The sequence below is a fragment of the Aethalodelphis obliquidens genome, unplaced genomic scaffold (genome assembly GCF_003676395.1).
Source record: "Aethalodelphis obliquidens isolate GAN/ISIS:26980383/991018 unplaced genomic scaffold, ASM367639v1 scaffold14, whole genome shotgun sequence".
Taxonomy (NCBI): Eukaryota; Metazoa; Chordata; class Mammalia; order Artiodactyla; family Delphinidae; genus Aethalodelphis; species Aethalodelphis obliquidens.
Window position 1 is genome coordinate 28,105,382 of NW_020837958.1, and position 120,013 is coordinate 28,225,394.

The 120,013-nt window shown below is 49.2% G+C and overlaps 3 protein-coding genes across 12 annotated transcripts; 2 read left to right on the forward strand and 1 right to left on the reverse strand.

Moving 5' to 3' along the window:
* The first annotated feature begins 10,123 nt into the window (after positions 1-10,123).
* ABCC8 (ATP binding cassette subfamily C member 8) lies at positions 10,124-86,020 on the forward strand. Of its 10 annotated transcripts, none has more exons than XM_027115278.1 (39): positions 10,124-10,316; positions 11,602-11,743; positions 16,033-16,154; positions 21,622-21,788; positions 23,451-23,693; positions 24,586-24,774; positions 32,231-32,395; positions 35,751-35,906; positions 40,575-40,709; positions 41,039-41,201; positions 49,856-49,896; positions 51,093-51,238; positions 53,545-53,650; positions 53,821-53,937; positions 54,330-54,405; positions 55,153-55,258; positions 63,930-63,965; positions 65,269-65,304; positions 66,045-66,143; positions 67,214-67,298; positions 67,964-68,044; positions 69,339-69,476; positions 70,983-71,108; positions 72,042-72,141; positions 72,369-72,610; positions 72,709-72,881; positions 73,991-74,060; positions 74,556-74,713; positions 76,416-76,508; positions 80,415-80,517; positions 81,059-81,172; positions 81,523-81,643; positions 81,794-81,924; positions 82,769-82,847; positions 83,054-83,162; positions 83,565-83,668; positions 84,453-84,586; positions 85,050-85,112; positions 85,661-85,798. In XM_027115278.1, the coding sequence occupies exons 1-39, from the start codon at positions 10,169-10,171 to the stop codon at positions 85,796-85,798; spliced, it is 4,755 nt and encodes a 1,584-aa protein (XP_026971079.1). In that variant the 5' UTR covers positions 10,124-10,168. The 10 variants fall into 10 exon arrangements, with proteins under 10 accessions (XP_026971079.1, XP_026971071.1, XP_026971072.1 ...); XM_027115270.1 differs by having other exon boundaries at positions 10,169-10,316; positions 49,856-49,923; positions 85,661-86,020; XM_027115271.1 differs by having other exon boundaries at positions 10,169-10,316; positions 49,856-49,923; positions 63,933-63,965.
* A 2,578-nt stretch (positions 86,021-88,598) lies between these two features.
* On the forward strand, positions 88,599-93,032 carry KCNJ11 (potassium inwardly rectifying channel subfamily J member 11). The gene has a single exon (XM_027115280.1). The coding sequence runs from the start codon at positions 90,258-90,260 to the stop codon at positions 91,422-91,424; it is 1,167 nt and encodes a 388-aa protein (XP_026971081.1). The 5' UTR covers positions 88,599-90,257; the 3' UTR covers positions 91,425-93,032.
* Positions 93,033-95,157: 2,125 nt separating this feature from the next.
* Positions 95,158-107,980, reverse strand: NCR3LG1 (natural killer cell cytotoxicity receptor 3 ligand 1). Its single transcript, XM_027115673.1, has 6 exons — positions 107,460-107,980; positions 105,866-106,213; positions 100,621-100,947; positions 98,029-98,135; positions 97,193-97,312; positions 95,158-95,274 (listed from the first exon to the last, which is right to left on the reverse strand). The coding sequence occupies exons 1-6, from the start codon at positions 107,647-107,649 to the stop codon at positions 95,236-95,238; spliced, it is 1,131 nt and encodes a 376-aa protein (XP_026971474.1). The 5' UTR covers positions 107,650-107,980; the 3' UTR covers positions 95,158-95,235.
* Between the last annotated feature and the right edge of the window lie 12,033 nt (positions 107,981-120,013).

Below are 120,013 nucleotides of genomic sequence, written 5' to 3' on the forward strand. Positions count from 1 at the left end.
TTACAGGAGCACTGAGAAATCTAAGGAAGTTTTATTTCCCCACAGTCCACATGCTGGTCACAGGTGGGCAGAAAATGGAGGTTCTCAGCGAGCATCACAGGCAAGCAATGGAGACAGCCACCTTAGAGGAAACAGAGTGTCTCCCTCTCTGCCTATGTGCTTCACAGCTGGCCACTCTGGCCACAGACTCTTCATTGGTCTAGGGCAATCCTAAGACCAGTGAGTCAGCTCAGGCTCTCCTCTTCAGGCCCCATTACTCACTTGACAGAGACCATGGGCAAAATTCTGGTTGATGTGGCTCTAAACCTTCAGCACAGTTCAACAGATGCCCACTTGACAGCCACCTCAGGGCTGCAGTTCCTAACTCAGGGCCCACGAATAGATTTAGGCAAGGTTTACGAACCCCAGAATTTTAATCTCCTTTTGGAGAAGTGGTCCAAAGCTTTTATCAGATTTTCAAAAGTATCTCTGATCCCAAAGAGGTTAAATCCACTCTATAAAAGGGTGATGATTAAAACAAAAATCAAAAACCTTAATAGTGAGGTGCTGGGAACTCCCAGAAGATTAAACAGTAAGCTCCCTCGGTGCAGGCCCTGCATTCACCACTGTGTGTCCGGCACTCAGTAAGGAGCTGATCACATAATATGTGCTCAATAGAGTTATGCCAACAAGTGAATGAAACAGACAAAGAAAGTGCACCTCCATGATACGATGTAAGTCAATGAGAAAGCTGAATCAGTTTATAGACATCAATTTTCCACTTAGTTGAGCAAGTTCACAGCTGTTATGTCCATGGGGAAATATTATCACTGATTGACTTGTTCGTTCATTCATCTACTTACTCATTCGTTTAACAAATATTGAGATCTGAGCACCTACTCTGTGCCAGAACCAAAGCTACATAAGACTCAGTCTCAGCCCCAAGTGGGGCAGGTAGACCCGCAAATGAGTCATCACAATCCTGGGTGGCAAGCGCAGTGACAAGGACTGTACAAAGTGCTGGGAGACCAAAGGGAGGGACCTTTAAGTGGCCCATCTCGTGAGATGGTCAGGGAAGGTTTCACACAAGGAAGTGACATTTGAGCCCAGGGCTGAAAGCTGAGAAGCAAGCAGTCAGTGGGTCAGGGAGCCTGGTTTTAGCTTCCATTGGCTGGTGCTGGGCACGCCTAACAGGTGCTTCCTAAATGTGGGTTGTCAAATGAACAGTGGGGCAGAATCTAGCTGGAAATTCCAGAGTACTAGTAATCAAGCCTCCCGTTGTCCTCCATGACTCCCCCTCTGTGACTCCCCTCAGAGAACCTCATCCCAGCAAGACTCATTTGTCCCCTCACTGCATCTGGAAAGTCTGATCCCAGCTTCCCCACCTTTACACACACTGATATCCCTCCCCGGACAGTCTCCTCCTTCTTCCCCTATACAAGCTGGGCCACCTCTCAAGGCCACCTTTCCCCTAAAGCTTCAAGAAGGCTAACTCTCTAAGCCCAGTCACCTTTTTAAAAAAAAATAAATGTATGTTTATCTTGTTTTCCCAACCAGGTTGTAAGCCCCTGAGGGAAGGGACAATCTGTTATCCCTAATCAGGAGACAATGCGGTAGAGAGCAATGGTTTCCAAACTCTACATGCATCAGAACACCCAGAGGACTTGTTAAAATAGATTTCTCAACTCCACCCCCAGAGTTTCAGATTCTGTAAGTCTGGGGTGGGCCAGAGAATCTGCATTTCTAACAAATTCCTAAGTGATGCTATTGGTCCAGGGGTCTCACTTTGAGAACCACTGGTATGGGAAGCACACCAGTTCCAGACGCAGCTGAACCTGGGTTTCATTTTAGACTATGTAACTCACTGGCTTGTGAGTTACGGCAAGTCCCTCAACCTCTCCAGGCTTTAGTTTCCTAAGGACACAATAATACTCAGTTTTGCAGGGTTACGGGGGAGCCCAGCCTACACCCAGTGGATACCCAATAAATGTCTGTAATCAATTGGCTAATTGCCTCAAATACAGATCGGATCACCCATTGACTGAGCCAAGTTATTTCTCCCAAGTAGGGGAGCAAGCAAACCTCAACACCCTCCCCCCCCACCCCCCTACCCCCCCCCCACCCGCAACCCTCTCCCACCAGGGGGCTGGATCAGCAAAGGAATTTGATTTGATTCTCCAGCTCCAATGAAAAAGGTGATGCTTCTCTCCAAACCACCTGGCTCACGCTTCCTAACAAAACTTCTCCTTATGGTGGGGGGGCGGGGGGAAGGGTGGGGGGAAGGGATAGACAGGGAGTTTGGGATTGGCATGTACACACTGCTATATTTAAAATGGGTAACCAAAAATAAATAAATACATACATACATACATACGTACATGAATACATAAATAAAATGGATAACCAACAAGGACCTACTGTATAGCACAGGGAACTCTGCTCAATATTATGTAACAACCTAAATGGGAAAAGAATTTTAAAAAGAACAGATACATGTATATGTATAACTGAATCACTTTGTTGTACACCTGAAACTAACACAACATTTTTAATCAACTATACTCCAATATAAAATTAAAAGTAAGTAAATAAATACACGGGGGGAAAAAAAACTTCTCCAGGATCTGTCCTTTGCTCAAGCCCCAGAGCACCCACATCATTAAATGACTGTCTTCTCAAGGGCACATTGGCTATTCAGAAAGCTTAAAATTAAATATATTCACCAATTTGAATTTTTAATGTCCTATTTTTAGCTAAAAATAGATTTTGACTCTGTACAGGGCATGAGGGGGGAGCACTTCGGCAATGTTTCCTTCGAGCAGGTAAACATTAGGTAGTGGCTGTGGGCCTGTCTCAACACCTCTGTCTCTCTCACCCCCAACTCCTTCCCTCCCTCCCTTTCAGGTCTCTGCTTGCCTGAGTGAAGAGGTCATCCTTTGCCCAAGCACCAGAGAGAAGGGTCTTCTTCCCTCCTCCCCAACAGAATCACAACGGCAGGACTTCCCTGGTGGCACAGTGGTTAAAGAATCTGTCTGCCAGTGCAGGGGACATGGGTTTGAGCCCTGGTCCAGGAAGATCCCACATGCCACGGAGCAACTAAGCCTGTGCGCCTAGAGCCCATGCTCCACAACGAGAGAAGCCACCGCAATGAGAAGCCCACGCATCGCTACGAAGAGTAGCCTCTGCTCGCCCCAACTAGAGAAAGCCTGCGCACAGCAACGAAGACCCTACACAGCCAAATTAATTACTTAATTAAATTAAAAAAAAAAAAGAATCACAGTGGCAGGCACGCCCACACTTACCTCCATCTATACACCAAGTTTTCACCAGTGCACCAAGAAATAGGCTGTGTACTTACATACAGGTCCACACACAAGCGGCCAAGTATAAATAAGGACGGTGGTCTTGCTCTGCAGACACCATGTCCAAACAAGTTCCCATTACCTCCTCACACCTCCTTCCAACTGGAAAGCTCCCACGTCCCTTTTGGCCTTCCTCATTTATTCCACCCTTACCCCAGCCCACCCCTGTTTCTCAGCAGGATGTTCCAACCTGAGCTCTGCTACCTACTTTGCTGGGGGTCCTTGGGCCAGTGACTTTCCCTCTCTGCCTTATGCTCACCTGTGTAATGATGATTCTATCACCTGCTTTAAAGGGCGATGATGATCAAGCTAGATAATGCTATAAGGGGCTTGGCACTTTGTCCTTGCCCACTTAAGTTTTAGGTAGGAACTCAATCAATTATTAAAAATCAGTAAGCGTTGCAGCATTATTTATAATAGGCAAGACATGGAAAACAACCTAAGTGTCCATCGATGCATGAATGGATAAAGAAAATGGATAATGGAATATTAGCCGTAAAAAGAAGGAATCCTGCCCTCCACAACAAAATGGATGAATCTTGTGGACATTATGCTAAGTTAAATACGTCAGAGAAAGACAGATACTGTATGACCTCACTTATGTGTGGAATCTAAAAAAGCTGAACTCACAGAAACAGAGCAGATTGGTGGTTACCAGAGATGGAGGGTGGGGATGCGGGATAGGGAAAATGGATGAAGGTGGTCAAAAGGTACAAACCTCCAGTTATAAGATACATAAGTTCTGGGGATGTAATGTACAGCATGGCGACTGTACATGTGAACAATACTGAACTGTATATTTTAAAGTGGCTAAGAGAGTAGATCTTAAAAATTCTCATCACAAGAAAAAATATTATAACTATGTAAGGAGATGGATGTTAACTAAACACAAGGATAATCATATACATATATTTAATCACTATGTCATACATCTTAAATTTATACAATGTTCTATGTCAATTACATTTAATAAAACTAGCAGGGGGAGGATCAGTGTCTTGATCAGTGTCTTATCTTTGGATAAGAAGCCCTCAGCTGATTTGAGAATTGAAAAGCTTGATATGAGGTCTATTGTTTGCCAGGCTTTCCCACACATCTGATCCAGGATCAGAGAGGCTGACTTGCCCAAGGTCACATGGCTGGTCGGGGTAGAGCTGGGACCTGAACTTCCCGAGCATAGAGTTGGGTCCAGGAGCCTCTCCTCAGGCGACAGGAGCTCAGGTCCCTCTGGGGTTGGGGGAGGGAAGAAGCTGAAGGGAAGACAGGTGGTCCAGCTGCGCTCCCCCCCTCCTCCCCTGTCTGGCCTCAGCTCCTGCTCTGGCAGGGCCCTCCAGGCCCAGAGAGCTGAGGCCGTGCTGTACCTGCCAGAGGCACCTGTCAGGGGCCAGGCTGTGCCAGAAAGAGGCATCCTCCTTGGCTGAGCCCAGATGGCGATCCTGCTGCAGTGCGGCCTCGGGTGGAGAGAGGGGCAGGCCAGCGCACCTCATGGGATCCCCGTGCAGCTCACATGCAATCATTCCCCTCCATCACTAATGGAAGTTGTCTCCAAAGCAAATCACTGCCAGGTCATTTGTGAGCCTACTTCACCCACAGGTGAGGCCCCACTCAGCAGGACCCCCTCACACTCAGGTCTTCCTATCTGGCTCCCCAGTTAATGCCAGTGACTGACGCCATGACTGGGTATTTCCTTTGGCTTCTAACACAGAGAAGAGGCATAATGCACAGATGTGTAGGTTTCCCCAAGAGTCTGTTCTTTGGGGCCTGCACTCCCTCCTCAGGAGATGAAGACTGAGAAGCGGTAAAATCCTCAGTACCCTCAGCATCCCTTTAAGGAGTGACTAACGGTGCAGGCTTTGAAGCAGGGCCTGACTGGGTTTGAGTCCTTTCTCTACTGATTCCCAGCTGTGTGATCTTGGGAAAAGAGCTTAACTCCTCTGAGCCTCAGTTTTCTCTGATATTAGTAACTACTAGGCCGTTCCTCTGAGGTTTAAAACAGGCAAAGTGTGAGGCATACACTAAGAACTCAACAAATGTTGGTAAAACAAAAGAGAGAAAATCTTATTCTCTCTCCCAATAATCTCTCCAGGAAGAAAGCAGGTTTGAGGTCAGTCAGCAGCTCGGGAAGGGAAACAAGGCGTGCTTGAGAAACCCTGAGTGGGTGTACAGGCCGAAGACAAATGCTGGGTTGCTCTGAGGACTGAGGGGTGTGTTTACAAGAAGAGGCTGTGTGGAAGAAGGAACAGGAGATACAAGAAAACACACAGCAGAGGAGACTGCTGGGGCTGGGGGAGAAATAAGGGGTTTACTGGGTTTCAGTTGTGAGCTGTGCAAATTATGTCTTTCCCGCCGCCCCATGAAGAGTTCAGTAAAGCCTCCTTTTTTTTTTTTTTTTTGCGGTACGTGGGCCTCTCACTGTTGTGACCTCTCCCGTTGCGGAGCAGAGGCTCCGGAAGCGCAGGCTCCGGAAGCGCAGGCTCAGAGGTCATGGCTCACGGGGCCCAGCTGCTCCGCGGCATGTGGGATCCTCCCAGACCGGGGCACGAACCCGTGTCCCCTGCATCGGCCAGGCGGACTCTCAACCGCTGCGCCACCAGGGAAGCCCTCCATTTTTAATCAATGCCCTGGGGAGCTGGATGTCTTGGGGATAAAATGAGGGGACGGGCTTGGCCTCAAAGAGAAACCAGGCCATGCGTGGAGTCGTCCTCTGGCCTGTGTTACTGTAGTGAGGATGATCTTGGACCAAAGCTTAAGTGGGCAAGAACAAGAACTTGATTTAATTTCTATTTCAAACCTCCATCCCTTCCAGGCTGGCAGAAAACGTTAACACTGGACTTTCTGGGAGTTCCTTCCCCGCCTCCCCAGGTAGGTAATGCCAAGAGACTAGAGAGGATTTATCTTGCTCCTGCATCATTCCTCCAGGCAAGTGTGGCGGAGGATCCCCTGTCTCTTCGGTCAGTCTGGTGGCCCTGCTCCGGGGCAAGGGAATCTTTCTTCAACATAGCCCTTGTAAGGATTTTCTGGCACAACTGACACCTAGCCTTTCCCTTGCTGGCTATCCACCTCCCCTGCCCTCCCAACACACACACACACACACACACACACACACACACACACACACACACACGTGCGCACATCAGGCAGGTAGGGAGGCTGAGCACAGTCTCCTGATCTCAAGAACTCTCTTTTTGATACACCAGTTGTCTGTTCTCCACCTGGAATTTGCTGCACAGTCATCTGCCTGAAGGGAGAGCTGGGGAGGGGATGCGGGGAGAAGACATCTTTCCAAGTCAGTACAGATCGCCCTACTCTATTCTCTGTACTTCCTGCAGAGTATGTATAATACCATTTTTGGTTTTGTTTGTTTTTAACCATCTCACTATTGATTGGGGCTATTGAAAGGGTTAATTTCTTGAAATATCACCCCTCTCTATTATGTCACCATTATCACCTTGATGACCCTCTCTGTCATGGTCTCTGACACACCTGAGACAGGGCACTGACGCCTGAACAACATCAGAACTAGAAGGGACTTTTTTGAAGCCTTGTGCCAAGCTTTCCTTTCCATGCACAAAGGAGGGGACGGGTCCTGCCTGCGGCCACACTCACCTAGTGGGTCCGGGAGCGCAACAATCCAGGTCCATGAAATCCTTCCCAGGTTTTCCATTCTGCTATGAGGAAGGCTGAGAATTTTCAAAGGGGAATACCCTTGCTCCAAGCCTGCTCCCGAGGCGAATCCTTCTTCCATCCCCCTGCAGCAGAAGCCAGCAAGAAACTCTGGGTGTGGGAAAGGGTTACTGAGACCCAGCCCTCCCCACAGAGACGTTGTAGCTCTGCGTCTGTTTCTGTTGCAGAAATAAAATGGTTTCATGCTTCACTGACTGCTCTACATCTATGCCTTGGACATCTTTCAGTGTCTGTGTACATAACCCTACTTTACTCTCTGTATTTGCCTCACAGTACTTCACCTCATGGAATTATCATGTTGTTTGTTCGTGTGTTAGTTTTATTTTAACCAGCCCTCTATTGATGAGCATTTGGGTGTTTCCAAGATCACAATCCACGTTACAGCAGGAGTCATTTCATGCCTCTTTATGCACCTGACTCCACACTTTTTGAGATAACACCCACATGATGGGCAGTGTGATGGGTATCCTCACTGGAAAGCTAGGTGTAGGAAAGGGTGGAATTTGCCCATAGTCACGCAGTAGGTTTGTGCTAGAGATGGCAAACGTGGTGCCCTCCTCCAGCCTCCTTTTAGTCCCAGGTGATGACCCCTTAATTGTCCTTTACTCCTGGGTCCAGCTTGGGTTGGACCAGGCTTTTTGTTTATTTCAAATGGCCCAGAAGAGGCAAGTGTGTGGGATGTGCCAGGCACTGTGTGCTGAGTGCCAAGGAAGGGAAAGACCACTAGATAACCATGATTGATTGATGGGGTCCCATGGGTGGGCACCCAGAGGGTGAGGTAGCCAGGACCATCTTCCAGGCTTACATAGCACATTTATACCCGTGACCTCATTTTAATCCTCTGGGGTCTGTATTATTATCTTCCCCATTTAGAAAAGAGGAAATTGAAGCACAGAATGGTAACTTGTCCTACATGACACAACTAGTAGTGGTGGAGCCAGGACTGAGGACTTAAAATATATACATATCTACCACTGAAAGGAAAAACGGCACTGCTGAAAGTGTGAAAAACTAAAATTATAACTACAAAAACAAAATGGCAACAGAAAGTTTGAAAAAAAACCTTGGAGCCGAAAACAAAAACCTAAAAGCAATTTTGTTAGGTGGCCAAGGGCACATCATCTCATCTCTTTGTTTGTTTACTTTGTTTTGGTTTGTTATTTTGCCGTGCTTCGAGGCTCGTGGGATCTTAGTTCCCCAACCAGGGATCAAACCTGTGCCCTCGGCAGCAGTGAAAGTGCAGAGCCCTAACCACCGGACCATCAGGGAATTCCCCATCTCATCTCTTTGAACCTCAGTTGCTTCGTTCTTACAGAAAGAGAATGGTAATAACAATAATTATAAACACAGCAACGGTAGCTAATGTATACTACCCACCACCCTAATGTAACAGCCATTTCCAAGTCTGAGCTTCCCCCGCGGGCTTGCATTCAAACATACATATTTAATATGGCTGTAATCAAAGGAAACACGATTTTGTTTCTTCCTTTTTCACCTGACATTGTCTCATAAGCTTTTCCCACTTGACTACATAGACTCAGCAATCACTTTTTCAGTGGCTGCATTCACCCAGATTAATTAACTCCTGCCACCGGTACAGGGTATTTACGGCCACCAAGTTTTCACTATTTTGGCTGATACTGCAGGAAACATCTTTTGCCCTCAGAGAGATACCCAAAAAGTCGAAGACTGTCTGAGGACTTTGAACCCTGAGCTCCTGCCCTCCCCAAGCTCTTCACTCAGCCCCACCTGCCCTCTGCTCTGGTTCCTGGTTCTGCCCTGGCCTCTCTCAAGTCCTAAGGCAAAGCTGAGTCCTTGCCTGACAGCGTCTTGTAAAGGCTTCGAGCCTCAAAGCAGCCTCAGAACAGGCTCAGAGAAGCTCATAGGGAAAACGGCTGAAGAGGGCTTCCTTGATGACCCCCTAGCTCCTCCTGAGAACAGATGCATTTACGCTCCATATCCCTAACTCAGAAATTTCTTCTAAAATCTAATCCCAAATCCCCTTTTGTCTTCTTTCTTCATAAGATGTAAACTTTTTTGGTCACAGACCTGTGAGAATTTCTCCAAAAAGTATAGGAAGGCATAATATTGTCTTTATGATTTCACCAGGTTCTTGAACTCCTTAAGCCTATCTGTGTCAGGTTAAGGATACAGCCTAGGGTGACATTATCTCTTTCCACCCCTCTTGGCTGCCTTCCATTGCCTTCACTGGATACAATTCCACAAGCACCTCTTTTTCAACCTTGGGCCATGATCTAGTCTATCCATTCACCTGCCAGTCGCTGGAGGTGTCAATCATGTAATAGACGCATGCCTGAGGTAGATGGGGGCTGGGGAGTGCGGGCTGAAATTCGATGAGCTGAGTTCAAGTTATGCTTCCCTACTTGTTGGCAGTGAGACCTTGGGTCAGTCATGTAACCTCCCGGAGCCTTAGTTCCCTCACCAGAAAAATGAGAGCAATTAACCTGTACTTAGCAGGAGTATTGGAAGATTCCATTTGTGAAAGCGAGGGATACGCTGTAAAGCACCTATGAACGTCCCCCGCCTGGAACCACTTTCGAAAACCTTCGAAGCTCCCCCCTAGGTAATGTTTTTGAATGCTTTTCCTATTCATATGGGATGGGGCTTGTCCCACACTGCCCCACCAGGACCCTCCGCTCTAACTATACCCACGAGAGCCAGGCCCAGGTGAGCTCACACCTCAGACCCCGGGCAGGGAGGTCACACTCGAGACTCCGACCGCGCCCACTCCCAAGCCACGAGGACCCTCCTCCTCTCTTCTGCACCCCTCACCCTCCCATCCAGACTCGAGCATGCCCACCCACCCAGCCTGTCGTCCCTGCTTCCCCAGCGCACGCGCGCAGCGGGGCACTCACAAGGCGGCCCCCAGCGCATCGTGCGGGCCGCCACAGCTGGAACTCGGCCGCAGCGCGGCCCGGCGGGTCGGGCTCCCCGCCAGCCCTCAGGCCCCGCAGGTAGAGGAGCTGGGCGGGGTGGGAGAGCCGGAGCGCCAACGGGGCGGGGCCTGCGGGGTGGGGGCTGGGGCCTGACGGCCGGGCCGGGCGGCGGAGCTACAGGGGACAGAGCGCGGGAGGCGCGTGCAGCCAGCCGCAGTTGGAGCCCGAGCCCGAGCCCGCGCCGCCATGCCCCTGGCCTTCTGCGGCAGCGAGAACCACTCGGCCGCCTACCGGGTGGACCAGGGCGTCCTCAACAACGGTTGCTTCGTGGACGCGCTCAACGTGGTGCCGCACGTCTTCCTGCTCTTCATCACCTTCCCCATTCTCTTCATCGGTGAGCGCGCGGGGCGAGCAGCGGAGGGGAGGACGGTGGTCGGGAGGGAGGAGAAGGAGGCGCTGCGCGCCGCAGCGCTCCGCGTCCCCTTGCAGCCAGGCGACCGCCGCTCGCCTCCCCCTTGGGTTCCCCTGCCCTGTGTTATGCCCCGCGGTGCCGGCGCTCACACACCCGCACAGCCCTCACTCTCGGGGTGTCCCTGAAACCGCACGCACCACAACGGAAGCTCCTGACCGAGGGAACCCCCAAGTTTTGCCACCGCAGGGCCAGAGCTGGGGTGGAGAAAGGGGAAAGCAGGGATCTCTGTACGCGCTGGATAGGTCGGGAGGGGGTCAGGCTGTAACCTCAGAGGCGCTGTGTAGGGAGCCGGGCCACCCCTCCCCCAAGGCACCCTTCTCGTCAGCCGCAGCTGGGCCCAGGGAGGAGTGCAGCCTGCGCCTCAGAGGCTGGGTGGAGGCCCTGCGAACCCTGTGCTTCCCAGGGTCTGAACCTGACAGTAGTCAGTAGCCTCCGGCAATCCTAGGGTTCCACTCGCCCTGATCGAGAAGAGGCTCCGCTTCCCCAGCTAACCCCACAGCGGCACGCGCGTCTCCGGAGCGCAATTTCTCGGGCTCGGGGCAGAGCCGATCCGACTTAGCAGCGACCCGGACGGAGGCCACCAGCGCCCCTGTTTGAAAGCCCTCCGCAGAGTTGAGCGTCACCGCCCAGACAGTTGTGTGTGCCTCTTTCCTAGGGTCCCCTTTATCGCTCTCCAAGACCTCGAATTTCTCAAGCTAGCTAGCTCTGTCAACTCATAGGGTGTTCCCTGCCTCCCCCAAAACGTGTTAATTTGCTCTAATTCAGAAAAAAGCAAATCTTAAGATTCATATACAGCTTTTGAGAAGAAAGGAAAAATTGCTACAAAATTAAAAAGAGGAAGATGCTGCAGAAGCAAAAAGTTGCTAGTTGTTGACAAAGACAACTAGAAATAGGAAGGAAGCTTATGTTCACATGTGTATCAAAAACTGTACCAGCATTTACACTGTTGCTCTCCACCAAACATTTATTTACGCGGTTATTTGTCACACAAGAAGTTGGCATATAAAATGGGTACCTGCACATGTGGGCCTCTGTGGGTCCGGGGTTTCATGCAAGGACATTTAGTTCATGTGTACCAGACTGGGGCATTGTCATGGGGACACACCTCATCCCCACCATGGACCCAATGCCTAAGCACCCTCCTGGGGTTCACGAAACCTCCTCCAGGAGAGCCAGGCTTCCCACCTCTTCCTGTCTCTCCTTGCAGGATGGGGCAGTCAGAGCTCCAAGGTGCACATCCACCACAGCACATGGCTCCACTTCCCTGGGCACAACCTGCGCTGGATCCTGACCTTCATGCTGCTCTTCGTCCTGGTGTGTGAGATCGCGGAGGGCATCCTGTCTGATGGGTGAGTGACTCTCAGAGGACCCAGGAGAGTGGATCTACTCAAGGGTGCTTCCTAAAAGGCCCAGGGAGACCCCAGCTCAGCTGCGTTCCATGAGCCAATATCGTTTCATTTGCTGATAAATCCAGCAACTGTTTACCCAACATCTGTGTGCCAGGCTCTCTGTGCCAGGCACTGGACAGTGAGAACCAGGCCCTGCTCTCAGTGCAGCAGGGTGGAGGGGACCCAAATCTGCACACCAAGACGTGGTGAAATAATCCTAGAGCCTATTAGAGTGGATATGCCCAGCCTCTCCCACAAGCTGCTGGGATTACCTTCTTGGAGGGAAGAAAATCACTCTTGCTTCAGATCTTTCCTTGGTTCCCAGTTGTTTACAAGGTCCTAAGTCCTCAGCCTGGCATCCAGGTTCCTCACAGTCGGCCCTCCCTCTCTCTAGCCTCATTCCTATGGGTTTTCTCCCCATGCCCACCTTGCCTCTGGACCTCACAGCATACTCTTCACACCTCTGCCACAGCGTAGGTCATACTGTATGTTAACATCTATATCTATTTGCAAACTGTCTCCCGCCTAAGTCAGAAAGGCCTCAGAGTTGGAATCTGCATGTTATTCATCTTTGTATGCACAGTGCAAGGCACCTGAGAAAGCTCTGTAGACCCTTAGGGACTCCTTAAGAGAATAAATGAAATAACGTCACAAGTAAGTACTATGGGAGGATAAAGGAAGGCACAGTTGGGCAAGCTTCATGCCTGAGGGGACTTCTGAGCAGGATCTGGAAGGATGACTAGGGTTCTGACAGGCAGAGGAGTTCCGGAGAGGGAGGGCCAGCGGGGAGTCGTGAGAAAGGTACCGTGGGCGAGTGGGGAGTGGTGGGAGGGGAAGCAGGCAGGGTGGGAGCAGTGCAGCAGCGCGGCGGGGCTGAAGCATGAAACACGTGGGAGTGATGGAGGCTGAGATTTGGAAACTGGGGGCATCTGCAGGAAGGCTTCACATGCCAGGCCGAGTGTTTGGGTTGAATTTTCTAGGCAGTTTGGAAGAGAAGAGGTGTAATCAGCACAGCACTTTTAGGTGAGAACTTGAGGGCAGGGTGGAAGCAGGGAGAGGCTGGAGGTAGAAGCAGCGCTTAGGATTGACTGCAGTAGTCTAGGCGAGAGATAACTGCAGCCAAAAGTGGTGTGTCAGCAGTTGGGGGTGCAGATGAGGAGGAGATGAAGCAGCCATCTCACTAAGGAAGAATGGAAGGATCGGCAAGGCTCAGTGACTGCCTGGGTGAAGGGGTGGTGGAGGGTGGTGGACATTTGGCTTAAATATTTGAGGTCCAATCCCTCTGAGCTGGAATCAGACTATGGCCAGATTCCACTCCTGCCAGCCCTGGCTCCTGCAGCTGGATGGCAGGGGGATGGGATCCTCACCCCCACCAACACACACACTGCCTCACCCTCCCACTCCCAATGTCCCTGCATCCTGGCTTCAGCAGTAATCTCTGTGATAACTGCTTGCCTTGGGCCTCCTCCTGGCTATCAAAGCCCTCAGATGAGCAGGACCAGAATGCATACTGCCACATAACTAGCAGGTGACAAGTCCGCCTCCCGCCTTCCATCCCAACACCCCTTCCAAAGCAGCACAGATGCTAGAGATGGGAGGGATGCCTTGTGAGCCCTCCGGCCAGAATATACTCACCCGGCTGTAATGAACAAAACAACAACAGAGGGGAAAATACCCTTCCTGCAGAGAAGGTAGACCTGGGCCTTTGCTAGCATTTCTGCTATGCCACGCACCAGCTGTGGGACTTGGGACAAGTCACCCAGCCCTTCTGGGTCTCACTTTCTCTACCTGTGAAATGAGCATCATAATCCCTGCCTTGCCTGCTTCGTAGGGCAGTGGAGGATGAAATTAGAGCATAGACAGGGTGCAGAGTGCAGAGTGGCAGAGCCCTGGGCAGCTAGTATATTCCCAGAATGTGGGAGACTGGATAGAATATGGCTGGGGACTCTGTCCTGCTGGCTGTCCAGCAGGCCCTCCTGTGTGGGGCAGCACCTGTATCCCAAACCTCTCCAGCTCAGTGCAGATCGCCATCTCCTCCCCAGAGAGCAGGTCAGCTCCTCCATAGGCACTTATCTGGTATTTGCTGGTTTCCATCTGTGGCCTGCACCCCTGGGCAGGGGAGCATGAAGGAGGATGGGAAGGGGAACGGACATGAGGAGAAGCCACAGTCCCTGTCCTGGGTTGGCCGACTTGCCGGAAGTGTACGGGGTAGATGAGAGAGGGGGGCTGTTAAAGCAGTGGCCTTCGAACTTGAGTTTAGTTTAAGGTAAGCCTCATTTAGTGATTAAGTAAGGCATCTAACCTGTAGGGCTTCTTGTCTTCCTTTAAGTATTATTTCTCTGTGATGCTCTGAATTCAGAACAACCAAAGCAGTATAGGTTATTTAGAATTTTTTTTTAAATATAGAATGTTTTCCCAGACCACCATACACTGGAAAAAGCCATATATAAAACTTTTACCTAATTTCTTATCTAAGTCAGTGTATATTATTCAGTAAAGCAGCCAAAATCTATTTAAGTCGTGTCATAAAATACTTATTTCAATTATGGTTATTCACTGTCTTATTTCATCTTATAAAATGTTTATCATTTCTACCTTCTATTGCAAAAAAAAATGAATGTACTTAAACTTATGAAATAACATTTTGGATGTCACTTAAAAATGTATGCAGGAGTACAGAGTTTTTCAAAATTATTTCAAGGAGGACAGAGGCAAGCATTTTGAAGACCTCCTGGACAGGGTGTTGGTTGTTTCCAGTGCCCCCACGAGTGACTGCCTTGTACCTCCTGTAACAGTGCGAAGACCTCGCACTGAGACTATCCACTAATCAAGCTTGAAGAACGTCAACGTGTACAGTTTCATTTAACAAGAAATCTGGAGGCCACCTTTTTTAGTTGGTGTGGTGGCTTAGTAATGGCATCAGGAACCCAGCTTCTCCACATCTTTCTATGCCTTACTCTGTGTGTCCACCATATCTTCTCTTACGGTTACAAGATGGCTGCCCAACTCCAGGCATCAACTAAGCAAGGAAAAAGGGGGCATGCTGCCCACAAGCCTCTTCTTTATGCAGGAGATCATCTTCTACAGACATTCCTGACATCTCATTGGCCAGAATTGGGTTGTATGGCCACTCTTAAACCAATCACTGACAAAGAAGTGTGCAATTGCATGGCTGCTTGAACCAATCACCATCCATTTCCTGGGGCTGGGCGCGTTGCTGCTGGAGCAAACTTGTGGTTCTTCTAGCGAGGAAAAAGGGAAACACACTGCCTCTATGCTATATCCTAGTCCCACCAGACCACTTGGGGTCCCAACATGGCTCTCCTCATGCCCCCCACCTTCTCCATTGAACTCCTGCTCATCCTTCAAAGTTCAGCCTTGTGCCACCTCCTCTGTGAAGCATTCCCTGCTTGCCCACCCTCCCCTGTGTGCTCTCAGCCTTCTGTCCATCTGCAATACCACTTCCCTAGACTGCCTAGTCAGACAGTTAGCTCTGAGCATGGTTGCTTCCTTCCCTACTGTCAGCTTCTCGAGGGCAGGGACTCTTCGCACACTGGATAGAAGGAGCAGCACAAGCAAGGGCAGCACTGAAGCAGAAGACTGGAGGAGGCCTCCTGGGAATGGAGGGGTTCCTAACCATAGCTTCACTAGAAAGAGCAGGCTGGGCAGTGCTGGAAAAAAGTCTTGAGGCCACATCACCTGTGCCTTTGAGTTTTGCTTTCTATAGAAGGGAGCCTTGGAAGGGCATGACCAGGACCAGGCAAGTCGAGCCTCCTCACCAGTCGTGGAGAAGCTGAGTTCTGGGAGGGAACTCTGGCTCCCTATGGGGCTTATCACCAGACCAGAGCCCACCTACTGAGGCCTCTGTAGGGGGATAAGCTGGTTCTAAGCCAGAAGCTTTGCAGCTGCGACTGCCAAGGCCAGCTCCCCTATGCCAGATTCTGTAAGTGTAAACCCAGAGAGAGAAGGCCATGAATTTCAAAGCCTGAACACCGAGCTCTCATAGCATCTCTGTGTGAACGCCTGGGCCCCTTAGTTGACAGGTGTGTTTGGGGTCTGGGATGGGCAGAGCTGCCAGCATATGATATGGAACGATACGGTTATGTGTGTTCTGGAGTCCCCACTGTGTGCTGGCCCTAAGCACGAGGCCTGGGCTACTCTGTTAGGGTACGACGCAGCTCATCTACATTTTCTCTCTCTCTCTCTCTCTCTCCCCCTCTCTCTCTCCGTCTCTCTTGCCCTTATCTCAGGGTGACCGAGTCCCGCCATCTCCACCTGTACATGCCGGCCGGGATGGCGTTCATGGCTGCTGTCACCTCTGTGATCTACTATCACAACATTGAGACCTCCAACTTCCCCAAGCTGCTGATTGGTAGGGAAAGGGGAGGAGTGGGAAACGGGGAGGGATAGGTACTTCCATGTGTTCCTTCAGATAATGTTTGCTGAGGACTTACTATGTGCCAGGCACTGTTCTAAGTGCTAGAGGTTCAGAAGTAGAGAAGAGAAATTCTTGCCATCGTGGAGCTTCCAGTCTGGTGGAGGAGACGCACAAGCAAAGACAGTAAACAGACAAACAAACAGATAAGTAGTGATGATGCTATGAAGAACATAGAGCTGGGTAAGGGGTAGAGAGTGAAGGCCGTGTTGCTGTCTGTATAGGATGCTCAGAGGAGGTAAGAGTGAGCATGCAGATATTTGGGGGTAGATGTTTCCATGCAAATGGCGCAGCAAGTGCAAAGGCCTTCCGATAGGAACAAACTTGGCAAAGAGGCTAGTATGGTCGAAGGCAAATGAGCTCAAGGAAGAATGGTAGGAGATGAGGTCAGGGGCCAGGAGAGGAACAAGGAAGACTCCTAGGTTTTGGGCCAGAGTACATGGGTGAACAGCGGTATTAGTAACTGACATGGCAAAGGAGCAGGAGTTGGGGTGTTTAGGCCACAGTTGAGTTTGAAACAGCCAGCTCAAGTGTCAGGCGGTCAGTTAGATAAACAAGTTGGGCGTTCCAGAGGAGGTCTGATAGTCACGGCTTCCTAGGTGGCATCTTGAGCCCAAATGAGGTAACCTGGAGGAAAGAGAAGGGCCCCAGGACCAGAGCCTGTGGTTTGCCAACATTTAGGAGTGTCTGCTTAGACCTTCTGACACCATGTGGCCGGGGTCCCAGTCAGAAACAACAGTGATGGATGTTGACATTTACTGAGTGTGTGCTGTGTGCCAGGCTCAGTGCTAAGCTTCCTCCGTGCATTATCTCACTTAACCCCCACACTCTCCCTCTTGTACTCTTGCTATCCCCATTTTACAGATGTGAACACTGAAACTCAGAGAGGTTACAAATAATAACAGGGAACACTCATTTAGCACCTGCTACGTGTCAGGCACGATCCTAAGCATTTTACATATTAACTCATTTAATCCTTACAACTCTATGAGGTAGGTACCATTATTATTTCCCTTTTATAGATCAGGAGACCGAGGCTCAGAAGTTAAATGGTTTGCACTAGTCTCACCAGCTAGTCAAGGGCCAGAGCCAAGTTTTTGTTTTTGTTTTTTTTTAACATTTATTTATTTATTTGGCTGCACTGGGTCTTAGTTGTGGCATGCGGGATCTTTCATTGCGGCGTGTGGGCTCTTCATTGCGACACGCGGGCTTTTTTCTAGTTGTGGCGGACGGGCTCAGTAGTTGCGGTGCGCGGGCCCTCCAGTTGTGGCGCACGGGCTTAGTTGCCCCACGGCATGTGGGATCTTAGTTCCCTGACCAGGGATCGAACCTGCATCCCCTGCATTGGAAGGTGGATTCTTAACCACGGGACCACCAGGGAAGTCCTCAGATTCAGGTTTAGATCCAGGAGTCTGGCACCCAAGGAGGCTCTTAAAAAGGCTGAGACTGTGTGTCTAAGGGTCCTCAGACTGTGCTTAGGCCAGAGGTATAAATCCACAGATCTGCCTCTGTGTGAGGCTCAGTCTGCATGTCTAAGGCCGGGGCTGTACATCTGACTGTTAGGCTGTGGTCAGACCGTGTGTCATTAAGTCAGACTATGATTTTTAGGAATCATAGCATCTAATTGACATCTGGAGTCTGGAACTCTCTGTGCTAAGCCAGAGACAGCACGGTGTCATGAGTGGGTAGAGAAAGTTTCCCAAGCTGATCACAGGTCTACCTTCCTGTGTAAGGCGGGAGCTGGCTCCATCAGGATTGTCCAGATGATGCCCCCACCCCAGGGTCCCCCAAGTGAGTGTGGTTGGGGGACTAGGGGGCAACAGATGGAGAGGTGTTAAATACAAGCTTCGGAGAGCCTCCCGCGCCAGTGTCTGAAGCAGCTCCTCATGCACAGAGACCTCTCATTAACCACGAGGCCTGGCTGACCGGTGCCCCTGGAAACACCCTGTCTGGGCATCTGGCGAGTTCATTTTCTCATTCTCCAGAAAGAGCATAATGTTCTCTCCGCAAAGCACAAATGACCACCCATGACCAGTCCTTCTCCAAGGAACAAAGACTAACTCCCCCCTTTGGTAGAGCTTTGCTCTCCACAAAGCCAGAAATTCTAGAACAGGGAAAAGGGAAGAGGATGCACCCCATGAGCTGCAGGACAGCAGGTATTAGGGGAATAGCTGGCCCTTTGAGGAAGCTACCGTCCGGTCACAGGTCTGGAGTCCTGCAGAAAGGTGACCCATGATGCGGCTTACATTGTCCCGCGAAGTAACCTTGTTCCTGGATGCAGGTGAGATCAGAAGGTGTTCTGTGAGAATGTCATGTTTGAGCTGAGAACTGAAGGATAGGTAGGAACTAACTACGAGAAGGGACAGGGGAATGCTTCAGGCAGAAGGAGCAGCATGTGCAAAGGCCCAGAGGCAGAAGATGCAAAGCACATTAGGAAATCTGGGCAAAAAACAGCAGCTGAAGTGCAGAGAGCAGAAGGGAGCTGAACTTTGAAGGTTGGAGTGACAGGAGGGGCAAGACCTTGAAGGCCACACTACAGGCGTTATTCTTTATCCCAAGGGCGATGGGAAGTCATTGAGGATTGGGATGTGTGTGTCTATGTGTTTACATATGCATAACATAAAACTTACCATTTTAACCACTTTTAAGTGTACAGTTCAGTGGTACTCAATACATTCACATTGTTGGGTAACTATCACTACCATCCATCTCCAAAACTCCTTCATCTTCCCATTAAACAAACAATAACTCCCCTCAACCCCTTGAAACCATCATTCGATAATACTTTCTGTCTCTATGAATCTGTCTACATTAGGCGCCTCGTAGTATAAGTGGAATCATACACTATTTTGTCCATTTGTGACTGGTTCATTTAACTTATTATATTCTCAGGTTTCACCCATGTTGTAGCACGTGTCAGAATGTTCTTCCTTTTTCAGGCTGAATGATATTCCATTGTGTGTGTGTGTATACACACACACACACACCATATTTTGTTTATCCATTCATCCATCAATGGGCAGTTGGGTTGCTTCCACCTTTTGGCTATTACAAATAATGCTGCTATGAACATGGGTGTGTTGAGATCATATTTGATTAAATGTATTGCTCTACGGAGGCTAGGTTGGAGGAGGGCAAGAGGGGAAGTGGGGAAACTATGAGAAAGCTCTTAAGGCGGTCCAGGGGAGACATGATGGTGACCTAACCCAGGTGGCCACCCAGATGGACAGAAGTCAATGGATTCAAGATAATTAGGAGGTAAAATAGAATTTGGTAATAGGTAGGATGTGGGGATGAGGGAGAGGAAAGGGAGGGAAGAAGCAGAGGTAATGGGAATTCAGAGTTTAAAACTCACCAGCAGCCCCTGTGTTTTACTACTTTCTTTCCTTTCTCCTGTTCTCTCGGACATGCACTAAGCTTTTACCGAATGCTGCTGTGTCTGGCAACAGGCTGAGGGCTCAGCACTGTAGGATGGGACTGTGGAAATAACCCCTGGGCTTAGTCCTGGGTCCTCAACTAACTCCCTGTGTGACCTTGGACAAGACACTCAGGCTCTCTGAGCCTCAGTTTCCCCATCTGAACAGGAATAGTAAGTCCCTGCCTAAGGCATAACGTTCTTATAAAGATCAAATCAAACCATATCTGTTACGTGTTAGCGGCAAGACCAATCTGAGACATATTTTAAAGTCTTGGCCTCAGGAGGAACCCTCACGAAGGTCTAAAGAGGTTCTGGTGCCTGGGATAGAGTCTGTTGGGAGAGTATAGGTGTGGATGCAGGGGAATGTCCCCCAGCTAGGGGATTCCTTGTGACCTGGAGACCTGACCCAGCTGAGGGACATCATCCCAGTCTTGAGGGCTGGGACCAGAAGCGGATGCTCCTGCCCTCTATCCTAATGCTCTCACTCAGGTGGCATTTGTCCCTCCCCAGTTCAATGTCTCAACCCAGTTCCCAGCCCAGAGCCAGGCTGGGACAGACTCCAGCTTTTGTCCCCAAGAGATGCCCTGGCATTTATGTCCTGGCCCTCCTAGGGATGAAGGCAGGGTGACAGTCTCCTTCCCTCTCTGTGATTCCTCTAGAGAGGAGCTCTAGGCATTTAGGCTGACCTTATATCATATATAAGATCATATATATCATATATTGCAGAGCATATGACTCTAGGGGGTAATTGGGGAAGGACTGCCTATGCTAAAGCACCCCCTAAAGGGGGACTTAGTTACTGCTGTCTTTTGTTGTCACCAGCTGACTGTGGTTTACTGGTGGATTTGGATGGGGGTGGTGGGAATTTACAGGATAGAATCCACAGATGGCTCCTGGTATTTATGGTCCAAGGTCTGAAATCTGGAGATAACAAATATCTTAACAGCTGATATCCAAAGAGCACCCACTGTGTGCCAGGCTCACTGTGCTAAATGTTCTCCATACATTGCTCATGACGACTTTTGAGGTAGTACTATTATTATTCCCATTTATGGATGAAGAAACTGAAGCCTAGATGGGTTAAATGACTTACCCAAGGTCACATAGCTATTAAGTCAGAGGATCTGTGCCCAGGGGTATCTGGCTGCAGGCCCAGCTCTAACCAATATACACACTGCCTCCCAGGACTGTGACTCATTTTTTTGTATCTCCCACTCCCCAGGCTCCCTGAGGAGCATCATCATGCTGTAGTAGACTCTGGACTTGGGGGCCAGGGACCTAGGCCCTCACCCTCTGTCTGTCACTAACTTGCAGTGAGCTTGGGCATGTCACCTCCTCTCTCTGGGCCTCAGGTTCCTCATCTGTTAAATGAAAAGGCTAGATTGAAGGACCTTTAAGATCTTCCCAGCTTGGGAATTCCGCAAGGAAGCCATTGTAGGGTGGAGCCTACGTGCACAGGCTCTGGCACTAGGCTAGTCCACTTAATGGCTGTGTGACCTTAGATCAGTTACCAAACCTTTCTGAGCCTCGATTCCCTTGTCCGTTAAACTGAGCATGACGGCAGGACCTCCTTCACAAGGCTAATATAAGAAATAAATGAGATAAATATGTTTAAAGTGCTTATTTGGTATGGTGCCTGTAACTTAGTTAAATTCAAGAAATAATTCCACTATTTTTCTTCTTATTTATTGTAAAGGGAAGTTTGGCTGACCACCTTGACTTATAAGATGATTATTATTTTTGAACATGCCTATCATGAATGTTTTAATGTATGCACAGTCATCTCAAGATTACATGCTCATATATTCACACACACAGACACCCCCTTACTCAGAAATGTGCATACTCACACCCATAACACTTGCTTGTCCGCACACACACCTCTTCCCTGACACACTTATTTTCTGTCCTCTTCCACACAGTTGCACACACACACGTGAATATGTGCACACACATCCTCCGTGCTCTCTTGTCTCCCCTCGGCAGCCCTGCTAGTCTACTGGACCTTGGCCTTCATCACCAAGACTATCAAGTTTGTCAAGTTCTACGACCACGCCATCGGCTTCTCGCAGCTGCGCTTCTGCCTCACGGGGCTGCTGGTGATCCTCTACGGGATGCTGCTCCTCGTGGAGGTCAACGTCATCAGGGTGAGGGTAAGCAGGCCGCTCCTGGGCTGCCACCCACCTGAGGACACACCTGGGCCAGGGCGGGGCTTCTGACCCGTGTCCTGCGCCTGGGTGTGGGTCCCCACCCTCTTCTTAGCCAAACCCTAGAAGGAGTCAGCTTCTTTTACCTGCTCCCAAAAGGTGAGTTGAGGCCAGTGGGAAAAGTTTCAGGAGGAACATTCCATCTGGCCCAGCTGCCCTCTACCCCAGGCTCCCAGGGGGAGAGGAAGTGACAGCTGAGGCTGTAGGAGTCTGGGTTTAATCGCATAGAGAGGAAATAAAAGCTTCAGGTACTGGCTTCTCTGAGTTTGTTTGATTTTTTTTTTCTTTTTGAGGTCAGGGAGGCTTATTTTAATGTATTCATATAGTTACACATGAATGAGTAAATGTGGTAAATGTGGCTGCATACATGTCTTTTTTTTAATCATTTTTGCTTGCCCCCTTTCCCTCTCTGAGCGTCATACCCTCCCCTCCCGCAACCTTTCTCTTCCCAGGTAACCCAGATTAAGAGCCTAGTATGTGTCCTTCCGTTCTTTGCTTTTATTAATATAATACCTTTTATTATACCTCTTTTAAATACCTCTTTGCTTTTATTAATATAATTAATATAATGTGTTAAGAATTTCTTCTCGACACATATAAGTATTGTTTTTTTCTTTCAATATTAGTTTTATAAAAATGGGATCATATTATGCATAGTTTTTCACAGCTTGCTTTTCTCATCTAACAGATATCCCTTGTGACTCCCTCCAAGTCTGAGATGGTTAATTTCGCTTCCTTAATGGCTGCGTAATATTCCATCGTATGGATGAGCCATAATTTATTCAGCCATTACCCTATTGACGGGCATTCACTTTGTTGCCAACTTTTTACCTTCATAAATAATGGCATATTCAACATTCCTATATCTTTATGTATTGCTGCTTTTATTTCTATGGGAGAGAATCCAAGGAGTGGAGTTACTGGCTCAAAGGGTCTGTGTATTTTAAATGTTAATTGATGCTGCAGATTACCTTCCGGAAATGCTGTAACCTACCAGCAGTGAATCAGAAAGCGCTTTCCCTTTCTCCAACCAGCAAGGGGGGCTATAGCCATTTCTAATTTGCGCCAGTCTGATGAGCATAAAGTGCTCCTTTGATCTGCATTCTCTGACTCCTCTGCTTTAGTTGGTGATTTGCAGGCTATGGAGGCTTCTATATTCCCTACGTCCACTGAGCCTCACATCATCCCCTTTTTAGATGAGGATACACTTTAGATGAGATGTGTCCAAAGACGCCTTGCTAGTAAGCGGAGGAGGCAGGATTCAAACCCAGGTCTGCATGACTCCACATTCTGCAAACCCTACATGAAACACAATGGCATCTTCAGAATTGTAGGAGAAGATGGTATATGGGAGATTCCTGCTCCTCCCCAACCCAACCCACCCCAGGGGATTCAGAGTGGCCCTCGAGGAAGGGTTATGAGTCAGGAGTTCCTGGCACTGGTAGCCAAGAGGAGTTGGGGGATCCTCTTCCTGGGAATAGGCAAATGATGGCCCCATCTATTAGAGGTCAAGGGTGGGATGTCACAACCCCAGATCTTTGCTGAGGCAGAATGGAGGGTGGTGAGAAGGTGCACTTACCCATCCTCAGTGACCCGTGTGCCCCACAGAGATACATCTTCTTCAAGATGCCGAGGGAAGTGAAGCCCCCAGAGGACCTGCAGGACCTGGGGGTGCGCTTCCTGCAGCCCTTCGTGAACCTGCTGTCCAAAGGCACCTACTGGTGGATGAACGCCTTCATCAAGACTGCCCACAAGAAGCCCATTGATCTCCGAGCCATTGGGAAGCTGCCCATTGCCATGAGGGCCCTCACCAACTACCAGCGGCTCTGCGAGGCCTTTGATGCCCAGGAGGTCAGTGGGGGCATGGCCCCACCATCCATTCCCTGCCCTCTGGTTTAGAGTCACAGATGGGGACATCAGAAAGTATCAGGTCAAACCCTTGATGGGACAGTGGGGAAACTGAGTCCCAGTGAGAGGAAGAAGCTTGCCCTAAGTCACACAGTGAACCAGGGACAAGTCCAAGACCAAAGACTCATAGGACAGTCACAGCTGGAATGGCTGCCACAGTTTAGCTCATCTGGTCTAACACTTTCATTGTCCATGTGGGGAAACTGAGGCCCTGAAGGGAGGTACTGATTTCCCATGCCCTGTGCTCTTCCTTTTGGAGCCCAGTGACTGTAAAGGTGGGAATTTTCATCCATTTGGAGAGCAGGGGCATTAGTAGCCTGATCCTTACAATAACTCTATGATTTGAGCTAGGCAGGCATCTTTCCAAATCACTGATGAGGAAACTGAGGCCCTGAGAAAGGCTGTGACCTCCCCAGAGCTGGCCCATGGCTGGTAGGTAGTAAAGCCGGTTGCCTGACTCCCAGTCCAGTTCTCCTTCGCTAGTGCTTCTGCCCTAGCATCAAGGGGAGACACTGAGGCAGACACAGCGGCACTGGACTGGAATATTTACTCCCTCATTACAGTGCTGTGCTCGCCACATAGTCCCTGACCAGCTCTGTGACCTTGATCCATCATCTGGCCTCAGTTTCCCCACCTGGACCATGTTGGGTCCCCATATGGACCCACACAACCACACACTTGGTGGTTCCATAATTTCTTCCTGGAGTTCACCTTTTTGCAGCAGATGCCACTGGGTTTCCCCAGGCAGCAGGAGCCAGGAGCATCCTGGGAGGCTGGGCCCTGCTGTGAACGGGCCCTCAGCCACTCTGACCTGGCCATGGGTCTCTTTGGACAGCGGAAGGACATGCAAAGCACACAGGGTGCCCGGGCCATCTGGCAGGCCCTCTGCCATGCCTTCGGGAGGCGCCTGGTCCTCAGCAGCACTTTCCGCATCTTGGCTGACCTGCTGGGCTTCGCTGGGCCACTGTGCATCTTTGGAATCGTGGACCACCTTGGGAAGGAGAATCGCGTCTTCCAGCCCAAGGTAGGCCACCGAGGGGTAGAGCAGGCACCCTTTGCAAGGTTTTCACTCACGGGTGAGAAAGGGCAAGAGGCCGAAGTGTGTGAGCTGTGGCTGCAACGGGGCAGCTCCTTATGATGCACAGAGCCCTTAGCAATATCCCCCTCTAGGAGATGCTCTGCATCTGGTCAACAGAAATGTTAGAAGGCAAGCTTGTGCCCCTAGAGGATTTATGGCGTCTTGCTCTTTTCACCATACCATAGTCACCATAATACCTCTCTCAGTTACGTCATCATTCGGAAGGTTGCAGGAAGTGCATTTGTTTATCCAGTGTCTAGAGCTTCTATTTGTTAGCTTTTAGTTCATGTCATCTTAGCAGACTCGAAATAACTTTTCCGGGATCTATCTTCTTCAGTTTTGTATATGCACAGCACTCAAGGTTCTGCAGGGCCATCTTGGTGGCTGCTGTTGTGGGGAGGAGAGTGGGAAACCTCCGTGTGTAGGGCTTTTTCTCCCTCCACTACAAATTTTATTAAAAGCTGCCCCAGTTTTATTAATATGTTAGACTTGCCCATTAAAATTTCTTTTTTAAAAAGAGTTCCATGTCTTAAAAATACTTGAAGCCCATTGGACTAGATGATATCCAATGGCCTTTCCAGCTCTAAAGATGCTATAGACTGAAATTTGTCGGACAACAGCGACAGAAAAATCTTTCTGGGGTTTAGTTTCCTTCCTTGGGGCAATAACATCCACTCTGGGGGTGAGGGTGGAGTACTTAATTCTTCCATCTGTTTCTTTGCTGCCACTTAGGTTTAGATGGTCACGAAGCGGAAAACTTTTCACCTCTAATAAAATTCAGAGTCTTATTTTCCCAGCAGAACATCATTATAACCTTTTAACCACAAATAGACAGTCCAAAAATGATCCAGGGAATTACTAATTAGGGATCTGACTACTAATTTACGACTCTCCCTTGTGTAATGTTATTCATCTCGTGGGCCCCAAAATTGCAGATACCATTTAATCCTCAGGAGGTTCATATGAATTTTTTCCAGAGGTATAATTAATCAGCTGAGTACTTTTGGCCGGGAATATGAGACACTCCAAGTCTGTTTGTCTGATTTACTCAGCAAATGATTTTTTTTTTTTTTTCGGTACACGGGCCTCTCACTGCTGTGGCCTCTCCCGTTGCGGAGCACAGGCTCCGGACGCGCAGGCTCAGCGGCCATGGCTCATGGGCCCAGCTGCTCTGCGGCATGTGGGATCTTCCCGGACCGGGGCACGAACCCATGTCCCCTGCATCGGCAGGCAGACCCCCAACCACTGCACCACCAGGGAAGCCCAGCAAATGATTATTGAACCCTACCATGTGCCAGACCTGGGTTAGGCTGTCAGAGTATAGAGGCAATGGTTACGATGAGGAGATTAACAATAGTAACAACCATTTATTGACTGCTTAATACATGCCTGGCTGTGTGCAGAAGTTATCCATTTGCTATCTCATTTAATCCCTAAAACAGCCCTTTAGGGTAAGTTTTTTTTGTAACAGTTTTATTGAGATATAATTCACATAACCATACAACTTATAAGGTAGGTATTTTAATTCCCATTCTACAGATGAGGAACTTGAGGCTCAAAGAGGTTAAGTAACTTTCCCTAGGGTCTCTCAGCTAGTTAGTGACAGAGTCAGGATTTGAAACCAAGTCTCTTTCACTCCATAGTCTGGGTATTTACAATCATGATGCTAAATTGATTATTATTATCAAGCCATCACCGCTGGCTCCAAGGATTGTGAAACCCAATGGAGGAGAGAGAAATCTAAATAAAATATTTTTATACCATGTGTTAAATACTACTACTCGGAAGTAGATACAAGGAACTAAGGGAAGAAGGAGCGACTAACTCAGCCAGTGATCATGACAGCTTCGTAGAGGAGAGGGTATTTGAATGGGACCTTGACAGATGCATAGGAGTTGGCTAGGCTAAGATGGGTAGATTTCTTGTTCAATCAAGAATGTGAGGACTATTAACTTTGAAATAAATTTTATGAAAATTTTACTGTACTTCACAATTTTTATGCTTTTAGAAAATGCTTAAATAATGTATCAATTTCTTAAAAAAGAAACTTGAGAAAGCCTAAAAAAAAAAAACTTTGAAGACTTTTTGCTTATTTAGACTTCAGTGGCTTTTGAGCTGCTGAACTTTATTTGCGCTCAAAAGAGGGGGAAAGAGACTGCTTCTCTTGTCCGCAGGAGTGTCACCTTCAGGTTCAGTCTGACCTTAGGTGACCCCTAAATACTCCATATTGATAAAACTGCAGCAGCATGGAGCCAATTGTTAATATTAGGGGGAAGTGACACCAGCCAGAGCCCTTATCAGCTTGTCCACATCGTCTTCTCCTTCCTATGTTTCCCAAAACTCTTATGCCAGTCTCCTAAGAACTCTGACGGCGGATGTGTCAAAGAGATGGTGAGAACAACACTTAGAATATTAATTCATCTGAATGTTAGCTTTGCCTTCTCTTTTCTCTTTGTTTATACACAAACCCTGGGATTTGCTGCCCTCTCATTGGAACGCTCTTGTCTCAGTTACTTGTTGGCACACAAATCACCGAGACAGATGGCACTGCCTCAGTGGCAGCAGGCCTTATCAAATTTAATATTTGTTCCCTGCAGCCCAAATACAATCAGCAAATTACAGACATAGAAACGAGAGTTGAAAGTAAATATAGTCTCCAGCGTCAGCAACAAAGAGTCCTCAATCGTGTGGTTGCTTGGGATATGGCTTAATTCTCATTTGGGCTTCTGGGCCCAGAAAGTGGGGGAAAGGAGTCATTTATTAAAGTTACTTCGGGGCTTCCTTGGTGGCGCAGTGGTTGAGAGTCCACCTGCCTATACAGGGGACACGGGTTCGTGCCCCGGTCCGGGAAGATCCCACACGCCGCGGAGCAGCTGGGCCCGTGAGCCATGGCCGCTGAGCCTGTGCATCTGGAGCCTGTGCTCCGCAACGGGGGAGGCCACAACAGTGAGACGCCCGCGTACTGCAAAAAAGAAAAAAAAAAAAAAAGTTACTTGGTTCACCCCACTGCCTCCCGGCAGGCAGCTCTAACCCAGAGAGACAGGTGCTATTCTGGTCTTTTTGAACAAAGAAGGAAGCTCTCTAGCTACACGTCACAATGTTTAACAGCCCTCTCAGTGAGAAAGCCCTTCTTTCTGCTCAGCCTGAATCCATCCTGCTGCAGTCAGCACAGCCAGGCACCCATTGTTTACTTTATTATCAGTGGCTGCCCTGTCCTCTCTTCCCTTGCCAGGATACTCACAGTTGGCAAGAATCATACCGCCCTTGGCATCTTCAAGGACAAGCATTTCTTATCTCTTCTTTTATTGTTGGAAGTGTCATATAGCTTGCTAGATCTTTGACACTCCTGTCCCCCTGCCACTCCCCAAGGAAAGCTGGGACCCAGGCTGTGCACAGCCCACAATAGATCTCTTTCCAGCCCCCTCTCTCACCCAACCCCCTCCAGCAATCTGTCACCTGCCATGAATGCCTCCGATCTGTCAGGCGGGCAAGGATTTATAAAGAACTGCTGGCATCTGAAACCTGCCAGCACTGCTCTAGGCTGTGAGCTGAGTAGAGGAAAAAAGAATAGTCTGGGTTTGATCTCAGGGCCAAAGCTTCGAATGGCCTCTAAACCTCAGTGGGAGTCATGTGTAGGTTAGTGAGTGTGTGTTGTTTCTGAATGAGTTCTCCTGAGACCTGCTTATGAGTGTATGCGTATGTTCCTTCTGTTTGTCCCTGTGTCTCTTGGTATGTCTCTTTCTGTGTATATCTGTGTCCCCATTTGGACGCCTATATTTGTGGCTATCACTGTGGGTACTTTGAGAACTTATATCCATTTCTATGATTTTGTGATGTCAGCGTGTGGGTTGGTCTCTTTACAACAATGCCCATGAGCTGCTCTGGTCTGGTGTGCATCACTAACCCCTCTCAGCTGCCAAGATGCATCTCCAATGTCACCTCCTCCAGGAAGCCTTCCTCTGGTTGAATTAGATGCTCCTCTTCTGTGCTCCCATAATATCCTATGCTTGCACCATCAAAGCACCCCTTTTCTTTTTCCTCAACTTGACCCTGAGTCTCCTAAGACAGGACCTGTGTTGTCTGACCTCTATGTGCCCAGCTCCGTGCCTGACACCCAGGAGGCACAGGAGAAATTATTCTTCAATGAATAATGCAGATGTTACTGTTACTGCTTACCCTTACTAAAAAAATTTTTTACCTACATTGTTACATTGGATTCTCATAACAACTCTCTGAAGTAGAAACCCTTAATGGCCTCATTTTACAGGTAAGGAAACTGAAGCTCAGAGAGGTTGAGGAACTTACTAAGGACACAGTAGCTAACCTAATGAGTCAGAATTCAAACTCAGATATGGCTAACCTCAAAGTCTAAGCTCTAAACCACAATGTCAAATGGTTGTGGATGGATGGCTGGGTGCCTTGGTCTGTGAGTGGTCAAAGACAGTTCTCAGTGTTTTTACCCAGGGCCTCCCAGAACTGGGACCTACAAGCAATTCACTTTATGGCCCTTGCCAAAATTGGAAGCAAGATCCCAAGTGTCCCCCTCCCCTTTAAGCTCCAGAGAACAAGGGAAAGGAGGCTTTCCAGTCATACCTCTGGCCAGGCAGGGGCGATGGGAATCAGACCTGTAGAGTCCTGGGTGCTAGGCCTACCTCTGCAACAAACTCCCTCTGCGCTCTTCAGCAGTCACTTACATTCTGCAGGCCTCTGTTGGCTCGACTGTAAAATGGGGAAATGTATAGCTTCTATAAAGAGTAGATGGGGGATGAAGATCATATGCATTGATTAATTTAAAATATATTTATTGAGCACTACTGAGGAAACCCCTGGAAACAAACACAATTTCCTCCCTGAGAGCTTGTGAAAATGTGAGACAAGGACATCTGATCTTCCAAAGCATTTACCACCCGCCAAATGTCAAGTTGTAAGTCCTTGGCCTTTTCTCTCCAGTCTTCAAGGTGCTGGGCAATGCCGGTGCTCTCACAGCCATTTGAAGCTTCCCAGGGCCTGCCTTCCTTGGGCAGCATCCTAGCCCTCTTTGGCTAGTCTAGAACCCACTTCTTAATCAAAATGTAGCGATTCTGACCTCCATTTCTTTTACGCTGTCTCTTTGAAGAGAGATCAAATAATGACCCAATCAATGACTTATACCTGCAAGCAGATTTTCATTTTAACAGGTCACAAAATTCTTGATCCAAATAAATATTATTTCTGACCCTAGGGTGTGTGTGTTGTTAGGGGAAGGGGTCAAGGCTTTGCCTTTAGATCTGAAAAATGAGAATTTGTTGCTTTGTGAAAAATGTACAAATACGGATGAGTGCATTTAATAAATAGCGCCCATAGCCTAACCAATGAGACCGGTTGATTTTTCTAGCCCTCATTCCCCAGCGTATGTGCTTTCTGATCATTGTGGCACAGTGAATGAGCGCCATTCCATGCTGCTCGAGAGCTTTCGTGGTAACTGGTGTTCTTGGTGGCATAACGTTCCCATGAGTCTCCTAATATACTTACCCATTCCCTGTGGTTAGATATTTACATGGATTTTTGCACTCTCCCCCTGCTATAATCCAGAGATAGTACATCTTTGTACATACAGCTCTTTCCTTATGTTAAATTATTTCCTTTGGGATAAACCCCCATGACGTGCTTTGTGGCTTTAAAATAATGGACTCTATTCTCCAGAGCTGGGTCTCTACAGAGGCTGGTAGAACAGAAGAATTCCAAGGCATGTTACACAGGACCAGGTTTTTCCCAAGCCCGGATGACTACATTTTTGACCCAGAACCATGCAGGTGGGCATCTTTCAGTCCCCCACAAGTCACAAGCTTGTAGCTGACAGTAGGAGACTCAAGGTCAAAAGACTGGATGAGACTTAAGTAGTGGATCTACGGTAGTGATTTTGGCATCATACAGGTTCATGTTCACGTGTTGTTTTCCTTTATCAGCATGTGACCTTGGGCCAGCCACTTAACCATGCTGAAACTCCATTTCCTCATGTGTAAAATTGGGCTAATAATGGTACTCTTCTCATTACGTGTTGTGAGCATTGCACCTGGTAAATATTGTATCCTGCCCCTTGCTTCCCTGTTAGGTCAGGTTCTTAAGCCATGTGGCCTAGTTTTAAGGTCCATTTTGCTGCTTCCAGCCATCCCCACCCTCTCACTTCTCCCTTCTCCCTTTTCCTGTTGTACTTTGACAAATGAGACAGAGTCAGGGGCTTCAGGCGTCAGTAGGACCCCCTTCTAAGAGACCTCACTTCTCCCTATATCTGCTTCCTGCTGTCCCCAAAAGGGAGAGACCCCATGCCACAGAGGAAGGGCCATACAGTTGTAACCAGGACCGGCTCCATGGAGCTGTGAGAGCTGGTTAAAGGGGCCTGTTGAACCAAGAGACAAGATCTTCTCTACCATCAGAAAGGCCTGTATCCAGGATGTAGGAATTTCTGACTCTAGGAACAGGAAGGACTCCGCTTAGAATCCTGACCCTTTCAGCCTGCTCTGGTGTGGACATGCCATCAGGCTCCTTCTCAGCACTTTGTTCCCACCACTCTTTATCCCGCAGCAGCAGTTCCCACACCCTTCCAAATCACTTGCAAAGTTCAGGGCAGAGTCTCCGGAAGGGGAGAGCTATGTCTTCATGGAAACACTGATGTGGCTCTGCTGGGGAGCGATGGACTTAATCAAGATCAAAGTTTTCCCAGGAGCTGTTGATGATGAATTTAGAAACACATGCTGTTGTTCCCTGGTATCTTTAGCAATGAAGTCAAGGTGTTTGGGTTTTTTTCCCCCACTACTTATCATCTGAGATCTTGCTGGAGGTGCAGGAAGCCTTACATTTAAAAGGAGGTCCCAGGAGCCCACAAGGCTGGGGCGCTTGGGTCTGAAATAGTCAATTATAGGCAATGAGTTCCCATCTCTTGCCTGGGAGCACTACTGCCATGTTTTCTGCTGGTCTTTCTTCCCAGAAGTTTCTATAGTGCACGCTGTTGGTGAATGTGGGACAAGGCCTCAGCTGATTCAGTTTTTGTAGCAGAGAACACACGTCGTGGGATCTGTTCTAGCAGTTCTAGTTTTGGCTGCTCTGTGATTTGCTCTATTTATTCTTGTCCTATTCAGAGTGAGCTCCCCTGGCCTGGTGGCCAAAAAGCTGAGAGTCATATTTATGGGCATGAGGTTAGAACTGGGCCACATTCTGTTCACCTAAGTTTATTGATGGAGAGAGTATAGGCAACCCTCCCTGTAGTTAGAAGAATGCTAGTCTGATTTTTCACTCATAAACAGTTGCCCAAAGCTTGCAAGCATGGAGGGTCCTATAATAATGGCCTCTATGGCCCAGTAACAGGTACCAATGGCAGTCATTTTGCTGGCCACGACTGCCACCTCTGAATTTCTCTTTCCAACAGACACAATTTCTCGGGGTTTACTTTGTCTCATCCCAAGAGTTCCTTGCTAATGCCTACGTCTTAGCCGTGCTTCTGTTCCTTGCCCTCCTACTGCAAAGGACATTTCTGCAAGCATCCTACTATGTCGCCATTGAAACTGGAATTAACTTGAGAGGAGCAATACAGGTACTTGAATGATTATTCTTTTCACTAAACAATAAGAACTGCATTATTTGTCCTCACGGACACTCAAGAATGATTCTGCTGTGAATTTATTTTCTTGTTACCCTTTAACAGTGTTTTGAAACAATAACCATTGACAAGGCAGTGTGACATAGTGGAGAGTGCCTTGGGCTGGTCTTGGGAAATGTAGTAGTTCTAGCCCTAGTTCTGCCTTGGACTAGATCTGAGATGTCAACTGCTCAGCCTTGAATGGGACGGACATCACTAATCAGTCACAGCACTTTTTCCTGCTGAATGCAAGTGCAGCCTAAGAATCCGTCTATAAATATTGTTCCAGGGCTCTGTTACCAGACAGTCTTCTTTGGTTACAAAGAAGCATGTTTGACATACCAAGACTAGATAGACTGTAAGATCTATTTGAACTCTTAAATCTTGGGTTGTGACGAGAGAGACGTACCCGGCCTGGTAAGTCCCTGGGTCTAGGTTCTTGTTCCTGTCTGCTGTGGCTTCCTTCTCAGAGTCGGTTGAAAGGATGGTCAAGGTCAGGAAGGATTCAGGGCCCCATTAGGCAAGGTGGTGATGAGCCCCAGTGTTTTTCGTTTTTTGTTTTTTTTTGCGGTACGCGGGCCTCTCACTGTTGTGGCCTCTCCCATTGCGGAGCACAGGCTCCAGATGCACAGGCTCAGCGGCCATGGCTCACAGGCCCAGCTGCTCCACGGCGTATGGAATCTTCCCGGACCGGGGCACGAACCCGTGTCCCCTGCCATCGGCAGGCGGACTCTCAACCACTGCGCCACCAGGGAAGCCCCAAGCCCCAGTGTTTTCATTAGAATTTTGGTTCCACTGTTGGAATGGAGAGACCCAGTGTGATAGTGGTTTAAATAGGATAAAAGTTTGTTTTGCACATTTAGTCAGGGCTGATGCGGCAGCTATACAATCATCAGAGACCTTGGCTCCTTCTGTAATGTTGCTTTGCCAGCCTTCTTACATGACTTTGTCTCATGGTTTAATGTGACTACTGAAATTGCCACTATCGTGTCTACATTTAAACCGACAAGAAGAAAGATGGGACAATAGGAAGGCCTAATGTCTTTTCAAATCATGATGCGGAAGTTGCACAGATCCTCTCCCATCCCACTGGGGAGAAATTGGCCACGTGGCTATACCTAGAGAGGCTAGAAAGTGTGGTCTTTATTCTTTTTCTTTTCTTTTTTTTTTTTTTTTGGCCACACCACACGGCACGTGGGATCTTAGTTTCCCAACCAGGGATCAAACCTATGCCCCCTGCAGTGGAAGTGTGGAGTCCTAACCACTGGGCCATCAGGGAAGTCCCTGGTCTTTATTCTTGACAGCCATATATGCCCTGCTAGAAATTCTTCTTACAGAAAGAAGAGAATGGATAGTGGGGGACAGCTGGCAGATTCTGCCATACCCAGCAATTCCCATGAAGTCAGTAGAACACTAGGAAATTGTGACTAAATCCCAAAGCCAGCTCATTCTTCAGAAATGTTTCTCAGAATCATGAACATTGATTGGTCCTCTGGGAGCCAGGATCAGAGGCATTGCAGAAAAGGAACTGAGAAGAGAAGGGTAGAGCCTGGGCTGGAGACTGTGTCTGGGTCCAAACTCTGGTTATCTTGGTATAGTCCATGTGAGTGGCGCCCCCTGGAGTTGTATAGTGCACAGCTTGGGAAGCTGTCCATCTCCAGTGGTTTTTCATTTCCTCATGAATGTCATCAAGTGAGAAAGGTAGAAAGATCCCAGGAAAATCTAAGACCCTCTAAGACTCATAGGGGTTCAGATCTAGGAGAACCAAGCTATTGCTAGTTCAGAAAACCTCTCTAAAATCCCAAACTCTGTCCAGACCCCTCCAGTGACAGGCAGGCATGTATCACCACAAACAGCAGCCAGTTTCATAGTCAAGCAGTTTTGTAATTAAATCTACTTTCTATTTCTGTCATAAATTACACACTAGCCCAATATTTTCCAATTATACTAAAAAAGCCAAATATGGTTTTTTAATGTATTAGCATGTAATCATTTTTATTAAACTGTCTGAATCTTTTGCACGAATTCATTATGTCCCCGAAAGAAAATGCTGGCATTAATTACGGGAGCAAATTAGAGAAAAACTTCTTCCTTTCAGAGATTTACAGAAATCTATAGATAAGGGTTTATGTCTTCATGAGTTTGAGAACAACGACGGTTCTTGCATGAAAAGTTATGAAGCAAGATTCCTGTATTATATATAATTTTTGACATATACCAGGTTTCGGTCATGTAATTCTCTATATCCTGGTCTTAATAATGCTTTATTTGATAGTTTACTGTATGTTCCTACTTCACTGAAACTAGATTTATTATTATTCTTTAAAGACTGATTGCACATAACTTAGGATGAGCATAGATCTGTCAAAAAATGTCATTGCCATTATATTAAACCTTACCCATGGTATATATAAACTCGTAAAAGACAGAACAGGTTCATGCTTTAAGCAGACCTGACCCATGAAAAAGCCTGGGTTTACACAAAAGATGAATTAAGGGCTGGGAATCCACCTTGCAACAGAATGCACAGTAGAATTTCATTCAAGAGCAGGCATCCCTACAGGGAATGCATTTTTCCTTGTTTAAGGGCACAGAGCCTGACAATTGCCATCTTTCTGGGAGGCACAGTCACCGTGCACATAGAGCTTTTAGGTTCGGAGTTCACAGGGAGCCATTGCCATGGCTGCTCCCCATCTACCCTGGGGAAGGAGAACAAGGTCCTTGGGGTGGCCAGACTCCGGAAGGTGCTGGGGCTGATCGACACAAGCATTTGTCTTACATAAGACCTTCCCAGGCTGAATCCTTGTTTTATTTAAAGGCTCAATTAAGACAGGACTTGGCCCCAGAGCATACCCCCTTTCCCGGGTGAAGAAGCCGCATTAAAACAGATGGCTGCCACCCTTCATCATTTTTATGGCTCTAAAGTGTGTTCTCCACGGACCTCCGGTAAATCAAGAATACAACTGGACGTGAAAATCTGCTTTTAAGATTTAAAAGCTAATTAAGTCCTGTCTCCAAGGGAAAGGGCTTGCTTGCTGGGGAAGTAGCTTGCCATGCTAGCACAGATTCCTCACGCGAATGCTGCCTCTCTGACTTGCTTGAACTATAGTCAATGCCCTTTACCTCTCTGAGCCTTAGTTACTCCATTTGTAAAACTGGAACAATCATGCAGTGCCCTTTACAGAGCTGCTCTGGGGCTCCATGGGGGAATGTCTGAGAAGCCCCTGGCACTTTAGAGACACATGGCATCTGGGGTGGTGATTAGGATGTTGATGATGACAAATGTGAAACACTCTGCTCTCATTTCCAGACCAAAATTTACAATAAAATTATGCACCTGTCCACCTCCAACCTATCCATGGGGGAAATGACTGCCGGACAGATCTGTAACCTGGTAGCCATCGACACCAACCAGCTCATGTGGTTTTTCTTCTTGTGCCCAAACCTCTGGGCTATGCCAGTACAGGTAAGGGATGTGTGCTTTGTTGGGGATTGGGGGACACAAAACCAGAATCCGCTGGTACATGCCCAGTGGCCAGAAGCTCACCGTCTTCCATTCCTTGTTTGCCTGTACCTTCTATCCCCTTGGGGTCTCCATGGAGTGTATGCCTGGGTGTCTATACTGTCTTATACTCTGCAAGTGGTCTAGCCATCTCTCTTGATGATCAGAGAAGGCAGTGTCACTAAGACTTTTGAAATGTAGCCAACCTTAAAAAAAATGTATAGAATAATCATGTGTGGAACACTTTCACAGACATTAAAAGTTATGTTATAGCAGAGTACTTAATTACGTTGAAAAGTGTTCACGATGTATTTTTAAGCAAAAAGAGTAAGTTAAAAATAGTATTCACAGTGTGCTTCCTGCTAAATTGGAATATACACATGTATATATTTGTACAGATTCACACAGGAAAAAAAAGAACTGAAAGTCCTCGTGGTGGGATTACAAGCGATTTTTATTTTGTTTGTGCGTTTCTAAATTCTCCAATAAACCCGTGTTAATTTTGGAAATCTAAAACATGGCATTTCCTAAAGCCAGGCAACTTTTGGGACTGGCTCTGGAGAAGGCATATTCTCCCCCAACAGTAGAATGAGAATCCCCGGCACGGTTTACCTGACTCCTGGCCTCATCTGCTCCATCTCCCATCTGGAGCTCTTCCACCACAGAGTCTGTGATTCCTGCCGTGTGCCTGAAGATGAATCTTCACTCTGGTGCTCAGGCCAGAAACTGAAATCCAAGATCCACTCCCAGAGGGCCTGCAGGCTTCACAGGGGATGCCTGGTATAGCAGAAAGTGTCTGGACTTGGGTGAGGCAGGCTGATTCAAGTACTTAACCTATCTGAGCCTCGGTTTCCTCATCTGGGAAAAGAGGATGATTCCTACCCTCTGGAGGTGTTCTGATGATTCAATTAGATAATGTAAGCAAAGCACCAAGCACAGTGCCTGGCATAGAGTGGTCACTAAGTAAACATCACAGCCCTCTAACTTGCTCACTTTGATGTAAGAACTTTACCAATCCAGAATCCATTGCTTCTTGGGATGTAGAGTCCATAAACCTTAATCTAAAGTGATGTATATTGGTCTTCCTTACCTGTAAAGTTTATATATGTAAGAGACACTAAAGAAAAACAGAAGGAGAGGCTTGCATAGGGAGGCAGCTAGACAAGATTGGATGTAGGGCAGGAAATCTGATGGTCCTTTTTACGGGAACAGCCATATACACCATTCCCTGTTACCACTGACCAACACCCAGATCCCTGTGCCCCCCTCCAGTCTGCCAAGATGGATCAGTGACTACAGAAACTATAGAAGGGCCTGGAGAGCTCATCTAGTAGTCACAGCGTTTTATCGTTTCTCTTGTGTTTCCTTGAACAACCCGTTTTGGAAGATTTTGTCCACCAGACCTGCTGCATTGTTATGGTTACTATTATTTTACTTTTTAAATTTTATTTATTTTTATTTTTATTTTTTTGGCTGCATTGCGTCTTCATTGCTGCGCGTGGGCTTTCTCTAGTTGCGGTGAGCAGGGGCCACTCTTCGTTGCGGTGTGCGGGGCTTCTCATTGCGGTGGCTTCTCTTATTGCAGAGCATGGGCTCCAGGCGCACGGGCTTCAGTAGTTGCAGTGCATGGGCTTCAGTAGTTGCAGCGCACGGGCTTCAGTAGTTGCGGCACACGGGCTCAGTAGCTGTGGCTCGTGGGCTCTAGAGCGCAGGCTCAGTAGTTGTGGCGGACGGGCTTAGTTGCTCCGTGGCAGGTGGGATCTTCCCGGACCGGGGCTCGAACCCATGTCCCCTGCATTGGCAGGCGGATTCTTAACCACTGCGCCACCAGGGAAGTCCCTGGTTACTATCATTAATAGTGTTTGTTGCACATGTACCATTGCTAACAAAACTAAGAGCTGCTAGCCCCTGCCCTGTGCCTGGCCTGCGCAGCCTGTCTCACTTGTGTAATTAACTCTCACAACACCGGGGTTGGGGGGGGGGGGGGGGGGGGGAGATTAGGTAAGAATTTTTACCTCCACAAAGTACTTACATTTCCTTATTTATCATGAAGTATCATTTGATTTTCTGTTTTAATTCCTCAAAGACTGTACCTTTGCCCTTATAGCTTTGACCAGCCTCAAGACACAGTGTTACCACCGGAATTGATACAATTCCTTGGACCAGGTCAGGATTCCATGTGGAGCCTGGTTGGCCACAGGGCACATGAGGCTTTTGATGGTATTGAAATTAGCTCAGGAGCCCCTGTTCCTTTGTCCCCAGGGGCTCACCCTGATTTGTAATCTTTTTTATTCACATATACTTTTTTAAATAACAGTTTTATTGAGATATAATTCACCCATTTAAAGTGTACAATTCACTTTTGCATGTTTACAGAGTTGTGCAACATCATCACAATTTTAGAACACTTTCATCACCCCAAGAAGAAACCGACATCCCCTGGCAGTCACTCCTCATCCCTGCCCCCAGCTCTAAGCAACCACTGATCTACATCTACTTTTGAAAACCTAATGAAACTTTCTTCTCAGAAAAACAAATGTGCATTCACACATTTTGCCTACAATTTAAGGGGCTTTGCAGGCCCTCTGAAGCTTATTGACAGCCATGTCAAAGACCTTGGCCAGAGTGGGGACCTCTGTGCTTCCTCATGCCATGGGCATCAGCGGCCCAGAGAGGGCAGGGACCTTACCCTGGGCCACACAGTGAGCTGGTAGGAGCACCATACCCAGGTATCGCCTTTCTGTGGTTCCCTAGTGACAGAGATCCCATGAGGCTTGTTTGTTTTTAAGAAGGAGGGTCAGGGACTTCTCTGGTGGCCCAGTAGTTAAGACTTTGCCTTCCACTGCAGGGGGTACTGGTTCGATCCCTGCGATCCCTGATGGAGGAGCTAAGATCCCATATGCTTGACAGCCAAAAAACCAAAACATAAACAACAGAAGCAATATTGTAACAAATTCAGTAAAGACTTTAAAAATGGTCCACATCAAAAAAAGATCTTTAAAAAAAGGTCAGCCACCTTGTCTCCAGCTAAGTGTCAGGCACTATTCTAGGTTCTTATCATATATATGTTCATTTAATCTTCACAACAGTCCTGCTAAGGCGGCAATTAAAATTACCATTTTAAAAATGAAGATGCTGAGATGCAAGATTGCACTGCCAGTAAATGCTGGGACTGCATTCAAACTCGGCTGCAGACTCCTGGGACTGTGATCTCCCCACCACTACACGAGATTGCTTTCCTAGCCTGAGACTAGGAGATAAAATAGTCCTTTTATTCCCCACATTTGCTTTGCATACTCAGAATCCCTGATTTCTGGTATGCTCTCTCACAGGGTCCATTCAGACCCCTGCAGAAGGGCAGAGGGGGCAGAAGGGTCTGGGGAGCGTAACAAAGGGTGGCTGAAGTGTGAGGAGGAGCCTGGTGGCAGTAGAAGTCGTCACATCCCCAGCTCTTGCCCCAGCAGCTGCCAGCCTTGGAGGTGGTGGGCGTGCAGACACCGACCCCCCAGCCGGGGCCCTGGCGGTGACTCTGGCAGTGGTCTGAGAGCTTCCCTGGTATCCTGCTCTACCCAAGTTGCTAAACAACACCCCGACTGCCTCCAAATGAGGACAGCTAATGGAAAGAGTGGAGGCCAGGGATAGTTTTCCAGAGGGATGATGGGAGTGGGGGCCAGCAAGAGTAGGAAGGTTTTTCATCTCCTAATGTGCTCCATCCATGCCAGCATTTAACATCAGTTAAACACTGGGAGGCAGGTGGTAAAGGGGTCACTTACCCGCCCCCTAGGAATCTGCTAATGCAGGAGGCATTCTCTAACTAATAGACACCCAGTCTTTGGCCCTTGAGATGGTGCAGGAGCCTAGTGCCAATTTGGTGTAGGGCTCAGGGAGTGCAGGGCCAACCCAGACACACTTTTGTTTTCTATTAAGGAAGCAGCACATCTGTTCCTCTAGAATAAGTCCTGAATTTAGAAGCGTCTGCCTTTGAAGGCGACCTGAGAAGTTGTCATCGTGATGCTTTGGGGGCTGGCAAGAGTAATTTATACTTCTCATAAATATTCAGAAGACAGCTGTCATTTACATAGAGCTAGAAACAGAATGAATTCTCTTTTTAGAGGATGCCTACCAGATTCACTAAAAATTAAAGACACCAGGAGCGTAAGGATGAAAAGTACACTCTTAGACCCTGGACTGGTTTTGTCTGGCATGGATACAGCTATTTTGCTCCTTTGCTTACGTATCACTTTTTTCCAATGAGAGTGAACCATCAGCCTTGAAAACCAGCCAATAGAACAAAAGGTGCTGTCACTCACTGTGCAAACTCACCTCTTAGACCTCCATCTGCAAAAGTAGACATGGAGAGAGTTAATGCCTCAGCCAGCCTTGCAGATAAATACAGTTAGTTACCAGCCCAGAAATTCTCTGCTTGTGTGAGAGCCCATCATGTGAGTCCCTCCTTCTGAAATTGCTTTGTAACACCTCCTCCTCTTTCCCACAAGAAACTTTTGAAAGCTGGACACGAAGGCATGTCCCACTTTAGGGCACTGGGTTACCGGGTGGGGAGGGGGGTGCCAATACCCCCTGGCAGGGAAGCCCCCAGATCAAAGGGAATTCATTCCCATGACCCTCCCTCAGATCATCGTGGGTGTGATTCTCCTTTACTACATCCTTGGAGTCAGTGCCTTAATTGGAGCAGCTGTCATCATTCTGCTGGCTCCAGTGCAGTATTTTGTGGCCACCAAGCTCTCCCAGGCCCAGCGGAGCACACTGGTAAGTATCTGTAGGTGTGCATGCGCCCCCTTTTCCCATCCTTCCCCCATACCGCTCCCTCTCCCCTTACATTAGTGGGTCTCCTCACTCTTCCCCCAGATGTCACCAAACAGTGCCCCCCACACACATCCACACTATGATTGACCTTAAGCAGGTCACTTCAGCTGTCCAGGCCTCGGTTTCTTTGTGAAATGGGATTAATGGAACATCCCCGAGGAGACGGAGGCTGGGCGGAGGCTGGAAAATGGTGAGGGCGTTGACCCACCTCCTTCCTCTTGGGTGGGATGGGGGCAAAAGAAACCCTTCTCTGACTCAGTGACTCCTGGCAGGAGTATTCCAACGAGAGGCTGAAGCAGACCAACGAGATGCTGCGTGGCATCAAACTGCTCAAGCTGTACGCCTGGGAGAACATCTTCCGCACGCGGGTGGAGATGACCCGCAGGAAGGAGATGACCAGCCTCAGGGCCTTCGCCGTCTACACCTCCATCTCCAGTGAGTCCCCCGCAACCAGCCAGCCCTGTGTGCAGCTACTTACATGCCAGGATAGGGTGCCAGGGCTGGGGGAGGAGGTAGGGGTGGCAGAAGTGGGAGACTTCGGGGATCATCCCGTCCAGGAGAGCCTCAAGCTGTCTCTTGTAGCAGAGCTGCCAGAAATCAATGTTCTTCAGCCATTTATCGAGCAAACGTATTGAGAGCCTGCTACGTGCAGGGCCCTGGGCTGGCCCTCAAGGTACAGTGATGAGAGAGATAGATGTGGTCTTTGATGTCTTATTAAGCTGATATGTTATTGAGAGGCAGCAATAAATGAATAAATAACAGCAGTTTTGAATTCTCCCGAGTGTAAGGACTTCTTTTCAATAAGTCAGACTGAGCTGCCAGGGCCTTAAGGAAGCTTTCATCTACCTGGGGCCATGAGAGGTAGAAGATTTCTCTTTAAAGAACAAAAGCTCAAGCTTGAGGTACTCACAGGTGTAGGGACTGAATTTACATTAACCAAGTGGTTTGGGAACCCCAAGCCCCGAAAATAGAGAAAAAAAGACCAAAACTGGTAAAACTCCTATGGTCCCAGAAGACACGCATATTAAAACCATTTTCCAGAGAACATAGGACTCCAGTGGCAAATACTCATGTTAAACAATGAGCTGATAATAAAGAAATAAAAATCCTCCAGAAAAGATGTACCACCAGAGTGAGAGTCAGCAAATAGGAGAATTCGTTCCTCAATACTTCGAGATGATAGAATAGTCTGAAAGAGATAATAAAATAAGTGCTTTAAGGGAACTCCCTGGCAGTCCAAGGGTTAGGACTCTGTGCTTTCGCTGCTGAGCACCAGGGTTTGGTCAGGGAACTAAGATCCCACAAGCTGCACGGCATGGCCAAAAAACAAAACAAAATAAAACCAACAAAATAAGTGTGTTAAGATAATTAAAGGAAGGCACAAGACAAAACAGCAAAAAGAAAGCCAAAAGAACTTCTAAAAATTTAGTTATTGAAATTAATTCAGCTGACCCCCTGGTCAGAGTGGGCATATAGAGGTCAGGTGATGGATGGAGTCCTGGCCCAAGTTTATCTCACAGTTGGTCTAGTGGTTCCATGGATCCACCCCTTTGTGGTTACTGCCCAAGTGCATAATTGGGATGTAGATATTTAGCAGCTAGAAAACCTCACTCTGATTCCCTGATCTGTCCAATTTAAGAGCCATTTTGGTAGGAACGGCCAAGAGGAAGCCCCCAGAGAGAAAAAAATAAAAAAGAAACAATAAACAACTCAGTGTACAGGTTAAATGAATTAACATAGCTGAAGAGAGAATTTGTGAATAAAAAGATAGATCTGTGGAAATTACACAGAATGTGGCAAGGAGAGATAAATGGAAAATGCTTTTGTAAGTTGGGAGAACCATTTTACAGATGGGAAATTGAGGCCCAGAGGGGGGCATCTTCCTGAGGTCACTTCTGAGGTTAATGGCTTGGCTCAGACTAGATCCTCTGGAATCTCTTAGACTCCCAGCCTCATGCTGTTTTCCACCCAGAGCCAGGAACCCAAGTGGGGTGAAGAAAACTGAGGGCACAATGGGCACCATTTTCAGGCTATTGTCTCTGAATAGAGGAGAAACAACCCAGCATGGGCTCTGACAGGAGTGGGAAATAGGGAAGGAAATTAAGAGAGGTAGACACTACGACTACCACCCCCCTCCGGCCGAAGTTGGTTCTCTTGGTGTGGCAGGAAGAGACACACCTGTGGGCATGGCAGTGCTGGGCAGCAGTGGAGGGTGCACCAGATGTGTCTCCCAGAGAGGTGCATGGAGAATGAGGTGGTCCCTCAGGTCACCTGTGTGTTCCTGGCAGTCACGTTGCCTAGCGAGGGGGTCTGGTGGGCTCAAGTGGCCAGCGTCCAACCTGAAGCTTTTCACAAGGTGGGGCTTGCACTGAGCACTTCCTTGTGTCCGGTCAGACCATGGCGTCCTGGTCCAGGCACCAGTGGCCAGGCCACCCACCATCGTGGCACCAGCCATGACACCCTTCTGCAGAAAATCCTGCTAAGAGCTGATTTTCTCAGAATGGAGCGATGAGCATGGCAGTCTTCCTAGATTCTTCACCAAGACACTCCAGGTTCCTCAGCCGTGACCTTGTGGCCTCCAAGCACCCCTGGGCTGAGCACTTGATAGGACAGGAGAAATTAGGCGGGAGCCTCTGGGGAGCTCAGAGAAACCAGTGTCCACACCCTAGGCCCTCTTCAGCCTCTCTGTCAGCTCTGCTTACCCCTGAGCCTGGTCGTGGTAACAGTAACCCCACGCTGTGTACAGACCCGTGAGTTACAGACACCTAGCTTCCAGACACCCCATCAGGGGGAACAGCTGCTGAGGTGGGGGAGGTCTTCCCCCTCCCGGCAATAACGTGGCAGGGTGGAGTAGGGCGGGCTCACTGTTGCTACGACGGGAGAGAGGGAAGGGAAGCCATAAGGAAATTGGGAGCACTGGGTCCCCAAGATTCCTGACAGCAAAGTAGGGACAGCCTCTGGTCACACAGGTGGGGGCAGGTGGCAGCTACTTTGGTTCTAAGAGATGTATGCTTATTTCCTGCAATCCAAACTTCAACCTGCTGGGACATGTTTCCTATGGAAACAACATCATAAGATGCCTAGGTTCCCAGGCTAGCCCACGAAGCCTGTCTAGTAGGTGCTTTTGGTCCTGTGGGGCCCCCAGAAGACTAGCCATGGCTTTGTGAAGGGTCTGGAGCGAGGAGGACCTGGGGCAAGGAGGTTCCACGTTGTCAGGAGCTGAGATGACAGTGGCTCTGGAGCTAAACAGGGGTCTCCCCAGGGCCCCTCACCTGTCCAGTACTTGGTGACCTAGAGAGATAAACAGAGCAGCCCAGGCTGGTTGCTGGAAGAGGGCAGAGAGGAGGAAGGGGACGAGCCCTCCGGGAGAGAGAGCTTTGAAAGCCAAGTGCTGTTTGCTCTGTGTTTACCCTTGCTGGGATGGGTTTCTTTCTGTTGGTCGGCAGTGGGTTGGGGAGAGACAGGGAGTTAGGGTGAGGGCACCGCCAGGCTGCAGTTATATGCTTTGAGTGTGTTTTCATTTACTTCCTCCTGGATTTCCTGCCTTCTGCTCTCTGTCACCCAGAATTAGGACACAGGTCATTAAGCTTGAGGTAATGGGGCATCTTTGATTCTCACCTCTGGCACCAGCCATGGGGTCCTGTGGCCACAAAGGAGCCCTGGAGTCACGTGTCCTGATGGGGCCCATCCTGGTGCTGCCTGCTGGGCTTTCAGTCTGGTCATTGTACACCAGACAGACTGTCAGGCAGACAAGGTTACCTCTGACACTCTGTCTGATGGTCTCACAGTGGCATCACTGAGAGCTCCTGTTTGTGGAGCCTTGAGCTGGTGCATGGCAGGACAGAGCAAGGGGGTGAAAAGGAAATGATACAGTTTCTCTGCCATCAAAATCCAGAATCAGCATTTCCTCTCGAAGAAAAACAGATGTGAGTTACTCAGAGGGCGTTAAGTGAGCCCTGCCCTGAGCTAACCACTGGGAGGGACGCAAGAGACCAAAAGATGTGCTCCTGTTCTCAAGGAGTTTATAGTCTGCTAAGAAGTCAGAGCTAACATACGTGAAACAGTGTGGCAGGGAGCTCTCGACCACGGGGACCTGCTCCACGCTGCTGCCCAGCAAGCCTGACTTCATTTAACCCTCCGAACAACTTTGTGAGGTTTGTAGCACTATTGTCCTATTTTACAGCATGGAAGACTGAGGCTCAGGGAGGTGAAAGGACTCTCTGAGGTCCTCAGCCAATAAATGGCAGAGAACAGAGAAGAAGAAAGCCTGCACGGCCTCAGAGTTCCCACAGAGCTTCGTGCAAGAGGAGGCGTGGCTGCACCTGCCACAGGCAGGGTGTCAATGAGCAGAAGACAAAGTGGGGAAAAGCTGCGAGCGAGTGCTGTGCTCACTCCCCTTAGAAACCAATGCAACCCTTATTTCCTTGCAGAACCCGCGTAGCTCTAGGTGTCCAGTCCAGCCATAAATTTGAGGAAAGCTTTGCAGGGGTGACACAGGGGTCCCAGGCCCTAACTGTCAACCAGTTGACATGCTGCCAGTTCATTCTGTCCTTTGTGCAGCACCCATTCCTCCTCTCTGTGCTAGACTCTCCTGAGGCCCTGGACATTAGAGAGGGGGCTGCACGGTCCTCACCCTCGCAGTCCTGTGGGAGACCATGCCGTGAACAGGGGCCGTGCCTGTGGTTAGAGCCACAGGGTCAGTTCTAAATCCCCCTGTTCTCTTTCATGGGCACACCTGGCCCTGGCCTCCTTTATTTCTTTCGTTCCCTTATCCAATAAATATTTACTGAGCACCCACTATGTGTCAAGCCCTATGCCAGGCCTGGGGGATGCGGCAGGCTGTTCACAGTCTAGTAGGGAAGCCAGACGGGCAGCTGTGTCGTGAGTGACAGGAACAGAAAGTGGAATCCATCAGAGCGGCACCCAACCTCATCTTAGGAGTGGTGGGTGTCAAGGAAGCCTTGTGCTCGGTGAAACCCATTGCCGGTGCCCGTAGGATCCCATGTCAGCCAAGTGAGGGAAGAATGTTCCAGGCACAAAGGCCTAAAGGTGAAAAGGATGACGGGTGTGTCCAAGACTCGAGTATATCACGGTGAGGAGAGGGTAACAAGACCAGATCATGCAGGACCTTGTGTGCTGGGTTTTCTCCTGAGGCAGGAGAGGCATTGAAGGATTTTAAAGGAAAGGTGGGTCTGCCATCTCTTCCAGTGTTCTGTGGTCAGGGGTCTTCCCTCTTCCCACCTGGGTCTGAACCACAGTCAGGTGGTTCACATCAAATGAATGTGACTGGCCTCATGCTATGTTTTGAAAAGCAAAAAACAAGCCCCCAAGCTCGGATGGAGGTGTGGGGTGGGCAGGATGGTGCCTGTGAACCCCATTCACAGGGCACCCAGCACCTGCCCCTCCCCGCAACCCAGGCCCTGGCTGTTCTTGGCAAGTGTCTCCTCCTTGGCGGAGGCCCTGACTCAGAACAGCCAGTGTGCGGGGACAAGGAGACCTCCAGACCTGGTCCGCCTTCCTTCTCCAGCTTCTCTGAACTTCAGCGTCTGCCCTTCCTTCCGCCAGCTGGTACAGCCACAGTGGGTTGCTGATGCATAGCCTGGCGGGGGGGTTTGGGTGTCTGAGGGAGAGCTGGAAGCCTCAATCAGTGTGGCCGTGAGCCTCCTGCCTCGCTTCCACCAACTCCAGCCTCGCTTCCACCACCTCTAGCGCCGGACACACGCCACTGCCTACTTTCCTTCCCTCTGCTGACTTCAGACTGACTACCGGACTGAATAGCTCTGTTCACTTCGAAATGCCTTTCCCCTCCTACAGGTGCAGCCTGCAGTTACTGTGAGCTGGCAGCTCCTCCCCTGGCCCTGGGTAGGGGAGGGGGTGAAGTTAACCAGAGGCACAAATGGCTCACTGTGCCTCCCCGTGCATGGCTTCTGAAATATTTATCAATGTTTTGCAAATGAAAAGCTCCTGCTATTGCAGTGCGCGGGGGGACTGCCACCCACAAGGCCAGACAGCATTCCTTGGCCAAAGCCCGGCGGGCGGCGGGCGGGGGGTGCAGTTGATCTGAGCCCTGCTTTGTTTTCAGTTGATCTGTTGTTTTGTTTTGTTTGGGGGGTATGAAAAGCTGACACAGTTGTTCACTACGGAACCCCCAGAACACAACACAATGCCTGAAACAGCGGAGACCCTCAAAAAAGAATTTCTGAATGAATATTTCTTAAAGGATGGAGGGGCAGTATTAAAACAATAGGTACCCTTATCTCTACTCCATTACAAAAAGGCTTTCCCTCTTGAAGGTAGCCTTTCTGACCTGCCTACATGCAACTAAACTTTTCCATAACAGCATCACACTCACACATCGTTTCATAATCTTCTGCTTTCACTTAGTGTTATTTAACAGTATTCCCTACTCCCTAACATTCAAGGGTTGAGCACTGTCATGTCCTTCTTTTTTTCATTGTTTCCTAGATCAAATCTAAGTGAGTCAGCCCACCCCATGCCAAAGTTGGAGAGAAATCTATTCTTGGTTATATTTCCCACTCCTCCGCTGCCTTTAATGTCCCATCGGCCCTTATGTGGTTCAGGAAAATGGAGGCTCCCCGGAGTTGCCTTTTTCCCTCATTTACTAAAACAGCTGATCCTGTTGGATGTTTCCAGTTTACTTGGTTTCAGGGGTTCGTTGCTGTGGTTGTGGTTTTTGTGTTGCTGTGACAGGCAGTGCTGCAGCTAACAGCATCTTGCTGAGGGCTTTGTGCTTCTCTTGAGTGATTATTCAGGATAAATTTCCAGGAGAGGGATGGTAGGATCAGACGTCTGAACTGTGCAGCTCTAGCTACAAAGCACCAGACTGCTTTCTGAGTGAGTGTACCAATTTATAATCTAACTTCCAAGCCTATTCTTCAGCTGGAAGTTGAGCCCCCGTGTGTGGGGGAGGGGTCTTGGCCTGGGGCAGGGGCCGAGGTGGGGTGCACAGGTACCTTTTGACAGGATGGGCAGGAGAGGAACAGAAGGTGGCCCCTGCCTGAGGGAGCTCCCTGGAGGAACTGCCTTGGAGGGGAGGGACGAGGCTAACTGTCTTTACAGCTTCATTGTTGGTGATGGTCAATGGCCCAGGCCTGATGGACATCCTCCTCTCCCTCCCTCTCCCCAGCCAGTGATGGCCATGCTCTGTCCTGTGTCCCAGATCTGGGTTCCTTATGCTGTGGGAAAACCAATAATGCTTATCCTGCCCCCTGCAGTACGAGAGGGCTGTGAGGGAGGGCTGTGGCATTGAGGTGGGCACCAGGAGACCATGGAACCTTCATCAAGAAGGGCAATTAAGGGCTTCCCTGGTGGCACAGTGGTTGAGAGTCTGCCTGCCGATGCAGGGGACACAGGTTCGTGCCCCGGTCCAGGAGGATCCCACATGCTGCGGAGCGGCTGGGCCCGTGAGCCATGGCCGCTGAGCCTGCGCGTCCGGAGCCTGTGCTCCGCAACGGGAGAGGCCACAGCAGTGAGAGGCCCGCGTACCACAAAAAAAAAAAAAAAGAAGGGCAATTAAATCATCGTCATGTGTGATATTAGTGTTGATAAAAAGCCTTGTGGTCGGAGAGATTGGCAGTGCCCCAAGGGCTCCAGCCATATCTTCTCCATGAGACAGGGAACCCTCCAATGGCAGGGCGCATAGATTGGGGATTCCCCAAGGATGGGCACAATATCTTTCCTATCTGCTTGGGAACCCCGTATGGGCATGTTTCCTCTTTCCCCATCCTATAAGGTGTCTCCTGGGAGCATAGTTCCTCCTGTCTCCTTCCTCAGACTGGGAGCCCCCTGAGAATGGGGACCACGTTCTTCCACTCCCTTGGGGTTCCACATCTCCATGTATGTACTAGGTGGTGCAGGACTCTTGGAGTAAGTAGACAATCAGCTTCTCGGAATGGTGTTGACGGTCTGGAATTCTTCAGAGTGTCAAACACTTCGCCATTCATTAAACAGGGGCCATGTGCACAGGCTCTGCCCTTGGCCTCTGGCTCCTGGCTCCTGGCTCCTCCTTTAATTTAGCTAATGTCAGAACCAGACTCCTTTCTGCGCTGGCCTGGAAGAGGCTGCTGGAAGGAAGGAGGAGGAGGTGGGAAGGTGGCAGCTAGGATGGGCGTCTCTTACTCCAGGAGGGCTACTCTCTCTGGAAGTTCTGGCCTGGGATCAGGGCACTCTTGGGCATCTCACAGCTTGGACCAGAGGAGCAGGGCTAAGCTAGCAGCCCATGAGGTATAATACTCAGGTAGCACTGAGGCATCACAGAGGCCTGTTCCCTGCATTACCTGCTCTCACCTTGGAGAGAGCCAGAGCATGTGAACAAGTAAGTACAAGTTTACGAAAATCAGGTGAAGAAACCGAGGCTCAGAGAAGGTGAACGATCAGCCCAAGATTACACAGCTTAGAAATAATGGGGACTCCGCCCTTCTCTGACTTTAAGTCCAGATCTCTTTGCTCTTTGGGGTCCCTATGAAGAGCCTGAGGGCCACACCATAAACAGAATAAGGAGAGGGCCTCTGTTGCAGCAAACCAACTGTCCCACCTGGGCGTGGGCTGTCAGCCTTAGAGCTAAGGCAGACCCTGCTTCCAGCTGTCCTCAGTCACTAATACCTCAGTGTGAATGCGTTTGAAATCCTTCCTAAGAGCCATGGGAGACTGGGAAGCCTCTCAGCCTCAGAGTGAGCCAGGGATTCAAGGACCAGACGTAGAGGAAGGAGTAGCAACTTGGTGCCCCCAGAAACACATGCTGCTGACCTCATGGTTGACCACAGTCTGCCAGCTCTCCAATCCCTTCCCCTGCCACTTTCTCACAGGGCTTTCTTCACACTGTCCACATGGAGCAGAGTAAGAGCATTTCAACCTTTATTTAAAGGCTTAAGTCTCAGTGATGGAGATAAGCGTCCTGAGGGACACACGTTAGGAGCTGGAGGTGCCACAGAGCTAGAGTTCTGCCCAGCTCCACCCCGCAGGCTGGGGAAAGGACCCCAGAGGCTGCCCTGCCTTCACACCAACCTGGGCAGCTTCACTTCCAGCCATCTCCTTCCTCCCACTAAACTCCCCCTGTGCTTCCTCCGCAGTTTTCATGAACACGGCCATCCCCATCGCAGCCGTCCTCATCGTAAGTGGATCCTTTCTTCGTCTCCCGGTGAGAGTTGGTTGGGCGGGGTGGGGAAGGCTGTTTGGCGTGAGAGGCACCCAGGGTTTGGCCTTTCTGCACAGGGGCTTCGGAAGATGGGCTCAGTAGCAGGACTGAGAATAGGGTGCTGGATGGAGAGTCTATATATGCAGCCAGTCCCTCCTCCACTGCCCCACTCCAGGCAGACAGGACCTCCAACCCCTGGCCTGGAAGACCTGACGCTTAGTCTCTAGAGCAATTAAACTTTCTTTAAAAGAAAAAAAAAAAAAACAACTATCAAACCTCTTCATTATAAAAGTGAAAATTCTGCATTATAAAAGTAAAAATTTCTACAATGTTTTTGTAGAAATTTTGGGAAATACAGAAGGGAAAGGGCAAAGAGAACTTAAATCACCCATAATCCCACTGGCAACAAAGTTAATGTGTTTTTCTCCAGTCTGTTTTTGATTCACAGAATACGGCATTTTTACAAAATTAGGATTGTGCTTCCTATGCAGGTTTGTAAACTGCTTTTTAAAATTTAAGAATATGACACGAAGAATTCTCCATGCCATTAAATATGACAATGGTGGTTTTCTAAAGCAATTTTGACCAAAGCTGAGTAGGAGCTGAACAGTGGGGGCCGGCAGTGTGCCCCTCAGAAAGGCCCCACTCCCACAGCCCCTCACCCGGGGCTCCCATCCCTGGCTGCTGTGACTTTCCCCCGGGGCCGGCGTCCCTGAACTGTGACGAGCTCACAGCCTGTCAGTCACACTTGGGAATTCACTTTCAACGTGACTTACTGACTTGGTTCCTGGCCTGGTTCCCTGGGGAACTCTGGGTAGCAGAGGCCACGGAGCCGAGCCAGGTACCCGGAGGCTGGGGGCCAGGTGGCAGGCGAAGAGGTGGTTTTGTGATGACCGTGTTTACGTTTCCGACTGAGGACTACAGTCTGAGAGGGCAGAGCTGACCTACCCTGAGGGCTCCTCCCTGGTCATTCCTGGAATGAAGGAGGCAGGGCAGGGAGGGACGGTTCCATGAGATGGCTGTGAGAATGGTGGTGTCTCCAACCCAAAGGTCCCCTAGGTCCCCTGCTTCCCGCCTCTCATTTCCTTCCCAGGGCTGAGGGCTGCCAGTGCGGGAGGGGCCCACACTCTGAGTCACGCTCTGCTCTGTCGCATGTGTGCCTCTGTCCGCAGACCTTCGTGGGCCACGTCAGCTTCTTCAAAGAGGCCGACTTCTCCCCTTCGGTAGCCTTTGCCTCCCTCTCCCTCTTCCACATCCTGGTGACGCCACTGTTCCTGCTGTCCAGTGTGGTCCGGTCCACAGTCAAAGCTCTGGTCAGGTGAGAGGAGGGTCCAGCAAGGGCAGTGGTCAGGCCGCTCATGTGTCGGCCCCAGGGCTCACTCTGGTCACTGCTACAACCACAGCTGTTTGGTCCCAGGACATGCCTGCCCGTTGATCTGGGCTTCACTGAAGCTGGTTGTGGTTGGTCAGAGGGACATGGGCCATGTGTAGCTTCCCTCCCTCTAGTCCCTGAGAAGGACTAGCCAACGTGCTTACATCCTGCAAGGAGAGTGTCACCTCCGAGAGAACTCCATAAAAAGGAAATTCAACATTGAGCCAAATTTGGTATAACCTCATCAATTCTAACCATTGGTCCTAGTTCTGCCTTCCGGGGCCCCACAGAATGAGCGCCATCCCTCCCGCACATGACAACCCCTCAGATTTCAGAAGGTATCCCCAAAATCTTGGTCTTCCCCAAGCTGAACATCCCCTGTTCTCTCCACGGGTCTCAGCGCCTTCACAGCCCCGCTCAGTGGAGCAGCTCCCTCCAGGTGCCTGTACACCCTGTCCCCAGTTGGCTCGCACTCTGGGAGGCCCCACCTCTGGGCTCTAGAGCCCAGTGGTGACTCTGCCCCTCTCCCAGAGGCATTGCCTTCTTGGGAGTGAAAGCCTGAAGGTAGAAGGCTGAGGCTCTGGCTGGAGAATGCCACAGCTGGAGTGCGAAGATCTCCTTAGGCCTTTGAAACAGCTCCTTGAAAGCAAGGGCCAGTCGTGCCACTGGGGAGAGCTGGCTGTGTCCTTTCTCATCACCAATGGGACCAGACAGTAACAAATGTCCTCTGTACCCAAGCCGCTCCAGCCTTGAGGGAAGTGACACCCCTGTCTCAGGGACCCTGGCAAGTCCGAGGCAGCTGGCAGGGAGGGGTAGCTGTTGGAATGAAGTAGCTGATGGAAGGAGGGTCAAGGATGGAAGGGGTCATAACGCAGTAGAACTGTGGTCATAGGAGTATCTGACTAGGGAGTAGCCGGCTGGAAAGGGATTAGCTCCCGTTTCCAGGGTTGGCTATGCTGACTCACTTTTGTTGGCCGTGGCATTGTGACTTCTAATGATCAGCCCTCCTCCCCCACCCACACCCCAGCCTGTGATTCTGTGTAGAACCCACAGATTCAAGGATGCTACACCTATGGAAAATCCCTTGCCTGAGTCAGAAGTATTTCTATGTAAACCGTTCTCATGTCACCATCATCAGAATACCTAAGGCCTTTTTATTTATTTATTTATTTATTTATTTATTTGCGGTACGCTGGCCTCTCACTGCTGTGGCCTCTCCCGTTGCGGAGCACAGGCTCCAGACGCGCAGGCTCAGCAGCCATGGCTTATGGGCCTAGCCGTTCCGTGGCATGCGGGATCCTCCCGGACCAGGGCACGAACCTGCGCCCCCTGAATCGGCAGGCGGACTCCCAACCACTGTGCCACCATGGAAGCCCGCTAAGCCCTTTTTAAAGAGGGAGACCAGACTCTGGGCTGAAAGTGGGAACAGGACACAGCCTGAAGGTTGACCCCAAGGCCAGCTCCTCCCCTCCCCCACAGCCCCTGCCAAGTCGTGTTGGAACAAGGACAGAGCGGGAAGCGGACGAGGCTGGCTGTCTGCTCCTGCTGTGGGGAGGGGGTGTCATGCCCAGAACAGAAATGGGTGGGGGTGGCCCCAGGCTGTTGGACATTTAAGCAAAAGGTGGGAGAGGGGTACACAAACAATTCTCAAGATCCCCCAGGCATCTTGCCCACCCCCAGGGATAAGAGAGAATGAATCAAAAGAGTGAAGCTTCTGGAACCTCCTCTGAGTCCATAAAGAAATCCCAGGGGTGGAGCCTTTTCCTCCATGAGTTGGGAATAATACCTCTTCCACACCTCCCCCAGCAAGATCAAATTATATTATGGGGATTAAATTATGTGCTTATGAAGTATTTAACAGTGTTTCATGTATATTACGTGATCGAAAAATATCAGTTGTGGTTGATAACCAATCCTAATCCTAACTAACCTAAAAGTAACTGGTAAAGCCCAACATCCTTCAGTCTAATAACTCAAGACTAATCAACTTTAACGCTAACCCTAAAACTAGCCAATCCCACCTGATCCACGCCCTAACCTACTCCAGCTGACTAGTAGACCCTAACCAACCTTGGTAACACCTATCGCCCCCCATGGGATGCCCCCTGTCTGTCCCCTCCAGTGTGGGCTTTTTGAGGGCCACACCTAGAACCTGGCATCTTCTCAGAGCTGCTCTCTCAGGCCTCGCCCTCCTCCCTCTCCCCTCCCCTCTGCCCTGGGCAGGGTGAGGGGTGTCTGCACTTCCTCTGCAGCGTGCAGAAGCTGAGTGAGTTCCTGTCCAGCGCAGAGATCCGCGAGGAGCAGTGTGCTCCCCGGGAGCCCGAGCCCCGGGGCCAGGCCAGCAAGTACCAGGCGGTGGTGAGTGTCCAGCGTCCCCTTGCCATACCTCCCCACACACACAGTGTTTTTCTTTAATGCATGCAGCTCGTTCCCTGCTGGTCCTGCCTCAGCCTTTCCTCACTGGGGGGGAGCTCCCTTCCCTGCACGGCTCCTCCCCTGGGCCCTCACCTCCTCCTAACCATCCCCAGCCCCTCAAGGTTGTGAATCGCAAGCGTCCAGCCTGGGAGGATTGTCGGGGCATCATGGGTCCACTGCAGAGCCTGACCCCCAGTGCAGATGGGGATGCCGAAAACTGCTGTGTCCAGGTGAGTCTGAGACCCCACAGCCCGACGCTCGCCACCCAGCGCCAACTCCAGGAGGAAACACTAAATCTGAAGTGCCAGAGACCTGTGTGCTGAGCCCTCTGCCCTGGAGGTCACCCTGGCTGCCTGCAGAGTCCATAGGAGTCCTGAGACCAGGGACAATGCTTCCATCTCCACCAAGTGGGGGGACCTGTAGCAGTCCTCTGGGGAGGGTGCCTCAGGTAGAGAGGTCTGCACGAGAAGGCCATTCCCCCACTCCCCTGCCTTGGAAGTGATCTGGGGACTGGAATCGGTGTTTTCTGGCTTTCATGGGGGAGGGGAGGCGACGGACTATTCACACTGAGACCCCAGCTGCCTTTCTGTTCTCTTCCGGGGCTGGGGTACCGCCAACGAAGATCATTGGAGGCTTCTTCACGTGGACCCCCGATGGAATCCCCACACTGTCCAACATCACCATCTGCATCCCCCGAGGTATGGCCCAGCTCACCCCTCTATCATGGTCTGGGGGTGTCCCCCTTGGAGTCGTGTTTGAAGTGCTCCCTTCCCACACTCCCCTGAGTGACATGGGGAGAAAAAGAAAAATCAGGATTGATTGAGTACCTGCTCTATGTGCACTCTTGGTGTGTGCTCTACGGTATGAAGGTTAGAGAGGGGGTGGGCTACTTCCCCGAGGAGTCCATGTGCTAGGCAGCAGTGCAACAGCAAGGACAGGGCAAGACAGCGGGACCTTGATGTCAAGCCATCTGTTGCAGACAGAATGGGTGCTTCACAAAAGGAAAAGCAATCCCCAGTAGCCAGGGAAGTCATAGTGGAAGAGGCGGGGATTCTGAGAATGAGCAGGGTGCCTAGAGCCATGAGGCAGCGTGGACATTCTGCAGGGGAGGCAGCAGGAGCAAAGCATGGAAGTGGGAAGGAAAGGGTGCCCTTTGTTGGGACTGGGAGGCGCTGGGCACACTTGAGAGCACTGGAAGGAGAAGCAGGTGCTTAGGAAGCGGGGGGGGGGGATAAGCAGTAGGAAGGAGGAAGGACCTGGGGAGCCAGAGGTAGGATGTAGGTTTCCAGAAGGAAAGGCTCAAAGGACTCCCTGGGGATTCTAGGTAGGAGGAAAGCAAATGGGGGCCCCGGGGTTGGGTATATCTGTCTGTCTGTCTTTCCGGGTGGTGGTTGTTCAGACTCCCTCCTGGCCCCAGTCCCATCTGCCGCCCTCCCTCCCTGCAGGCCAGCTGACCATGATCGTGGGGCAGGTGGGCTGCGGCAAGTCCTCACTCCTCCTAGCCACCCTGGGGGAGATGCAGAAGGTCTCGGGGGGCGTCTTCTGGAACAGGTACTACATGCATCCTCTGGGCTCAGTTAGTGGGGAAAGACAGTGGGCAGGCAGAAGCCCTCTTTTCAACCGTGCTTCTCAGTGGAGGATGCATCATGCATTTACTGAGTGTGTTCAGCGAGTACTCAATGAAAGCACTGAATTGTTATTCTCATTACCATCATTAGTATTTGTTAAGCCCTCACTATGTGCCAGGTACTTTGCTATGTCCTCTGCACACACTATGTCCTTATGAAAATCCTTATGAAAACCAGCAAGGTAAGTAGTGTTAACAGATCTCGTGTTGTAGAGAAGGGCCAAACTCTTTGCCCTCATTCACCCAGCTAATAAGTGGCAGAGCTGGAATTCGAACGCAGTTCTGTTTGACTCCAAATTCTGTGTTCACGCAGCCGCACTGCCTCCCAGTGTGAGGGACCGTAACACAACATTGGTTTCTGGCTTGGTCATCAGCAAAGTTGATACAGACCATTCAGTGGGTATTTCAAGGAGCCAGAGATAAACCAGACAAATGTAGGTTTCTGGGCAAAGATCACTATCCTAATTAAAGAGCCGGAACCCTAGACTGAGTCAGTCACGAATCTATTATTTATACCCACTTCCAAAAAGCACTTGAAACTAGTTGATTAAAGATACAAATAAAATAAAGGCTTTTTTAAAAGCCAGAAAAGAAGAGCCAAGAAATGAAGAGGGTGGAAAAGGTGTTCAGAAACCTGGACAGAACATGGCTACTGCAGTCATCACACAGCGTGGCTTGGAGCCTACCGGCACTCATCCCCAACACCTCCCCGTCCCCAGTATCCAAGAATCCAAGAGAAAGAAGGATCCGACTGAGGTTTCAGGAATGAAAGTCACAGCCAGAGGCAAGATGTCAGGTTTTTTCATAAGCTTGAGTGCAGACTGAGCAGAGAGAAAGACCTTGGGACCAGTGTCTGAACACCTGCATGTACCCGCATTTCCTGTTTTTCCAAAATGTCCCTGAATGGTGCACCCAGCACATCTGGCAAGTTTCCCTCCTCAACGGGGCTGTGGGTTGGCAAACAAGCCCCTTGGGTTTCCCATGACCTTAGTCTCTGGAACCTTGATTCCACTGGGGATGTGGTATGTCTGGGACAGACGGTCTCTGCATCCATTCCCTATCTTATTCGGGTGTCTCTCAACACAGCCTGACAGGAAAGATCCAAGCATTGCGTTTCCAGGCCCTTGTACCAACTGCCCCTCAGGGCTTTGGAGGGAGGAGCCCTTGTCCGTTGACTGCCTGTGTGTGTCTGTGATGGGAAGACAGGAGCCCCCAGTGAACTGTGAGCTGAAGAAAGCAACTGACCATTTACTGGGCACCTGCTACGGGCAGGCCCTTTGCTAAGTGCACTGCAAGCATGATCTCACTGAAGCTTCCCGCTGGGTGTTATCGCCCCATTTCACAGAAGTAAGAACTGAGGACAGAGAGGCTGGGTGACTTACCAGTCAGCATGCAGACCAGGGTCCCAAGCCTGGGCTCTTTCCCTCAAGCCTGGCCACTGCCTTGGGCTGGGATCCCTTGGGTCCTAGTTCCAGGGATTATTCTCCAAATTCCATGTGGAGGGCAAACTGGATCCAGGCCCTCTCTCAGGGCAGGCCTTTCCTAGATGAGATTACAGAGCCCAGAGACTGGGGCTGCCCCTAGATTCCCCTGTCTGTGTCCCACTCAGCCTGAACCAGACCCCCTCTGAGCGTGTCCCCTTTGCCCCACGTCCTTCATCTCCTCCCCACCCCCTTCAACCTCAGGTGCCGTCACACCAGTGTGAGCACCTCTCTGGCCTCTACAGAGGCAGCTCAGCCTCAGCCCCAACCTCCTCTCCAAGGTGTGCCAACCCTCAGGGTCTGACTGCTGCCTCTTCTTTCTTAGGAAACCTCTGCCCCAGCCCCAGCGGGTACAGGGGCCTCTCCAGGGTGCTGGAGCGCCTCTTGTGTGCCAGATACTGTGTAAGGCACTTTATTTACTCATTGTCTCGGTCAGTCTTCACCAAACTCTGTGAAGTAGGCATTATCATTATCCCCATTTAACAGATGAGGAAACTGAGGGGAAGCAAGTTGCCCAAGGCCACCCAGCCATTAAATGGCAGAAGTGGGATGTGTCCCTAAGTGCTCAAGTGCATGGGCTTTCCACTGTGTGCTGAGAGAGCAGGGGCTTGAGAGCAACACAAAGAAATAGCTAGCCTGACCACTCTGAAGGCCAGCAGCCTCAATGGCTGTGATACCCCGCCTCCCCGCCTCAGCAGAACCATCGCAGCACAGCTCACAGCTCTGTCTGCGTTGACACTCACTCTCCTCGACCGGCAGGTGGGGCCCCACATCCTGGCTCTGTTCCAGGCTCAGCGAGGAGTGATGGTGAAAGGATCTTTTTGCTCCAGGATCCACTTTGCCCCCCTCCACAGCACAGCCTCCCTCCCAAGCATAGCGGGTGCATCAGGGTAGCCTGCAGCCAACCCCGGGACGTTGTGAGAATTTGTTCATGACTCAGCTCATGTTCTGGCTTCTCTACATTGATGTATTCGCTCACCCCATATTTACTGAGCACCTGCTGTGTGCCAGACCCCGAGCACAGCAATAGGAATGCAAAGATGGTGAAGACGTGGCCGCTGCTTCCAAGGGAGGAGAACAGAGATCAGTGCCACCATCGAGCACAGAGGAACAGTGAACTCTGTGGTCAAGGAAAGAAGGCTCATGTGGACATGGTATCTGAGCCTCGAAGGATGAGCGTGGTTTCATCAGATGGAAGAGGCCGGGGTGGGAGAGGAAGGTGTTCCAGGCAAGGGTATCAGCGTGGGCAAAGGTGTGATCATGTAAGAGGGTGTGGTTCTGGTGCCAGAGCAGTGGGTGTTAGGGACGCTGGTGAAGGACAGGACTAAAGAAGTGGGCTGGGGGCTTCCCTGGTGGCGCAGTGGTTGAGAGTCCGCCTGCCGATGCAGGGGACACGGGTCCGTGCCCCGGTCTGGGAGGATCCCGCATGCCGCAGAGCGGCTGGGCCCGTGTGGCTGGGCCCGTGAGCCATGGCCGCTGGGCCTGCGCGTCCGGAGCCTGTGCTCCGCAGTAGGGGAGGCCACAACAGCGAGAGGCCCGCGTACTGCAAAAAAAAAAAAAAAAAAGAAAGAAAGAAAGAAGTGGGCTGCGCTGAGGTCAGACACCCTGTATACCTGGCCTGGGAAACAAGATTTAGCCTGAAGGCTGTAGGAGAAACGTGCTGGTGATACAGGATGAGGGATCGGGGAGAGAGAGACTGCAGGAAGGGAGATCAGTCAGGAGTTCATTACAGCGGATGGGAGAAGGAGGCTGGTCATACCTGGCTCAGCTGGCTTCATCTGCTGTTTGTCTCTCAAAATCCTGGATACGTACACAGCTCTGCCTGGCCCACCTACCCTGGGCAATGAGTTAAGTGTGGGGACTGTGTGTTGAGGGCCCCCCTCCGTTACTTGCAGGAGCTCCATGCCTCAGACCCTGGGCTGCAGGGCTGCAGGGCAACGACGCGCTTGCCAAGTGAGCCAAGAGCAAAATAGCATTTGACCCAGCAGTCCCTCCCGGGGCCTGGCTGTCTGCAGCCAGAGGCAGGGGCGATGCCAAGCCGCTCCAGTGTTTTTCATCCATACCAGGGCCAAGACCTGGTGACCAGGCAGCCAGAAAGAGTTCCAGGAGGTACAAGGCAGGGATTTGGGGGATTAGGAGGGTCACAGCAGAATGCTCTGGGGAGGTTGCTTTGTGTGTACAACCATTCATTTATTCCTTCCTTGAAGAAAATGAGCAGTACTGCTGAGCGGATAGGAGCAAATGTTCTGGAGGCAGGCTGTCCGGGTTCAAATCTGGACTCTGTGCTTTGGGGAATTCTGTGACCCTTCTGTACCAGTTTTCCCTTATTACCCGTGGAGTTAATGTGAGGTTTAACCTGGCATGTAGCAAATGCCCTATAAATATTATTATAAATATTATTCTTTGACGATGTACTTCTATTCCAGGAACAAAATTCCCCTATTGCTCTTTAATTATACTCCAGCCTGTCTCCAGGAGAGACTGTAGTGAGCTCCCTGGGGATAAAGATCATATCTTGTTTGTCTCTCTGTATCCACAGCGCCTTTGCTAAATGAATGCATTTGCTAAATGAATGAACCAGGAACAACTTATGACCTTTAGGAGACTGCAATTAATGCGCCTTTACCTCTCTCTCCTTCCCACATGCGTTTGCCCAAGCTGTTTCCCTCACCCAGACCTCCACCACCCAACTTCTCCACCAGCATGTGGAATGTGCAAATCCTATTCGTGCATGCCTCACACCGTATGCTGGGGCATGTCTCCCCCATGACACTGAGCTCCTTGGAGATGGGACTGGAGGGCTACTCCATGCCATGCCCCAGGTGCCCCCCCCCACAGGATGTGTATTTTGTGAACCACTCTGTGTAAGCTACAAAGGAGAAGACCTGGCCCCTGCCCTCAGGGGGCTCACCAGTCCTGGGTGGACAGAGGCCTGGGATGCGCATGGGGGCTTCAGGGGTGAGGCCCTACATTCTAGGCTGCAGAGTTACTGAGGCAGCCTTGAGTGGGTCCTGCACATCGGTTGTTGCCCGGCTCCATGTCTCTGGGAGAACCCAGGTCTCGTGCGGCTCCCAAATATTCACTTTACTGATAGTCACCTGCGCCTGCCTGGCTCTCTGCTTCGATTCACTGTTAACCTGGGAATTTGCAAACTCTCTCCTTAATCTTTAAGAGGAAAACATTCTGATAAACACTCAAAATTAGCAGGTATATTCAAGTGAAATTCTTTCCCTGGAAATAAAAAATAGGGCCATTAATGTCCACAGTAGATTGATTTTAAACAGCCCTGGGGAGACAGCAGGAAGCAGGGATCCAAGGAAGGTGTTGAGGTACCTCCCCACGAGGAACTGCAAACTGGCCTCTCTGGAGCTCCCTGCTGCCCCTGCCACCCACGGAGGTGTGCGCCCCGGGCCCTACTTGTTCTGAGCCTGCCTCAGGACATTGTTGCCTTTTGGTGTGAAGGCTGCCTCCTGAGACCCCCGATTCCCCAGGGTGAAAAATAGGCTTGTCTCAGGACGACTCTGTGATCCCATCTGTTCATACAGTTCCTTGGAGCCTTTGGGGAGTTGGGTCAGGGGCTCAAGGGCACCCCAGGTTTCCTGCAGGAGGCAGGTGTGGTGAGACGGTGAGCAGACAGCAGGGGCACCATGTGGACATGATGAGCCCGACTTGGGAACTAGATAGTCTCTGGTTGTGGTCCTGACTCTGCCACTCGATAGCTGTGTGACCTTGGGCAGGTTACTTCACCTCTCTGCATCTTAGTTTCCTCATCTGAACTATAAGAAAAACCCTTTCCTCCCTCAGAGATTTGGCATTAGGACCCAACGACATCAATCAGAAAGGGCACTGTGCGTGAAAGGTAACATTTCAGGGCAGCAACAAGCCCCTCTGGGGCAGGATGAATGGACCATGGAGACCTATAAGTCCTAACTTCCCCTTCCAACCTCAATTTCCACTGCTTTCCTTTTTATTTATTGTTGGGGTCTTAAATGAATGTTGGGGCCATTGGACTCCTCCTCTGCCTGTGCCTTTGAAACCAAGCACCGAGCTGAAAGGATGATCTCCCGCCCACCCCATCCCTCATTCTCGAACCCCACCCAGGTCCTTGCCTCCAACCAGCTATGAGCTATGTTGGTAATACATTCTCCCAGAGTCATGGTGAGGTTCCTACCATTACCCCAATTTTATAGATAAGGAAACAGCCTCCCCTAAGGAAAGGGACTTGCCTAAGATTTCACAACCAGTGAGTAGAGAAGCCCATCGGATACAAACTTTAGAGCCCATGTTCCTTCCACTTCTCACACTGCCTGCACTCATGCAGACTCCTCCTCCAGCCTAGAATTCTCTCCCTCCACCTCTGCTGTCTCCATCCTTCCCGCTTCGTGGTTCCGTTCACCTGTAACTTCTATGAGCCCTTCCTCACTTTCTCAGATTTCTTCCTCCTCCAAACTACTTGTAAAAAGTACATTTTTCTCTGACTCTAAAAGAATGTACATTAAATGAGAAAAGATACGCAAGTATAAAGAAGATTAAAAACCACCTAATATCCCGCCACCCAGAAGTTTCCAGTCTTTTCTCTGCATATTTGCATATGTGTTTGTGTGTACTTTTCCCCCAAATTTCTATAGGACTTTCTTGCTCCTACTTTTCTTTTGGCCCTTATAACTTTCTGACATCTGTACCTGTCTGATTCGCTCTGCCAGACCGTGAGCCCTTTGAGGGCAGGCTCTGTGCAGTGATTCGGATTGCCATGCACACAGGCACCCAGCTCACAGCTGGCTGCAGGGAAGGAGGTGGGTCAGAGAAAAGGAGAGATCATCTTCTTAGCTCACTGCTTGGTCCCAAAAGTGCAGGCAGAAGAGGAACAATCATTTAAGAGCCCAGCAATCAATGAGAGGAAGTGTGTGCCACATATACCAGTTTTTACTTTTCAGATTAAGACATACACACACAATGAGGAGACTCATTCTAGGAAGGCTGGAACTACACTGGAAAGAGGAGAAGATGAACCTGGATTCACATCCCAGCTTCCCCTCTTTCTAGCTCTGTACCATTGGGCGCGTCAGGCAAACTCTAAGCCTCAGTGTTTCCATCTGTAAGATGGGGATACTAACATCTTTTTATAGAGTTGTTGTGAGGATGAAGTGATGAATACAAACAACTTCACACAGTGCCTGGCATGAGGATGGCCCGCATTGAGTGCTAGCCCCCCTCCCTTCCTTCCTCCCAAACGATTAAAGATGTCTGTTACCAACCTCCATTTATTACAGACCTGTCATGTGCGAAGCACTGTGGAGCTGAAAAAGATGCTCTTCCTGCCTTAAAATCCCGCTGGGGATAAAAGACTTACACAGGAGCTGATTAGAGAAGAAGGTAGTCCATTATAAGGGCTAAATGAACAGCCCAGATAATGCTGCAAACTGAGTTAGAGCCGAGGGAGTTCAGTGTGTGCCGGGGTCCTCAGGGAGGCCACAGATGTGCTTCCCTCCAGAAAAGTAACAGCCTTTGCAACTCTGGAAGCAGTCAAGGCAGAAGACTGCAGCGATGAGCTTATCTGGGCTGTGGCCGCAGAGTTGGAATTTGTAAGCTTGGGTTTTTTCATCTGTCCCACATTACCAGCTTGTCCATAAACTACAGCAATCTGATGGTTAGGGAACATGAGGTTAGGTGGAGTTGAGGGAGTGAAATGAAACCATAAAGATCGGTGAATAGGATCATAGGGAACTGGTGATTATATATCCATCAGGGTCCGTTCTGTTCTGCTCCTCAGCAGAGGACAAAAGAGAATTTCATCAGGCTTCTTTCCATCCCTGTTTTTGTCCATCCTGTTTTCCTGGCAAGAAATTTATCAGAGGTATGGCCTGGGTAATCACAGTGAAGCAATGCAGCATAGTCATTAAGAGCATGAAGCTTTGGAGTTAGACAAATCTATTTTCTTTGCTATTTGCTGGCTGTGTGACTTTGGGCAAGTTACTTAGCCCCTCTAAGTCTCACTTTCCTTGTCTATAAAGTGCGGACCTCCTTCATATGGTTTTTTTGAGCTTTAAAATAGATAATACTATTGCAGTGCTTATCACAAGTGCTTATAAAAGTTCAATAAATGTTAGCTGGTTTTACTATTGTTAAAGTAAGATCTGCATGAAGACAGAACAGATTGATTTTCCCCAAATGTGCATGTCAGAAGTACATACTTCATTGGCAGAAGGTTGCTTCTGGAAGGTTGAAAGGTGGCCTGGGGCAGGCGAAAGAGCACTGACAAAGTTGGCACCAATATTCAGGTCACCTCGTTCAGTGTTTTTTGTTTTGTTTTGTTTTGTTTTGTTTTTTGCGGTACGCGGGCCTCTGACTGCTGTGGCCTCGCCCGTCGCAGAGCACAGGCTCCGGACGCGCAGGCTCAGCGGCCATGGCTCACGGGCCCAGCCGTTCCGCGGCATGTGGGATCCTCCCGGACCAGGGCACGAACCTGTGTCCCCTGCATCAGCAGGCGGACTCTCAACCACTGTGCCACCAGGGAAGCCCCTCACTCAGTGTTTTTCAAAAAAACTTTTACTGTAATCCACAGTATGAAACAGATTTTACATCACAGTCCACTACATTTATGCATTGATAAGTAAGAGAAAAAAAAATTCACACAAAAAATACACATCTTGACCACATGCAATGCACATTGGTATTTTCTTCTTTTCTTTTCTTTTCTTTTTAAGTGCAGTTGCAGTTTACTTGTTTCAGACCCAATTTTTGGGTCCCAATCCACAGTTGGAAAACGCTGTACGAAATGATTATGACCTTGGGAAAGTCATTTTCCCTCCCTGAGCTTTAGTTTTCCCAACTATAAGCCAGTCTTGATGCCAACCCAGCTTCACTGCTGCTTGGAGTTGTGTCAGGAGTACTAATGAAGCCCTTGCTGTTTGGAGGGGGCCCATCCAGTTGCTGCGGGAGGGACAGAGATTGAGAAGAACAGTTTCTGCCCCCATGGAAGCCACTTGGGGGCACTGGGGATGGGTCAGAGGGGTGGGGATTGTGGGGTTGCTTCTCCCCAAAGACACAGTGTGATGGAGAGGAAGGCAGTGGAGTGAGAAGTAACGGGTATTGTTTTTTCCCATTTGTGCCCCAGCAGCCTTCCTGACAGCGAGACGGGAGAGGACCCCAGGTACAGCCTTGGAGCTCGGTTGGAAGTGGGTTCCAATAAAGGGAAGGGGCTTGGAGAATTCCCTGGCGGTCGAGCAGTTAGGACTTTGTGCTCCCAGTGCAGGGGTCATGGGTTAGATCCCTGGTCGGGGAACTAAGATCCCGCATGCTGCACAGAGCGGCCAAAGATAAAAAAATAAATTAAAAAAAAAAAGAAAGAAAGAAAAGTTGAGAAACAAAGCTATAAAAAGCAGAGGTGGGTATCCCCTAGGCAGACAGAAAATTCAGTCGTGTTGCTTTATGTTCAATGTGCTTTATGTTCTGGTTGTCTAAGACATCCAAGTGAAATAGATTGATGTGGCTCTAAGACCTTCAAAACCCTGCCTAACCACACCTCTTTCAAGACAATCGAGACACACTGGAGGTGGTGGGAAGTCAGGAGTGGGAGGTTGACTTGACCTTGGAAATCCGTTTAAGCTTCTGGCCTTCACTCTCCAACACCACAGAAGTTTCACTTCCCCATACTTTCTCTGCCCTTTCTCCCATCTTGTCGCCAAGTGCCAGGGCATGATGACAGCCCAGACTCTCTAGCCATAGTGACCATAGTTCTTGAGCCAAAAATCAGGCCTCATGGTATGTGACAAGTATGAACGCATGGATGAGCACAACGGGACGGAGTATTTGACACTGGAGCAGTTGGGGTCTGTCCAGGCTACGTGGGCACCACAGCTGACCACGTCCCTGTCGGCAGATCCCCCAGGCTCCACGGTTGTCTTCTGACAGGGACCTGGGACTGCAAATCACACCTGGAGCCCTTCTCAGCTCTCTAGGTGCCACACTCAGTTCCATCGGCTGTAGGTTGCCATCCCCAGACTGCAGGCACCCATGGTGGCCTGCCCGGCCTCGCCTGGCTACGGTCAAAGCGCACTTCCTGCCCCAGATATTTGTGCAGGCATGTCAGCCCGTGACCTCGGCCAGTGCGTCCGCGCCCTAATGCAGAGGCTGGGTCTGCAGAAGCCACATGTTGGGCCTCATGCTCCTCTGACGTGGGAAGCACCACCCCCCCCATGAGCCTACACCAGTGGCGCCTTCCCCCCACTGTCCCTCGTAACTTAACCAGGTCCCCTGAGGCCTTCCTCACACACACCACGTGTATTCAGGCAGCGGAGGCTTCCCCTGGGTGGCGTGTGGCTTTTGTGGCTGCAGTCTTGGTCTCAGGGATTATAAAGGCACTCACGCTGGGTTTGAGGGAGCTCAAAATGTCTATGGAGAACTCAGTCTACTCAGGTGAACCCTGAAGGTACGTCTTTCCTCCCCTGCTGCAGCCCAGAGCGGGAGACGGCAACCGACTCGGATATCAGGTACTGTGTCCCGAGAGCACCGCCCTCCAGGGCAGGCTTCCTCAGAGGGGGTCTCAGGCCAAGGGAGCCACAGAGCTCTGGAAGGCAGCCCCCCAGGCCCAGCCCAGCTGCAGAGGAGGCCAGGGAGGGCGCTGTGCTCCACGCGGTGGTTCGGAGGCCGCCGCTGCTTCCGTGCGTCAAGCCGCTCGCTTCACACCAGATCAGTTTTGTCTGGTGGTCATCTTTTCCTTTTCTTTCTTTCCTTTTTTTTTTTTTTTTTTGTCTTCAGAAACCACATCACACTAAATGTGGGTTCCTTGACTCTTCATTTTTAAAAAGTTCCATTTGGAGTGTTAGCTGCTAACATCAAAGTCGAGTGGTTTGAGGGCTACTCGAGGAAGGAGGAAATCAGGGTTCAAGTATTTACTTAGTTTGGTCACACTTTGGGGTCTTCCCAGGCTCTGGGTAGAGACTTAGGAAGGGCAACAGACTGAAGGGGTGGGATAGGGAGGGGTGGAGAGCAGGGAGGGGTTGAGGTCCCTTATCCCCTAGCCAGCTAAGACCCAGCACCCAAGCCTGCCTCGGGCCCTTGGGGAACGAGAGGCCACCAGGAGCCACTCAAAGCAGATTTCTGCCAACTGCACCTCCTCATCTTAGTGCTGCCCCCACCCCCTTGCCCCAGTTTAAGCCATCAGCTTGACAACCACCTCTGACAACGACCCCCTGAGAATACCTCCCTACTCCTGCCCTGCTTTTTCCAGGAAGAGAGGCCCCGTGGCCTATGCTTCTCAGAAACCATGGCTGCTAAACGCCACCGTGGAGGAGAACATCACCTTTGAGAGTCCCTTCAACAAACAACGGTAAAAGCCTCGAGGAGGTGGGTTGGGGGGCAAGCTGGGGGGGGGGGAGCAATTGGTCATGCATGAGCCACTGCCCCAGCCCCCAAGCCCAGCCGGCTGCCTGCTCCTCCATCGATCTTCCTCACCCAGCCATCCTGCTCTCCAGCCCCCTTATCTGGATTCCAGCCTGTTCCATATGGTCCATCTGGAAATGATCCAGATGTGCTGGGCATCAGGGCAGTCCAGCTCCCGTGGTTGAGAAGGCAGGAGGGGAGGGAGGTGCAGGAACCCTGGTGCCTTCTCTTGAGGTGGGTGAAAAGGCTCGCCCAGCCCTCCGTGAGTCTCCGTTCTCGTGCTTCCCTACCCCCAGCTCCGCAGCTTGTACACAAACCCCTCCAGTGCTAATGGCTGCTAACATCATGGAGCTCTTTCCAGGTGCTCTTGCTATGCATGACTTGCTGTGATGCTCACATCAATCCCAGTAGGCAGGTACTATTATTATCCCCATTTTATAGATGAGGAAACCAAGACTCAGGAAGGTTAGGTAACTTTCCCAAGGCCACCCAGCCAGTAAGTGACAGAAATGGGTTTCAAATCCAAGTCTTCCTGACACCCAAGTACATGTCACCAAGACACTGTGATGCCTCCATGCACTCTGGCTGGCACCTGCCCAGGCTGAGAGCTGACCAGGGAAGTGTGAGGGGAGCGGCTGGGCGAATATTTGACCAGCCATCATCATTTACTGCCTAAGCAAACCAGCAGTGATTTTTCCCTGGCAGTGCTCCAAGCATGGGCTCTGGCTACAGCTTTTCCCACTGCACAGGGGCCCCAGGCCCTCTCTTGTCACTTATGTGGCTATCTGCTCCCATCCAATTTCATCTTTCAAATATTTAACTTTCTTCATGATGGTGTCAGGTGCTGCCCTCAGCTCTTTTCAAGCTCACGGGGTGTTTGCTTACACCCATCAGGAGGCCCATTAAAGCCATTGCTCCTCCTGGGCATGTCTGCCTGGAAGGTAATGACCCTCTGCAAATGCCCAGGCCCACCTCTGGCCAGGCTGATCAGCTGTGTCCCCACCCACCCCACTGCAGGTACAAGATGGTCATCGAAGCCTGCTCCCTGCAGCCAGACATCGACATCCTGCCCCATGGAGACCAGACCCAGATTGGGGAACGGGTTAGTAGCAGCTTCCAGGGGCTGGTTCTCAAAGTTGGGGCCCTCAGCCTCCCCTGCTCCCCACCCATCACCATCACCATGCCCTGACATCCTTCTCAGGGAGAACAGGTAATGAGAAATGAGAGAGGGGGAAGGCTGAAGAGTTGCCTGCAGTGGGATCAAAATGATCTCCTTGAGCCCTGGGTTGGTGGCTGTCCTCGAAAAGTTTTCGGTCTTGCTTGGTGCAGAGGTCAGCTTAGCACTTTCCCAGGCTGGAGATGACTTGACATCTGCATTCATGCCCCAAGTATGTACTGAGAGCCCGCACAACACTGCGCTAGACCCAGGGTGGTTCTTCCTGTTCCCTCTCCGGGCGGGGTCCCTCCTCCATAAGCTTAAATAAATAGGATTCTTCTGTGGCTGTCCTCCTTATGTGTGATTTAAATCCGCCCTTCCTCCATCCTGGTTTTCATGGGTCAGATGGTCCCTAGCACCTTGGGAATCATTCTCCCCACTTCTGAATGAATTCAGTAAACATGTACAAGTTCCCCTTCTCTGCCAGGTGAAGAGGGGGCAAAGAGGTGCATAGAGCCAGGCCTCCCTCCCAAAGAGCTCACAAGGAGGGGCCAGGACAGTCTCTCCTGAAGGGCTGTGAGGGCATGACCTTTCCTCCCCTTTGGCGGCAGGGCATCAACCTGTCCGGTGGTCAGCGCCAGCGCATCAGCGTGGCCCGAGCCCTCTACCAGCACACTAACGTCGTCTTCTTGGTGAGTACACCAGCTGGTACCTCCTTGGGGCCCTCGTGTCGGCTGCCACCTTGGCTCATTGCCTACACAGATAGACAGTCCCACACACACCATCACCCAACCACCTCCCCCTCCAGGAGCAATCCTCTCCTGCCAGAGATATTACCTACCCATCTTATTGATGGAGAAACTGAGGCAAGGTTAGTCCAATTGACCCATGTGGATTTCACACGGGGCTCTGCAGTAGCCATGAGGGGAGGCGAGTAGTAATTATAGGCCTCCTCCCTGTAGGACAGCCCCAACCTATTAACATTTATTTAGCCCGACTATAAAAATGGCAAATACGTGGAAGGTGAGTTACCACTTCACATCTCATGCCCAGAGCAGACATTGCTAATTGATCACAGCTTTCTTTCCCATGGAAACTTAACTTGGCCTCAGAATCCTTCTCGACACAGCACTCCAGTTAACCACTCGTAATCAAACATGAGATAAAACTTATCTATACCTGCCCTACTTCATGCCAAGTTCTGAGTGAGGTACCTTAGTTGATACTGAAGAATTCTAAAACCTAGCCCTTGGCCTCAAAGGTTGAGAGTCTGATTAGGGAGACAGAGCTTACCCACACTTAAGAGCCACAGCCCACTTGAAAGCCAAACTGTGTGACACAGACTATGTCCAGGGAGACAACTGTGAGGGCTAGAGTAATCAGGGAGGGCTTCCTAGAGGAGGGTCTTGAAGAGTGAGTCAGTTAAACAGAAGGAAAGAGGAAGCCCATTTGGACAGACAGTTAGAAGAAGGAACCTCAGGTCTCTGACCCCAGCTTTATTCTCCACCCTCCACTATTACTATGAATAACAGTTCACCAGACAGACAAGAGGCAGATCAGCACTCCAGGCAGAGGAAACAGCTTGGGCAAAGGCCTGGAATGGCAAATTCCCTGGAACCCTGGAGTGTAGGGAGCTTGCACAAGACAGATGAGAAGTGAGACTGGAAAGGAAGACTGAGCAGGTGGTAAATAAAGGGCCTGGATTAGTGTGCTAAGGAATTCAGACTTAATAAACTATAGGGAGTCAGTGGCGGTTCAGGAGTCAGGAAGTGCTTGTGATTAGATCTGTTTGAGAGGCATAACTGATAGCCCCATTTCAAGACGAGGCAACTGAGGCCCAGAAAGGTTGGTTGCACTGTCCAGGACCACGCAGTGGGCTGGGTTCGTGTCAGTCCCTAAAATAGAGCTGGTGTAACTCTGGTGGTTTTTATGCTCACTGTTATCCCCTCTTCCCACGTGTGTCCCTACCTTCTCCCTTCTGCCTAGGATGACCCCTTCTCAGCTCTGGATGTCCATCTGAGTGACCACCTGATGCAGTCTGGGATCCTTGAGCTGCTCCGAGATGATAAGCGGACAGTGGTCCTAGTGACACACAAGCTGCAGTACCTGCCGCATGCAGACTGGGTGAGGGGCCACAAGGGGGTCAAGCTGTGGAGGGCTGAGGCGGGAGAGGCAGTCGGGCGTCTTCAAAGGAGTCAATCAGATGTCTCAGTAGCAACTGCTGAGGGCCACAAAGCAGAAGAGATCAGCAATGGATGGCTTCACACAGGCTGGGCCAATCAGGGAGACCCTGCATAGCCCAAGGGTTTGGTATCACCTAGAGCTGCAGACATCCATATCCTGACACGGGCCCCATGTGGGTACACACAAGGCTGGCACAAAGAAGTCTCAAAAAGAAGCAGACACTCAGTTCTTACCTCTGTTTCCTGCCCAGTTTGATGACTCACCCCCCCTAGCCTTGGGGAGTGCCCATTTGGAGGGGAGAGCCATCTTCCTGCCCACTAGTGCATCAGATTCAAGTTAGGATCAAATGGAAAATATGGAAACAAACAACGGCAGTGGTAATAGAAACTTCAATATTACCAGTAGAATGCAATTTTGTGAAATCCCACATCAGTTAAATTCCCATATTCCTCAACATGAAGACAATAGTTGCTTTTCAAATAATTGGAAAGCATTTAATTTTTAAGATGGAAATCATGTGACTTGTGAAATCTGGGTCTTGCCTGAATCCTACATAAATTTGTCCGGGGAAATTGAGGTCCTCCTAAGCTTCAGGTCTGTGTTAATCGGCCCTGCTAATTCCCCCCAAATAAGTCTTCCTTCTACATGTGGTAAGATCTTCCCTCTACTGTGGGAAAAAAAAAAAAAGATCCAGATTTTCACAAAAAGATATTAAAGCAGAAAAAAGAAAAAAAATTAGATTTCTTTAAAAAGCTATTAAAGCAGGTGCAGGTTTGTGTCTGAGTTTTTGTGGTGATTCTGGTGAGACAATTCAGGACAATCTTTCGTCCAAAGAAGGCAGATACGGAGGTGCCTGTTTCCTCAAGGTGTCAGTGAACAGGACTCCTGGGCATCCGTCCCTGAACCCCAGCATGGGGTGGGTGGGGGTGAGAGGAGCAGGATGGGTTTCTGAATTACTGATGGGTCTACATGAGTATAAAACATTGAATGTTTCAAATAAAATAAGTTTTATTGATTTCAAAGAGGCCACACACACTTAGACCAACAGGTGCTTTGCCAAACACGGGTGGAACATATCAGACCTGCCATGAGGAGGAGCTAAGGGTAACGTGCTATTAGCCCTTTCAGTGTATGGAAACAGCTCTCACTGCTGGAGTCCTTGGGGATAGCCAGACAGCTTGACCAGGATGCTCTAATTTGCTCTGCAAACCCTTCTATCAACCTCGGGGCAACCATTGAGAATACCCCCGCCCCCGCCCAGAGGTACCAGACTCTAAATCCTGGAGTGTGTTGCTGAGGGCAGTGGGCAAGCTGGAGGCCGTTTGTGGTGGGGAAGAGATAGGTGCTCTGTGTACATCCATCTTAGAGCTCTCGGTCAGGCAGGGCTGTGGCCTCCTCCCTTCCTCCCCAGCCAGCCCCCCGCCAGGTTTGTTTCTGTCTTTCCAGATCATCGCCATGAAGGATGGCACCATCCAGAGAGAGGGCACGCTCAAGGACTTCCAGAGGTCTGAGTGCCAGCTCTTTGAGCACTGGAAGACCCTCATGAACCGGCAGGACCAAGAGCTGGAGAAGGTGGGTGTATTTTGGGGGTCAGTCAGCCACCCCCTGAGGGGAAGGTTTTGCTAGAACCTGAACTCATAAAGGTCTTCCTGCCCTCATTGGCCCCAGGAAGCCCCTCCTCCCCCCCACACACACACAAAGGACAGATGTGGGAGCTGGGCATGAACTTGCTCCCACTAGAGAGCCGGTACCTGTGCCAGCTACCCAAGACAGAGTCAGGGGGATGACTTCCGCTTATCCTGAGATAGTCAGGTACCATTCAGTTACAAAGCTTCAGATAACCAATGCAAACTGGCTAAGCAAAGGAATAAAAAGGGTGGGTAGTTAAGGATTTAGTGGCTCAAGGAACCGGAAAGTCAATGCCATAGCTTCAGGTGGAGCTAGATCCAGGTAGTCAAGCAATATCATCAGGAATCTATTTCGCACCGTCCCTTGGCTCTACTCACCTCACATTGGCTTCATTCTCATGTAACAATGAGGGCCATTGGCAATCTCAGGTTTCCATTCTCCCAGGTCAACAACTCTGCCAGAAGGAAAGTGCCTCTTTCATGACAGTTTAGCAAAGTCCCAGGGCTGACTCTTATTGGTCCGATTTGGTCATGTGCCCACCCCAAACAAATCACTGTGGTCAGGGATGTGGAATGTGAAGATTAACCAGTCCTGGGTCACGTGCACACCCCAGGAGCAAGGGAGAATGATCAGCCCCTGAATCACAGAGACTAAGAATAGGGGAGAGGCGGTCTCCCACAGGGATATAGGGGTGCTGGTAGCTGATGAAGGGGAAGGAAGAAATTCTGTCAGGCAAACGTGTCCATCTGGACCGTCCCCCAGGCAGCGGCAACCTGGAAACGGACACTGGACATCGCTGGGGGTGGTTGCCCCCCTACCCTCCCTTTTCCCCTCTGCACACCCCAAGGACGTCGGCCAGACCCACCTGTCTTTCAGGAGACCATTGTGGAGCGAAAAGCCGCAGAGCCACCCCAGGGCCTGCCCCGGGCCATGTCCTCGAGAGATGGCCTCCTGCAGGATGAGGAAGAAGAGGAAGGTACAGACAGTGGGACTGGAGTGAAATCATGGCCTGAGGTCTGATCAACCATGAGGAGACTAAGGTTTGGGGTTCTGGGAGTGGGGAGATAGTGTGCCTCTGATGAAATCCCATCCCATCTGTGTGCCTCAGTCTTTCCATCTGTAAGTGGGGCTGACACACCCCCCTGGTTCCCCTCAGAGGGGTGTGCAGTGTGAAGCCACAGGGAGGGTTCTTGCGGCCTACAGAGGAGGCGGCCGAGAGTGAGGAGGAGGACAACTTGTCGTCGGTGCTGCACCAGCGCGCCAAGATCCCGTGGCGGGCCTGCAGCAAGTACCTGTCCTCGGCCGGCATCCTGCTTCTCTCACTGCTCGTCTTCTCCCAGCTGCTCAAGCACATGGTCTTGGTGGCCATTGACTACTGGCTGGCCAAGTGGACTGACAGCGCCCTGATCCTGAGCCCCATGTCCAGGAACTGCTCCCTCAGCCAGGTGTGGCCAGCAGCCCCAGTGCCGGGGCTGGGGTGGGGGGAGGGCTGAGCATGGACACCCCCCGCCCCCCCGCAGGACCCTGCCTCATTCTCTGCCAGGCCCAGGAGTGCTCCCTCGACCAGACCGTCTACGCCATGGTGTTCACAGTGCTCTGCAGTCTGGGCATCGTGCTGTGCCTTGTCACATCCATCACAGTGGAGTGGACAGGGCTGAAGGTGGCCAAGAGGTTGCACTGTAGCCTGCTAAACCGGATCATCCTGGCTCCCATGAGGTAGGCCTCTCCCCTGGCTGTGCTGGGCTATGGGCAAGTCATTGTTCTCTGGGCCTCAGGTCTCCCATCAATAAAATGGGGATATACGATCTCTGTCGCAGGCTTCTGGGGGTGACTCAAGGAGATGATGTGAGAAAAGTGCCCTCCTCGGTGCAGAAAGCAGAGAGAAACTGGCATGTACTCAGCCAGACATGGTGCTAGGAATCTTACATGGTTAGCTCATCTAATTGTCACCACAGCCCTTCACAGCGAGTGTCTGCAGGCTCTGCGTAAATGTTAGTTTCCCCTCCCTAGTCAGGTACCACCCACGGTTCAGCTCTCACCTCGCCTGCCTCTCTCTCCGCCCGCAGCCATTCTGCAGGTTCTGACCCCAGGGACACACAGGGAAGCTGTTCTCATCCTCCGTAATGGGATGGATAAAACCCCCAAAGGCTGCTTGGTGTGAAAGAGGTTTAAGGCTGTCGCAGCCCAATTGGCTGGCTAACTCGGTTTACAAATGCAGTAGGCAAACAGCTTATCTGGCCCCTCCTCAATGCCAGACCTCACCATCTGCACTTTTTACTTTTCAGCCTTGTGAGCACTCTGTGGCCCACAGACACGGCCTCCAGGTTTACTTACCCTCTATTTGTCCAGATCTGTGGTTCTGAAATCCTCTTGTTGGGGTTGTGCCGGTTCTGGGTCACAGTCGGAGTGCTGACAGCTGGAGTGGCCTTGCAGGGTCAGCCGGCCAACAAGCTGCCCCGGGGCCCTGTCCCCTCCCCACCCTGGGAGAGTTGTCCCTCTGGAGAGAACTCTGTGTCCCTAGGAGGACACAGAGGGAGTCCTGAGTGTGTCGGGCAGAGCGATAAGCTGAGAACGGTGGCAGAGGTCACACGTGGGCTGTAGGGTCAGAGAGGCTGGGGAGGGGCCAGCACTCCTTTGGGTGGCCACCCAAATTCTCAGCGACACAGGCCAGATGTCTACAGACCTGCAAAGGCGCATGCCCCTGGGAAAGCAGACCTGGGGATGACCCCATAGACATTGAAACGAAAGAAATAACTGTCCTCCTTCAGTAAACAGGAAGGAAATCAGTAAACACATGAGTAACTGCTCCTCTGGTTACCTCTTAGGTTTTTCGAGACCACACCCCTTGGAAGCATCCTGAACAGGTTCTCATCCGATTGTAACACCATCGACCAGGTACACAGGACGGCGACGCATTTCCGCAGTTCAGAGAGGCCAGGCCCCCAGGAGCTTTTCCTGTCTGGCACTGGCTTCCCCAGATCAGAGCCTTGGGGTAGGAACCCAGTGGCCCCCATCTGATTATAATGCTGCCTCAGGACCTGGGGCCTCCCCTGGGAGACCCTCCTAATAAGGCTGAAGGAAACCACATCCCTTTGGCTTCCATCCAAGCCCACTCTGGCTCACAATAAGGTTGCAAACATACTCTAAACCAAGGTGACTGATTTTGTGGAGAATATTCATTTTGATTTAGCCTGTGTTCTTTATTTGCCATCATACTAGATGGTGAAAAACAAAGCTCTAATTCCTGTTCTCAGGGAGCCTACAGCGTAGCTGCAGGGGTAAGACATGCACCCGTAATAAAGGAAGAGAGCAAAATATGACTCCAGGTAACACACTGAAGGCGATCAAATACCAACACTCACCTCCCTTTCTCACCCTCCCCTCCTGCAGCACATCCCGTCCACGCTGGAGTGCCTGAGCCGCTCCACCCTGCTCTGTGTCTCAGCTCTGGCTGTCATCTCCTATGTCACACCTGTGTTCCTCGTGGCCCTCCTGCCCCTGGCTGTCGTGTGCTACTTCATCCAGAAGTACTTCCGGGTGGCATCCAGGTGATGGCAGCACTTGCCAGGGGGTGAGGGATGGGAAGTTCTTTGCAACAGGCACTTCAGCACTGTTATTAGAATCATCATCGTAGAAGCAGTAGAGTCGTGTCCCCCAAAACAATGGAAAATTGAAGTATTCATATTCCACTACCCTAATATAACCATCTGTCAACACGCACACACTGCAGTTACTAGTTGAACTGTTTGCTTGGGTGATATGCTCAGGACTGGGATTGCTAGGTCAGGGTGTAGGCACGTGATTATGCCCTTCGTTCGTTTTGCCAAAGTGCTTCCCGGGAGAGTTGTATGATTCCAGTGTCCAGGCTGATGGCTGATGCATAAAATCAGAGGGCACCTGATGTGAGGGGTCTTATGGCGACCAGACCTCCCCACCCACGTGGATCCAGAGCGTGGCTAGAAGCCTGGACTCGAGGGAGCCTCTCATGGCCTTTCGCGTTGATCACATTCGCCTTCATGAGCCTTGGAGCCACGCATGACTCTTTCCTACTCAAAATTTTCTAAGAATGTTCTCTTGGAAGTTCTTTCTGGGAGTGATTCTGTTAAGCTCATAGATGCAAAGATTTGTAGGGACAATTTTTAAGAATCTTTAGGCCAGTGTGTCTCAAACTGCCAATCACAACCTATCAGTGGGTCATGAAATCAGTATCATAGATCACAACCCGTAACTTTTTTAATGAAATAGAATAGAAAATATGAGACTGTATTCACATAGTAACAGTAAGCTTTGCTTGATGAAACCTTTGTTTTGGTCATGTATGGGGGTGTGTGTGTACTGATTCGTGATACAAAATGTGTTTCTTACTAGGAGTTGTGGTCAGAAAGGTTAAGTACCTCTCTCAAGTCCACAGAGTTTGTTAGAAATGAGTCAAAATACTGATTGGCTATGATAATAATAATGAAATTTAGATACATTTTGGCCACAATTACCCTGCCCACAAGGATCACGATTGGTATAAACGGCTTTTTGCCTGGATGATCCAGAGTCCCCTGGTACCCACATGGAACATAGTGCACTGATACTCACAAAATCACAGTGGCTTTTGAAACACCGTACAGGCTGATCTACAAGGTTCATTTCTTCTGCCAGAGAAACCACCCTGTTCCCCTGGCACCCACTCTGGCCCTGGGGACAGGTTGTCCAGGAAAGCTGCTTCCTGCATTCCCAAGCTGACCCCCTTGGCACTAATACACTTGTCAAGGTGCAGCTGTGGGGAGCAGGAATAATTCTGTTGCCATGGAAACCACTGGCCTTACCCTCTCCAGGAGCTCTTTAAATCCAAAGCCTGTGGTGGTTATCGGGGAGGGGACTGAAAGCGTGGAGTTTGGTCTTTCTGTTCCTTTGACTAGCTGTTCAAGTTGTTCGTCTGTGAAAGGGAACTAACACTGCTGCAGAGTGAGGCGGTGCGGCAAAGCAAATAGATAGATGCAGACATGAGGTGGACGATGCCCAGGATAACAGTAACCGTTCAGCATGCTCTGCTTAAGCATCTACATAAACGAGCTCATCCAGTCCTCACGACTGCTTGATGGGGTGGTACCCTTGTCTCCCCTCTTTACAGGTGAGAAACTGAGGCCTAGAGAGGTGAAGCTATTTGCCCACACTGTAGTAGGAGGTGGAGCTAGGATTCAGACCCAGGCTGAGCCCTGAGCTGCCCTCTTAACCATTTGGCTCTGCTCCCCTGCACAGGGACCTGCAGCAGCTGGACGACACCACCCAGCTCCCGCTGCTCTCGCACTTTGCCGAAACCGTGGAAGGTCTCACCACCATCCGGGCCTTCAGGTGCCAGATTCACCCTGGGCGGGTAGGGGGGTGGGGATGGAGCCAGGGTCACAGGTCATGAGATTCAATTCTCAGGGCTCTGCTTAGGAAAGCCCAGGACACATGTCTCCCACCCCCTCATCAGTCCCCAAGGCCAGTCCACCCAAGGTGTCAGGTCTAGTGGGCTCTAGCGGCATGATCCAGAGAGGAGAATCTCAGGCCTAGAGCCAAGCCCATGGCCTCTGTGAACTAAGGCAAAACATGAAAAGAGAAAAGGCTGGGACAGTTCCTCACAAATCAATGCTGGAAAGGCCCTTACATGGTGTGGGCCAGCCCTGAGGCCATCTTTCATTGAGACTCTCCTGTGAGCCAAACACTATGCTGAGTACTTTACCTGCCAGTCTCATTCATTCTGCGCTGCAATCTGAAACGGAAAGCTTGATTATTCCCAGTTCTCAGATAAGGAAATTGAGGCTCTCTGTAAGGTCCCACAAAGTACAGATTCGAACCTGCTTGTTCATTCAACAAACATTTACTGAGTGTTCACCAAGCCCCACGCCAGGCACTAAAAAGACAAAAATGAGTCAGATGAGCCCCTGCCCTGGAAGCATTTACAGTCCAGGCTTTGAGCAGGCCAGGGCAAACCCACGTGACAAGTACTCTGAAAGAAAGGGGGACACAGGCTCTGGGAACATAGAAGGGAGGCAGTCATGGAAGGCTTCATTGAGGAGGTGTCATTAGTGCTAGGACTCAAAGAGGAGATAAGACTTCACCAGGCTGGAGGAACTCTCCCAAAACTTCAGTTTCAGTTCCTCCAAAACTCCCACCATCCTCTTGCCACTCTGAGTTGTGATATTGGGCTTGACAGAAGCATCTGAGGCTGCCTTGGGAGTGGAGGGGGCTGTTGCTCCCCACCTCAGTCTCTGTCTGAAGTATTAGGGCATCTCTCCTCCAGATAGACAGGCCAGAGACCCCTGACCCAGATACTGGGGCTCTGGTCTCTAAGCCTCACCCAGAGAATGATTCTAGGTTATTTTTAGGATGGCACAGCTGTGCGGGGCATGACAGTAACCATGTGACACCAGCCTTGTGTCCAGTAACCCTAGGGCTCAAGGGCCAGCTGACAGGGTTTGAGGAGGCTTGCCTGCATCTCCTCCCTCCAACCCCCAAAGTCTAGCAGCTGCCCTGGGAGAGGTGCCCAGGCTCCTGGCACAGCACCGCAGCCCCAGTTCACTCTCTGGGGCATCTGGGGCCGATGGGAGGTCCTCTTTGGGGTCTTGTCCTAGTAAAGCAAAGCAAAGCAGAGCTCTGCCATGGCCTTGGCTCTGCTTCCTGGACATCCCCTGCCACTGTGCTGCCTGTGCTGTCTTCCCCACAGAAGCTCCCTGGAGCCTGGCATGACTCCAGGGTTTCCTTCCAGCCTCCTCCTCTTCTCAAGCCTGAACTCCCCAGTTCCTTCACCTTCCAGACCCCTCAACACTCCTGGGCCAACCTCTACTCTAAGTTTCGGTGATGCTCCTCTTAGAATTGATATCCTGGAGGCCTTTGGGCAGGGCCTGGGGCAGAGAGAGTGCGACTTTCCTAGAGTGGGCCAGACCCTTCAGTAGGATCTGAGTGTATGCCCACATCCTGCAACCAGTCTCAGACCAAGCCAGCGGTTAGCCAGAGAAACTGCTGCCTGGGAGGCCTCCCACACCCTGCACTGACACGGTCAATGAGTTTTAAATTTGAGTGAAGGACTTTTTACATCATCCCTGAATGTGTTGAATTCATTGGCTTTTTGCCCAGAGGCCTGTCCTGCTGAGAGCTACCTGGCATTTATTGGTTGTACACTTCCCACGTGCCAGGTATGTGTGTGGGCTATTACATTTAATCCTCGTAAGAGCCTCATGACATAGGCAGGAGAAGCCACGCTGTACAGCTGAGGCTGAGTATCCAGCCCAAGGTCACACAGACAGTGAGAGCTGGTGCTGGGCTGGGAACCAGGCCTGGCTGACCTTCCGGGTTTTTCTGGAGGCCCTGCTTTTTCCCAAGAAAAGTTTCAAGGGTGCCCAACACTGAATGGTTGTTTCAGTCCATGTAGGAACTATTACTATCCCCATTTTACTGGTGAGGAGACTGAGCCTTGGTCCTGAGGCACAGCCTGTAAGTAATAATTCTCAGACTCCAACCGGGGTCCACATGGCCCCAAACTGGGGCTCTTCCCACATTCCTTATACCGTCATACACCTACCACAGAAGCTCCCATCTCACACACACTCTCATGCACACCCACCCCTCAGGCCAGTCACACACCCCTCAGACTCCCCAGTCACTCACACATGCACTCACACATACATACACATCTACAACACCCACTTACTCACACAGACCCTCAGACCGATGGTTTCACACTCCCCTCAGACACATCACCCACACACACACATCGACCCTGTGGCTGGGCGATCACACCTCTCACAACTCAGAGACTTGCTTTGCTCTCCTCAGACACATGATTCAGACACAGGCCCTCCACCCAGAAAAAATCGAAGCAGAACAAACAGCTTCTGGGAGTGAAAAGCAAATGCCCACGAGATCCATCTTGAGTTCTTCTGAGTCCCCTCAGTTGTTTCCCTGAGAGCATATGCTGAGACAGCTTTCATTCATTCTTGCATTCACCATCAAACAAGTACACCTGCCCCCTCCTCTAGGCCTGGTGCAAAGTCTGAAGGGGTGGCCAAGGAGAGCGACACCAGGAGCCCAGGCTTGTCAGAGAGAAGAGGCAGATCCCTACAAAGTAACCCAAGGGAGAACGTGATGAGGGCACGAGGGCAGGAAAGAAGCCTCCAGAGTTCCTGGTACAGAGAGGTCCCATCTATCTTAGAGGGTCAGGGAAGGTTCATTCGTTTGATAGATATTTATTGACAGTGCCAGGTGCTGGGGATACATTAGTGACCAAAACAAACATGGTCTCCATCCTCATGGAGTTTACAGTCTAGTGAGGGAGATGGACACTAAACAGCTAGAGAAATTAACATATGAGCAGAGGTTATGAAATAAACAGGCTGCAGAGATGGAGAAAAAGAGGTCAGGAAAGGCCACTCTGAGGAGGTGCCACTTAAGGTAAAGCCTGAAAGTGGAGAGGAGTCAGCCTTGGGAAGAGCAGAGGAGAAAGCCTTCCAGGCAGAGGGAACAGCATGTTCAAAGGCCCTGGGGTGGGGAAGAACTTGGCATGGTCACAAAACTGAAAAAAGGCAAGTAAAGTAATAAATTACTTTACTGTAATTTCTGTGTCTGCAACACAGTGAGCAAGGGAATTTGTGGCATGGAAGGAGGTGGGTGAGGTTGGCAGGAGCTGGCTCACACAGGCTTCTGGCAAGGAGGTTGTTCTTTATCCGAAAAGTCATTCATATTCTTAGCAGGGGAGAGATAGGATGCAATTTATGACTTAGAAAGGTTATGCTGGCTGCTGTGTGGAGGGTAGACTGAAGGGAGATAGCAGGTAGACCTATCAGGAAGCTGATACAATAGTCCAAGTGAGTTTGCAGTGGGCAGGAAGCAGGCCAGAGGCAGGCAGAGGCCAGGGCTATTTTGGAGAAAGAAATAAGAGGACTGAGGGATTGGATGTGAATCCCGATGATTCCTGGGTTTCCAGCCTGAGCGCCTGGGTGGGTGGAGGTGCGCTTTATTGTAACAGGGAAGCCCTGCAGAGGAGAACAGGTCTTGGGGTGAAAACAAGTGTTTGAAGGAGGTGGCACCTTTGACAGGTTTGAATAAGCAGGAGGGAGCTGGGAAGGAGTTCCAGGAAGGAGTGGCATCCATAAGGTGGCAGAGGTGGCATGTCTGGGGGCTGCTGAGGCCCAGGCAGCCCCCTCTGCAGGTGAGGAAAGTCCCGGGGGCTACACAGACCAAGATTATTCCCCCTCACCCTCCCCATCCTCCCCCCAGGTACGAGGCCCGGTTCCAGCAGAAGCTCCTTGAATACACGGACTCCAACAACATCGCCTCCCTCTTCCTGACGGCCGCCAACAGGTGGCTCGAAGTTCGCATGGCAAGTGGCCCCCAGCTCCCCGCACCCCCAGGACAGGGGGTTCTCATAGGGCTGTGCAGCCAGAGCAAGGGCCAAACAGGGGCCGGAGGGTGGGAAGAGAGGACAGATACCGGCCTGGTGTGCATTCGGGGTGGGCATCGAGCCCTCCTGCTTCTCCCAACTCTGCTGGTCCTCCCCGTGTCTGACCTGAGCCCTCCCTTCCTTATATCACTGCCTGGACGCTTGTGTGTCTGAGGTGTGTGCCAAGAGCGAGAACAGTTGTGTGTTTAGCTGTGACAGGTGTGTCTGAAGTGGGTCATATGACAGGTGTGGGCCAGCTGGTGAGGCATGCGTGCTGGCCTTGGGGGCCGGGGGAGCAGAGCTGTGTGCATACGTTGTCTACTAGGGCTCCAGCCTTCACAGCCTCCTGTGTGTCTGATGATGTGTTGCGGGGCTGGGGTTGAGTCTCGGCTGAGCTGCTCTGTGCCCTGAAGGGAGTGAGGGGTAGGGGTGCTGTGCCTTCAGCCCCTGAGGGTCCAGGCCAGCTCCACTCCCTCTGCAGGAGTACATTGGTGCATGTGTGGTCCTCATCGCGGCCGTGACCTCCATCTCCAACTCCCTGCACAGGGAGCTCTCTGCCGGCCTGGTGGGCCTGGGCCTTACCTACGCCTTAATGGTGAGTGGCAGCAGGTGGGGCAGGGGAGGAGTCAGACACCAGCCCCTGGGGAAGCCCAGGGCACCTTCCCTGACTGAGGCGCTCCCAGGCCTTACCCCAAGCTATACCGAGTCTGATGCCAGAGGGACCATGTGGACAGGAGGGCTTACTGCAGGTCCCTGCCCCTTCACCCAGGCCTGGGCCCCAGGTGGGGGTGGGTGAGGATCCACACTCACTGTAACCTCCATGGAGGGCCCCCTGGACAGTCAGCGGTGGGCAGCAAAAGGCATCCTCAACTGTAAGAAGAGCCATCCTGGTGGCCAGGGACAGGACCAAGTGATCACTAACTGTGAACGGCTTGCTCCCCACAGGTGTCCAACTACCTCAATTGGATGGTGAGGAACCTGGCGGACATGGAGCTCCAGCTGGGAGCCGTGAAACGCATCCACGGGCTCCTGAACACTGAAGCAGAGCGCTACGAGGGGCTGCTGGGTGAGGGGCGCGGGAGGACTTCTGGGGAAAGGACCCAGCGTGGATGTGTGTTTGGGTTGAGGGGGACATGAGGAGCCTGGGGGCAGGAGGGCATGCCTGGATACCAGCTGTGGCCCACACCTGGCAGCTGACCCCCAGCCCGTCCCCCAGCACCATCACTGATCCCGAAGAACTGGCCAGACCAAGGGAAAATCCAGATCCAGAACCTGAGCGTGCGCTACGACAGCTCCCTGAAGCCAGTGCTGAAGCACGTCAACGCCCTCATCTCCCCAGGACAGAAGGTCAGGGGAGCGGGGAGGGCAGAGGGCTGGACCGCCTCACAGAGTCACCTCCTGGCCCTCAGGGCCCCCCAGTCTCCCAGGCCCGGGCCTCTCGCCTTCTCCTCCTGCTGCCCTCACTCACCCACCAAGGAGATGGACAGGACACCCCAGACTCCCCTGACTCAGAAGGGTTTTGTCAGGGCCCCCCACAAATGGTTAGGGGCTCTCCCAGGACACTGTACCCTGAACTTCAGAGCAGGGTCCTGGGGCAGAGAGTGAGGCCCTGTCCTGGGGAGGGAGCTCCTGTCTGGCACTCTGATCCGACTCTGACTGACTCCCCCCTCTCTCCCCCTCTGCTCCGACGCTGCCCCTCTCCTCCTGTCTCTTTGTCTCTGTCTCTCTCACTCTGTCATTGTCTGTGGCTGTCTGTCTCACTGTCTCTGACCTTTAGATGTACCTCTGTCCCTGCCTCTCTTATCCTTCTATATCACCACCTCTGTCTCCGTATCGGATGCGATGGGGTGAGAGGCGACTCCAGTTTAAGGTGGGGTACATCCTGTGCACTACGCTCAGCCACCCCTGTGCCCTCCCGCCACACCCAGGCACATAGAGAGACACCCGTGTCCCCAGCTCCTGCAGTCAGACATCTGCAGTCATGTACCACACCCAGCCAGCCAAGTAGGAGCCCCCTCTGGATCCACTGCAGGAAACAAGCCCAAACCCGGGCCCAGCCCTAGCTAAAGAGATGCTGGTCAGAACACCAGGACGAGAAGAGATGCTGGGGCTTCCCACACCTGCACAGCCCAGCACTAGAGGCTCCCAGACACCCCAGGTGCCCACAGCGTACCTGCTCCTCTCTTTCCAGATTGGGATCTGCGGCCGCACAGGCAGTGGGAAGTCCTCCTTCTCTCTTGCCTTCTTCCGCATGGTGGACATGTTCGAAGGTGAGCTGTGTGACGGGCACCCCTCATGTACCCACAGCCACCAGATGGGACCTCAGTCCTGGGTATGGTCAGACGTCACAGGAGGCCCAGCCATCACTGCCTTCCCCCGCATCCTCATTGGGACCCATGTTGCAGGCAGACCCTGTCCCCAGTGCCACCGTCTCCCCGCTCCTTGGTGCCCCACCTGTGACACTGTCTGCATGCAGGGCGCATCATCATCGATGGCATCGACATCGCCAAACTGCCGCTGCACACCCTGCGCTCGCGCCTTTCCATCATCCTGCAGGACCCCGTCCTCTTCAGCGGCACCATCCGGTGAGCCCCCTGACCCCCGCCACCAGGCCCACCCCAGCCCCAGGCCCGGCTCCGCTCCTCCAGATCTGGGGCATAGAGAGGAAGGGGTGGATGAGCCTCCCTGGGCCAGCAGCCCTGCTCTAGCTCTGGGCATGAAGGGCTGGCACGGGTTCGTTAAAGCTGCACCTCATGCCTTTCTCTTTTCCATTAGGCCTAGGCACTGGTAGGGGTCCCCCAACCCTCAAGCCTGGGATGCTTTCCTCCACCCACTGCCAGCACCTTGCTGCCCCCTCCCAGCCAGACCCCCAAGTCAATCAGTTCCCACTCACTGCTCCCTTCACCAGTCTCACCCTCTGTGCGTCCCCTGGGAATAGAGCCAGGCCCCTGCTCCCCTCTCTAAGGGCTTTGTGTGTCACCCTCCAGATTTAACCTGGACCCGGAGAAGAAGTGCTCTGACAGCACACTGTGGGAGGCCCTGGAGATAGCCCAGTTGAAGCTGGTGGTGAAGGCGCTGCCCGGAGGCCTCGGTAACTACTCCTGGCTGAGCACAGGCTGGGTACTAAAGGACGCTTGTGAGGGCTGGGAAGGGACAACTCACACCCGTGTCTTAGCTTTGCTCAGAGTTTAGAGTCTGGGGTCTGGCAGGATCCCAGAGACCATTAAGTTCTACTTCTCACTATATAGGAGCTCAGAGATGTCAAGTGATTTGTCCCAGGTCACACAACTGGTCAGTCAGGATTTGGCCTCTCCTACAGGGCACAGGGCTACAGTAAGGAGACAGAGCTTGCAAGTCCCCAATACCATGACGGTATATTCAGCCCTGCCCTCCATATCCACCTGCCTGCCCCGTTCTGCCCTGAGGGAGGAGAGGACTGACTGGAAACCACAGGCACAGGTCACTCATCGAGGCTACTGGGAAGACTGTGTCCCCACCCCGGGGGTCAGCAGAACCTTGGTGTATCTGTTGAAACCCCTGGACCTGGGGGCTGGCCAAGCCTTGGCTTCAGAAAATCACCCCACCAAGGCCTATACACATGCAGGACGGACACACTCTGTGCTCATGCGCCTCCCAGAACTGCCCAGGGCCACAGCCGTGCATAACTCCACGGAGTGCTCTTCTCTTTGTAACTCTAGCAGATGGCATCCGTGTTGTGTAAGGTGCAGCCACCCTGTGCACACCTGTACTCATGACACACACCTACATATTTACCCCTGTACACACATTTCCTGAAACCCCAAGCCACTCGGTCCCCTAAACTCACAACACAGAATTAACGCAGCCCTGCGCCCCCTTCCTGGGGCTGTTTCCAGATGCCATCATCACGGAAGGCGGGGAAAACTTCAGCCAGGGCCAGAGGCAGCTGTTCTGCTTGGCCCGGGCCTTTGTGAGGAAGACCAGCATCTTCATCATGGACGAAGCCACGGCTTCCATCGACATGGCCACGGTCGGTGCTGGGCACACCCATGGGGTGGGAGTCTTGGAGAGGGTTTCGGGGGTGTTAGGGAGAAGGTTGCACAAAATAGTCCTGAAACTCAAGTTGCCTTTAACATCAATAGTCATGTGGAGCAGAAAAGGCGACAGGCTGGGGGACCCTGATTCCAGCTAGTCTTAAGGCTGGAATATAACACATATACGCACAAGCTGCACACGGACCCACAAATTTCACACCCATCCCCACAACCCAGCACACCCAGACACACTCACGGCTCACACACATGCACACAGCTGAGCTCCCAACAGGCGGAACCCAGCCCCTGAACACTGGGAACCTGGTTGGTCCTATGGGGACTAGAGCCAGAGGGAGGGGGTGGGGCTAGGGTTGGGGTCAGATGGGAGCTGGGCCAGAAGCCAGGCCAGACCCCACCCACTGGGCAGGTGAGCCAACAGTTGCTGCTCCGACCTGGCAGGAGAACATCCTCCAGAAGGTGGTGATGACGGCCTTCGCAGACCGCACTGTGGTCACCATAGCGGTAAGGGGCCCATGATGGGGTGCAGGGGGGACACCCAGAGAGACAGCTGGCCTCCTGAGGCTGTCATCAGTGGGCAGCCTCTGGGCTCACCTGCGCCTGGTAATCAAGAGAGGACCCTGTGGCAGTGCAGGGCAAGGAGTCTGGCAGACTTGCAGCGAGCCTGGATTGCAGGATTTGGGGTGTAGGAGGGTTTGTGCCTGCACTTCCCTCAGACCTCCCCTCTTTCTCCAGGTTCCAAGGTCCGCTCCTGTCCCAAGGCCCTGTGAGCTAGGATAGGGTTACTTCTCCAGAGCAAATGGGAGATGGGGGCGTTGGGAGAATCTCTGAGTCTTGAAGCCTGGAGGTGGGGCAGAGCTGAGACCTGGTGAGGGAGAGGGTGGCATTAGCAGATGGAGGGTTTGGAGTTACAGCCACCCCGGGAAAGGGCAGTCACCGCAGAGATAAGACATTCTGGCCACATGCCCCCTCCTCCAAGCTGCAGGAGGGATGCCTCAGCTGCCCCCGCCCCCCCCCCCACACACCCTGACAGCCCCTCCTGCCCCGCCCAGCACCGCGTGCACACCATCCTGAGTGCAGACCTGGTGATCGTCCTGAAGCGCGGCGCCATCCTTGAGTTCGACAAGCCAGAGAAGCTGCTCAGCCAGAAGGACAGCGTCTTCGCCTCTTTTGTCCGTGCAGACAAGTGACCTACCAGAGCCCAAGTGCCATCCCATGCCCCACCCTGCCCCCACCTCCCGCCTGGGTTCTCTAACTGTAAAATCACTTGTAAATAAAGAGACTGGTTATTTCCTACCTGAGGCCGTGGGTCTGGTGGGCAGGGACTGGGGTGGACCGTGGGTCCCGTGGAAGCAGTCTGACTTTAGCATCAGGCAGACCTGACGAAGCTCTGTGAGTGTGGGCAAAAGCATGTTTCCTCACCTGTGACATGAGGGCTGTCTTAGTCTGCTAGGTCGTATTCGTCTGCTGCAACAAAATACCATAGCCTGGGTGGCTTAAACAGCAGAAATTTATTGCTGACAGTGCTGAAGGCTGGAAGTCCAAGATCAAAGTGTCGCGGGCTTGGTTTCTCCTGAGGTCTCTCTCCTCGGTTCCAGACAGCCATCTTCTAGCTGCGTCCTCATGCAGCCTTTCCTCTGTGTGCACACCCCTTTTATCTCTCTCCTCTCCTTATTAGGATACTAGACATATTGGATGAGGCTGCACTCCTATGACCTCATTTAAACTAAATTACCTCTTCACTGGCCCTATCACATTGCAGGGGCTCCAATATATGAATTTGGGGGGGAATGCAATTCAGTCCATAACAGAGTTATAGTATTTTTGTGATTATCTCATCAGATAAGGTAGCAGATCTGCATATATCTTGGTCCCTTTTCCTTCTCAGTTTAATTCTTGGATTAAAACTGTGGGTCCCCAGGTACCCCGGATTAGCATTATTTACATTGCAAATGACAGGAACCCAACTCAAAGTGGCTTAAACAGTGGAATTTATTATCCTATGTGATTGAGAAGACCAGGAGGTTACTACTTGAAGCACGGCTAGATCCAGGTGTTTGACATCAGGGGTGACGAATTCCATCTTCCTCTCCCTCCCCCATGACAGATGGCCACTAGCACCTCCAGCTTACATCCTACCCCTCTGCAAAAGAGAGGGGCCTGAATCACATGTCCCCATCTCCATCCCACACATAGGGACATTCAGAAGTGGGAGAAGGGCGGCCCTTCAGAGAGAAAGCACAGTACATATGCCACAAGTCGGCCAGGTAGTGACTGGGACATACTGGGGCCCAGACACTGGGGAGACTAAAAAACAGCTGTCCTCAGACTCCACGTGCATCATGAGACATGAGTGTATACCTGTCCCACCAAGAAAGGAAGGTGCTTGTTTGCGTATCATTTTATTATCATTTACACGTTGCCTTCAGTACCGGCTGTACCAGGCCCTTGGGGTGCAGACCCAGGAGTCTTGGGCCTTCATCCTTGTTGTATGCAAGGGGGTCAGAGTCATACGGTGCAAAGAAAATCCACCAGTCATTGGAGAGGGGTCCAGCACAGACCCTTCTGGCTGTTCCAGGAGCCAGAGGAGCTCAGGAAAGGAGAGCTCTGTGAGGCCTGGCAGGCTCCTGGGAGAGGCAGGATTTAAGTTGGGCATGGGAAGGGTGAGAATTAGATAAGCAGAGAGCCTTGAATGCCAGGACAAGGAGTCTGGGACATGCCTATGCACAAAAGGGAAGTGGAGAAGGTTTCTGAATGCGAAAGGGACCTGACAAGTGCAGTGTTTGGGGGAGATGAGTATGAGGAGGTGCAGGACGGAGCAGAGCAGGAGGCTGAGCCCTTTTGGTGGGGGGCTCGCCTTCCTGGCAAGCGAGGCCTCAGGGTCACGCTGTGAGGCAAGTCCTAGCCTTTCCAGCTCTGAGATGCCTCTGGGGGCCCGGCACTCCCTCCACCGTTGGGCCTCCCAGGAGCAGAGCCTAAGGAGGGAAAAGAGGATTCCCACCCCCATGCCTACGACCAGCCAAGGGATTAAAGGGAAGTAGCAAGGGCACAGGGGCACGTCACAGCTCACACTGAAGTCTTGCAGAGATGCCTCAGGCCATTCTAGCCCAAATTCCTCTATAGCACCCCTGATGGTGTGCCAGCCTCGACTTGGATACCCCATAGATGAGGGTCATCTCTGGTAATTAGAAATGACTCTTCCATACGTGAAATCAAAGCCTGCCTCTGTTCCACTCAGTGTCTATACTGGTTTATACTTTGGACCACACAAAATAGTCCATCCTCCTTGGACCTCAGGGGTTTCTGCGATAGTATCTGAACTCCCTGGGAAGACTCTCCAAGGTTCCTTTTCTGATGGCTGAGCAGCCGTAGTTGCCCCAGAGTTTTCCTGTGTAACTCTGTCTCCTTGAGCTGCCCTCTCTGCTCACCCTATTTTCCTTTCCCCACCCTAAGCACTGCATCTCTGGCAGTACAGCCCAAGATCTACCATGAGTAGTAGAGGGGGCCCAAGCCACAGGACAATACTAGGTTGATGCCTGCAGTAGAAACACCACTCCTCTTCAGGCCAAGAGCTTAGGACCCCCAGTGACCAAGCTAGCCCTGACACAGCTCCTCAGGCTGCAGGTATAAGGAGGTGTAAAGCAAGTGCCAGTAGCTCAAACCCCCTTTAAAATGCAGGGGTGGGGCTTCCCTGGTGGCGCAGTGGTTAAGAATCCGCCCGCCAAAGCAGGGGACACGGGTTGGAGCCCTGGTCTGGGAAGATCCCACATGCCGCGGAGCAACTAAGCCTGTGCACCACAACTACTGAGCCTGTACTCTAGAGCCTGCGAGCCACAACTACTGAACCCGTGTGCCACAACTACTGAAGCCCAAGTGCCTAGAGCCCATGCTCCACGGGCCACCACAATGAGAAGCCTGCGCACCTCAACGAAGAGGAGCCCCCATTCACTGCAACTAGAGAAAGCCCACGAACAGCAACGAGACCCAACACAGCCAAAAATAAACAAATATATTTTAAAATTTTTTTAATAAATAAATAATAAAATAAGATATAATAAAATGCAGGGGTGGGATTGAAAGTGTGGGTCATGATTGAGAAGATGCAACCACCCAGGCTTCTGGGCTGCAGCATCCAGCATCCCCTGTAGTGGGTGTTAAACTATGTTTCTACACCTACTAAGGTACATCTCCACGCCCCACCCCCAGGAAGTCCGTGGCTTTCATCAGGCCCTCAAAGGATTCGTGACTCTGAAAATACTAAAATCATCGCCATAGAAAAGAAGCGGTCAGTTAGGATTCCTCGGGCCACCTAATCTCCCCGCCCCAACCCCAGTCACCAGGTTGGTGACACAGCTCCTCGGTACCTCCTTTTGCTGGGAACCCACAAAGCCCAGGCGGATACTGACCCAACCCAGGATGGGAAAATTGCGGTGGGACCAGGGAGACAGGGCATCGGTCCCCAGAATGGGAGGGCGGGTCACGACTCCCTTCACCCCGCCCCCGTCCCGCCCTGCCCCGCCCCGCCCTAATTTCGTAGCGTGTGGGCTGGGAGGAACCTCTTTAGTCCATCTGATTGGGCAAACTCCCAAGGCCAGACGAAGCGAGCCGGGAGAAGGAAGACGGTGGGAGGTGAATGGCGAGGGGCGGGGCTTGAGCTTGTGCCCGCCAGCCCTCCAGCCCAGGAATAGGTCGGGCTCCCCCTGGCGGCCCCCGGCCCCCGCTCCACGCCTCCGGCGTTCGGTGTCCTCAATTCTCCACCCCACCTAGCACAGGTCGGCCTCCGCGGGCCGATTGACACACAGAAGGACCGGAGGACGGCCCTCCGCGAGCGCCCGGGCAGCAGGAGGGGGCGGGGAGGCGAGGACTGCGGCTTGATGAGCAGGAGCAGGTGCCGCGGCGAGGAGCGCGGGGTGGGGGCAGGGACGGAGCGGCGGGCGGGGTCGCTGCGCCGGCGTGCGTGCTGCCGGCGCGGAGCCGGGAGGCCGCGGCTTAGAGTGGGCCCCGCCAGCCAGGTCGCGCTGGGGGCGAGGGGATCAGGAGTGGAGCTGGGTGGAGTGGTGACTCTGGAGGGCGGAGGATCCCAAGGAGACAGAGAGGACGAGAGCTAGAGGGAGATCGGAGAGCGGCGAGAGCGCTACGGAGGGTGGGTTAGGAAAGAGGTACCTGGAGGTGAGACGGTATGAAACTGGAGCTTGGAGGGGAGCCCGGGGCCGAAATGGGTGAGGCGGGAAACACGGTGCGGGTTGTATGGGGTGTGGTCGGTTGGTAAGATCCGGAGGTGTGACGTTCCCAGGTGGGAGAGGTGGGTTGAGAAAGAAGGCTGAGTGGGGAGAAGGGTCCTAGGGAGACGCCCAGGGGTGGTCAGCGAGTGGAGGAGAGCTGAGCTGGGATCCAGAGCCAGGTGGGGAACAGGCAGAGTAGGGGGTTCAGTAGGCAGTGGGCAGGTGGGCTGAGGTGTGAGGCTGGTATAAAGTGAAGGAGGGGCCAGGTGGAGCTGAGGATGAGTCTAGCTGGGGAGGCATCTCAGAAGTGAGGCCGGTGCAGACTTAGGGTGGTCCCAGGGCAGAAACCCCAAAGTAGGTTGAAGCCTCAGTCAGGTGGTTGCTCCTCCCCCATGGGGGAGACCTCTCCCTGGTGGTCGCTGGAGCCATGCTGTCCCGCAAAGGCATCATCCCTGAGGAGTATGTGCTGACGCGGCTAGCAGAGGACCCGACAGAGCCCCGGTACCGTGCCCGTGAGCGGAGAGCCCGTTTCGTGTCCAAGAATGGCAACTGCAACGTGGCCCACAAGAACATCCGGGAGCAAGGTCGCTTCCTGCAGGACGTGTTCACCACGCTGGTGGACCTCAAGTGGCCATACACGCTGCTCATCTTCACCATGTCCTTCCTGTGCAGCTGGCTGCTCTTTGCCATGGTCTGGTGGCTCATCGCCTTCGCCCACGGTGACCTGGCCCCTGGTGAGGGTGCTGCTGTGCCCTGCGTCACCAGCATCCACTCCTTTTCATCTGCCTTCCTTTTCTCCATTGAGGTGCAGGTGACCATCGGTTTCGGCGGGCGCATGGTGACCGAGGAGTGCCCTCTGGCCATCCTGATCCTCATTGTGCAGAACATCGTGGGGCTCATGATCAATGCCATCATGCTGGGCTGCATCTTCATGAAGACGGCCCAGGCCCACCGGCGGGCTGAGACCCTCATCTTCAGCAAGCATGCGGTCATCGCCCTGCGCCACAGCCGCCTCTGCTTCATGCTGCGCGTAGGCGACCTCCGCAAGAGCATGATCATCAGCGCCACCATCCACATGCAGGTGGTGCGCAAGACCACCAGCCCTGAGGGCGAGGTGGTACCCCTCCACCAGGTGGACATCCCCATGGAGAATGGTGTGGGTGGCAATAACATCTTCCTGGTGGCTCCCCTCATCATCTACCACGTCATTGACGCCAACAGCCCGCTCTATGACCTGGCGCCCTGCGACCTGCACCACCATCAGGACCTTGAGATCATCGTCATCCTGGAAGGTGTGGTGGAAACCACGGGCATCACCACCCAGGCCCGCACCTCTTACCTGGCCGACGAGATCCTGTGGGGCCAGCGCTTTGTACCCATCGTGGCCGAGGAGGATGGCCGCTACTCTGTGGACTACTCCAAGTTTGGCAATACCATCAAAGTGCCCACGCCGCTCTGCACGGCCCGCCAGCTGGATGAGGACCCCAGCCTGCTGGATGTCCTGACCCTCGCCCGCGGGCCCCTGCGCAAGCGCAGCGTGGCCGTGGCCAAGGCCAAGGCCAAGTTCAGCATCTCTCCAGATTCCCTGTCCTGAGCCCTGCTCCCTTGGGCCCCCTTCCTCATGTGCGTGCAGGCCAGTGTGGCATGGTATGTAGACTGGACGTAGTGCGGGCCCCTCGGCCAGGCCAGGACCTGTTAAGAGGCTGGGCCCTCCTCATCTCAACCTCCCTGCCTGCTGCTCGCCCAGGGTGTTGCAAGGCACTTGTCGCTACTCTATTTCTGGCCTCAGCAGGAGCCTGTACCGGGTTATTTTTGTCCCTGCTCCTCCCGGCCCCAACTCAGGACTGGCTTTCCCCCCGACCCTGCCCCAGGCTAGGGGAGCTGTGGGAAGTGTCAGGCCCTAAAGCTGGGACTCCATCTAGTCCTCGGCCCCCACGACCGACCGGCTGCAAGCTGGATGGGTGGCTGGGGAAGAACAGTCCCCAGATGGGAGGCCTGCTGCTCTGTTTCTGTGGCCCTGAGAGATGCCTGTGCTGAGGCCCCAGCCCCTACTTGGTCCCTGAAAAGGTGATGGCCAAAAGGGTGGGCCTGGCCTGCTGGGGAGGGCAGGCAATGAGGGAACACAGTCTAGCTGGAGGGCTGGAGATGTGGAGCCTCCCTGGGGCGGGCTTGGCAGAGAGGAAATGGCACCGGGAGGCTTACCTTGCTGAGCCCTGCCCAGGCACGGGGAAGGGGAGACGGGCCCCTTACCCCTGACCCCAAGGCTTCTTCAGCGGGGGCTCCAGGGGCTGGGGCTGCTGCACCTGCCTACTTCCATTCTGTCCCCGGCCCTGGGAGGCTGGAGTGGGCTGGGGTGGACCCTGGCATGCCAAGCTGAAAGAGGCTGGGGAGAGACTGGGGTCCTGGGCCCACCACGCTTGGCAGGCCTCAGACTGTACCCTGGCCTGGCTCCCCCCCACCCAGTGGCTGCCACTCACTTTGTCCAGAGGGTGGCCATGGAGGGCCTTTGGGTTGCTAGAAAAGGAGATGTTGGAAAGCTCAGGATGGAGTGGGTGTGTGAGGTCCCTGAGGCACAAAGGCCCTTGGTCCTGACAGGCTTGACCCCCAAGCCGGACTCTTGGAGCAGTGCTGTGTGTACTTGCCCAGAATTCTGCCTTCTCCATTGTCAATAAAGCCTCCCCCTTCATGACCTAAACTCTGGGCTGTTCTTGCTGGTGGGCAGGGAGAGCAGGGGCTGGCAGCTGCCAGCCTACATCTCAGAGGCGCCATGGACCCCAGCTGGGAGGCCAGGAAAGGGACCTGGGGCTGGCCCTCTTCCCCTAGTTCAGAGACTTCCCCTTCCTGCCTTTGGTAGCCCAGCCCTACAAGACCGTCTGACCGTCTCCGTTGGGCACCCATCAGGCTTATAGCCCTGAGCCCTGCCTCCACTCCCAGGGGGCTGATGGAAGGCCGAGGGGCTCAGGAGAGAGGCGGGTATGTCACAGGCATTAGTGTGGCAATTGGAGCGTTAGCTCTCAAAACAGTTGCTTGAGTTCTAAGACCTTGGTCACATAACTTAACCTCTCTGTGCCTCAGTTGCCTCATCTATAAAGTGGGGATACTACAAGTACCTACCTCATAGAATTGTTGGAGTAAGTGAAAAGCGTTATGTCAAATGCTTGAGTGCCTCGTCCATAAGTGCTCAATAAATGTTAACTGTTGAGACTGCTATTCAATCAGCCACGTGGTGAGACAACTGAGCAAGCAAATGCTGAGAGAAGGTGCTATTATATGTCCCCTGGTGATGCGTTTCTCTGCCTGGTCTTACTTTCTACACAATGTCCCCTCCCAGCTCAGACCCCGATGACAGGGGCTGTGACTGCAACTGTTACCTGGGCTTCTTGTCTCCATCTCATCCTCTGCACACCATCTGCCATGTAGCCACCAGAGTGGTCTTATTAAAAGACATCATTCTCTCCAACGTCAAGTGCCTCCAGTAGTTCCTCATCACCTTCTGGTCAAGGCTAGACCTGTGACCAGTCATTTCAGGCTTTGCCTGCTTTCCAGCCTTACAGCTTACTGTTCTCTGGCCAGGACACTGTGCAACCACCCGTCCCGCTGGCAGCCTCAGCATCCCCTCCTTGTATTTATCTTCCTACATCTGAGCTTTTGCTTGTTTATTCCCTTTGCCTGGAATGCCCAGGCCTCATCTCTACCTGTTGAAATCCATTAAGGTCCAAGCCAAATGATGCCTCCTTGAAGCCTCCCCTGATTCCTCTAGAAAGCGATGGTCCCTTCCCTTCCTCTGTGCTTGTGGGCATTCTACTTTTGCCTGTGTTTATGGGTCCGTCTCCCCATCCCCAAGTCCATGGCTCCTTGAGTTCAGGGACTGTGCCTGACTCAGCACTGTGACTGGCCCTGAGTAAGTGCTGAATGAATGAATGAATGGTGGATAATGTACAGGACAAGCCAAGGTCAATGCTGCAGTTTGAGGCCTGCAGAGGGCTTTGGCTGGATCAGTGAGAGTTTGTCCCAGGCTACTCCAGAGGCAGGCCTGAATGGCCAGGAAGCTGCTGGTCGAAGCTCTAAGATGCCCCCTCTCTGCACCCACAGACCCCCCAACATTGATTCTTTGCTGAGCTGACCTGTTTCTGGCTTAGAGGAAGAAGGGATGAGAAGCTCCTCAGAGCTGGCCCAGAGTTCTGGGGACAGTGCCTGGCTCTTGGGACTCAGCTTGACCGTCCTTAAGACCAGAGCAGGAGACCAGACTCACTAATGAGAAGCCCCTGGGCAGCACCTTCTCTGGGGACCATCCAGAGTAACCTTCCTCCACTCCCTCATGCACCTTAAACAGCTGGTGACAGTGAACCGGCAGAACTGAGGGCTCAGCGCCACCTGCTGACCACAGACAAGACCTACTTGATCCCCAAAACTCAGAACCACTGGTCGAGGCTTTCCGCTCTGAGACCCCTAGCCTTTAGGCTTAGCTCAGGGAGGAGCTGGAAAGTTCCAGGCATGGAGGGACAGCTGGACCAGACCTTCCTTGACACCCTCCACCGGATGTTCTTGTCCACTGACAGTGCTCCCACCATTTGGGGGCACCCCCTTTTTAAGGCACTTGTCTAAACTAGACAAGGGAGCTCCCCTGAGCTCCACTCAGCCCAGCAGGAACTTTTGTGAGAATTTTGTTTCTGATATTCCGCCTCGAGGACAGCACTGGGTGTCACGTGAGAGCAGATGTAGCAGTCCAAGCTCGTCCACACCCTGTGTGCAGAAATGGCTCTCCAGATCCCAAGGATGTATCTCAGGTCACTGTGGTCCAGTGCTGACAGAGGCACTGTTCTCTGGGTTTGCAGATGAGGAGTCGGGATCAGACATGCTGTTAACTTGCTAACATCTCACAGCTAGTAAGTGGCAGGCCCAAGATTTGAACCCGAGTCTGTCTCAAACCACAGCCCTGCTCCCTTCCCCTGCTGCACAGTCCCAATCTCCTGAGCGCCACCTTCCTCTAGGGGTGCCACCTTGATCTCAAGCGTCGTGTCTCTAGACCAAGAACAGGAAGGGAAAGCACAACTCAGGAAGGTCCCAGATTTGAGACTGATACAGACTCAGCTATGATAAGTGACAGCCTAGATCACGTCCAAAACACCAAGGGAGCCAGAGGGACTGTTAACTGAGTCCAAGCTTGTACTGCTCGCCACATGCCAGGCCAATAAATCAAAAGACGAGTTGTTGGGGCAAAGAACAGCGACTTTATTCATAAAGCCAGCAGACGGAGAAGGTGGTGGCTCGTGCCCCTAAGAACCATCTTGCCTGAGTTAGAAATTCAGGCTTCTTTTATACTAAAAGGGGAGGGGGTAAAGTCAAACATGTCCTGGTTCCTGTCAGCTTCCAGAGGGTATGTGTTAATTTCTTCCTTCCTGCAGTCATTCACAGGTGGGCCTGGTCAGGATGTTTCCTTTGAGCTAAACAAAGGTATTTTAGCTTAATACTCATTAGTGGGAGGCAGGGTTCCCAGGGACGGGCCATTATGTATAATTTAAGCTTATAGGCAACATCCCTTTAGTGATTAACTTGTAATAGAATACAAAGTTTCTTCCCTATTACAGGACCTCACCAACACTTTCTCCCACCCATGTGTATGATGAACCCTCCATCTTCCGCCTTCTTGCAAATGGACTGGGGTCCCTACCTTCCAGGCTACCTTTCCCACAGCCAGTCAGGTGGCAATGCAGACTAATGGGGCACATCTGCCACTCCTGTCTGTCCCCAACTCACACCAGGTGTTGTGACATGTGTCCTGGGCCTCAGTCCTGAGTTCAAGAGAGGAGGGAAGCCAAGCCACCCTCTTCCAGTAGTGGAACTGAATTGCCAGTCTGGGAAAACTAGCCCCCTACCCATACTGGAAACCTGCTCAGGCCTAATGCCTCTGGATTTGGCATATCCAGCCAGTCACTGCATGGCCCACATGTGGCCCACTAAGGTGGACCTCCAGCCTTTCTGCTGGGGAGGACTCACCCAGCTTCTATAGAACCCATTCTCCTCAGGTAGCATCCTCTCAGCTCTGTCCTGCTCTTGAGTTCCTCTCCAACATCTTCTTTTAGGGAGAACTTTCCTAGGGAGCTTGCTGCAGGGAGTAGCCCTGGCTCCCCACACATCTCTGGGCTCACCTTTGAGGTCTCCCCAGGTCCAGTGTCAGACACCCTATTGTACCAAGACATGCAGAAGACTTGGGGGAAGAAGACATGAATGCTGCTGACCCTAGACTGGGGCAGGCCTGAAGAACAACAGATCTGTTCCAACTTGAAAGGAATTGCGGAAAGGCCGAACAATGGGATTAAGGTCAGAACTGAGTTCCAGAGAGTGGGTTTGTTGCATTAGAATCTAGATTACTGGCATCCTCTATGCCAGGACCACCTGACTGGGGCATTGTACATCTCCATCTACCTACACCCTACTCTATTTCCACTCTGGGCTGGCCCAACTCTGGAGTGATGTGAAAGGCAGGCCACCTAGACTGGCCAACTTGGGTACAGGAGTGTGAACTTCTCTCTGTCCCCCATACTTAGGTCCTTCCAGGCACTGATGCCAATGAGTAAAGCAGTGATACACTACACAATTTATTACGCAGCCCTGCCTCTGTGTACTCTTCACTTGATCAACTCCAGTTTTCCCTATAATGCCATTATTATTGGGGAAGGGAAGATACTCCAGCGTAAACCAGACAGAAGTAAATAACCACAGTTCTGACTGAAACTTTGACATAGGTCTTATACCTGTGAAGGGAGGAAGAAAGGACGATTGGCTAGCAAGAGCGTCAGATGACAGTGCAACTCCAAGAAAATCTCAGCCATCCCAACAGGGAGCTCCAAAGATTCCTGCCTTGATCGGCCATTGGCTGGCCAGGAGAGCATGGCATAAGCTCAAAAGCTACAGCAGATCCCTGAGATACCATAGCTGGAACATGGTGGCTAAGTACACTCTTCATAGCAGGCTCTGTCTTGGAGGGGCTCTCAGCAGCACATCTCCACGGCAACCACACTTTTGGGTCAAAATTCAACTTCCTGGGGAGCTGTATCAGTTAGCTTTTGCTATGTAACAAACCACCCTAAAACACAGTGGCTTTGAAAAAATAAGTATTTCTCAAAAAAAGAAAGCAAGAAAAACAAAGCGTCTTCCCTGGCGCTCCAGTGGTTAAGACTCCATGCTTCCACTGTAGGGGACACGGGTTCGATCCCTGGCCGGGAATATTAAGATCCCACATGCTGTGACACAGCCCATCCACCAAAAAGAAAAAGAAAAAGAAAAAGAAAAAATAAGTATTTCTCATGCATTTGCGAGTTGGTTCTGTTGATGCTGATGATCTCAGCTAGATTTGCTTACATGTCCGGTGGCTGTCATCTGATCCAGACTGGCCTCCACTAGAGCAACTAGCTCCAGCTTCCAGGGTCTCTCATCCTCTAGCAGGCTCTGATTCCGGTGTCTCTCACCCTCCAGCAGGCTCTATGAATCAGTTGGTCAGCTTTAGACAAACAGCCTTTTTTCTTGATTAATCGATTTTTCTGCTTTTCCTAAAGCATTTATAATGAGATATATTAGCTATTGCACAGATTCTGCCTTGGCAGGCTCATAAATAACTGGAGGCAATTTTATTACCTAGAACCATTTAACCAACACATTTACACTGGTCTTAACAACAGCCTGAGTTATTTTATTTGCTATGTGGGCCAGAGGGATAAACATGTTTGGAAACATGTTTTAGTTTGGAAACACCCTCACTAGGGTTAGAAGTTCTTGGTTAAACCAGTAAAATCTGGGTGGTAAGTTATCTCATTGAGCTATTAACAAAATATGAGCAACCGGGGGAAGGAATTCCCCTCTCTGAGCTGTGGATTCTATATGTGAGAACACTAGTGCAGTCCACATCATTCACAGGACTGGTGTGAACAATGAGGTCAGGTTCGATTTACAGTGAGACTTTATTATGAGAAGGCAGAGGGGCTTTACAATGCATCTCCTCAGAGTCCCAGGCCACCACATGGAGACCAAATGAGACAGTTCCTCCCCAACACATCAGAAAAAGCTACACACCATAAACACACTTAGAATATCCCAGCATCAACCCTGAGAACTCCCCAACACCATGCATTGGCCACGAATTCTGAATTCCCAGAGTCTACTCCAAAACATAAGTCTAAACTTTGCTTTGCAGCCTCTTATCTTTTCCAAAGAAAAAAACATAAAAATAAAATTAATACGATCAGTCCAGCAGAGATTAATCCAATACACAACGAAACAATCCACGAGTCAGTTTTCTTCTCAGATTCTGCAGAGAGAAAGAAGAGGAGAACATTAAGAGGAAACCTACTGGCAGGGGCCAAAGAAGACCACACGACTGCTTCTAGGATCTGTGTGGCTGTGTATCATCTTCCCTGTCAGAGATAGAACCACCAACCTTCTGCCACACGTCTTTGCATCCTCCATCCTATCACTTAACACCTTCACACATCAAACAGCCTGCTTAGCACTTGCCAGAAAAACACCGCAATATCAAACACCACATACAATATACACATACCATGCACACGTCCAAAGCTTCCATACTACTACACTACCCTGTATCACTTGTATACTGCTGTAGACTGAATGTCTATCTCCCCTCAAAATTCTTATGTTGAAATCCTAATGCCCAATACAATGGTATTAGGAGGTGGGGCTTTGGGGAGCTTTAGGTCATGAGGGTGGAGCCCTCATGAGTCAGATTAGTGCCTTATAAAGGAGGCCCTCGAGAGATCCCTCACCCCTTCCACCATGTGAGGACACCATGAGAGGTCTGAAACCTGGAAAAGGGCTCTCAGCCATAGTGGCGCACTAATCTCAGAATTCCAGCCTCCAGAACTGTGAAAAATAAAGTTCTGTTCTTTATAAGTGACCCAGTCTGTGGCAATTTGTTGTATTGGGTTGGCCAAAACGTGCCTTTGATTTTTAAGTAAAAATAAAAGACACATTTTTCATTTTCACCAAGAACTTATTGAACAACGTATTCACCCTTTTGTTCCACTGTCTTCTGTTTTTCAGGCAACTTCATAATTCCACCTTCCCAAAACTTTTAATCTTTTTGAGCAAAGAACTGTTGCAGGTGCCTTTTATAGTCTTCCAGGGAATTGAATTTTTTTTCCATTAAGAGAATTTTGTAAAGACCTAAATAAATGGAAATCCAAAGGTGCAATGTCTGGTGAATATGGCAGATGAATCAGAACTTCCCAGCCAAGCTGTAACAGTTTTTGCCAGGTCATCAAAGAAACACGTGGTGTTACATTATGGATGTAATGGAAGTAATGGATGTAATGGATGTAATGGATGTAATCTTCCTGATGGAAGATTATGTGTTTTCTGTTGACTAATCCTGGATGCTTTTCGTCAAGTACTGCTTTCAGTTGGTCTAATTGGGAGCAGTACATGTTGGAATTAATCGTTTGGTTTTCCGGAAGGAGCTCATAATAGAGGACTCCCTTCCAATCCCACCATATACACATCACCTTCTTTGGATGAAGACTGGCATTTCGTGTGGCTGGTGGTGGTTCAATTCGCTTGCCTACGATCTCTTCCGTTTCACGTTATTGTACAGTATCCAGTTTTCATCGCCCGTCACAATTTGTTTTAAAAACAGAACATTTTTGTTATGTTTAAGTAGAGAATCGCATGCAGAAATACGGTCAAGAAGGTTTTTTTTGCTTAACTTATGTGCAACCCAAACATCAAAGAGATGAACATAACCAAGCTGGTGCAAATGATTTTCAACGCTTGGTTTGGATATTTTGAGTATGTCGGCTATCTCCTGCGTGGTATAATGTTGATTGTTCTCAATTAATGTCTTGATTTGATCGCTATCAACTTCAACTGGTCTACCTGACCGTGGAGCATCGTCCAGCAAGAAATCTCCAGCACGAAACTTCGCAAACCACTTTCGACACGTTTGATCAGTCACAGCAACCTTCTCCATACACTGCACAAGTCTTTTTTGCATTTCGGTTGTGTTTTTACTTTTCTTGAAATAATAAAGCATAATATGCCAAAAATGTTGCTTTTTTTCTTCCATCTTCAATATTAAAATGGCTACACAAAAGTTCACCAATTTTGATGTCTTTTTTTAAATGCACACTGATATGACAGCTGTCACGTACAATCTAACAAAATTGTTTTGAATGACGTTAAAGACAACTAAGTGCTAGTAGAGCCATCTTATGGAAAAAAACGAATGAACCTTTTGGCCAACCCAATAGCAGCCCATACGGACTAAGACATACACATATCACCCAGACAAATGCCTTATACCATACACACAAAGCATATTTCAATTTCATATTCCCCATGCCCCACACGTATCCTAAACACATCCCTGCACACACCACCCACCCACACAATCCCTAGTCCTTACTTCCAGGAACAATTTCTCTCTCCCTTCAGGGCCATCCCAAGCCCCACCTGGCACACCCTGACCACATTTCCCAGGGCCACTGGTTAGCCTCTGCCTTCCTTACCTCCCTCACCTCTAGGCAGATGCATTGGACCAGCAGGACCAGAGCCATGACCCTGGAAGCCAGGTCATCACCACTCTCTACCTATTAGACCATCTGTCCCAGCTTAAGGACCTAATCTGGACTACTGACTCTGGGGCTGAGCTAAACCAGACCAAGCTTTCTCTCCTTCCCTATTGGCCCCCATATTCCCCTAGACTGTGTGGGAACCAAAGTTGATATTATATTCCCCTCAAGAGGAAGAGTTGGGGAAATGTCTAGGGGGCTGCTTACCTATCAGAATCGGGGTGAAGTTGAAACTCTGGCACATGAGTGAGGATACATGCCATACCACACACTGGTAGATGGTCACATTGTCTTCCAGAGAGGGCTTCAGCCTCAAGTCGCTGGTGATATTAAATGTACCATCCTCATTCTTCATGGTGGGGCCAGTGATAACGTCCTCAGAAATCTCCTGGAACTGGGGATCCTTCTGGGTCCACCTTTTCCATGTTATGTTAATATACTCTGGGTAGAATCCACTTGACTTACACAAAATATGTCTGTCTTCATTATCTTTCACCACGGCTCGCTCCAGAAACAAGCTACTGACTGGGTGAGCTGCCAGGGGAGAGAAATCATGCCTTGAGGGTGGGTAGGGACTTGCTTATTATTAGCCCAATGTCAGACCCATGGCAAGCCTTCAGGAAAGGTGAGTCAACTGAATGGTATTCTGCCTAGGCTAAATGATCTGGGTATGCTGGTTCCAGTGCTGGCAGGGTGCCGATATGCTGTGACCCCGAAACTCACAGCAATTTTATAAAGCAGAGTTTCTTAGGCCCCTCTGTGTCATAGACACGGTTGAGAATCTGAGGAAAGCCTTGGAACAGTGTTGTGGCAGAGACTGCTACTTGCTGCGAATCTCTATTCTTCAAAGACACCTCCAAGTTAAAGCTACTTCTCCCACCTTTCTCTGCAGCTGGGTGTAGGCATGTGAACTAAGGGTCTGGAAGTTTGGATGTATTCAGAAGTAGTGAGAGCAACTTCTAAGAAGTCTCCTGAAATAACAAGGGTATCTTAAAGAGAAGAACAGTGTCTCTCCCCCTCCACTTCTTCCTTCTTGCAGAATGGCTGCAATACCATGTCATGGCTGGAGATGGAGAAGACATTTCCAAGCACAAGGTGGAAATGCAGGTTGAGGATGGCAAAGTGATGACATAAAAGGATCCTGGGTCCTAGATGATCACAGAACTGCCACACATGCCCTGGGTTAGCTACAGTTTTGTGAAAGGAAAATAAACTACCTTCTTAAAAGCACTATTGACTTCTCGCTTCCCTCTGACATGTAAAGACCTAAAGTCATCACTTCTATCCTCATAACAGGAAAAAAAAGCTGAGCTGAACAAACTGTAAATCCACAGCTTTTCTTAGATCCTTCAGAGAATTGAGGTGACAGGGCAAACCACCACCCTGAAAAAAGACAGGCAGATTGAGAGAATCACAGCCGAGATCATAAAACCTTAAGCAGAAGGTACTGGAGTAATAAACTGGTCGACACACTTAAGCAGTAACTCTGACAAATTGCTAAAGGATAAGTGTGGACTAGATTGAGAATAAAAAACTCCTAAAGGCCCAGTTTTAGGGGGGGTCACAACACTTTCATGAGTTTTACCTCCCAGAATCCCACCACGCTCTCACTGTGAAGATCCAAGAAAAATTCCCTCCTATTTTGAGCAATGGGGAGAGGAAAAGTTAACTATTTAAAAATATACCCAGTGCATTCTCCATAATAAAGGATGCTCTCAAGGGAAAAGACTTTGCCAGAGTCTTGCCTGACCTGGGATAGTGATGATTAGCCAACTCCAGCCCCCTCTAGCCTTCCCGCCTCACCTAGAAACACTTCTGAAGGTGAGACAGCCTAGGGGCTCAGGCAACTCAAAAGAATGAGATTTAACCATACGAGTATAGACTGCTTCTCCTCCACAACACCTTACCACTACATCAACAGAGTTCCAGAATGGTAACAGATTACAACTGAGAGAGCTGTTAAACACAGGCTCTGTTTAAGGTGTTCATAGGGAAATTCAAACAAAACAAGGAAGGGGGAAAACTCTGGCACCTACAGGTACAGCATTAACACTAAACACAGCCTAACGCCTAGCCAAAGCAACATAGACTCTCACACCAAAAGCCTATTCACCTCAGTTCTTACTACCTGATACATAATATCTGGTTTTCAACAAAAAATTACAAGGCATGCTGAAAAGTATGAAAAGACAAAGCAAGCCTCAGAACAAGACTCTCGTATGACACAGATTTTAGAATTATCAGATAGAGAATTCTAAATAATGATTAAAATGTTAAGAGCACTAATGGAAAAAGCAGACAATATGCAAGAACAAATGGATAATGTAAATAGACAGATGGAAACTTTAAGAAAGAATCAAAAGGAAATGCTAGAAATCAAAAACATTATAAAAGAAATGAAAAATGCCTCTGATGGGCTCATCAGTAAACTTCACAGTGCCAAGGAAAGAATTAGCTAGCTTAAAAATGTCAATAGAAACTTCCCAAACTGAAATGCAAAGAGAAAAAAGAATGGGGAAAAAAACCAGAAGGGAACAGAATATCCAAGAACTGTGAGATGACAGCAAAAGGTAACATATGTAATAGGAATACCAGAAGAAGAAAAGAGAAAGGAGCAGAAGAAACATTTTGAAAAATAATGGCTGAGAATTTTCCAAAATTAATGACAGACACCAAAGCACAGATCCAGGAAGCTCAGACAACACCGAGCAGAAAAATACCAAAAAAAGAAAAAAAAAAATTTATACCTAGGTATACCATATTCAAAACGCAAAAAAACAAAGAGAAAATCTTGAAAGAAGCCAGAGGAAAAAAATAACTTACCTATAGAGGAACAATGATAAGGATGACATGGGACTTCTTAAATGCAAGAAAGAAGAGAGTGGAGTGAAATATTTAAAGTATTCGAAGAAAGAAAACCCCACCAATCTAGACTCCTATATCCAGAAGAATTACCCTTCAAAAATGAAGTATACTTTCTCAGACAAAAACTGAGGAAATCTGTCACCAGTAGACCTGCTTTGCTACATGTTAAAAGAAGTTCTTCAGAGAGATGGAGAATGATATAGGTCAGAAACTAGAATCTACAAAAAGAAAGGAAGAGTGTCAGAGAAGGAATAAATGAAGGCAAAATAAAACATTTATTTTTCTTATGCTTAACTGATCTAACAGATCATTGTGTTCATTCAAAATAATAATAGCAACAATGTACTGGGTGGTTATAGCATATGAAAAAGTTAAATGAATGACAGTAATGTTATAAGAGATGGGAGAGAAGAACTGGAAATACTCTGTTATTAAGGACCTGTACTACCCATGGAGCAATACAGTGTTATTTGAAAGCAGACTTAAATTAGTTGTAAATGTACACTGCAAACTCTAGGACAACGATTAAAATAAATTTTAAATAAGTATAATTGATATACAGAGAAAAGAGAGAAAATGGTATCGTATAAAATATTCAGTTAAAACCAGAGAAGGGGGGCTTCCCTGGTGGTGCAGTGGTTGAGAGTCTGCCTGCTGATGCAAGCGACACAGGTTCGTGCCCTGGTCCAGGAAGATCCCACATGCCGCGGAGCAGCTAGGCCTGTGAGCCATGGCCGCTGAGCCTGCGCGTCCAGAGCCTGTGCTCTGCAACGGGAGAGGCCACAACAGTAAGAGGCCCGCGTACTGCAAAAGAACAAAAAAAAAAACAAAACACAGAAGGCATAAAAAGAGGCAGAAAATTAAAAAAATTTAAAAAACAAAGGGCACCAAATAGAAAACAGATACAAACACAATACATATCAGTCCAACTATATACGCAATCACTTTAAATGAATGGTCTAACTACATCAACTAAAAGACAGAGACTGTCATAGTGGATAAAAAAAAGACTCAAACATGTGCTTTCTACAAGAAACCCACTTTAAATATGAGGACCCAAATAGATTAAAAGTAAAAGGATTGAGAAAGATATACCATACTAATACTAACCCAAAGAGAACTAACCCAAAGAGAACCAAAGAGAACTAATACTAACCCAAAAAGAACATTATTAATGAATAATCAATTCATCAATTATAACAAATATACCATAAATACAAGATGATACTAATGGGGCAAGTGGGGTGAGGAGGCAAGAGTAATACGGGAACTCGGTACTAACTTTCCAATTTCTCTGTAAATCTAAAACTCTTCTAAAAAATAAAGTGTATCTAATTTTGGGGGAAAAAAACCCTTTTATTTTAGGCTTTCTGTCAGTTGCAGAGGAAATGAATTCTAATATACATCCCCATTACCAAAATTAATATGTACAAAACATTCAAAGTCTTAAGTACAATTATGGAGGGCTCACAGACACTGCCCCTCAGTTACAGGCTGAATTGTATGCCCCCCCCCCCAAATTCATATGTTGAAGTCCTAATCCCTAGTGCTAGTCCCTCAGACTATGACTATATTTGAAGGTAGGGTTTTCATTGAGGTTGGTAAGTTAAATGAGATTATTAGGTTGAATCCTAATCTAATATGACTGATGTCTGTATAAGAAGAGGAGATTAGGATACACAAATACAGAGGGAAGAGGGGGTGAAGACACAGGGAGAAGACAAGCACCTACAAGCCAAGGAGAGAGGCCTCTGAAGAAACCAACCCTGCTGTCACCTTGATCTCATCTAGACTCCAGAATTGTGAGAAAATAAATTTCTGTTGTTTAAGCCACCCAGTCAGTGGTGTTTTGTTATGGCAGCCCCAAGCTCATCCACAGAGTATCTGACCTATTTATAATAGAAGAAAGTGGAGCTCAAAAACGTGTTTAGGGAAAAGTGTTGTTATAAATCTTGACTGAGCACCTACCTCACAACAGCACTGGCTGAGCATTTTCATACATGATCTTGTGTAATCCTCAGAACACTATGAGGCAGGTATGACTTACTGCCTCATTTTGCACATGGAAAATTCATTTGCACATGGGAAAATTCACGTGTAAAGATGTTAAATGGCTGACCCAATCACTCAGTTTGGAAGCAACAAAGTTAGATAGAATAGGATTCAGATCCATGGAACCAGAGTGCAATCTCTCTCCTTCCCCAGCTACCTTTCAGAGGTACCTCTTCAGTGAAGACTAACTGTCCACACACCAAGGAAATTATATAATTACTTTGACTATCTTTTACTGCGAACTTAAAATGGGCCAAACACTATTCTAAGCATCCTCCTTGCATTTTTCATAGCCTCTTCCCTACAATCAATCCTCTTAGAAAAGTACTATTACATTTGTTTAGAGGGAAGGGCATTGAGATTCAGTGTGATTAATAACTTGTCCAAAGTTGTCTAGAAGTCCATGGAAGCCCAGGACTCAAACCCACGTCTATGTGACTCCTAGGCCCATGCTCTGCTCCACTTGGCCCATCTACATCTCCACCCCAAGTCCCATCACCATGGGAATCACAGGGCACTGCCCTCAGGCACTCACCTACAACCTCCAGCCAGACTCTCCCCTGTGCTTTCTGAGGAGTGACCACCAACTCACATCGGTACTCTCCTGCTTCCCACAGTTGGACCCCAGGCAGCTGCAGTGAGGCATCCCCCCTCTTCAGCCTCCATGGAGACACGTTGGCTCCAGGTCGGAATGCTACTTTGTGGTCTCCAAAAAATTCAAACAGTTTGATCTCTATTTCAGACAATTGAGCCTTCCGAAACCAGGTGATACCCATACTGTTGATGTCCAGGTGTGGGAAACCAGGGATCTTGCAAAAGATAGTCGCATTTTCATTCAGGAAAACCATCTGAGTCCTCCCTGCCATCTCCACTTCCAGAAAACCTGGGGCAATATGAGAACTGTGTTATGGAAGACCCTTGGAAGAAACATAGGCCTGGGGCTCTAAAACACTGCCATACAATTGGAAACAACTTCCCTTTTTGTGGGGGCGGGGGGAGGGGGTCTTCAGATACAAAGGCCCTTAGTTTATGGCCCCTCATTAATCCACATAAACTCCTTCAACTTTGTTCTTTTTTTTTTTTTCCCAAGATTGTTTTGGCTATGCTGGGTGCCTTGCAATTTCAGAGGAATTTGAGAAACAGTTTATCAATTTCTACAAAGAAGTCAGCTAAGTTTCTAATAGGAATTGAACTGAATCTGTAGATCAATTTGACAAGTATTGCCATCTTAGCAATGTTGCTTCTAATCCACAAATGTGTTTGGCGGATGTGTTATGGACTGTTTGTGTCCCCACCAAATTCATATGTTGTGGCCTAATCCCCAGTGTGATGGTATTTGGAGGAGGGGCCTTTGGGAGATAATTAGGTCATGAGGGTGAGCCCTCATGAATCAGATTAGTGCTCTTATAAGAGACATGAGAGGGAGTTTCCTGGCGGTCAAGTGGTTTAGACTCTGTGCTTCCACTGCAGGGGACATGGGTTTGGTCCCTGATCGGGGAATTAAGATCCCACATGCCATGCAGCCAAAAAATAAATAAATAAAAATAAAAAATAAGAGACATGAGAAATATGAGACATCTCTCCAAACCTGAGGATATAGTAAAAAGTGTTCACCTACAAGCCAGGAAGGGGTCCCTCACCAGGAACCAAATCAGTCAGCACCTTGATCATGGACTTCCCAGCTTCCAGAACTGTGGGAAATAAACTTGTTGTTGTTGTTGTTTTGGCAGCATGCATGCGGGATCTTAGTTCCCCAATCAGGGATCGAACCCGTGCCCCCTGCAGTGGAAGCGTGGAGTCTCAACCACTGGACCACCAGGGAAGTCCCAGAGTAAATTTCTTATTTCACGCCTCTCCGTTCCAGCAACTGGCATGATGAAAGAGAGGCAGAGGTTTACAGAACATCAGAGCGTGTGCTCACAGACTCCTACAGGTGCCGACTCTGCACATAGTAGGCGTCAGTATACAACTGTTGAATCAGTAAATGAATCCGCATTTCACAATACAGAGTTCAGGGTTGGTTGGGGCTTTTTAAGATATTTAGCCCCAGCCGGACTCGGACCTCACTGCGTAGTGAAAGCCACCCCTCCTCCCTCCCTGCCTCCTTCCTTCTCTCCCTCCTGCCCTACCTGCGGTGAGCAGCGTGAGCCCCAGGATCAGCACCAGAACCGGGAACACAGCACGGAGCCCCACCCCGTTGGGCCGCCCGCCCTCTGCGCCGTGGCCACAGCTTCCCGGAACTTGCATCCTCAAACTTTCTCTTAGTTGCTTTCTTCCTCTTAGGAGTGGGCAGGTCCTAAGGAGTGAGTGACGGGACATCTCTTGCGGGGTGAGTGGAACTTTACGCAGAATTAGTTAATGGCGCATTTGCACCTTCTGCAACTCTGCGAGAAGTCGTTTTGGTTGCTCCATTCACAGAGACGGAAAGTTACTGACAGCGCCTTGCTCAGTCACACTTCTACCGGCTGCGCGCGCGCGCCGAGAGTGGGAGCGGCTAGCAGTGGGCAGGAAGTTCCTGCCTCCGAGCGCGCCGGCCGGCATGGGCACAGGGTTCGCGTCAGCCTCTACGTTCGCTTTATAAGCTGAGGCCAGGGTCCGATCGCCTGGGCGCTGCTCTAAGGAAGATCCACTATGCAGGAGCGCATTGGGGGCAATTGTTCTTACCATCAGCATGATAAACTAACATTACTTTTTTTTTTTTTTTTACGGTTCTGAAAAGTCATTCTTTATTTTGATACTGAGAAATGGATTATTTCCTAACGTATCAGTAAACAGGCTGTCACAGTCACCGGGGATTGTAGCCACCACCAGAAGGTAAGCTGGTGAGCCCTGAGGCAACTCAGGAAGGAAAGAATACTTGCCATCTAGCAGCCATCAGACCGCAGCCACTCCCTACAAAAACACAGGACACTGGCCCCAGATAGTTGAGGTACATATCAAAGGAATGATTTCAGTGAGCCCAGACTCTTGCATCTTCCCATACGTAGAAATGGGCTTAATTCCTTAACTTGGGGTATCTGGTTTTCTTTAATTACAATAATCTTTTGATGTTCCCGACTACCTGCCCTTTGTTGCAAAACCCGCCCCCTCGCCTCCTTGGAGCAGTTTTCTCAGGGTTACTTGAGATGCTGCCTCCTGGGCTTGAAGTCCTAAAAATTCCCACCGAATAAAACATAACTCAGAGAGTGGCATTGACTTACATATACTACCAAATGTAAAATAGATAGCTAGTAGGAAGCAGCCGCATAGCACAGGGAGATCAGCTGGGTGCTCTGTGACCACCTAGAGGGGTGGGATAGGGAGGGTGGGAGGGAGACGCAAGAGGGAGGAGATATGGAGATATATGTATATCTGATTCACTTTGTGATACAGAAGAAACTAACACACCATTGTAAAGCAATTATACTCCAATAAAGATGTTAAAAAAAAACCATAACTTTTAGGATGCGCGTATTTTTTCAGCCGACATACAAAAAATAAACCCTTCAATCTGTAAAGAATGTCACGTGTTTTCATATTGTTGTAAAGCAGACTTATAGAATAGGAACATCTGCTACCAGCTCCAACTTACATTTCTTTAAAAAAAAATCTTATATTACTGAAACCTAAAGCTAAATTTATATTTCCAGGATGCTTCAGTCAAATGTCTGAGAACAGCCCATTTCCCCTTACTAACCAAAACGTGGCTTGTGACCTCTCCAAGCAAAACAAAATGCTCAGTGATCAAGTTTTACAATCTCCAGACCACCTTTAAAATCAATTTAACTGCCAAGTTCAGAACACAAGTGGCATTTGCTGTTGTTATAAACGCACATATCTCTTTCTCCAGCATCTTGCATTCCAGTAGTCTCATTGATCCTATTTAATTATTTTTCTCACATCTTTAAAAAGAGTGTAACCTACAGAAACTCACAGGCAGAACTGGACTCAAATGCCAGCTACACCAGCTGCTCTTTGCAGGACAAAAGGCAAGTTACCTCACCCCCTCTACCCCCGACAGCCTCGATTTCCACTTCTCTAAAATTCAGGTCGTAAAATCTTCCCTGCAGGACTGTTGTAAGAATTACAGTATCCTGTGGGCTGTGGATCAAATCCCAATAAAGAGTAGTCTTATTGGCACAGTGAATTTTGAGTTAGTGGTACTGTCAGTAACTAAACAAATATTTACATTCTCCCTTATCTGCAGAATAAGCTCACTGTGGCCATATGACCAAGTTCTGACCCAATTAATATAAATGGAAGTGTTTTGTGTGCTTTCTGGGAAATGTCTTTAAAGGGAGGGATATGCTCTTTACCCTTTCCTCCATCTGCTGGCAGGAATGCAGATGTAATAGCTAGAGCATCAGCAAACATCTTGGACCATAGTGTAAAAGTCACACATTGGAGACAATGGAACAGCAAAATAGAGGGGTGCTGGGTCCCTGATGATTTGGGAAACTTCCCTACCAGCCCTAGAATGACACCTCTGAGCTTGCAGAACATAAGAAACAAAGTCAATAAGCCATTCTTATTTGAGGTGTTCTTATTTTCAGCAAAACTTAATCCTAATCACTACAAATGGTAAAAGAAATGGAGCTACTTTTGCTTGGAGTAGACTGGGGCTTTAAGACTTATTATCAGTTTTTAAATCTCTGAAAAGCTAACACATAAGTATATGCGTAGACATGTTGCATGTTTTTGAAGGCAGAAGGAAGGTTCCTATGTAGAATTTATGGAGAGACAGATTTGAACTCAGCCTAAGTGTCTCTAATAAAGGAATCGCCTTTTTTTTTTTTTTTTTTTTTTTTTTTTGCCATACGCGGGCCTCTTACTGCTGTGGCCTCTCCCGTTGCGGAGCGCAGGCTCCGAACGCGCAGGCTCAGCGGCCATGGCTCACAGGCCCAGCCGCTCCGCGGCATGTGGGATCTTCCTGGACCGGGGCACGAACCCGTGTCCCCTGCATCGGCAGGCAGACTCTCAACCACTGCGCCACCAGGGAAGCCCAGGAATGGCCATTTTAAGTCATCCCACAGGCAACCATTCACTGAACTCTGCCAGGTACGGTCTGAATATAATGGATTCAGGTGAATAAAGCACAGTCCTTAGCTTCACAAAGCTCATCTAGACCAGTGCTGCTCAAAGTAGCTGTGACAAAGGACCTTTTTAAAGAAAATATCCAACTCTTTGGGGACTGATATTTTATAAAATACAACAAAAATGAATTCTTAGAAAAAGGAAATCAAGACATAAAAATATAAGCTCCCATTTTTATTATAAAACAGACATAAAATTATTTTCAAAGGCATAACTAATTTCAGTTTCTATGTTGACCCCTCATTGTTGGGTGACACTGGTGTATAGACCAGTACCAGTCACAGAACATACTTTGAGAAACACTGATCTAGACAAATGCAAGTTGAGGGCCATTCAATAACTGGCCTGTACTTTTCAAAAATATCAGTGTCATGAAAGACAAAGAAAGGCTGAAGAGCTATTTCAGCTTAAGGGAAATAAAAGAGACACGACAAGTAAATGCAAAGCTTGATTCTGGATTAAATCCTAGATGACAAAAAAAAGAAATTACTATGAAGGACAGTATTCAGACAACTGGTGAAATCTGAATATGGACCAGATGTTATAATAGATCAATAGTATTAGAATGTCAACTGAAAAAAAACATATAACCTAAGAGTTGAGAATTATGTGGGTTTTTTTTTTTGCGGTACGCGGGCCTCTCACTGCTGTGGCCTCTCCCGTTGTGGAGCACAGGCTCCGGACACGCAGGCCCAGCAGCCATGGTTCACAGGCCTAGCCGCTCCGCGGCATGTGGGATCTTCCCGGACCGGGGCACGAACCCATGTCCCCTGCATCGGCAGGCGGACTCTCAACCACTGCACCACCAGGGAAGCCCAAGAGGATAATTTTTATAAGACAGTTATTATAAAAGAATGTCCTTGTTCTTAGGAGATGCTCACTCACATATTTACAGTAAGGGATCACAATGTTTGAAACTTCAGTAAAAAAAAAACCTTTTTTACTGAAATGCTTCAGTAAAAAAACTGAATTATACAGAGAGGAAGCTTGAAGGCAAATGTGGCAAGCTGCTAAGAACTGATATATCTAGGGGAAGGGCATACTAGAATTACCTGTACAATTGTTGCAACCTTTTTGGATAGGCTTGATAATTTTTTGTCAGAGTTAAACACACACATGTACACACAACTAAATGCAATGTGAGATCCTGGATTTGTTCTTAGCCTAGAAAAGTGTATTAGTGGGATAATTGGCAAAATTTGCAGATTAGTTAGTAAAATTGTATTAATGTTGATTTCCTGATTTTAATAACTTTGTAAGATGTTATCACTTGGGGAAGCTAGATGAAGGGCTTATGGGAATTCTTTGTACTATTTTTGCATGCTTTTTGCAAATCTGAAATGCTTTCAAATGGAAAAGTTAGGAAATTTTAGTTAGTAAAGTTAGTAAAAGCTCACAGTCTAGAACTTTTAGAGTTTTTTCTCCAGACACTAGGAGGAAAAAAAAATCATATAGTTGGAGAATGACAGAGCCAGGGTCCTAACACCCAGCCCCCAGTACTTTCCACTATCCCATTATCATGGATTCTTTGTCACTGTGATATCTTGCTATTAAAAGGTTCTTGAATTTAAGTGGAAATGTTTCCTACACATTACAAACACTGGTGTGTGCGTGCATGTAACTGAAGTGACATTTAAATGCTTACAGAGCCTTCATAACATCAGTCAGGTTTCCTCCCCAGCGTAGATTCTCTAATGTTGATTGGTTTTCCACATGATCTACCAGCAGTTCCCAAACTTGTCTGCACATTAGAATCACCCGAAGATCTTTTAAAAATTTCATAGCCCAGACTGCACTCCAGAAGAATGAAATCACAATCTCTGGAGGTGGGACACAGGAATCAGTATTTTTTGAAGTTCTTAGGTGATTCCAATATTGGAGACAAGCCTGGTAACTACTGTGATTTCCACTTCAGTCCTATCACTGGAAGCAGGGCTGGATAAAAGTCTACTAGGAAATGCTGGAGAAGAGGTCCCTTCCAGGTAAATGATCTCTAAGACCCTGAGGCTCTATGACTCTGCAATGCTAGTGTTTCTTGTTTGTTTGTTTTTAGAAATGATAAATCACTTCATTTGAATTTAACATCTTAAATTATATTATAAGAGTATGGCATTATTTAGGCAGAGTTACATTTTCTAATGTTTCTATGAATATATGAAGCACTTTGAATAGTGGAAATATATTTCCCTGTATAAAAGTTGCCTCATTATGTTTATTCTCAAGTATTTTTGTTAGCGAACTTATTTCACCTCCAAAGTAAACACTCCATAGATAATTTAGTTACGGCTATTGTGCTGTTTGGCATTTTTTTAAACTGAGGTAAAAGAAAAAGGCTCAGCCATGTTACATTTACATACATGCATATAAGCATTTATCATGATAGCCGGAAACACACGCACAAAAGAAATGTTTTTGCTCAATATCTAGTGTAGAAAATAAATATGCTAGTGATACTATTAAAATAACAATGTAGGATATGTACAAATTACAAATTTTAATATTCTAGCCAAAATGTGCAACATTAGTGTTTTTCAAACAATTCATTCTTTCAACATTGTCAAATTTGTCTTTTTCCCCAGAAAATTACAACAAATATTACATATTTTTCTGATTTTACATTTAATATAATTAAATATAAACCTATACAAATGATGACTAGAATAATATTTTCCAATAAATATTGCACTGGAAGAATTCTTACAGCATATAGTCAAAAGACAAATTCAAATATAACAAAGTTGAGCTTCCCTGGTGGCCCAGTGGTTAAGAATCTGTCTGCCAATGCAGCGGACATGGGTTCGAGCCCTGGTCCGGGAAGATCCCACATGCCGCAGAGCAACTAAGCCCATGAGCCACAGCTACTGAGCCTGTGCTCTAGAGCCCGCGAGCCACAACTACTGAGCCCGTGTGCCACAACTTCTGAAGCCTGTGCACCTGGAGCCCATGCTCCGCAACAAGAGCAGCCACCGCAATGAGAAGCCGGTGCACTGCAACGAAGAGTAGCCCCAGCTCGCCGCAACTAGAGAAAGCCCACACGCAGCAACGAAGACCCAACGTAGCCAAAAATTAATTAATTGATTAATTAAAAAATTCTGACAAAATAGGATATATAAACCATCATTATTAAATGGTTTTTAAAACATAATAAATATTGATTAAATATGGATTATGCAACACAGGTTTCCTTCATGAGAAAGAAAAGCAATAATGAAAAAATGTTTTTTATGTTTTAATTTCAGAAGACAATTTTTTTCAAAAAACACAGGATAAATAATGGTCTTCCCTTCAGACCTGTTTTAGGCACAAGCTTACATATAAACACATATTCCTTCCAAAAATATGATCTTTCAATTAGAGGCTACATAAATTGGTACACAGACGGATACTTTGAAAGTTGCAAGGGCTTAGAACTTTCATTTGCTAATAGATCCTGGACTAACTGCTTCAGAGAAAGAAACACCTTCAGCAGGATGGGGGCTCCTTCCTCCCCCTTGGCTACAGTACTTCAGCCTCCAGGGCCCTTCCATTCTTAGGTCCTTAAACTAGATAGAGAGGGGCAGACCAAACTACCTGGAAGTCACCAGAAACATTCCAAATGAATGAAACAGTCACTCTGAGCATTAACTGGCTTCAAATTGTTGTCCTTAAAATAAAAGATTTAGCCTCTATTTTATCTTTTATATAAACCTTTTGGAAATTAATCCTGTTTTAATAAAATCACCTCTAAATCTTAATTAGTAACAGACTTCCTTAGAGAAAAGATTATTATTTGGGATTGTGAGGGAAGAGGAGAATTCATTTGAAAGTCTGGATAATAAGCCCCATGAAGCTGGCGGCTATGATACCTTAAGACCTCTAACAATGGTGCTACAACATTCTACATCCCTCGAAACTCTCCAATGATTAAGGAGGTGCATTAGAAATACAATAGTGGAAAAGTCAATACAACAGTAGAAAAATGGGAGAGTACTTAGAGAGGAACTTAACTAAAACTCAGATCATCCAGGCAAAAGTGATGATAAAACAATAAAATATGCTACTTCTCTTCTAATCAGAGATTGCCAAATTCATGTCCTGGTCTTTCTGTTCCAAAAAATACTTATTTTCCTTTATTAACAACTGTAAGATGGAGAATGTCTGTTGGGATGCACAAAGTATTTTTAAATACTATTATTATTTAAGGAGGGTATAAAAAAGCTAAAGAATTGGACAACGGACATTCACCACAATCTGGACGCTTTTGCTCTGTAAGCTGTTTCACTCTGTTAAAGGGAAGGAGTCAGGAAATCTCTACTCATGAGTCAGAAACTTTTTTCAGGGTTAGAAGCACTCTCCACCATGCTCAGAAACCACTCTAGCAAGGACTGCCTTCTTGCCTAATAAGCTCTAGAAAACCTGACTTTTCTGCAGACATAGTTTTCTTTTCCCCAAGATCAACCTTGACCCTCAATGAAACATACTAGAAATATCAAAGAGTGAAAACACATACACATCAAAGGAAACAAGAAATGAATACAGGATTAGAACTGAGATTTGGTCAGGAAAAAGTTAAAATACAAATTCTAATACACATTACTCAATGCTATAGAACAAGAAGGAATCACTACACAAAGATATAGGAGTTTTAAATTGTTGTGTTTGAGGAAAATGCTTCAATACTACCATAAAAATGTTTAAAACATTAAGGGGCATGGCAAATATGTCTCAAAAAAGAAATAATCTATAATACATCACTACTCTAATAAGGACATATTTATGAAGTAGCAACACCAAGAAAAGAAAGGATAAAGTTCAAAAGTAAAGCAAACTCAAATCACTTTGACAAGTGAAGAGTAATAGTGGACAGCAAAATAGGTAAAGTCACATGGTACAAAACAAATATAGAATGGCATAAGCCGTACATGTGTTACTTACTCCATACACAGGGAATCTAAAGTGAGTGTGAGGATTTAATTAAATGACACATATTTTCATATCACTAAAAAGGAGATGTTAAATGGACTAAAATTAAAAAATAACATTTTAATACAATGATTCATGGGAGATGGCAAAGAGAGCTAGTAGATGGAATTTTATTTTTTCCTCCCTTATTTTTAAAACACTCAGACAAGTTATAACTTTAAAATCATTATTCATTAAAAAATTTCATGGAGTAGCAAAATTATAAGAATTGTAAAAAGAAATTTTTTTTTTTTTTTTGCGGTATGCGGGCCTGTCACTGTTGTGGCCTCTCCCGTTGCAGAGCACAGGCTCCGGACGCGCAGGCCCAGCGGCCACGGCCCACGGGCCCAGCCGCTCCGCGGCATGTGGGATCCTCCCGGACCGGGGCACGAACCTGTGTCCTCTGCATCGGCAGGCGGACTCTCAACTACTGCGCCACCAGGGAAGCCCTAAAATGAAATATGTTAACACTTTAACTGCAAGATATATATTCATAATCCTGGACAGTCTTAGGAAACATACTTATTACTAAGGATAAAACAAAAGGAGAAAAAAAAAAGGAGCAGGAATTCCCTGGCAGTCCAGTGGTTAGGACTCGGTGCTTTCACTGCCATGGGCCTGGATTTGATCCCTGGTGGGGGAACTAGGATCCCACAAGCTGTGTGGCGTGGCCAAAAAAAACAGGTAAGAAAATTTGCACAGCAAAATTCATATCTATTGCTTACAATATGTCATAAACAAATTATAATCAAAACCAGTTAAAAAATTGTTAAAAAACAAAACAAAACAACTTGTTAACAGGCAGGCAGAGCTTGGAAGGCAACTGGAAGGGTGAGCCTATAAGTAAAAATACACTGTCAAGGGCTGACTGACAACCAAGATGGTACATGGCATTCATCATTAAGAACATGACTAATATCAATTAAAATATAAACTTAATTTGTGAAAACTGTAGATATCTGTAAACGTGAAATGTAAATTTTTTTCTACATAACTCTATAGGCAATATTTGGAAAAATCCCTGAATTTCTGAAATTAAATAAAAGGTTTTATTGGTTTTGTTTTGCTTTGCTTTTATCTCAGTAAACAGGTTGGTAGTGCTGGTAACCATAAATCCAAAGTTTTCAATTTGGTGTCTTCACCACTTGCTGCTGCTGCTTGTTCTGGCTCAGTTCTTGAATTTTTTTAAGCAAGGTTACTAATGCATAACTAACTACTCAGCCATAAAAAAGCACAAAATAATGCCATACGCAGCAACATGGATACACCTAGAGATTGTCATACTAAGCGAAGTAAGTCAGAGAGAGAAAGGCAAATATATGATTATCACTTATATGTGGGATCTAAAAAAAGGGTACAAATGAACTTATCTACAAAACAGAAATATTTACAGATATAGAAAACAAACTATGGTTATCGGGGGTAAGCGGGGGGAGGGATAAATTGGGAGATTGGGATTGACATATACACACCACTATATATAAAATAGATACCTAATAAGGACCTACTGTATAGCACAGGGAACTCCACTCGGTACTCTGTAATGGCCTATATGGGAAAAGAATCTAAAAAAGAGTGGATATATGTATATGTATATAACTGATTCACTTTGCTGTACACCTGAAACTAACACAACACTGTAAGTCAACTATACTCCAATAAATTTTTTTTTAATGAAATAATTAAATAAATAAATTATAGCACTATTGAAGTAGGAAATAGATGGGCCCCTGGGCTGGACAGCTGGTGTTTTATCAAATGGAGCAAAACTGAAGCTTTGTCCTCAGCCAGACAAGAATGATGCCCTTCTCCCTTCCTCCATTGATATGGAGGGAATGAACTAGCAGTGGGGAACTTGTTGCAGCAAAAATAGAAATGAGGGAATTCCCTGGTGGTTAAAGATCTGCCTGCCAATGCGGGAGACACGGATTTAAGCCCTGGTCTGGGAAGATCCCACATGCCGCAGAGCAACTAAGCCCGTGCACCACAACTACTGAGTCTGCACTCTAGAGCCTGCGAGCCACAACTACTGAGCCCGTGTGCCATAACTACTGAAGCCCACGTGCCTAGAGCCTGTGCTCTGCAAAAAGAGAAGCCACTGCAATGACAAGCCCGCACACTGCAACGAAGAGTAGCCCCCACTCGCCGCAATTAGAGAAAGCCTGCATGCAGCAACAGAGACCCAACGCAGCCAAGATAAATAAATAAATTTACAAAAACAAAATAGAAATGAGACTTTTCTTTTCTGATAAACAAGGAAAATAAGGAAACAATGAACAGGCTGGGGAAACAACATAAACAGGCCTGAAAGAGTTAAGCAATCTTGGTTATTCTTTAGCTGTTACTACTAACAAACACTTGTAGCTAGACCTGTCCTTCACAAAGCTGATTACTCTTGATTCCATATGAATTACCCTTTGCACCTAGCATTTCTTCTCCCCCACACTCCCTTGTAGCACTCTTCATTTCAAAAAGAACATCATGGGCTGATAACTTCAGAGCCATCAGACCCGGTTGCTGAGCTGCCTGATGCCAGCTTTGGCCATGAATTTGCAGAAGAAAAGAAATGCAAGACCTTAATTACTTTGAGCCTTATCACCTACCCCAGACTTCAAGCCCCAGGCTATATAACCTTTCCTTATTCCCCAGGGAAGGGGGGGGGGGCACAGTTCTGGAGGCACTAGCCTGCTGTGTTTTTCCCTTTGTCAGGCAAAGATTAAGGCCATTTTTCTTGTTTCTCCAAAACTCTGTCTCCCTATTTCTTTCTGGCATTGGTGCACAGACAGCCAAGATTTTTGGCATCACTATTTATAATAGCCAAGCAACCTAGGTGTCCATTAACAGATGAATGGATAAAGAAGATGTGGTATACACAGACACACACACACACACACACACACACACACACACACTACAATAGAATATTACTCAGTCATAAAAAAAGAATGAAATATTGCCATTTGCAGCAACATGGATGGACCTAGAGATTATCATTCTAAGTGAAACAAGTCATAGAAAATATTATATGATATCACTTATATGTGAAATCTAAAAAATAATACAAATAAATTTATTCACGAAACAGAAACAGACTCACAGACATAGAAAACAAACGTGGTTATCAAAGGGAAAAGGGGGATAGAGGGATAAACTAGGAATATGGGATTAAAAGATACAACACTATGTACAAAATAGATAAACAGCAAGGATTTACTGTATAGCACAGGGAACTATATTCAATATCTTAGAATCTATAATGAAAAAGAATCTGAAAAGTATATATACACATATAAATATATATGAATCACTTCACTGTACACTAACGTAATATTGTTAATTAACTATAGTTCAATATGAAATTTTAAAAACTGAAAAAAGTCACCTATTAGATCTAAATTGTTGGATTTTAATTAATTAATTGATTAATTAACTAATCAAAACATGGGTAGGGAAAGACTGAAATCCTGCTAATGATATTGTGTTAAAAAAAACAAAAAGCAAGGAAAAGATCCAATTTCCTTCAAATCTCATACCTTGAAAACAAGCTGTAATTAGAGTCTTCCATTGTATCACCTATAGGAACTCTGCATTTTACCTAATACACCTTAGTTTCTCAATTCCAACAAAAAACAAATGAATTATTCAAGTATCAAGTTGAGACACCAGTGGTTAAGGGTAAAGATGATCTTCTCTAGCAGCTTTTTCAGGCGACAAAAATCTTGCATGAAAATGATGAAGGTCATCATCTAACTCTGCCTCTTTATCAATTTCTTCTCGATTTATTGCACAGCTATAAAACAAAAATTAAACTTTAGGCACTAACCAGAACTAGACTTGTCAATATTTCTCCCTAAAGGAAATACATTTCTTACCCCCTCTTTTATTAGCTAGACTTAAAAGTCACATTATCACAAATATTAAAATTTCCTTTATATTTTTCCTCATGGGAAAAACAGATTTGCATTTAGGCTTATGGTAATACAAATCTGTTCAATTAGCATGAAAAAAATGCCATTGTAAACAAATCTTGGTTAAAAAAAAAAAAGTAGAGCCATATCTCAAAGGATTTTTTACCACTGCTTCTAAATTGCAGTTTCCTTTAGTGAGCATCAAATATTCTAGAGGACCACTGTCTTTTAAAATATAACTTTAATTATATATATCTAAGTATACTATAAAATGTACATGCTTCATGAAAATTAATATGAGAAACAAAGTTCCAAATTACTTATACATACCACTAAGTCAACTAAACCAAAGACTTCTTAATATCTAAGAATATGAAGAAGAATGGGATAAATCAAACACAGGATGAATACTTTCTAACAGAGCTGGAAAAAATACTATTAGCAACTCTTTAAGAAACAACCTTTACTCATAAATGCCCAATACTCATAAGAACTGGGATTCCTTATGCCCATAAATAATCTTAGGCCAACAATTCTTTTTTTAATAATATAAATTAATAATTTGCTGGAAACTGTGAGGTATGTCTACATTAATATCCGTCCGTTATCTACTCATGCCAAAAGAGCATTTTAAAAAATTTCTCTAAGTTCTCCTCCAATTACTATTTTTTTACTTGAATATATTTGACATATACCACTGTGTAAATTTAAGGTGCAAGATGTGTTACTTTGATATATTTAATATATTATAATATGACTGC

Coding starts and splice junctions, on each gene's coding strand:
- ABCC8 (XM_027115270.1), top strand. CDS start 10,169: ATGCCCCTGGCCTTCTGCGGCAGCGAGAACCACTCGGCCGCCTACCGG. Junction 65,305..66,044: donor GCAACCGACTCGGATATCAG/GTACTGTGTCCC, acceptor TGCTTTTTCCAG/GAAGAGAGGCCCCGTGGCCT. Junction 80,518..81,058: donor GGTGGCTCGAAGTTCGCATG/GCAAGTGGCCCC, acceptor CTCCCTCTGCAG/GAGTACATTGGTGCATGTGT.
- KCNJ11 (XM_027115280.1), top strand. CDS start 90,258: ATGCTGTCCCGCAAAGGCATCATCCCTGAGGAGTATGTGCTGACGCGG.
- NCR3LG1 (XM_027115673.1), bottom strand. CDS start 107,649: ATGTCCCGTCACTCACTCCTTAGGACCTGCCCACTCCTAAGAGGAAGA. Junction 98,136..100,620: donor CTTCACCCCGATTCTGATAG/GTAAGCAGCCCC, acceptor TTCTCTCTGCAG/AATCTGAGAAGAAAACTGAC. Junction 95,275..97,192: donor AGATGACAGCCACCGGACAT/GTAAGCAAATCT, acceptor ACCTTTGTTTAG/CTCAAAGGAAACATCCTGAC.